Genomic DNA, 101261 nt, shown 5'->3' with positions numbered 1-101261 from the left:
GACGAGACCCCCGGCTCCTGACCTGTATGGGGGGGCACTTGTAGGTCTGTCCATAGGGTGGTTTGGATACTAAGCTGTTGGAGATGTCAGTGCCTCCCTCAGGGCCCCCCCACCAGGGCCTGACCACAGAGATAACTCTCCTCATACACAGCAGGTCCGCCCCACCCCAGGCTGCAAGGCTGCCCTGCGTCCTGTTCTCAAGTTTTGATCAGTAAACAGCCACTGAACTCTGACTCTGTGCCAGGCTCTGTGCTGGGAGGTGAGGGGACAGGAGTCGTGCTGCCCCCAGGATGTCCTTGTGGGGAGACAGGACATGGCCGTGGTGGCTGTGCCCACAGGACGATCTGCTCTGGTGATCTGGAGGTGCTTGGAGGACCCTGGAGGGCTTCCTGGAGGAGGGGTGGAGGGGACAGGGTGTGGGGGAGATGGCTGGTCCTGGGCCATCGTGTGGGAGGACAGCCAGGGTGCGGCTGGGTCTTGCAGGCTCTTTCCCTCTGCTCTGGCTTCCTCTCTTTATAACTCCCCCTGTTCCCTCTCCCTGGCCATCTCCCCTTTAATCTCACTCTGGGGCTGGGGAAGGGGCTGGCAGGGTATTCAAGTCCATCCACTCCTGCAGGTTAGGCTCTTTAGTGTCGAGAGGGGAGGTCCTTGTTCCCTCATTGGGTGAGGCAGCTGGAATCAGAAGGTCCTCCATTCATTTGTCAAGATCTCACCAGAAGCATCTCATTGGAACTGGCTTCCAGGGCTCAGTCCTCCTCTATAGGGCATCCTCGGAGAAGGCAGTGGCTAACCACTCCAGTGTTCTTGCCTGGAGAATCCCGGGGACGGAGGAGCCTTGTGGGCTGCCGTCTATGGGGTCGCACAGAGGCGGACACGACTGACACGACTTAGCCGTAGCAGCAGCAGCAGCACAGGGCATCCTCGGGGAGCAGGGGACCGGGGAGAAGGAAAAGGTTCTCAGGGCAGAGTCAAACATCCACAGTCTGAGAACCTTCCCGTCTAGCCATTCCCCTTCAGTTTGTCTTTGGTAAAATGGGCTTCTTACTAGGGCCGGCGACCCCAGTGTGGTACCTGGGCACAGGGAACACAGCTGCATGGCACGCACACATTTCCGTCTGGTCATCCTCAGATCCCATTTCTCCTCCTCGCCTCCTTGTACCAGCTCTTCCAGGAAGGGCCTGCTCCAGACCCCTCCCATGACCTGCTCTTTCTGATAATGGTCACCAGGGAGCACAGAGTCCTGAGGCAGCTGCTCTTCTTGGTCCTGAAATTATGACAGCAGCAGGGAGGTCCTGAAGATTCCTTGAATCTTGGTGACTGCAAACATTTTAGCTGTTTCTTTGGAAGATATAGGTATTTAGGTTCAGTAAAGTGAGGACTTTAGCTTCCCACACTTAGATCCTTTTCCTTTCATCTTTGAGGTTGGAAAAGTAAAACTGTTGAAAATATCAATTGCTCAGTCCTGGCCAATTCTTTGCAACCCCATGGTCTGTAGCTCACCGGGCTCTTCTGTCTTTCACTATCTCCTTGTGTTCTGTCAAACTCACATCCATGGAGTCGGTAATGCTATCCCATCATCTCAGCCTCTTTTCCACCTTCTCTTTTTGCCTCAGTCTTTCCCAGCATCAGGGTCTTTTCCAATGAGTCAGTTCTTCGCATCAAGCAGACAAAGGATTGGAGTTTCAGCTTCAGCAAAAGACCTTCCACTGCATATTCAGAGTTGATTTCCTTTAGGATTGACTGGTTTGATCTCCTTGCTGTCCAAGGGACTCTCAAGCATTCTCTCCAGCACCACAGTTCAAAAGCATCAACTCTTTGACATTCAGCGTTTATGCTCCAACTCTTTGTGGCGCAAAGCAGGAAATTTCATATATTGATTACCTTACACTGTGGAGTGGATTAAATCCTGATGAAATCTTTTGTGGAGTCCCAGGTGCTTTTAATATACTAAAATATTTACTGATTCTGGACATTCATGTAACCATAATTGCACAGGATGTATCCTTTTTATTTGTCTTCCTTTACTGTTCCTTTCTATGACTGAGTGCTATTCCACTGTGTACATATGGTGAGTTTGGTGTATTCAGCTATCATGGATGGACACTGACTTGTGTCCACCATTTGGTGATTGTGCATAATACTGCTTTGAATTAGCATTCAGTAGCAAGGGAGTTTCAGAAACACATCTACTTCTGCTTCATTGAGTATGCTGAAGTTTTTGACTGTGTGGATCACGACAAACTGTGGGAAATCACGAAAGAGATGAAAGTACCAGAACACCTTACCCATCTCCTAAGAAACCTAATGTGTGTCAAGGAGTAACAGTTGGAAGTGGATATGAACAATGGACTGGTTCCAAATTGGGGAATGTGTACAACAAGACTGTATATTGTCACGCTCTTTATTTACCTTATATGTACAGGACATCATGAGAAATGCCAGGCTGGATGAATCACAAGCTGGAATCCACATTGCCAGTGGATATGCAGATGTTACCACTTTAAGGGCAGAAACTGAGGAGGACCTAAGGCACTTCTTGATGAAGGTGAAATAGGAGAGTGAAAAAGCTGGCTTGAAACTCAACATTTAAAAAAACTAAGATCATGGCACCTGCTCCCATCACTTGCATGACAAACAGAAGGAGAAAGTTTGGAAACAGTGACAGATTTTATCTTCGAATTCACTGCAGATCGTGACAGCAGCCATGAAGTTATAAGATGCTTGCTCCTTGGAAGGAAACCTATGACAAACTTAGACAATGTATTTAAAAGCAGACACATCACTTGCCAACAAAGGTCCATAGAGTCAAAGCTATGGTATTTCCAGTAGTCATGTACAGATGTGAGAGTTGGACCATAAGAAGACTGAGCACAAAACAATTCATGCTTTTGAATTGTCATGCTAGAGAAGACTCTTGAGAGACCTTGGGTCGACAGGAAGACTAACCAGTCAATCCTAAAGAAATCAACCCTGAATCTTCACTGGAAAGACTAATGTTGAAGCTAAAGCTAAAATACTTTGACCACTTGATATGTGGTGATGACTCATTGGAAAAGACTCTGATGCTGGGAAAGATCGAGGGCAGGAGGAGAAGGGTGTGGCAGAGGACGAAATGGTTAGATTAACAACACTGACTCAATGGACATGAATTTGAGCAAACTCCCGGAGATAGTGGAGGACAAAGAGTTTCATGTTGATGAATGCTTTCAGTCTTTTGGACACAAACGTGGGCATGAATATTACCTTTAATATTAATAATTCTTACATTGCGTGTCCTGTGTTTCAATTGCTGTGTGGTTTTCTTTCATCTCTTGGTGGCCCAGGCTATAGGACAGGTGTAAGGCAGGTGATTCCAGGGGTCAGAGGAAGAGTATGAGGTTGGAAGCACAGCTTGGCATCACACACCCAGGTCAGCAGGTCAGTGGTGTAGCTCCCTCCCATATATCTTAGGCATAGCCCTCCACAGCAGGGGCATCTCCACCCTGGGATGAGTCTATGAAGGTGCCAGGAACACAGCAAGGCCAATGTCAGCACTGGGGGACTAGCTGAGATCTGGCAGGATGCAGGCAGATGCATTCTGGTATTCCTGGGGATTATTCCTTCTTCTTTGGGAGAACACCTGGCTTTGACTCTTGCAGGTGAAGCAGGAGGGTGAGCATGTGTGAAGCTACCGTCTGTGACAGGAGAGGAGAGAGAGGGCCAGCTCCAGTGGGCAGGGGAAGATACGGGTCCTTAATGCGATTTTATTTAAGAAGTCAGAACACCCCCATCCATCCATTTCCTGCCGTTAGCACACCAGATTGGCAGCTGTTCCCCTCACCCTCTAGGCTGCTTTTCTGTGTCCTGGGACCAAGAATCTGCCAAGGACTCACTGCTCTTGAAAGTGAATGAAGAACGTGCGGATCTCCTTCGGGTAGATGGTGACCTCGGGGCCTCCTGGAGGTGGCGATGGATGACTGGAGCTGCCTGGGAGCAGAGAGGGTCTGTCCAGTGTGGTCCCTGGACCACCTGCTTCCCAGGACCTCATGGCTTCCCCCTGGCAACATGGCTCCTGCTGCGTCTGTGGCTCCCACTGCGATCACAGCCCTCAGCTGACCCCCTCTTGACAGGACTCCACTCCTGGGGGGCCTCTGTCATCGCTGGCCTCCCCTGTGGGCCCAGCACAGTCAAGTCATGTACAGTGGGCTCTCCACATGTTGTGGCACCATGTATGTGCCTAGGAGCCTTCTCACTGAGGCCATGAGGGGGCCCTGCCCTTGATCTCAATGGGCTCCATTGAGGGGTCACACCCTGGGGTTTAGGCGCCCACCTTGGGATTAAAGTGGTTCCTCCATTCATCCATCCACCTTACCATCCATCCGTCCATCCATCCTTCCATTCCTGAATCCAATCCCTCCACCCATCCATTGTTGTCAATCCATCCAACCTCCAGTCATCCATCAAACATCCAACTTCTTTCCATCTCTCCTTTCATCCATCTACTCATGCATACATCATCCATCCATGTTCCTTCCTTCCATTCATCCTTCATCTATCCATTATCCAATTGTGTATCTTCCTGCATCCACACACTTTCCTTCCTTCCTTACATCCTTTTTATCCAAGTAAATATCCTTCATTCTATCAGTCTATAATACATTGACTACTTGCCTACCAAAATCACTGCAGATGGTGATTGCAGCCATGAAATTAAAACATGCTCCTTGGAAGAAAGTCTATGACCACACTAGACAACATATTAAAAATCAGAGACATTACTTTGCCAACAAAAATCTGTCTGGTTTTTCCAGTGGTGATGTGAGAGTTGGACTTTAAAGAAAACTGAGCACCAAAGAATTGATACTTTTGAACTGTGGTGTTGGAGAAGGCTCTTGAGAGGCCCTTGGACCACAAGGAGATCGAACCAGTCCATCCTAAAGGAGATCAGTCCTGAATATTCATTCAAAGGACTGATGCTGAAGCTGAAACTCCAGTACTTTGGCCACCTGATGCAAAGGCCTGACTCATTGGGAAAGACCCTGATGCTGGGAAAGATTGAAGGGAGGGGGAGAAGGGGACGACAGAGATGAAATGGTTGGACGTCATCACTGACTCAATGCACATGAGTTTGTGTAAGCTCACGTGCAAGTCTTGGGTTCATCTAGACATGGGTGGGATGTGTGGTGTTGAACACACACATGCACACACACTCACTCAGCTACACACTCATGAACACACACACTGTGTGGAGCCCTGGCAGGTGGAAAATGAACTGAAGCTTAGAGTCTACAACCTTCTTTGTTTGATTCAGGAAGGCTGAGACCCAGAGAAGGACAGCAAGCTCAAGGTCACAGAGGCTTCAGGGGCAGAGCTGGGTTCTGGCTGGGGGTGAGGCTGGGGACTTGGGGCGGGGTCAGGACCAGGGCATCCGAACCTCCGTGGTGGTGAGGGTCCCGCGTGCTCCAGGTCCAGCGATGCATCTCGCTCACGTTCCAGGTCCCTGTGAGCGAGCGCTCCTCCACAGACACCACGGAGCCCAGTCCCCGCAGCACAGACTGCAGGACAGAGCAAGGGAGGGGTGAGCACCCGGACCCCAGACCTGAGCAGAGACCCCGATGCAGCAGGGTGACTGCACCAGGGCCCAGGGCCCAGTCCCTGCAGAAGGAGGGGCAGCCCCATTTTACAGATGAGGACCTGCGGCCAGGGGCAGCTGGCCCCCCAGTGCTGGCTGATCATCATGCCCAGCAGAAGGCGGGCAGGTGGGGCCGCCCCAGGAAACACCCAGACATCAGGGTTTGTCTCTCGAGGGCGTGTCCTCCTGGGGGCCTGACTCTGTGATGTCGGAGCAGGTCACGGGAGGGCGGCTTACCTGCAGGTTCACCGTCACAGGCTGAGACAGCACGGGGTCCTGGTCCACCTCATACAGGTGCTGGAGCCGCAGCAGGACCCGGCGCAGGTCTGCCTTGGCCTCGCGGTTTCGGTCTTAGGGACAGAAGGAAGGTGGCCGTGAGGACAACAGTCTCTGCCTGGCACTTTACACTCTCACCTCCACTTCACAACTTCAACCTCCCTTGGAGGCAGCTAACACAGCCCCACTTTGCAGATGAGCCAAACCAGGCTCAGAGAGGGGTGGGCACTTTCCTAGACACACAGCTGGTGTGCATCAAGAAGGAGCAGGGCAGGGGGGCAGGGGGATTCCAAGCCAGGTGCAGCCAAAGTGACCTCCTCCCACCACCCACACTGGGGCCAGCTCTGATTCTTGTTCCCTGATGAGGTCCTCATTGGGCTTGCCCCTCCACCTTCCAGTTCTCTGGAAGATTCTCTCTGGCTTGGCCCCTGTGAAGGGTGGTATGGCCTCGTAACCCTGAAGATGAGGCGCCATCGCAGAGCAGATGTGTCAGGTCACTGCCACCAAGACTTAGGAAATGTGTTCCAATACAGCTTCCACCTGCTGGGTCCTTGGTGACCAAGTGAGAAGACCCATGCTGCCAACCCCACAGAGCACAGAAACGTAATGACCTGTGCTGTGTGAGGAAAGAGGGCATGTGGGCTCCTAGTTACTGCAGCCTAAGAGGTCTGCAATGTCTCTTGTCTCCATTCAAGTGCCGAGGTTAGGGACTAGAGCTCTAGAATCAGGGAAGGACTTCTCAGAGCAGAACATGAAGTTGACCAGGATAATGGTGATGAAGATGGTGATGTTCGTGAAGATGGTGGTGGTGATGATGGTGATGGCAGTCATGGTCGTGATGGTGATGGCCGTGACGGTGATGGTGGTGGTGATAAAGATGGTGATTGTGATGATGGTGGTGATGGTGATTATGTTGGTGATGGTGGTGATGATGACGGTGATGGTGATGATGATGTTGATGGTGATAATGGCAGTGATGCTGATGGTGATGATGGTGTGGTGATGATGATGGTGATGGTGATGATGATTTTCATGGTGATGATGGTGTGGTGATCATGATGGTAATAATGATGATGATGACGGTGATGGTGATTACGTTGGTGATGGTGGTGATGATGATGGTGATGGTGATAGTGATGTTGATGGTGATGATGGTGGTGATGGTGGTGTGGTGATTATGACTGTGATGCTGATGGCAATAATGGTGAAGACAATGTTAATGATGGCAACGATCATGCTGGTGGAGATTCCTTGAGGACTCAAGCATCATGAGAGGCAGCAGGCCTCATGCCATCCTCTGTGGCTCCCCTGATTCAGTCTCTACCGATGTCTCTCTAGGAGGACGGACTTTCCCAGCCCAGCCCCCTTCACCTCCTCTTTGGTACAAGCTGCCCCTGGAAGATGCGTTCTCAGTGCGCTTAGCCTGACACATAACAGTAGATGAGGCTCTATCACTGCAGGTGAGGCTCCCCCATCTCACCTTCTGTGACAAGTGGGCAGGCTGTGGTTCAGTGATGGAATTCTCATGTCTACAGAGTTGAGCCACAGTTGGCAACACCCCTCTATCAGGTACAAAGATGACCTTTAGCCTCTGCCCTTTTCCACCTTCTCCTCATTTCACAGATACTTGGAGTGTGCCTGCCCTAGGTGGGTCTCTTGGAGCAGGGCAGTGGCTGAGGCACAGTCAGTCCAACCTCTGAGAAGCATGAAGTTAAGGGAGCAGATAAAGGGCAGCAGCCCCAATATGAACAATGAGTTCCTGGCAGTTGTTACCTCCTCCAGGAAGCCCCCCCTGATCCCCTGCTGGGGGCTCCCCTCTGTACACAGTCACAGCGTCTGACGACATCCAGACCCACCTTGTTTCTGCTTGCTGAGTGACCTGCCTCCCTGAGGGCCTCAGGTCCCTCTTTGGGCAGGTAAGGGAACCAGGTGACCTCACAGAGCCTGGAGGACTCTGAGGAGGGTCCTTTGTCTGCTGAAGGGCTGGGGACCAGGCTGACATGTGGAGGCAAGAGTGAATGTGGACACCTGGCACCTGCGCACCTTTCTGGAGAGTCTGCAGGTGCTCTGTGTGGTTCGAGCTGTACTTCCAGCCGGGGATGCTGAGGATCTGTAGGTGGACACTGGAGGGGAGCGTCACAGCTTTTTGCTTCCAAGAACCGTTCCAACTGCCTCTGTGGGCAGTTTCTGTAAGGCAGATGAACAACAAGGAGAGGCTTTGGGCCAAACTCTCCTCTCGGCATTCTTAGCTCTCCATACTAAGGCCCCCATTTAGTCTGATCTCTTTCCCTCGACCACACCGCAGGCAGGCTGAAGCCCCTGCTGGTGCAAATGCCCCAGACTGCCTTGAGTCTCTAGTCCAGCCCTTACAAAACTGCAGACTGGGAGATGGGACCAGAGAGAAGACGCCATTTCCTCCAGAAAATGCAGCGAGTTCACACAGAGACCTGCTCTGTGAACAGTTCTGGGAAGCCAGCTCCCGCGCTGTCATCTGTGGCTGCCTCTGCCCAGAGGGACTCAGCCCTCCACTTCCAGGAGATGCTCTTTTCAGCCCTGGGCTCCAGCTGGAGCCGCCATCCCTCACAGCTCCCAGGCCTCAGTGATTGGTCAGGCCTGGGTCACGTGATTTGATCAGGGCCAATCAGAACCTTTCTCTGGGATCTCTGCTCTTGAAAGAGGAGTTTCAATTCCTCCTACTGGCTGTATGACCTTAAGCAAGTCACTTAAAACTCTTTAACCTCAGGATGCCCATGTTTACAAGGAGGGGCTTAGATCTGAGGCGTCTGGTCACTTCCTGCCCCATAGGAGCCCAGATCCCTGCAGGCACCAGCTCAGCCGCATCCCTAGACAGGGCGGCTCACCCGGGGGCAGTGATGACAGGTGCACTGAAAGGACCCCCCACCTCACCATTCATCTCTCTGAGCATCACGATGGGCCGGTGCTGCAGCGCCAGCCCACTCCTCTGGTGCAGGCCACTGGTGAGGGTCCAGGGTCCCAGAAGCAGCCAGAGCACTGGGTGGACGACCGAGGAGTCGTTCAGTGTGAGGTCGTTGTCCAGGGCCCACTTGTCGTTGTTCCACAGCCGCCGGTGGAGCATGACCTGCAACGGACAACTGTCTGACCGGGTCTGCCTGGGCCCTGGGCTGCTTGTGAGTGACCAGAGGTGCCTCCTCCTACCTCCACCTGCCCGTTCCCTTGGCTGGAGACACCGTGCGCCTGCTCGGACAGCAGCACCAGCCTGCTTCGTCTGTCCTGGATGAAGGCTGACTGCACCATGGGGTAGTAATTCTGTGGACAGAAACATCGGCAGGCTGGTGGTGGGAGCAGTGGGCCAGGTCAGCCAGCAGGTCCGGGGTCTCCCTATGGCCCCAGGCGGCCCCCTGCATGGGCGCAGCAGCAGCCCAGGGTGGCATGGTAGATGGGGGAGGGGCTCTGAGTTCTGAGATGGACGCACTGCGATACAAAGCCAGCTCCACTGCTTCCTGACCTTATGCCCTGGGGGACCCAGCCTGCCTGAGCCTCAATTTCCCCATCTGTAAAATGTGCCCAAAAGGTCCTCCTGCTGCAGGGAGACAATGAGGCATCTATGCCAGTCCAGCCTGAGATGACCCCCAGCCAGGGGTTCCCAAATAGAAAGGGGCTGGTGTCTGGGCTGGAAAGCGCTCACACAACCTTTTGTTCTATTTGTTTGTTCTATTGAAGCAAGATGTCCTGGGCTGATTTCCCCAGATTCTCTGGAGCCCAGGCCACAGTGGGTGAGGACCAGCTGCAGAGATAAAGGGACAGAAGTTCAAGGAAGACAGAGCAGGGAGGAACCTCACCCATTCTCAGGGCCCCCGTGGAAGGAGAGAGACAACTAACACAGATGGAGGCTCAGGAGATGGCCAGCATGCATCATCCCAGCTGGATCATCCCAGCACTCAGCACAGTTCTCTTCCTAGGAGAGCACCGAGGCCCAGGGACACCCAAGGACTTGCCCGAGGTCACGCTGATGAAGGGAGAGGCCCTGGAAGCTGATTGATTTTGGAATTCAGCCCCTCCTCAGCCCTCCCTGGCAGCCAGGCTGTGACTCAGCTCACAGCAGCAGAGGAGGGTCACACCCCATTCAGGCCTAGCCAGGTACCACTTGCTTAATCCTCAAGCAACCCCTGTCGGGTCACCCGTTGACTGAGGAGGACCCACGGTGCACACAGGAGAACCTCAGGGACACACCTCCCACACCACGGCCCCAGACTCAGAGACCAGGTCTGAATATGCCTGGTCCACAGCCCCTAGGGGTAGACACAGGGCAGTGGGGCTCTGGGAGATGCTCTAGACCTAAGGGGGCTCCCCTGCCTTCTGGAAAAAGGCCACCAGGACTAGATCTGTGACTGCCACACCCCGGGACAGCATACCCGAGCGATGGTGTTCCACGTGTCCTGCCGGTAGGGCCTGCGCTGCATCTGGTAGCCATTGTTGTCCGAGTAGAGGACCCGCCCCGTGTTCAGGTCGGTGCTTGTCCTCAGGATGGCCTCACGGTTCAGCTCCAAGGGGCCCACCCGGTACTCCTGCTCTATGCGATGGCAGAGCAGCTCCCCGTCAGAGCTCTGGGGCCCGTGGGCCAGCCGGGAGTAGATGGCGAACGTGGGCTCACTGTCGTTCACCTCCCTGGAGGAGAAGCAGGGCAGATAGGTCAAGCCCAGGGAGCCTTCTGGACGCCCTGCCCTTCTCCTTTCTTCCTTCGTCTCCTTCCTTTTCCCTCCCTCCATCCTTCCTGCAGCCAGGAAGCCAGGGAGCCTGCTTGGAATAGAGAACAGGAGGGACCCTGTCCTCTGAAGACTCTGGGTACCCAGCCATGCTGGCGGCTCTGTCTGTCCTGCTGATGGAAACACAAGAACTGCTCTCGGGTGTTGGTCACTGTCACCGTGGGCTCCTGTCCCGCCTCTGGACTCAGGTGCCCTCAGGGTGACACAGCGCAGGCCAGAGAGCAGGCCTGCAGAGACTGGAGCAGCTCATGACGTCATGGGGCTTCCAGGGAGGAAGGACTGTGTGCCAAGCCCAGGTCCAGGAGCTGGGTGTCTGCAGCAAGGACAGGCCCCCATTGCCTCAGTCACCTGCCTGTGAGTGCCTCCACATGCTGAGCACAGCCAGGGGGCCGCCCTCACCTGTAGAAGTCCTGCCGGATCTCAGTCACCAGCGGCCCTGCCATGATCTCCATCCTCACAGCCTCCCACGCAGGCTCTGCTCTACCGTCGGGTCTAAACACATAATTGTCTGAAATGGGGCCTTGATCAAAATTACTCTTCGCGTGATACTCCATGAAACTCTGGGTCACCTGTACTGTTCGGTTACTCTGCCTGCACAGAGAGGAAAGAGAAAAGAGTGTCATTGTCATGGCCATCTCATCCTCATTCTGGGACCCAGGCTGACAGAGCCTCTGGAGCTGCCAGCCTGGGACAAGGGGGGGAGCACAAACAACCTCATAAGTGCACCAGTGACATTTGTGAGCTCACTCAATGAAGCTCATGCACTTGGTTTGGAGAAAAGAGGTATGGACCCACCAGAGCTCACATGATATCAGATCCTGTCTCTTTCCTGGTTGTTGCTTTTGTTCAGTTGCTAAGTCATGTCCAAATCTTCTGACCCCACGCACTAAAGCACGCCAGGTTTACCGGTCCTTCACCATCTCCTGGAGTTTGCTCAAATTCATGTCCATTGAGTTGGTGATGCTATCTAACCATCTCACCCCCTGCTGCCCCCTTCTCCTTTTGCCTTCCATCTTTCCCAGCATCAAGATCTTTTCCAATTAATGGGCTCTTTGCATCACATTATCAAAGTATTTGAGCTTCAGTTAAGTTAAGCCTTTCCAATGAATATCAAGGGTTAATTTCCTTTAGGATTGACTAGCTTGATCTCCTTGCAGTCCAATGAACTCTCAAGAGTCTTCTGCAGTACCACACTTCAAAAACATCAATTCTTCAGCACTCAGTTTCCTTTATGGTCCAACTCTCAAACCCTCACAAGACTACTGCAAAGACCAAAGCTTTAAGTATATGGATATTTGTTGGTAAAGTGATATCTCTATTTTTTTTAATATACTGTGCAGATTTCACATAGGTTTTTTGCCATGGAACAAGGATCGTTAATTTCATGTTACATCACGACCTGCTGCAGTGATTTTTGGAGCCCAAGAAAATAAAATCTGTCACTCTCTCCATTTTTCCTGATTCTATTTGCCAAGACGGGATGGGACCTGATGCCACAATCTTAGTGTTTTGGATGTTGAATTGTAAGCCAACTTTTTCACTCTTCTCTTTCACTTTCATCAAGAGGCTCTTAGGTTCCTCTTCAGTTTCTGCCTTTATAGTGGTATCATCTGCATATCTGAGGTTGTTGCTATTTCTCCAGGCAATCTAGATTCCCCCTTGTGATTAAATCAGCCTGGCATTTCACAGGATGCACTGTGCATATAAGTTAAATAGTCAAAGTGACACTATGAAGCCATGAGGATCTCCTTCCCCAATTTTGAACCAGTTGGTTATTCCACGTCCAGTTCTAACTGTTGCTTCTTGAGTTGTATACAGTTTTCTTATGAGATAGGTAAGGTGGTCTGGTCTTCCCATTTCTTTAAGAATTCTCCACAGTTTCTTTTGATCCAAATCCAAGGCATTAGTATAATTAATGAAGCAGAAATAGAGGTTTTTCTGGAATTCCCTTGCTTTTTCCCTGATCTGACATATGTTGGCAATTTGACCTCTGGTTCCTCTGCCTTTATAAATCCAACTTCTACATCTGGAAGTTCTCCGTTCACATACCGCTGAAGCCTAGCTTAAAGGATTTTGAATACATCCTTGCCAGCATGTGAAATGAGAGCAACTGTACAGTAGTTGGAACATTCTCTGGCATTGCCCCTCTTTGGGACTGGGATGAAAGCTGACCTTTTTCAGTCCTATGGCCACTGCTGAGTTTTTCAAATTTGCTGACATACTGAGTGCAGCACTATAGCAACATCATCTTCTAGGATTTTAAATGATCAGCTGGAATTCCATCACCTTCACATGGTTTGTTCGTAGTAATTCTTCCTAAGTTGAAAGAACTCTTACAACTCCACAATAAAGAACAGCTCAATTTTGAGATGGGCAAAGGATCTAAAATGACATTTCACCAGAGAAGATGCACAAATGGCCAAGAGGCCCATGAATAGATGCTCAACATCTATAGTTCATAGTGGATGGGAATCAAAGCCTCAATGAGATAGCACATCACATACACCAGGGTAGCTATATGGAACTGGCAGTTAATACAAATACAGGGGGGATATGAGGATATCAGACCCTCATAGTTTTGGATAAGATTGCAAAACGGTTCAGCTGGGTGGGACACAGTCCAATAGTTTCTCAAAGTGTTAAACATAGAGTTTCCTGTGACCAAACAATTCCACTCTTAGGAAATGACCCAAGAGAAAGGAAAGCTTTTGTCAACACAAAATCTTGTACATGCATGTTCACAGTGAACTTATTCACAAAAGCCCCAGAATGAAAACCACCCACATGTCCATGAGGTGAGGACTGGATAAATGAACCAAGGAATATCTGTCAATGGAATATAAATCAGCCCCACAAAGGAACTGGGTCTCACTCACACTGCAATGTGAATGAAACTTGGAAATATGATGCTGCATAAAAGAGTACATCAAGCAAAATATCAGGCTGGATGAACCACAAGCTGGAATCAAGATTGCCAGCAGAACAACAATCTGAGAATGCAGATGAAAGCGAAAGTGAAAATCCCTCAGTGGTGTCTGACTCTTTGCAACCCCATGTACTTTATAGTCCATGGAATTCTCCAGGCCAGAATCCTGGAGTGGGTAGTTTTTCCCTTCTCTAGGGGATCTTCCAAAACCAGAGATTGAACCCAGGTCTCCTGCATTTCAGGTGGATTCTTTACTGGCTGAGCCACAGGGGAAGCCCAAGAATACTGGACTGAGTAGCCTATTCCTTCTCCAGGGCATCTTCCTGATCTAGGAATTGGACTTGGGTCTCCTGCATTGCAGGTGGATTCTTTACAAACTGACCTATCAGGGAAGCCCTACATAGGCAAATGGTACCACTCTAATGGTAGAGAATGAAGAGGAACTAAAGACCCTTTTGATAAGGGTGAAAGACAAGAATGAAAATGATGGCTTAAATCTGAACATCCAAAAAACTAAGGTTATGGCATCTGTTCTCATCACGTCATGGCAAATGGAAGAGAGAAAAATGGAAACAGTGACAGACTTCATTTCTACCTCCAAAATCACTGCAGATGGTGACTGCAGCCAAGAAATTTAAATACACTTCTTCTTTGGAAGGAAAGCTATGACAAACCTAGACAGCATACTAAAAAAGCAGAGATATCACTTTGCCGACAAAGGTCTGTATAGTCAAAGCTGTGGTTTTCCCAGTAGTCATGTAAAGATGGGAGGAGTGGACCATGAAGAAGTGGACCATAAAGCCATAGATTTGATGCTTTCAAATTGTGGTGCTTGGGAAGACTCTTGAGAGTCCCTTGGACTGCAAGGAGATCAAACCAGTCAATCCTAAGGGAAATCAACCCTGAATGTGCATTGGAAGGACTGATGCTAAAGTTGAAGGTTCAATACGTTGGCCATCTGATGAGAAGAGCAGACTCACTGGAAGAGATTCTGATGCTGAGAAAGATGGAGGGCAGGAGGAGAAGGGGGTGACATAGGATGAGATGGTTGGATGGCATCCCTGACTCAGTGGACATGAATATGAGCGAACTCCTGGAGGGAGTCGAGGACAGGGGAGCCTGGGTCGCTGCAATGGATAGGGTCACAAAGTCGGACACGCCATAGTGACAGAACAACAACAACCGTGTGAAGGATACCAGGCTCCAAGGGGCCCCAGAGGGTGTGATTCCATTGAATGAAATGTCTAAACTAAACAAGTCCAGAAGATTCCACCAGCCAGGTAGCCCTGTGTGTATGCTCAGTGGTGTCTGACTTTGCAGCCCCATGGACTCTAGCCTGCAGGCTCCTTTGTCCCTGGGATTCTCCAGGCAAGATTACTGGGGTGGGTTGCCATGTCCTTCTTCAGGGAATCTTCCCAATCCAGGGATTGAACCCAGGTCTCTTGCATTGCAGCTGGATTCTTTACCGTCTGAGCCAGCAGGGAAGCCAGGTCCCTGAGGGAGGTGCAAAGAGGACATATGAAGATTCTCCTGGGGGTGATGTAAATGTCTTAACCTGAGTGTGGAGATGCCTGTACAACGCTGCAATCAAGGGAACAGCACAGACGTGTACAGTGTAAAGTGATGGCTCGGACGGTATGTGAATTTCAGCAACACCCTTGTCATATATAAAAGAACAAAGGCCCTCCTCAAGCAAAACTGTGCTGGGGTGGTCTGTGCCCATGGAGGCTGCCTGCCTCAGGCCTTTGCACATGCAGGTCTTTCCCAGGAACCACCGCCCCCTCCTCTGACCCACAGACTCCTCCCGCCCTTCCAGGCATCACGCCTGGCTCCAGGGGCCTCATCCCCGCCAAGCCCACTCTGCACCACCCTGTCTCAGTCCCAACAGCCTCCCCTCTCTGACTCTGCAGCAGGCGCTGGTAGTTCCCCTCCTGGGATGTGAGGCAGCCCCATAAGGAACACGCTGTCCTCCCCTGAGCCAGAAGCAACTGAAGACACCCAGGGTAAGGAAGGTGGACAGCGGGACATGAGCTCTTCCCCTGGGAAGCGCTGTCTGGGGTCCTGGCTTAGGGATGGGGTACCTGAGAGAGGGAAGAACGGGGTGGCGAGATGGAGCTGGCTGTTCAGGGGTGCTCCAGAAGGGGCATGGGGCCTGAGTGATGACAGAGCTCAAGCTGGCCTGCAGACTCCACCTTTCAAAGCATGACTCTGGGGGGCGGGTCACTCACAACCTGCTGTTGAGGTCTTTACAACCTCCAGACATTCTTTTCATTCACTGTAATAACTAATTAGAGAGTATATAGCTCCATGGCTAACACTAGCAAGGGGGTACTCTTTCTGCCCCCTTCTGATGCCTATGTCAGAAGCTTTCTCTATCTCCTTTATACTTTAATAAAACTTTATTACACAAAAGCTCTGAGTGATCAAGCCTCGTCTCTGGCCCTGGATTGAATTCTCCTCTGGAGGCCAAGAATCCCAGCATCTTTTCATGGTTCAGCAACAAGCTTTAAGGTGTATCAACAGAAAGATGGATGGATGGATGGATGATTGGGTGGATGGAGGATGGACAGATGACGGATGGAACCCGGGAAGGTTAGATGCATAGATAAGTGGTTGTGTGAGTGCATGGTGGATGGGACTGTGGGTGAATAGATGGATTTCATGTGGCTCTCAGTTTTAAAAAGTTGATCTCATGATTAGTATATTTTCCCAGGGTGTGTTAGTAAATACCCCATTTTCTGAGGATTAAAATCTCTGGAATGAACAAGTTCAAGAAAGGCTGTATGGACCTGGCTTAGATTCCCATAACTAGACATAAACCTGGTTGCACTACAGGGAGCTTCACCACCATCACACCTTCGCCCTGCAGCTGAGGAAATCGAGACCCAGGTGGGGCATTACCTGCCCAGGCCCAGGGTCCTCCTGGCTTCAGAGGCAGCGATGACTGCACCTCACCTCTCCCAGATGCTGTGCATCAGGTTGGTATCTGTGTCCAAGAACACAGTGTAGCAGTCATTCTCCACAGGCACCAGGTGGGAGCCCACTTGTCCGCCATGTGTCCTGAGTCTGTGTCCAAAATGCTGGGTGCTGGCCACGAAGGGCTCAGGCTCCCCAGTGTCCTCCTGGGAGCTCCTGCTGGGCCGGATGCTGTAGTGCCGGTAACTGAGTCCTGGGATCGTGGTCAGCACGTGCAGGTCATAGGCAGAGGGCATCTCCTTCGAGTGCTGGACCTGGAAGACCTGAGGGACAAGATGAATGATGGATGTCAGGGATGGAAGATGCCTCAGTCTCCTTGGAAATCCTGGGCTTGCACACCTAGTGGATGGAGTGCTTGCTCTGCACAGAGACAGCTGGGTCATCCATCACTGGGCTGAGCTGGTTTCCTCTCCTGCATCCTCCCTGCTCACCCGGGTCCAACCTCTTCTCCCTCCTTCTTCTTTCTCCATCGTGGCTGCAAACCACCTGCCCTCTCCCCACACGCCCTCCTGTTCATGCCTCTGAGCCACTGCTCACGCTGTTCCCTCAACCTCTTTGAAGGGGGCTCCCTTGTCTCTTAATCCTCCAGTTTCCCCAAGGAGGGAGGTTTCCAGGTTGCCCTGCAGTCCTTTTTCCATCTCCATGTAATCTGATTCAGGGAAGGGAGTTAGATGAGGACACTATGTCCATGCAAGAGGTCCTTCACTCTCTAGGGAACAAGTGTCATTTCTGAGTCCTGTGCGGAGGGTTTGGGGGATCTATGAAGAAACTCATGTTTTGCTTCACAGTCTCCAGCACAGCCTTTCTCTGAGCTAAAGAAGACACCTGTTGCTACCTCACACCCCAAACCTGTCCTGAAGGATTTCCTCCACCACAACTGTCATCTGTCACTCCTACACTTTCTTATTTTCTCCTTTCCTGGGTCCCCCACTAGAATAGAAGCCCCCTGAGAACAGGGATTATTGTCTACTTGATTATTAAAGTTTCTCCAGTGCCTAAAGCAAAGCCTGGCACATACTAGGTTTTCAGTAGTATTTAAGAGCATTTAGATTTAGTGGGTGGTGCCTATCGGTGGGGAGGGGCATGTTATGTGTTGGGCCTACTCAACCCAACACCCTCGTGTCTCCCGACCATGACAGAGAGGAATCTTCCTCGTCTGTCTCAGCTAAGAATCACTGCCCTGCCTGCCAGGTCATCACCCCATGCCTTAACTGTCCATTTCTGTGTCTGTTCCTTGAATCCCAGGATGGCTACAGAGTCCAGAGATGAGCACTCATCTGGGGCCAGGCCCAGAACAGACATCGGGAGTGTTTGCTCAATGGCGGACTGATGGCATTACCTCTCACAGCTCTTCAAGGAAGTGCTGGCTTGGTGACAGTAGGGGCACCTCTAGAACCAAGTCTAGCTCCAGGTCTGGGAAGGAACGACCACACACGATATGGGTGTCATAGCCAGGGCCTGCCCCTAACACAGCACCTTCATAAAGATGCACAGTGAGGACTATCACTGGCTTCCCCATGAGAAGTAGAATTTTACACAGGAATATATATATATGCCCAATGGGGAGCTGGACAGTGGGTGGATGGTACCACGTGATACCATGGAGGTGAAGATACCATGAAACCTTCCTTGGTGGGAACAGTAGAGCAGACTTCGGATCAACTCAGATGCCCAAAGCCCAGGGTCAGCCCCCTGGGTGGGTCCACTGACCCTGATGATGACTCACCCCTATGACACTGTCCTCACTGTGAGGGCAGCCTGTCACATGTTCCCTTTAGATGCCCACTTCTGGGGACCCAGCCCAGAGCAGGGGCAGCAACAGGGCATGCACCATAGATGGGAGGTCCCCCTTACCTGCGCAGGCACGGGGCGGCCTGACTCATCTGTGACGCTGACATTGGGGAAGTCCACAGTCAGGGTGATGATGGTGGTGACTGTCCAGGCCAGCGGGTTGTAGACCACCGCAAAGCGTCCCCCAGGCTCTGGGCCTGCAGACAGAGAACAGGCTCTGCTGCTGGACCTGACCCAGCCCTCACCCGTGGTGCCCCTCGGAACAAGGGAAACTGAGGCAGGTGAGACCAGCCCTGCAGAGTCCAGGGGGAAGGACAGACAGACATGTGGGCTCCTACGTGCAACCCCATCCACATCTGTTCAAGCTGTGTCCTGGTTCCCAGGAGGGGTTGGTAAGTGTGCAGCCAGAGATGAGGGTCCTTGAGCTCCTCACTCATCTCCTCCTGTCATCCCACTTTACTGGTGAGGACACTTAGGTGCAGAGAGAAGGGTCAGCTGTCCAAGGTGACCCATGTCCTAAGGCCTGGCTCCAAAGCTTGAGCACTTGGCAATATACAGACAGAATTCTCTGGACCTTGAAGGGTCAGAGTCAATAACCAAGGTCAGCACTGGAGGTCTCTTTGGTATGAACCTGGGTTCTCTCTATGCTCCATCCTCCACCCCACGTGCCCCAGGATAAGACCACGTCTGATGACTCCCGGATCCCTGGACACTGCACACACTGTCCAGTCCCTGGCATCTGCACGGGCAGCTCCCATGGCTGGGTGCCTTTCTGGGGTCTCCACCTCCACCTCACTTGGGGAGTCAGTCACCCTTTTGAGCTCATGGGAATAGCCAGCCCCACCAGGAAACGGAAGAACACAGTTCTAACTCCCTTACTGAGAAAGTCTTCCCCTCCCGACACCAGTCTGCATGGGCAGAGTCCCTGGATGCTGCACCCCCGGTCCCCAGACTCTGAAGGCAGGATGGGACTGTACCCAGACACAGTGCAGAGGGCGGAGCTGGGCAGTGTGACCAGGCGGACACCCACCATAGCCCACTGTGCCCCCAGGGGCCTTGCTTACCTGAGTGGGCTGGAGACCTGTCCTGGATGATGGAGGCCATCAGCGTGTGCACCCCTTGCATCCCGGTGCTCAGGTGCTCCACAAACATGTCATCAACCTTGAGGGCATGAGTCCCGGTGATGGCGTCGTGGTGCTGGACCTGGGCCCCCGCAGGAGCAGGACAAGAGTGGGGTCAGGCTGGCCTCTGCTCAGCACCTGCTGTCCTCACACCCACTGGGCCCTGACTCTCCTTCCCTCTCAGCAGGTGCTGCTGGAGAATTGGGGGTTCCTCCCACTTTACAGAAGAGGAAACTGAGGTCAGAGAGGCTGATGAACTTGCCCAAGTGTTTTTGACCTTGGGAAAACACATAATGTGTCCCTGACCCTGGACAGAAAACTGACTTCTGGAAAGGGCCCTCCCCAGCTTCCCTCCATGACCCAGTCATCCCATAATGAGAGGGTAACAAGTAGGAAGGTCAGGGGTCTCCAAACGGAGGAATGTCAGACATTTTTAACTCTCTCTTAAGGGGCAGGAGGAAAAAAACTAGTGTTATATTTTTTCCCCTTCTCTATACAAATTTAAAAAGAGGTTTCTCTTAAAATTCTGTGTTGCCATAATGATACCTGGTTCCACCTGAACTTAACTTTTCTCCAACCTTGAGCTAACCAATGCATTTTTCTTATGGAAATGTTTGTCTTAAGCTATGTTAATGTACTATGTATTTACCCTAGACTCTGTCTTCTAGTTGGTTCCCCCTAAGGACTCAGAACCCACTTGACAAACCAGTATGTTATACTCTTACATTCTTCTCTTAATCTATGTTAATGAAACTGTATATGTGCATAAAAATCTGCCTTTCTTCAACAGTCATGTCAATTGTTTCATGGCCCTGGATGACTCACCTGGTGCTAATATTATCTCAATGAATGTTGTGGGGGAGGGGCCTGGTGCCATTCTCTGAGTTTTGAGACATTTCCTTTCTCTGATTAGCAGATTTCTAGTAGCTATATAACATCCAGCTAAAGACTGGCAGGGGGATACTTTCTGTCCCCTTCTGATGTCTATGTCAGAAGCTTTCTCTATCTCTTTTAAACTTTAATAAAACTTTATTACACAAAAGCTCTGAGTGATCAAGCCTCGTCTCTGGCCCCAGATTGACTTCTTCTCATCCAGAGGACAAGAATCCAGTGTTTTTCATGGTTCAGCAACAACCTTTCAATAAGTGCTGATAACCTGCTCCAGAAAAGCCCCACACATGGCCTATTACTTGTCTGTACCACGTAGGGTTGGATGACCTCCTCTTCCCAGAAAGGAAACTTGAGTCCCTGTGAGGTGAAGCCACATGGCCAACCACTCTGATAGATACTAAAGTCCCCTTCACCCCCTGCACAATGACTAGTCCTGCCAGCAATTCTTTTTAGTGGCTATGAATGTCATGTGCAGTGTGGCCCATTTCTGACTAGTGAAGAGACAAGTTGTAGGAGATCTTCGGCCTCAGTTTTCCCATCGGTACAGTGGAGACAAGTAAGATGCAGATTTATGAACAACTTCCTTTGTGGCAGCACAGAGCCCAACAACTTATGTGTATTATTGATTTGGATATAGGATTCTCATTTTCCAAGGAGGAAATTAGAGATCAGAGAGGGAAACTCAGTAGCCTGAGGCCACAGAACTGAGCTGAGGTTTGAGCCCAGCCTTGGACTATTGGACATCAGTGCCTCTCCACCTTGCCCTTCCCCTCTGGGTCAATCTGGCCCTGTGTCTTACTGAAGCACAAGCTGCACCCTGGCAGGCCATGGTCCTAGCCTTGAGGCAGCTTCAACATGCACAGATCTTGTGACCAAGGCGACCTCAGTGTTCTCATCTGTAAAGTGGACCTGTAGTGACCAGGGACAGGGAGGTGTGCTGACCTAGAGAGGGGGAAGCACACAGCCCAGGAGGGTCCAATCCTGTCCTGTCTCTGGGAGGCCTTGCGTTACCTCGGAGACCGCCCAGCGGAGCTGCTGGAGCTGCTGCAGGCCCCAGGCCGGGTCCAGGTGTGGGTGCGGAACCAACAGCACGTGGCGTGTGAACATGGACTCCCCGGCGTACAGCAGAGCGCTGGCTCGCCTCGCCAGCGCCTTGAGACCACTTCGGGAAGCGTAGAATCCGGTCCAGGCGTGAAATATTTCTAGAAGAAACAGGTCAGGAGTAGGTAGGAGGGCCTGCCCACGGAGGCCCCTGATCCCCACCTGGGAAATGCTGAGGAAGATGAGGTCAGAGGTGGATCTGCCCGGGTCCCCAGGGACACAGCCTAGGCCAGGGGGTGATCTCAGGGTTCCTGGTCCAGCCAGGTCAGCAGTGGTACAAGATCCCTGGAAGGCCTGGGCAGCTGGCAGGGTCAGGCTGGGCTGGGGCAGGCCTGGAGAGGCCCGAGTGCTGAAGGACTGTGACGAGGACAAGAATCCCAGTGTGCACCTCAACCCTTGGCACGGCCTGTGGGCAAAGGCCCTGAGTACCTCAGGGGAGTTAGCACAGGGATGAGGGCCAGGGGGCAGGACCCAGAGGGGAAGGGCTGTTGCGCTGGCAGCCCCAGTGTGCCTCTGGAGATAAGGTGGTTCCTGGAAGGCGTGCATTTCAGCAGTTCTCTCTGGACGCTCAGCAGGGAAGGACGGCAGGGGTTGGGAGCTGTGACAGCCCTGGAGCCACTGTCCTGACCCTGGACTAAGAGTGTGAGGTGGTGGAAGGGGCAAGAGTCTGAGCGCCCTGGGGCTGGGACGGGTCTCAGCAGGTGGCTCAGGGGTCCCGGCTGTTCCCTCCTCCTGCCTCCTCCCCAGGCTCGGCTGTGCCTCCATTCTAGGTTCTTCCCTTAGAGGACCTTGACTCTACTGGGAAGGGAAGCCGCGAGGACTGGGGAAAGGCTACATCCTGAGGGGCCAGACGCAGGGACCCTCCACAGCTCCTCCCGGAAGCTGAGCACAGAGGTCAGGGCACCGGCGACCCCAGCCTCAGCTCCAAGCACGGACCCAACTAGTCAAAGCTACATAGATTCCCCTGCGCTCAGGTCAGGACCAAGCCTCCTCGAAGTTCAGTCTCTGATTAAACCATGCCTCTCCAGGGGAAGGGTAAGTGGCCACACCCACCTCGCATTTCACCGGACCTTTCAGCATACCCTCCCACCCAGACCAGACACTCCTTCCTGCCTCCTGGTAACCACGCCCACATCCTCTATCCCCTCCCATCTCAAGTGTGACCACGCCCACCCAGCAGTGTCCACACCCACCTCAATTGAAACCCCACCCACACCCTCTCTCCCCTCCCACCTCCTGTGTGACCACGCCCACAGGACAGTGTCACACCACCTCAATTGGACCCTGCTCACTTACTTTCAGGCCCTCAACTACTCCAGGAGCCAGCCCTCCACCAGTCTGATGAGGTCCAAGGGCAAGTGTCCTGAGAGGTATGTAGCTCCTCTTTCTCACCACTCAGCCAGAAGACCAAGGCCTGAGAGGCACTGCAAATCCAGGTCTGGGGCAGTCAGGGTGGCACCCAGCCCAGATCCAGCCCTGCAGCTGGGGGCCCACCCTGCTGTCTCTTCGGAAGGGAAGGAAATGAGAAGGGAAGTGGTTGTATTTGGACCACCATGTGGGAGTCCCTCCAGTCCTCCTAGAATCCATGTCACAGATGACAGAACCAAGCCTCAGACCGGTGACATCACTTACCCAAAGCCATCCGGCCCGTGGGGGCAAGAGCTGTGATCTCAACCCAGGTGAACATCTGAGACACCGCCTGGGGCCAACCTTGCTGAGACACCGTGCCTACTGAATGGTGAGGGCAGGGAGAGGCCAGGCCCCGGAGAGGCGTAGCTCAGGCACCCGGATCCCCTGGGGGATGTTCAGCCTGTGGATGCTGCTGTGAGCCTGGGTCTCTTAACTGTCCGTGGGGACAAACACATACCTCACCTCTCCCTTCTAAAACGACCTCTCCTGCTGAGTGATCCCACCATGGACCTAGGGCTGGGCAAACCTGGCTGGGAGGTAGGGCCTGATCAGGGTCCCTGGGCTGCTCTGGCTCATGGGGTCCTGGCTGCAGTCTCCCCTCCATGCCTATACCCCTTCAGTCAGTTCAGTTCAGTCGCTCAGTCGTGTCTGACTCTGCGACCCCATGAATCGCAGCACTCCAGGCCTCCCTCTCCATCACCAACTCCCGGAGTTTACTCAAACTCATGTCCATCGAGTCGGTGATGCCATCCAGCCATCTCATCCTCTGTCCTCCCCTTCTCCTCCTGCCCCCAATCCCTCCCAGCATCAGGGTCTTTTCCAATGAGTCAACTCTTCCCATGAGGTGTCTAAAGTATTGGAGTTTCAGCTTCAGCATCAGTCCTTCCAATGAACACCCAGGACTGATCTCCTTTAGGATGGACTGGCTGGATCTCCTTGCAGTCCAAGGGACTCTCAACAGTCTTCTCCAACACCACAGTTCAAAAACATCAATTCTTCGGCCCTCAGCTTTCTTCATACCCCTTAGCTCCTCTTTTTTTTAAAAACAGGGGAGCAGGACCACAAGGATCCTTCAAGGATTCTGGCATTGTATGCAGTAAGGGTTTCAGATATTCAATAATTTGGCCAATACCTTCCCCCGCGGATGCCCTGAGCAAGGGCTGGACTGGGGTGTGGAGGGTGTTTCTGCCTCCCCAGCTGTCAGGGGGAGGCTGTGTGTGCATAATTCCTGTCTGGCTTGCAGATAGGGGAGCTGGATTTTCTACGGGGGACTGCTTGGAGGTGGGTGGGGCTGGACCTGGAAGAGGCGCTGATGCTGGGCTTCCTCCAGGGCGATCAGGCCCTGGACTAGCTCCCTCACACGGAGTGCCCTCACCGCATCCAGGATGGCACCCAGCCTTCCGGGTGGAGATGCTGCTGTCACTGTTAACAGCTGCCTCTGCTGAGCCCTGGCTCTGGCCCATGCACCAGGCTATGGGCTCTCCTCATCTCACTTCATTTTCACACTGGATGCACTAACCAAGATGAATGTCCCCACTTTCCTGACCCAGGACTGTTCCACGGGTGCACACAACCCGGCACAGGGCTCACTCCACGACCTTTCACCCTGAGGCTGTGCCAGCCACAGCCAAAACCGTCCTGGCCTCCAGGACACAGGTTTGTGGGAGACAAGGGCCCCCAATAATGACTCTGTGGCAACGGGTGAAAACTGGGGCACTGAGGGGGAGAGGAGACAACAGTCTAGACTTCAGGTCAGGAAAGGCTTCCTGGAGGAGGTGACATGCATGCAAGCATGCTCAGTCATGACCAACTCTGCAACCCCACAGACTGTAGCCCACCAGGCTCCTCTGTCCATGGGATTTCCCAGGCAAGAATCCTGGAGTGGGTTGCCATTTCCTCCTCTGAGGGATCTTCCCTACCCAGGGATCCGACCCGCATCCCCTGTGTCTCCTGCACTGGCAGGTGCCCACAAGCACCACCTGGGGATGAGAGGAGGCGACACTCCAGGACAATTAGGACTTTGTGGGAAGCGAAGGTGGGCGCGGGGCAGTCCTTCCGGCAGCACTGGAGTAAAAGGCAGAGACGGGACCTGCTGCCTGTGGCCAGCGTGAGAGGCTCTGGGAGCTTGGAATCCGGCAGAGTGTGGAGGGGTCAGGCAGGAGGGTCAGGGCCTGCAGCTCCCCCAGGGCCCCGAGCAGGCTCCAAGCAGAGGCCTGAGCAGGCACCGCGTTTGGGGGCCCCTTTCCGCCCTGGCACCGAATCCCTCCACCCAGAGGCTCCTACCCGAGGAATAGGGCAGGAAGTCTCGCTGGTCTCGGACCGGCCAGGAGAGCTGGTGCGCGTGCACAGCCCGGAAGTAGCTGCCCAGCGTGGCGTACTCCATCGAGACGCCGTGCTGGTAGGTGAACTTGTTGACCTCCTCCATGACACGGTCCATGTTGGTGAACTGCAGCGAGGCGTTGAAGAACTGCCTGTCACATCCCTGCAGCCGGGGGACAGAAGCAACGCCCTGCGCCTCTGGGTGCAGAGCCCAGCCTGCACAGGGTGGGCCCCTCTTCTCCCCAGGACCACCCCCGCCCCCCGCGGCGAGCACGGCCCCGGGCCTGTGCTGTGAGCGTCCTCTTCTCTGTCGGGTTCGGGTGGTTCCCCAGTGCTGGCTGGTCTGACAACTGCAGGTTTGTGCCCGTTCCAGACAGTCCCCCACTTCTCCACACTCGCCAGTCCCACCTTTGGCCACCAAACATCTGATCTCCTTCTCTATGAGACTGGTTTTGTAAAATTCCACATAAGTGTGATGATTTAGGTTGTGGTTTTCTGTGTCTGACAGATTCCACCTCCTGACAGTTTCTTTAATCCCAGCACTGCTCTTAGTTATCAAGAACCTTAATTATGATAAGATACTAAACAGGAATTAAAAACAGAATGGCTTGCTTGAATTTACTGACCTTAATAGCGTCCTCAGAAAGATGTCAAGGTAGAAAAACTGATAAATTCCTGGAAATATATAACCTGCCCAGTCTGAATGATGTGTAAATGGAAAGCCTGAACAAATGGATACTAGAACCAAACTGAACCAGGATCCAAATACTCCTCAAGAAAGCAAAGATCAGCATTCAGTGGCCATGTCTATCAAATGTTGAAGAAGAATTTATACAAATCCTTGTTTAGTCAGCTCAATCAGTCGGTTGTGTCTGACTTTTTGAGACCCCATGGACTGCAGCACACTAGGCTTTCCTGCCCATCACCAACTCCCGACCTTACTCAAACTCATGCCATCAAGTTGGTGATGTCATTCAACCATCTCCTCCTCTGTCATCCCCTTCTCCTCCTGCCTTCAATTTTTCCCAGCATAAAGGTCTTTTCCAATGAGTCAGGTTTTCGCATCAGGTGGCCAAAGTATTGGAGTTTCAGCTTCAGCATCAGTCCTTCCAATGAATATTCAGGACTGATTTCCTTTACAATTGACTGGTTTGATCTCCTTGCAGTCCAAGGGAATCTCAAGATTTGTCTCCAACACCGCAGTTCAAAAGCATCAATTCTTCAGTGTTCAGCCTTCTTTATGGTACAACTCTCACATCCATACATGACTACTGGAAAAACCATAGCTTTGACTACATGAACCTTTGTTGGCAAAGGAATGTCTCTGCTTTTTAATATGCTTTCTGAGTTGGTGACAACTTTTCTTCCAAGAATCAAGCATCTTTTATTTTCAGGGCTACAGTCACCATCTGCAGTGATTTTGGAGCCCAAGAAAATAAAGTTCTTCGGTGCTTCCATTGTTTCCCATCTTTTTGCCATGAAGTGATGGGACCGGCTGCCATGATCTTAGTGTTTTGAATGTTGAGTTTTAAGCCAGCTTTTTCACTCTCCTTTTTCAGTTTCATCATGAGGCTCCTCAATTCCTCTTCACTTCTTCCATAAGGGTGGTGCCATCTGCATATCTGAAGTTATTGATATTTCTCCCAGCAATCTTGATTCCAGCTTGTGCTTCATCCAGCCTGGCATTCCGCATGATGTAGTCTTCATATAAGTTAAATGAGCAGGGTGACAATATATAGCCTTGATGCACTCCTTTCCAAATTTGGAACCAGTCTATTGTTCCATGACCGGTTCTAGCTGCTGCTCTTGACCTGCATACAAATTTCTCAGGAGGCAGGTAAGTTGGTCTGGTATTGCCATCAAGGATTCAGGAGTACAAATCCTTGTTAGTCTATTTTACAAACTAGAAGGGGACTGAAAGGTTTCAATATAATCTTACAAGGCCAAGATTACCCTGACACCAAACCAGGCAAAGAAGCCTCAAGAAAAGAAAATTATAGCTGAATGTGTCCTAGGAACATAGATGCAAAAATCCTCCACAATATAAAAGCAAACAAAATCAACAATACTTGACAGCAATATTGCATCATCATAAAGCAGAATGCAAGGAATTTATTCCACGAATGCAAGGACCGTTCAACATCCTCAAATAAATCAGTGAGAAAATGTGAGATAAAAATTATATGATCATCTCAACAGATGCAGAAAAGTCATAAGACAAAATTCAAATTCCATTTGTGATAAAAACTCTCCTCAAAGTGGGTGTGGATGAAAATTACCTCAATATACTAGAGGCCATATATGACAAGCAAACAGCCAACATCAACTCATGGAATAAAAGGTAAAACTATTCCTGGGAGATTAGGAAAAAGACAAGGATGATCCCACTCACCACTTATTTAATGTGGTATTATAAATCAGACCTGCAGCAAATAGCAATGAAAAAGCATGGAAATCGGAACAGAAGAAATAAAATTCTCACTAATGGCTGCTGTAATGATGTCATAAAAATAGTGACTATAGAAAATGCTAGAGACAAATCTTAAGCATTAAAGTTGAAGGATAAAAATATCAATAGACACAATCCCCTGCTGATTAGTGTTTCCACACACTAACAACAAATCATCAGAAAGACAAATGAAGGAAACAATCCTATTTATAGTTACATCAAAAAGGTAAAATACCTAAGAATACATTTCGCGGAGCAGGTGACAGCCCTGTACACTAAAAACTAGATGACACTGATGATAGAAATGGAGGAAGATGCAAGTAAGTGGGAAAATATTCTGAGCTCATGACTGCAAGAGGAGGGCTGCATTTTCCAAAGCAATCTACAAATTCAATGCAAAACCTTTTAAAATTCCAATGACATTTTTCACAGAAATAGAACAACCAATCCTAACATTTACGGGAACCACAAAGACCATGAGTGGTGAGCGCAATCTTTAGTAAGAAGAACAAAACTAGAAGCATCGTACATCCTGATTTCGTACTTCACTGCAAAGTCATAGCAAGCTAAATACTCTGGTACCGACAAAAAAAGATACAGATAGATCAATGGGATAGAATAGAGAGCTCAGAAATAAAGCCATGTGTATATGGTAATTACATTAAAGCAAAAGGGCAAGAATATAAACTGGGGAAAGGACATCTTCTACCAGAAATGGTCTTATGAAAACTGAACATCCTCAGGTGTAGAATGAGTTTAGATCACTACCTGACACTGCACTCAAACAGTTCAGTTCAGTTCAGTTCAGTCGCTCAGTCATGTCTGACTCTTTGCGACCCCATGAACCACAGCACGCCACACCTCCCTGTCCATCACCAACTCCCAGAGTTTACCCAAACTCACGTCCATTGAGGCGGTGATGCCATTCAACCATCTCATCCTCTGTCATCCCCTTCTCCTCCTGCCCTCAATCTTTCCCAGCATCAGGGTCCTTTCAGATGAGTCAGCTCTTGCCATCAGGTGGCCAAAGTATTGGAGTTTCAGCTTCAGCATCAGTCCTTCCAATGAACACCCAGGACTGATCTCCTTTAGGATGGACTGGTTGGATCTCCTTGCAGTCCAAGGGACTCTCAAGAGTCTTCTCCAACACCACAGTTCAAAAACATCAATTCTTCGGTGCTCAGCTTTCTTTACAGCCCAACTCTCACATCCATACATGACCACTGGAAAAACCATAGCCTTGACCAGATGGACCTTTGTTGGCAAGGTAGTGTCTCTGCTTTTTGGTATGCTGTCTCTAGGTTGGTCATAACTTTCCTTCCAAGGAGTAAGCGTCTTTTAATTTCATGGCTGCAATCACCATCAGTAGTGATTTTGGAACCCAGAAAAATAAAGTCAGCCACTGTTTTCACTGTTTCCCCATCCATTTGCCATGAAGTGATGGGACCAGATGCCATGATCTTCGTTTTCTGAATGTTGAGCTTTAAGCCAACTTTTTCACTCTCCTCTTTCACTTGCATCAAGAGGCTCTTTGGTTCTTCTTCACTTTCTGCCATAAGGGTGGTGTCATCTGCATATCTGAGGTTACTGAGTGTAAGTCAAGCTAATTAAAGATTTGATTGTAACTCCTAGAACTATAAGGGCTTCCAGAAGAAAACATAACACTGTAAATTCCTCATCATCAATCTTGATGATGAGTTTTTGGATTTGACATTACATGGAAAGAGAACACAGAGAATAATAAACAATTAAGACTACATCAAACTAAAGGCTTCTGCACAGCAAAGAAACTTCATAAATAAAGACAGCCTATGAAATGAAACATTTGCAAGTCATAAATCTGAAAAGGTATAATACACGAAATAAAAAGAACACATATAGATCAGTAGTAATAATGAAAGTAATCCAGGTAAAAAATAGGCAGAGGTCCTGAGTAGACATTTGTCCAAGAAGACAGAGAGATGCCAACAGACACAGGAAAAGATGTTGAACAAATTGAAACCACACAGAGGTACCACCTCACACCTATTGAACGGCTATCATCTAAGAGAAAAGAAACAACAAATGTATGTCAGGATAAGGAGAAATGTAAACATTCATGCACTGTTGATTTAAACGTAAATTGTTCCAGCAACTATGGAAACCAGTGTGGAGGTTCCTCGAAAAACTAATGATAGAGCTACCATGTGATTCAGTCATCCCACTTCTTTGTATTTATTCAAAGAAAACAAAAACACTAACTTGAAAAGACTTCTGCAAGCCTATGTTCATTGCAGCTGTATTTATAGTCAGCAAGAAATATGGAATCAACCTGTATGTGCATCAATGGATGAAGAGATCAAGAACATGTCATATATGGACACAGTATTATTCACCATAAAAAGAGGAAATCCTGCCATTTGCAACAGCATGGATGGAACTTGAGGGCATTATGCTCAGGAAACAAGTCAGACAGAGAAAGATGAAATACTATATGGTCTCAGGTATACGTGAATTAAAGGAAAACAGAAAATATGTGGAAAATAACTTCATGTATGGAGAGAACATACTGGTAGATCCAAAGACAGGGGCTGCAGTGTAGGCTAAATGCTTGACAGAGGGCAGAAGTTATGTTTCCATCTGAGAGACAAGTCGTGAGGATGTAGTGCGCAGCCCGGTGACCGTGGGTGCATGCATGCACACATGCTTTCTTACTTGGGAGCGTTTCTGACAGCTCTGAGCACAAATTCCACTCTCTTAGCGGCCCTGCTAGGTACCTACGTGGCGTCAGGAAGCTTCCTTAACCTCTCTGGCTCTCGGTCCCTTATGAGTAGACAGGACCCAATAGGGACTGCCCCTGTGCCCAGTGGGGCAGAGAAAATGGGGGAGGCACATACATCACGTAGAACAGGGGGTGCTCCATCCAGTTTGGCTGTGACCGCAATGGTGACTGGGTGTCAGGCACTGTCCCCCAGGGGTGTCTTTCCCATCTGACCTCAAATCAAGCCAATGGAGCAGGTCCTGTCATCATCCCCATTTCACAGATGAGGAAGGTGAGGCTCATGTTCCCAGTCTCACAGCCCCTGAGTTGGGAGCCAGGATTCAGGCCGAGGCCTCTGCTCCCAGCTTTGAGAAGGGGAAAGGATGGGAGGGCTGGGGAGGAGCTGGAGCCAGGGTGGGGGAGGGACTGCATTGGAGGCAGAGACCGTGGGGGTCATTCTGGGTGGGGGGAGGAGCTGGTAGCCTGGGTGAGGACTCGGGGTGCAGGGAAGGAGGACTGAGCCGGGGCTGGGATGGCCCACTGCCTGGATGGGCACGGGCCTGGCTAGAACAGGACACACAGTCCAGGGGTGGACCCAGGTGCTGAGGTCGGACACATAAGAGCAGTCCCTGCACAGAGCTGAGGAACCAGGGCCTGGGACCCCAACTTACCCAGGGCCAGAGGACGTGTGGTGTCCGGAACAAGGTGGCTCGAGCCAACACATTGCCCAGGAGGAGACTGGCAAAGTTTGGGATGCTGTTCTCAGTGACAGGCATTTCCATGCTGGGGTACAGGCCATCCGTGGGTGGACCTGGGAAGACTGGCTCGCCATCCCAGTAAAATCCCTCGCTGAGAGAGAGACAAGTGTTAGGGATCTGCCCTGAGAGGGGCAGCAGCCCGAGGTCTAAGAGGGAGGACTCAGCCAGGCCAGAGCCTCTGGCCCTGCAGACCCTGCTTGGGGCCTCTGTCTCCCATCAGAGGGCGGACAGGGCAGCGGTGGGCAGATGAGAGCTCTGTGGACAGAAGGCGTCACCTTTCAGCCCTGCAGGACCTTGGGCACGTGACCCTACAACCCTATTTTTCAGCTGTTCCATGGAGCCCACCACCTCTGGGCCCCACTTCCTCCACGTAGATCAGGAGCAGTTCGTGCGATCACTCATTCTTTCGGTTATCTCTGTGCCCTTCAATTCTGATTCCAAGGACCCCGAGCAGGGCTGGGACCAGAATGAGGCACGTGAGACACACACCTTCACACAGAACTTCGTGCTTGTAAAAATCTCAGTAACGATATAATGCGATTTTCACACTTTTCAAATAAAAAATAATGCAACAAACGTCATGATGAACAGAATCACAGAATTCTATATAAAGACAGAGCAATGTTACAAAATCCTCAGACTCAGGGAGACCGAGGACATGGAGGCTTTGGTGCTGCGTACTGAGTCCAGTGCTGCTGCCCTAAGGCTGCTACCGCGGGGCCTTGGCTGGGTGTCCAGGCCTCAGCTGTTTCTTCTGTAAGATGGGTGCTCAGTGCGTGCCCTCAGCATTGAGTAGGGGAAAGGGGCGTGGCCATGAGGGGCGTGGCTAAGCTGGTCGAGGGAGGGTGCTGGGACCGGGACTGGCCCGAGGCAGGTGCTCACGAGCAGTAGCCAAACTGGTCCAGGACGTGTGTGAAGATTTCTTGCTGCGCCGACAGGGATCTGGACCCTCGCCACACGAACTGCAGCTGCTGCAGACCCGGAGGGAACAGGATGAGGCCCAGGGGTGACGCGGCTGCCGGCTCCCCTCCCCAGACCCCACCCGAGTCTCCTAGCCGCCCACACCCGCTCCTCTCAGTGGTTCATGGTCAAGATCTCCCTCTGCTGCCCCTTCCTCTAGATTCCCCCTGACCTCCCAAAGCCACATTGGTGGAGGAATTGGCCCTCCAGACGGTGCCTGCCTGCACTTTCATCTGACCCTCCTCAGGGCAGGACCCTCTTCCAGGGCCTGCCAGCCAGTCTCTCTCTAACTCTGCTTGAATGCCCCCAGACACAGGGAGCTCATCACCATCAATAAGGGTGCAGCAGCGTTTTTCAGTTCTGATGGTGAGAAAGTGGATGAGTAGATACGGCTCACCACTCACCCGGTTATCCTGCATGGCCTCCTTCAGGTCATAGTCGATCCTGGAGATGACGTGGGCATTGAAGCCCGCCAGAGCAAAGAGGGTGGGGGTCGTGGCGGATGCACCAAATGGGTCCACCTGCCAGGAGAATCGTGGCCGGACCGCAAATGTTTCGTAGAGAAAGCTGTGCCCTTCTGCAAAGAGACAGCCAGGCAGTTGGACTTGGAGAGGGCTCTGAGAACTCGGGGACCAGTGGGAGCAGCAGAGGGGACTCAGGAAGCAGAGCAGACCAAGGAGAAGCAGCTGGAGGAGAGGAGGAAGCCCTGGGGATGGTGGGTCTGAGACGGGGGTTCAGTAGTCCGTTGAGGGCACACTCTGTCCCATATGGTCTGCCTGAGGAGGGCGGGCCTGGAGCTGCTGACTTGGTGGACACTGATTCCACACTTTTGAAGTGAAGAGAGCTGAACTGAAGAGAAGACTCTTGAGAGTCCCTTGGACTGCAAGGAGATCCAACCAGTCCATCCCAAAGGAGATCAGTCCTGGGTGTTCATTGGAAGGACTGATGCTGAAGCTGAAACTCCAATACTTTGGCCACCTGATGTGAAGAGCTGACTCATTTGAAAAGACCCTGATGCTGGGAGAAATTGAAGGCAGGAGGAGAATGGGGTGACAGAGGATGAGATGGTTGAATGGCATCACCGTCTCAATGGATGTGAGTTTGGGTAAACTCTGGGAGTTGGTGATGGACAGGGAGGCGTGGCGTGCTGCAGTTCATGGGGTCACAAAGAGTCAGACACGACTGAGCAACTGAACTGAACTGAACTGAATTCCACACTCAGTATCCTCACTTCAATCAGGGGACACTGACCCAGACCCAAGGGATGACTTATAACTGGTCACAGGTCATGGAAAGATCATCCACCTCTGCCTGATTCTTTCCTCCATCTCTGTGGGAACTAGAAGTGGGTGTGCAAATAGTTATAGCCAAAAAGATGTTTGGCATTAGCTGGCTTGGGTTTCAGGGCAAGAATTCACACATTTCCTGTTTTAAAAAGTTTCAGCAAGAAATGTCCCCTTGTTCCCCTTTGCTTTCCTGATGACTGGAGCTGTGGCAGCCGTTCTGTGATCATGTGGGAGAGGATATGAGAATATGAGAAACATCAGTGGGCTGCAGAATCAGTCTGTAAATTCTCCCTGTTCTTTGTAAGGAAGCAGTAAATATCTTAATGACAAATCAGTGTACCTCAGGTTTTCTCAACGCTGTTAGAAAACCTTCCTGAGGTCCAGATGAACAGGTGATTAATGCATAAAACAATTGATCTTTGCCCAACATATACTCTCCCCTCTGCCTTTTAGTAACAGAACCACACCGCCCCTCCTAATTAGGGCAGGGCAAGAGACTCCTGGCAGAAGCCTGCAATCCCCTGCCTCCTGAGGATGACAGACCACGTGATGAGGTTCTGAACAGTGGATGTGCCCAGAAGCGATGAAGGTAGTTCAGGGTCACCTTCTCGAGAATGTACTGCCCTCTTCCCTTCATTCCCCTCCTCTTCCCAACTGAGATGATATTTCAGGGGGGTGAGGCACCTTCAGCCATGCGAGGAAGGCAGGGACAGGCTGTGGGGTGGCAGAGTGAAACACACCAGCTACTGGAAGCCCCATTACTCTGTGGAGCAGTGACCCCGATGGCCCAGAGCAGCGCGCCACACCCCACCCCCGCCCTGAGAGAAGCAGCCTTCCCTCTTACTTGAGTCACGTCACTGTCACCTTCATGCAGCTGAGCCAGCGTCCTAATGAGCACAGAGACCAGGTCAAGACCTCCCCGCCCAGTGATGCAGGGCGGGGCAGGAGCGCAGGGGCCAAGGTGCCCGAGAGGCCAAGGGGGCATCGGAACTGTGGTCTCTGCCTCAGCTGCAGAGACCTGCTTCCTTCCAGTTTTTAACCCTGCTGAGGAGGAGTCAGAGAGGAGGGAGGTGGAACAGAGGGGCACCCAGGAGACAGGGGGTGACTGGTATTGGGAGGGGGAGGGGGTAGGCACAGGCCGAGAGCTGGGGCCGGAGTAACCAGGGCAGCAGGCTCCTCGCAGCACTGTCCCAGCCGTGTCCTTCCCTCTCGGGGACATTTGCTTCTGTCACTGCAGTTAGGGGAGCCCCAGCCCCCATGTGACCTGAGCTGGGCTACCTCCCAGAGGGTGGGGTGGCTGGGGACACGCCCCCTGTGTCCCGCCTCCCTTCCAGGCCTCTGCTGAGAATCGCAGCTGGGACGGGTCAGCTCAGGGAGGAGATGAGCTCACACCCCCAGGGCCTGCTGCCCACACTCAGCTCATCCTGTCCTCTGAGCTGGTGAGAAAACCGCCATCCCCCCATAGAGATATTCTGTCTAAAACTAAGTCTTGAGAGTGTTTATCAAGACCTAGGAGATGAAAACACAGTGACTCAAAACCTATGGGATGCAGTAAAAGCAGTGCTAAGAGGGAGGTTTATACCAATACAAGCCTACTCAAGGAACAAGAGAACCATCAAATAAACAATCTAACTTTGCACCTGAAGCAAATGGAAAAGAAAAACAAAAAACCCCAAAGTTACCAGAAGGAAATAAATTGCAAACATCACTACAGAAATAAATTTTAAAAGAAATGAAATAAATAGTAGCAAAGACCAATAAAACAAAAAGCTGGTTCTTGGAGAAGCTAAACAAAATTGATAAATCATTAGCCAGACTCATCAAAAAAATAGAAAGACTCAAATCAATAAAATTGAAAATGAAAAAGAAATTATATCAGACAACACAGAAATACAAATGATCATGAGAGACTACTATGAGGAAATATAGGCCAGTAAAATGGACAATCTGGAAGAAATGGACACATTCTTAGAAAAATATCACTTTCTAAAACTGAACCAGAAAGAAATAGAAAATATGAACAGGCCAGTCACAAGCACAGATTCCCAAAACTGTATTCACAAAATCTTCCAACAGACAAACACCCATGGCAGGAGAACTTCACAGGCAAATTCCGTCAAAAGTTTTGAGAAGAGCTGTTACCTATCCTGCTCAAACTATTCCAGAAAATTACACAGGAAAAAATCATCAGAGTTCAGTCCATGTGACCACCATCACCCAGATACCAAAACCAGACAAGGATGCCACAAAAAAGAAAATTACATGCCAATATCACTGGGGAACATAGATGCAAAAATACTTAACAAAATTCTAGCCAACTGAATTGAACAACACATTAAAAAGATCATACATCATGATAAAGTAGACTTTATCTCAGGGATGCAAGGATTGTCCAGTATAGAGAATATCACCATCACAGGAGAGACAAATCAATCAATATGACACGCCATCTTAACAAAATGAAAGATAAAAGCCACATGGTCATCTCAGGAGATTAAGAAAAAGCTTTTGACAAAATCATACATTCATTTATTATAACTCTCCAGACAGTAGACATAGAAGCATGTGAAAGTGAAGTCACTCAGTCGTGTCTGACTCTTTGCGACCCCATGGACTGTAGCCCACCAGGCTTCTCCGTCCATGGGATTTTCCAGGCAAGAGTACTGGAGTGGGTTGCCATTTCCTTCTCCATAGGATCTGCCTGACCCAGGGATCAAACCCAGGTCTCCCACATTGTAGGCAGACGCTTTACTGTCTGAGCTACCAGGGAACCTAACATAATAAAGGACTTATATGACAAAGCCATAGCCAGCATTGCTCTCAACGGTGAGAAAGTGAAAGCATTTCCTCTAAGATGAGGAATAGGGCAAGGGTGCCCACTCTTGCCATGATTATTCAACATAGTTTTGGAAGTCTTAGCTAGAGCAATCAGAGAAGAAAAAAAAAAAAAAAGAATCCAGACAGGAAAAGAAGTAAAATTCTCACAGTTTGATGATAACACAATAGTATACAGAGAAAACTCTAAAGATGCCACCAGAAAATTACTAGAGGGAATCAATGAATATAGTAAATTTAAGTTCAGTTTAGTTCAGTCACTCAGTCGTGTCTGACTCGTTGCGACCCCATGAACCGCAGCACACCAGGCCTCCCTGTCCATCACCAACTCCCGGAGTTTACCCAATCCATGTCCATTGAGTCGGTGATGCCATCCAGCCATCTCACCCTCTGTTGGCCCCTTCTCCTCCTGCCCTCAATCTTTCCCAGCATCAGGGTCTTTTCCAATGGGTCAGCTCTTCACATCAGGTGGCCAAAGTATTGAAGTTTCAGCTTTACATTAGTCCTTCCAATGAACACCCAGGACTGATCTCCTTTAGGATGGACTGGTTGGATCTCCTTGCAGTCCAAGGGACTCTCAAAAGTCTTCTCCAACACCACACTTCAAAAGCATCAATTCTTCGGTGCTCAGCTTTCTTTATAGTCCAACTCTCATATCCGTACATGACCACTGGAAAAACCATAGCCTTGACTAGACGAACCTTTGTTGGAAAAGTAATGTCTCTGCTTTTTTTAATATGATGTCTAGGTTGGTCATAACTTTCCTTCCAAGGAGTAAGCGTCTTTTAATTTCATGACTGCAATCACCATCTGCAGTGATTCTGAAGCCCCCCCAAAAAATAAAGTCAGCCACTGTTTCCACTGTTTCCCCATCTATTTGCCATATAGTGATGGGACCGGATGCCATGATCTTAGTTTTCTGAGTGTTAAGCTTTAAGCCAAATTTTTCACTCTCCTCTTTCACTTGTATCAAGAGGCTCTTTAGTTCTTCACTTTCTGCCATAAGGGTGGTGTCATCTGCATATCTAAGGTTATTGATATTTCTGCCAGTAATCTTGATTCCAGCTTGTGCTTCCCCCAGCCCAGCATTTCTCATGATGTATTCTGCATATAAGTTAAATAAGGAGGGTGACAATATATAGTCTTGACGTACTCCTTTTCCTATTTGGAACCAGTCTGTTTTTCCATGTCCAGTTCTAAGTGTTGCTTCCTGACCTGCACACAGGTTTCTCAAGAGGCAGGTCAGGTGGTCTGGTATTCCCATCTCTTTCAGAATTTTCCACAGGTTACTGTGATCCACACAGTCAAAGGCTTTGGCATAGTCAATAAAACAGAAATAGATGTTTTTCTGGAACTCTCTTGCTTTTTCGATGATCCAGTGGATGTTGGCAATTCGATCTCTGGTTCCTCTGCCTTTTCTAAAACCAGCTTGAACATCTGGAAGTTCACAGTTCATGTATTGCTGAAGCCTGGTTTGGAGAATTTTGAGCATTACTTTACTAGCATGTGAGATGAGTGCAATTGTGTGGTAGTTTGAGCATTCTTTGGCATTACCTTTCTTTCGGATTGGAATGAAAACTAATGGCATTACCTTTCTTTGGGATTGGAATGAAAACTGACATTTTACGGTCCTGTGGTCACTGCTGAGTTTTCCAAATTTCCTGGCATATTGAGTGCAGCACTTTCACAGCATCGTCTTTCAGGATTTGAAATAGCTCACCTGGAATTCAATCGCCTCCACTAGCTTTCTTCATCGTGATGCTTCCTAAGGCCCACTTGACTTCACATTCCAGAATGTCTAGCTCTAGGTGAGTGATCACACCATCATGATTATCTGGGTCATGAAGATCTTTTTTGTACAGTTCTTCTCTGTATTCTTGCCACCTCTTCTTAGTATCTTCTGCTTCTGTTAGGTCCATACCATTTCTGTCCTTTATTGAGCCCATCTTTGCATGAAATGTTCCCTTGGTATCTCTAATTTTCTTGAAGAGATCTCTAGTCTTTCCCATTCTATTGTTTTCCTCTATTTCTTTGCATTGATCGCTGAGGAAGGCTTTCTTATCTCTCCTTGCTATTCTTTGGAACTCTGCATTCAAATGCATATATCTTTCCTTGCCTCCTTTGCTTTTTGCTTCCCTTCTTTTCACAGATATTTGTAAGGCCTCCTCAGACAGCCATTTTGCTTTTTTGCATTTCTTTTTCTTGGTGATGGTCTTGATTCCTGTCTCCTGTACAATGTCATGAACTTGCATCCATAGTTCATCAGGCACTCTGTCTATCAAGATCTAGTCGCTTAAATCTATTTCTCACTTCCACTGTATAGTCATAAGGCATTTGATTTAGGTCATACCTGAATGGTCTAGTGGTTTTCTCCAGAACTTCAGTCTGAATTTGGAAATAAGGAGTTCATGATCTGAGCCACAGTCAGCTCCCGGTCTTGTTTTTGCTGACTGTATAGAGCTTCTCCATCTTTGGCTGCAAAGAATGTAATCAACCTGATTTTGGGGTCGACCTTCTGGTGATGTCCATGTGTAGAGTCTTCTCTTGTGTTGGTGGAGGAGGGTGTTTGCTATGACCAGTGCCTTCTCTTGGCAAAACTCTATTACACGCTGTCCTGCTTCATTCTATACTCCAAGACCAAATTTACCTGTTACTCCAGGTGTTTATGGACTTCCTACTTTTGCATTCCAGTCCCCTATAATGAAAAGGACATCTTTTTTGGATGTTAGTTCTAGAAGATCTTTTAGGTCTTCATAGAACTGTTCAACTTCAGCTTCTTCAGTGTTACTGGTTGGGGCATAGACTTGGATTACTGTGATATTGAATGGTTTGCCTTGGAAACAAACAGAGCTTATTCTGTCATTTTTGAGATTACATCCAAGTACTGCATTTCAGACTCTTTTGTTGACTATGATGGCTACTCCATTGCTTCTAAGGGATTCCTTAGAATACTGAGAATAGATAGTAAAGTCACAGGATATAAAATTAGTAAACTGAAATCCCTTGCACTCCTATACACTAATAATGAAAGACACATGTACCCCAATGTTCACTGCAGCACTATTTGCATTAGCTAGGATATGGAAACAGCCGAGATATCTGTTGACATGGATAAAGAAGTTGTGATACATATATGCAATGGAATATTCAGTTCAGTTTAGTTCAGTCACTCAGTCATGTCCGACTGTTTGCAACCCCATGAAACGCAGCATGCCAGGACTCCCTGTCCATCACCAACTCCCGGAGTTTACTCAAACCCATGTCCATCAGGTCGGTGACGCCATCCAGCCATCTCATCCTCTGTCGTCCCCTTCTCTTCCTGCCCCTAATCCATCCCAGCATCAGGGTCTTTTCCAATGAGTCAACTCTTCGCATGAGGTGGCCAAAGTACTGGAGTTTCAGCTTCAGCATCAGTCCTTCCAATGAACACCCAGGACTGATCTCCTTCAGGATGGACTGGTTGGATCTCCTTGCAGTCCAAGGGACTCTCAAGAGTCTTCTCCAACACCACAGTTCAAAAGCATCAATTCTTCGGCACTCAGCTTTCTTCACAGTCCAACTCTCACATCCATATATGACCACTGGAAAAACTATAGCCTTGATTAGTTGGACCTTTGTTGGCAAAGTAGCGTCTCTGCTTTTTAATATGCTATCTAGGTTGGTCATAACTTTCCTTCCAAGGAGGAATATTATCAGCCATAAAAAGGAACACATTTGGAGGAAAGGAAAGCCAAATGCCATCATGATGTCCTACACACAGTCCCTCTTCAGTGGAGTGCCGATGGGTAGAGCTCATCCACTGACTCTTTGTCCTTCTTGTAGCCTCAGTCTTAGTGTCTCTTCTGCAAAGGAGTCTGAGAGCATGATGCCCTCTGCACACCCTGCCTTTAGTGGTGAGTGAGGTGATATGTGTAGAGAACACTTGTTAAATGGAGAGGAATGTGCCTGTGAGTGGCCAGTGTGTGTGGAGATGGAGGGGATGGTGGTGATGGTGGCAGTGGCATTGGTGTTGGAGGTGGTCCAGGTGTAGATAGTGATGGTGGGGGTAATGGTTGTGATGGTGATGGTGATGGTGTTGGAGGTGCTGGTGTTAGAAGTGATGCAATGACGTGCTGAGCTGTTAGTGGTGGTGCTGGTTCTGGTGCTGGTGGGTGAGGTGATAGCAGAGATGGCATCTGACGTTTACTGATCATTTACTAGGGACCCACACACTGTACACTATGTGCTCTGTTGGAATTATCCCAATTTAATCCTAGTAACACCCCTTTGGGGTGGATCTTACATCACTATCAAGCACTTTTCCAGAGGAAGGAACTGAGGCCTAATGAGGTTGCATCACTTGCCCAGGGTTACAGGGCTGGGAAGGGGCAGAGTCAGGAGACAGCCAGGCCGGCTGGTCTAGAATCCACACCCTTATCCCCTGCACTCAGGCACAGACATGGGCACAGTACCAGCAATCACAGTGTTGACTGGTCAGTCTCCTGCTGAGAGGTGAAGATGGAGCCCAGGACGAGGGCTCAGACACCCAGTCCCAGCCCCATGGAGGCCCCAGGGACCCTGGTCTGGGGAAGGGTAATCGAACCTGTGAGCTGGAGGATCTGGTCATCAAAGTGGGTCACAGCCTCGTCGTGCATGACCTGGCCTCCAAGGACAAACTCCAGGCGACCTTCGGCCACGAGCTGGTGGACCTTGTCATGGTGGGCAGAGAGAAAAGGCCAGGTTATATCCCCTGGGCTGAGCCAGTTGTATTTTTCTGGGCACATGCCTATAGCATCTTGTGGTCCTTCCTTCAAACTCCTCAGCCTCATTTATTCTGCAAATAGCAGGACACTGTCTGTCCTTGTCAGCACTGTGTCCATCTCTGAGAACAGGACCTGGCCCTGGCTGCTGCTTCGTCAGGCATATACACAGGCACATATGTTCACACCTTTTGCTTTTGAATGATGCCAAAATTATGGAAAACTTGCAGGAATTGTACCAAAAAACTCCCATAAATCATTCTCCAGATTATCTCATTGCTAATATTTTTTACCTCTTTCTGTTAACACTCCCCCATGTCATTACACACATTATTCTTTTTCTAAACCATTTGAAAGTACAAGTTAGCAATTGCATGCCTTTATCTGAATAGTTCAGGTCATTTTTGAGAGACAAAGATCATTACAACTGCTATATGATGATCAAAACTCAGGCTATTTCACATTAGTAAAGAGTGCGTGTGTTCATGCTCAGTTTCTTGGAATGTCCAACTCTTTGCGACCCCATGGACTGTGCCCCACCAGGCTCCTCTGTCCATGGGCTTCTCCAGGCAAGAACACTGGAGTTTATCCTTTAATTTACAACACTTTCTGAGACTTTCTGTTTCATAATTTTTATGGTTTCAGGCAAGTACATTTGTAGCATGCTCTTCAAATTGCATTTGTCACATGACTGCCTAACAGATATTTTAGAATACAGGAATGAAGGAAATTTCCTGGGACTTCAGCGTGTAGGATGCAGTTTCAGTGGCGAGGATGTGAGTTTGATCCCTTCTTGGGCTTCCCTGGTGTTTCAGATGGTGGGGAATCTGTCTACAATGCAGGAGACTCTGGTTTGATCCCTGGGTCAGGAAGATTCCCTGGAGAAGGGAACAGCTATCCACTCAAGTATTCATACCCGGAGAATTCCATGTACATAGAAAACTGTCAGGTTACAGTCCATGGGATTGCAAGGAGTTGGACGTGACTGAGTTACTTTCCTTTTTACTTTAACTAGGGAGCTAACAACCCACAGACCTCATGGTGCAAACAATAAAATACATCCATGAAAGAAGGGAAGAATAGAAGCATACAATCAAGGACTGTGACAATGAGCACATCATGCTCTTGGGAGACTGTGGCTTGTATCTGATCTGAAAGTACTCTCTTCGCAGTTCATTCATTTGAGAAATGTGGAATGACTCCTACCATGTACTGTTTTAAATGTGTACCTGCTTTATGATGGGCACCACTCAGACACTGGGATTCAGCCCAAACAACTCAGGGAAAATTGCTAGTTTCCAGGGACATATTACTGAATTTCCTGGCTAGGTCTTAGCCAGCGGACACTTTACTGTGGGAGTAGGATTAAGTGACTTGGGTCTGGGGATGTCCGTGTAAAAGAAGGAAGAATTGCCCAATGGACACCCAGAGAGCTGTGCTTTGATTCACAATACTGACCCAGAACCCAGCTATCAGCTATAAGCTGTGTGACCTTCAGCCAGTTGCCTGCCCTCTCTGAACCCGGACCAGCTCTGTGCAGTAGGATCAGTGTCCTCACCATGTGGGTTGTGGGAGGAGTCAGTAGAGTAACCTGTACAGACCTGAGCCCAGCACCCGGCTCGCGGCAGAGCCCGTCAGATGGGAGGCTCGTCCTCTCGGCTCCACAGGCTGCAGGTTCGCATCCCCTCTGGGGGCCTGGGGGACACCCTGCTTCACCGTCTGAGCTCTCTGCCTTGAGCAGGTGGCTGAGCCTCTGAGTTTCACCATTGGTGACTGTTCTGAGGGCAGGTGATGCCTGGAGGGGACCACGCCCCAGAGGCACCCTGGGTGCTCACACCGTGGGCACATTCTGGGCACAGCCTCTCTGAGGAGGAAGGCCACTCTGTTTCCAAATGTGGGACCTGCAGCTGAAGAGCCAGCCCCACCTGTGATCCCACGGGGAACAAGGGGAGGCCCTGGCCCCAGGCTGTCCCTCCTTGGACCAGGACCTCTGACCCCCTGGACAAGGAGTTAATCAGCCCCGGAGGTTAATCCACAGGGCCTCCTGCACCCTGGCTGGTCCTGGGCTCTGGGGCCCATGGGTCCACGCAGATTGACAAATGAAGTCAGAAGGTGTGGACACAGGTCACCCCGGATTGCCCAGTATCAGAGGGGACCCCATTCTCACCAGCTGAGTGCCCGGCTGGGCTGCCAGAGCTGCAGTTATTCAGAATGAACCATAAAGGCACGATCAAACACAACCCTGTCCCCTGGGCATGGGGCTGACCACAAACATGTGCTAAATGGACCCTGGGCAAGCTCAGCCGGGTTGGGGCCCCCTGGTTTATGCAGCCCCACCCTGGCCACACAGAGCACAACCCAGGAGCTTCCTGAAGGGTCGTCCCCGGAATCCCCCAGGGCATCCTCTCTCATCTGCCTGGTGAGGACCCCCTGAGGGCAGTGTTACCTGGCCTTTCTGCTCATCCGAGGCGACGCCATCCCACCAGAGCCGGAAATACTCCTGCTCCACAGCGATGAACCTGCGCTTCTTCTCAAGGGTCAGCTCCTCCACCACGGTGTTGTAGACGTTGGTGACATAAGCCTGCATGCTCTCCTGGGGTGGGGAGGGGGAGAGACCATCACTCCAGCCCCGTGGGGGAAACCAGAGGGCATGGACCAGGGACCAAGGAGGAATGTCCAGGGAGACACGGTGTCTGGGGTCCACTGGCACTCCCGCCCAGCCTGCCCCAGGCCCTGCCCTAGACTCCCCCTCCTCCTCAAACAAGGGAGCGCGGTGTCCACTCTCTGCTGGACAGGCAGTGAGCCCTGCACTGAGAGAAGGACCCGGGCGGACCCCCTTAGATGGGAGCCTTCCCCTGAGGAGAGTCATGAGGAGACGGACACTCTATGTGACAGAGGGATGTGCCAGCCCAGTGGGGTGAGCTGACCGCTCCTGCCTTGGAGGACAGACCAGTTGACAACAGGGCCCCGGGAGTGAGGTCCAGGGATTCAGATGGGCCTTCTTGGGATGAAGCGATTGGGGAAGTGTGTGTCAGAGTTGAGGCTGAGAGGAGCTGACCCCGCGAGTCATCTCTCTGGATCTATCTCCTCCCCCAAGGCTGGGAGCCCCCAGGATGGAGCTATGCCTGCTCCCATCTGGGTCAGGCTGGCTCACCATGGTGCCGGGATGCTGATAAAGGAATGCAAGGAGCCCTGGGCAGGGGGTTAGCAGGCAAGGCGGCTATGTCTGCTGACTTGGGCAGCACCCCACCCCGGGCCTCAGTGTCCCTTCTGTAAACTGGGGGTGGGTGACGAGCCTGCTTCCCACACATCAGCAGTTCCACATGCAGGTGGGTCATCACCCACAGAGGCTGCCCAGTGAGCCGGGACCAGACTCAACACTCAGCCTCAGGGCCTCTTGCTGCCCGACTCCCTTTAAATGAGCAACTCACTTATTAACGTCTCGTGGAAAGTATTGTATGCATGATTACAGAGTGGTCCTATTCATTTATTTCCTTCCTCCTTCCAGAAAAGAGCTTGCACAGGCCTGGGTAATCATTTCAGTTTTCTGCACCAGAAACTTATGGAAATCTATCTTGCCCTCTTTTCCTTGGCCCTGTTTCATACATTCACTCAAGGCATATTTAGGAACACGTTCCACCCATTGCAGCAGGGGACACATTCTCACCCCTGCCCACAGCCAGCCCACGTGAGTTGCTCAGTCATGTCTGACTCTTTGTGGCCCCATCAGCTATATCCCACCAGGCTCCTCTACCCATGGAATTCTCCAGGCAAGAATACTGGTGTGGGTTGCCATTTTCTTCTCCAGGGCATCTTTCCAACCCGGGGATCGAACACGTGTCTTCTGCATTGCAGGCAGATTCTTCACCATCTGAGCCCCCAGAGCAGTCCTCAGCCAGTCCATAGCCAGGTAGTGATGGACCCCAGGCCGAGAGCCCTGATGGCAGAGACCCAGGACACAAACCCACTCTGGAGTTCAGATGGAAAAAGAGCCGCAGCTTCAAGAGGTGTGCAGGGGTCACTCGGGGCACCTACCTGTACGGTGTGCAGCCAGCCCACGTCCATGTGGCTGTGTGGAACCACGAATACCCTCAGTCGGGGCTCAGAAGGAGCCCCCAGGGGCCACATCAGGCCCAACCGCAAGAGCAGAGGCAGCCAGCCCCACGGCTCCATCTCCTCGGCCAGCACAGGGGCTTGAGGACGTCTGCCTGCCTGCGGGGCCCGCCTCCTGCCAGCCGATGGGGCCACCGCCCTTTGGTGGATGGAGCGGGAAGGAGACCAGGAGTGACGCCCACACAGAGGCTGTCACCTGAGCGGTGCAGGCGGGGGCCCTCGCTCACTGCCTTGCAGCACTCTGCTCCATCTGGGGTTTCCTGACCATCTGCCTTTAGCCAAACCCCAAACACCACCTCCCCAGGGAAGCCTGCCAGATTCCCTCTGGCTCCCCTCACCTTGGTCCTCATGCCCCTTCCCTAGGCCTCTCCGGTATTTCCCACTGGACATCTTACCCATCCCTGCCCCCAACTCGCTGTACTGGCTCCTTCACACTGCCCTGCAAATCCTAACTCTCAGTGTGGGGCCTGCCACCACCAGGAACACTCTCCTTCACATGAAACCCCAAGTCTGAGACTTGCAATAGCGGTTGTCATCTGTCTTTTAAGGGGGCTTTCACAAATAGGACCTGACTATCCGAGGTCACGCAGCTAGTGTAGGAGCAAGAAGGCCTGAAACTTTCAGAATTAGGTCTGGATCACGGATAGTGACCTTGGCAAGATGCCTGAACCCTCTAGGACTCAGCAGCCCATCTGTAAATTGGGACCCATAGAGGAGCTGGGGACCTTAGAGGGAATTCACGGGAGATGACAACAGCGGGGTCTCCTTCCTGGAGGATGGCTGGCATGGCGGTGCAGCCTGCAGGGGCCAGAGTGTTGCCTGGGGCTCTCTGTAACCCTGACTTGGAGCAGGGGTCTGGGAGTGGGTTCTGCTGTCTGACCTCCAAATGCCTGAGCGGCTCTTTCTGCCGCTGCCCGACCTGAGACTCACTGTCACTTTTGGCCACCTTGTCCCCTCCCCCAGCAAAAGCATCTGGAGAACACGGTCTCCAAGCAGGTCTCTATCCTTCCTGTATCACCCCCCTCCCTGGTACCCATGTGGCCTGACTTGACCTGGACTTTCCTCCCAGTGAGGTTCTTAACCAGCGACACATCCCATCTCACAGATCTGGAGACCGGAAGGCCCCCGAGAGTTAGGGCTCAGGGCAGATTCTGTGACAGCCTCGGGGGCTCGCTCTCCTTCACTGGGTGCTTGCGAAATCGCTTTAGCCAAGTCCGATTCTTTGGGACCCTGTGGACTGCAGGTCCTCTGTCCGTGGAATGCTCCGGGCAAGAATACAAGAGTGTGCTGCCAGCCTCCGGCAGGAGTTCTTCCGACCCAGGGCTTAAACTTCAATCTCTCATGTCTCTGGCATTGGCAGGCAGCTTCGTCACTACTAGGCGACTCAGAAGGTAAAGAATCTGCCTGCCATGCAGGAGACTAGGGTTCAGTCCCTGGGTAGGGAAGATTCCCTTGAGAAGGGAATGGTTACTCACTCCAGTATTCTTGCCTGGAGAATTCCATGGACAGGGGAGCCTGGTGGGCTAAGTCTATGGGGTCATAAAGAGTCAGACATGACTGAAGAATTAACACCCTTGTCCTTCAACAGAAGGTAGCATTTCCTTGCAGGGACAGGCTTCAGCACAGGAGCAGTTCTTTCTGGGTCAGGCTCTGTCATGCCCAGTAGTCCAGTGGAAGAGGCTACTTGAGCTTCTGGGACCCATGACCTTGGTTCCTGGCAGCAAATTGTCGAGCAAAAGGGCTGGTGCACATGTGTTTGGCTCCAAGGAGAATCACCATGAACTCCACACTGAACCCGAGCACCGTGAGAAGAACACGTGGTCCCTGAGGCCCCCACAGCAGTGCAAGCTTGTGCCCAGGGTCACACGCGGGCGTGCAGCTTGTGACCTCTTCCTGATCCGGGCCATAGCGGCTCATGAGAGTGTGAAGCACGACTTGGGCTGGGTGTTCTAGAGAAAGAACAGCCCGACCCTACAATGTGCTGCGTGGGAGCTTGTAAGGTGGACCCACCAGCACCATTTCCACCTATTCTTTGTGACATCGGCTCTGTCTGTCCTCTAGGTCAGTGAGCAGCCTGGGGGCTCAGGATGCCCTGATGGGCAAACTGCCTGGGGCTGCACCCAGTGCCAAGCACCTCCCCCAGCAGCAGGGGCCTGGCATCCTCCAGCTTCCAACCTTTCAGCTCCCGTGTCTGCTGCTGGGAGCCTGATCTGAAACCTGCAGCTGGACCCTCCAGCACTTGTCTCCCCTGCCTTTCTGGCCTCACCTCCCACCCCATCTTCTGCTCAGTCCATCCTGAAGCTGCTGGAGGGTCCACTGCCCCCATCCTAACGACCCTTTTCCTCTGCTGTGTGTGAGGTTTAATATTAATAATCCTTACCCCGGGTGTTCCGTGTTTCACTTGCTACATGGTTTCCTTCCATCTTTTGGTGGCCTGAGCTGTAGGAACTTCCTGTAGGGCAGGTGTGCCCAGGGGCCAGGGCAAGAGTCTGAGATTGGACACAGAGCTTGGCATCACACATCCGGGTCAGTAGCTCCCTCCCGTATATCTTAGGCATAGCCCTCCACAGCAGGGGCGTCTCCACCCTGGGATGAGCCCATGAAGGTACCCAGGACACAGCAGGGCCAATGTCAACCCTGGGGGACTTGCTGAGATCTGGCAGGATGCAGGCAGATGCATTCTGGTATCCCTGGGGATTATTCCTTCTGTCTTTGGGAGAACACCTGGCTTTGACTCTTGCAGGTGAAGCAGGAGGGTGAGTGTGTGTGAAGCTACCGTCTGTGACAGGAGAGGAGAGAGAGGGCCGGCTCCAGTGGGCAGGGGAAGACACGGGTCCTTAATGCGATTTTATTTAAGAAGTCAGAACACCCCCATCCATCCATTTCCTGCTGTTAGCACACCAGCTTGGCAGCTGTTCCCCTCACCCTCTAGGCTGCTTTTCTGTGTCCTGAGACCAAGAATCTGCCAAGGACTCACTGCTCTTGAAAGTGAATGAAGAACGTGCGGATCTCCTTCGGGTAGATGGTGACCTTGGGGCCTCCTGGAGGTGGCGGGGGCTGACTGGAGCTGCCTGGGAGCAGAGAGGGTCTGTCCAGCACAGCCCCTGGACTACCTGCTTCCCGAAGCCCCCTCCTCCCAGCATCCCCCTGGCAACACGGCGCCTGCTGCGTCTGTGGCTCCCACTGTGATCACAGCCCTCAGCTGCCCGCTCTTGACAGGACTGCACTGCTGAGCGGCCTCTTTCATTTCCGGCCTCCCCTGAGGGCCCAGCACAGTCAAGGCGTGTGCAGGGGGCTTCGGCCTGCTTGGTCTTGTTTCTCCGTGGGTTGTGGCCCCATATATGTGCCTAAGAGTCCTCTCACTGAGGCCATGGGGGGGGCCCTGCCCTTGATCTCAGTGGGCTGTCTTCAGACACACCCTGGGCTTTAGGCTTCCTCCTTGGGGTGAAACTTGCTCCTGCATCCATCCCTCTATCCATCCATCCATACAAACATCCAATCATCCACCACACACTCTTCCATCCTTTCATACTGCCCTCCATCCTGCATCCTCCGATCCATCTGTTCAACCTCCAGCCGCACAACAGTCCATGTTCCGTCCACTTTCCTTCCTTTCATTCATCATTCACTCATCCTCTTTCCTTCCTTCCTTCCTTCCTTCTTCCCTCTTTCCATCCATTTGTCACTCAACCATTGAGCTCTCCATCATCCATCTACTTTTCTTCCTTCCTTCCATCTTTTTTTTTTCTATCAAACCATCCCTTCATCCATCTGTCTATCATGCATTGACTAAGTGCCTCCTTATGCAGCCAGACTAAGCTGTGTGCAGGAGCCAAAACAGGAGATAAATGGGACAGAGCTCACTGAGGGAGAGGGGAGAGCAAGGGAGGCTCCTGACTCAGCCCTGACCTGGGGGAGAGTCAGGGGAGGCCCAGAAAGGGGACAAGTGCTTTCCAGGCAGAAGGAATAGCAGAGGCAAAGATTTCCGGGGAAGAAGCAGTCTGTGTGTGGGCAGTGTAATGCACAGTAGGGAAACTGTCAGAACATCTGAGGGTGCAGCTAAAGTTTGCTCACTCTAGGCCTTGCTCACTCAAGGCTCACTCAAGGCTCACTCAAGGCCTCAGAGGGTTGTGGTCTTGGACACACAAGTGCACACACACACACAAACAACCTGTGTGGAGCTCTGGCACGTGGAGACTGACCTGAAGCCTAGAGTCTATAACCTTCTGTGGCTGATCCAGGAAGGCTGAGACCCAGAGAAGGAGGATGGCCAGCTCCAGGTCACACAGGCCTCAGGGGCAGAGCTGGGGTCTGGCTGGGAGTGAGGCTGGGGACCTGGGGCGGGGCCAGGACCAGGGCATCGAACCTCTGTGGCGGTGAGGGTTCCGCGTGCTCCAGGTCCAGCGATACATCTCGCTCACATTCCAGGTCCCTGTAAGCGAGCGCTCCTCCACGGACACCACGGAGCCCAGTCCCCGCAGCACAGACTGCAGGACAGAGCAAGGGAGGGGTGAGCACCCAGACCCCAGACCTGAGCAGAGACCCCGACGCAGCAGGGCGGCCGCACCAGGGCCCAGGGGCCAGCATCCCCCACATTCATTGCAGGGCAAGGCCCTGCGGGAGGAGGGGCAGCCCCATTTTACAGATGAGGACCTGAGGCCGGGGGCAGTTGGCCCCCCAGTGCTCACTGGATCAGCACGCCCAGCAGGTGGCAGGCAGGTGGGGCCGCCCCAGGAAACACCCAGACACCAGGGTTTGTCTCCCCGACGGTGCGTCCTCCTGGGGGCCTGACTCTGTGATGTCGGAGCAGGCCACGGGAGGGCGGCTTACCTGCAGGCTCACCGTCACAGGCTGAGACAGCACGGGGTCCTGGCCCACCTCATACAGGTGCTGGAGCCGCAGCAGGACCCGGCGCAGGTCTGCCTTGGCCTCGCGGTTTCGGTCTTAGGGACGGAAGGAAGGTGGCCGTGAGGACAACAGTCTCTGCCTGGCACTTTACACTCTCACCTCCATTTCACAACTTCAACCTCCCTCGGAGGCAGCTAACACAGCCCCACTTTGCAGATGAGCCAAACAAGGCTCAGAGAGGGGCGAGCACTTGCCCAGAGACACAGACAGTGTGCATAAAGAAGGAGGGGGAAGGATTCCAACCCAGGTGCAGCCAAAGTGACGCCTCCCACCACCCACACCAGGGCCGTTGCAGTCGTCTGAAAGTCTTCATTCTTGTTCACTGGTGAGCTCCTCATTGGGCCTGTCCTTCTGGCTTCCTGTTCTCTGGAACTTTCTCTCTGCCCTGGCACCTGTGAATGGGGGGTGTGGCCTCATATCCCTGAAGATGAGGCACCATTGCAAAGGTGATGTGTCACATCTCACAGAAGCTTATTTCTGCCACGAGACCTAGGAAATGTGTTGTAATATAGCCTCTATCTGCTGGTCTTTGGAGACCAAATGAGAAGAGCCACCCTGCTGATCCCACAGAGCAAGGGGTTGAAATGAACTGTGCTGTGTGAGGACAGTGATGCTGTGGGCTCCTTGTTACTTTGCATAAGAAGTCTGCAAAGTCTCTTGTCTCCATTCAAGTGATGGGGTTAGGGACTGGAGCTCTAGAATCAAGGAAGGATTTCTGGCACTGGAAATGTAGCTAGAGATGATGACAATGGTGATGCAGGTGATGATGACAATGGGGTTGTATGTTTCTGGGGAGGCAGGCGGCCCTCTTTGCATCCCCAGTGCTCCCCTCGTTTGGCCTCTTATTCACCTTCCTGGGAACAGGGTCTTGCTTGGCCCAGCCTGTGTCTCCTTTACTTCATTCAGTACAAACTGCCTCCAGGAGGTACTTTCTCAGTGTCTTGGCCACACACACACACACACACACACACACACACACACAAGTGGGAGCCAAATGACTCTGCTGCTGTTGGGAACCCCGTCCACCCCATCATATGTATCAAGTGGGCAGTGGAGCAGGGATGCTGGAGGTCAGGATCAGGAAGCCATGTGACTGCAGGCTTGAGCCAGTCTTTCAAAGATCCAGTTTATCAGGCACAAAGGTAACATCTGGCCTTGACTTCTTTCTATTCCTCCTTCTTAATTGGGCTGACACTTATATGGGAACGTCCTAGGCCCTGAGTGTGGCTTAGGGGACACAGCAGTGGCTGGGGCACAGTCAGCCCTGCCCTGGAACTGCTCAGAGTCTAAAGGGGCAGGTAAGGGGTACAGGACCTATTTGTTTCTGGAAGGTGTTGCCTCCACCAGGAAGCCCTCAGTGATGCCTAGCTGGGACTTTCCTCAGATCATTGTCATTGCTCTCTGATGAATTGCCTGCTTCCCTCTGTAGACAGGGGCCCACTGAGCCTGGGGATGTTTCATGTGTCATCCATGACTCAACCCACCATGACAACCTGTGCCTGACATTAGAATTATTTTTCAAGGCATGAACAGAACCTCATCAAAGTCATGCCTGAGCCCAAAATACAGGTGGGACACCGGTGTCTGAGGCTCCAGGAGAAGACCCTGGAAGAAGCGGGACCTGAAAGAGCCTGGACGACTCTGAGGAGAGCCCCTCTGTCCAGTGACGGGCTGGGGGCCGAGCTGGCATGTGGCGGCAGGAGTGAACCTGGACACCTGAACACCCGACGCACCTTTCCGGAGAGTCCGCAGGTGCTCTGTGTGGTTTGAGCTGTACTTCCAGCCGGGGATGCTGAGGATCTGCAGGTGGACGCTTGGGGGCAGCGTCACAGCCTCTTGCTTCCTGGGGCCTGAACCACGCTGGGCAATCTCTGCAAGGCAGGTGGACAACAAGGAGAGGCTTTGGGCCAAACTCTCCTCCTGACACAGCTCGCCACACTAAGTCCCCCGCTTCATCTGATCTCACTTCCTCCCACCTGTGGTCCACAGGGCAGGCAGCCTGAAGCACCTGTTCGTGCAAAAGCCCCAGCCTGCCTTGAATCTCTAGTCCAGCCGGTTCAAACTGCAGACCGGGAGGTGGGACCAGAGAGAAGACGCCATTTCTTCCAGAACTTGCAGGGAGTTCACACAGAGACCTGCTCTGAACAAAGTCTCAGACGCCAGCTCCCGTGCTGACATCTATCGCTGCCTCTGCCCAGACGGACTCAGCCCTCCTCTTCCAGGAGATGCTCTGGGCTCCAGCTGGAGCCGCCATCGCCTCGCAACTCCCAGGCATCAGTGATTGGTCAGGCTTGGGTCACGTGATTCGATCGGGGCCAATCAGAGCCTTTCCTGGGATCTCTGCCGGTGGCACAGGCCTCTCAGTTCCTTTGGTCCCAGAGCTGTTCACAGCCACATCCCAAACAAGAGCAGAAAGAGGGTCTGCAGACAGCGGAGCTCAGGTGACAGAAGGAGGGAGGGACAGCGCATGAGGGGCCCAGCACCCGAGGAAGCAATACACGCTCCCCTTCCCTGAGGTGCGTCTGCCCCGGAAATAAAGGCTCCTCTGGCTCCGTCTCAGACCTTTGGTTTCTCCGTGTGCAGGTGGAAGAGCCCAGGGCCGAACCTGGGACGAGCTGACCACAGCCGTGGACGGGACCGTGGGTGGGGCTGACCACAGCCGTGGACAGGACCGTGGGTGGAGCTGACGGGACTGTGGGTGGAGCTGACCATGACTTGTACCCCCTTTGAGCCCCTGAGAAATCCTTCAGGACAAGAGCTGGGTCTAATGCAGGTACAGTCTGCAGCATATGGCAGGCACTCAATAAATGCTCAGTGAATGAGTCAGCTACCACCCACCTTCTTGCTAATGCCTTTTGAAGGTCTAGCCTAAATCTCAATCTGGGAAAACCTAAAATCATGCCCTCATCAAAACTTCTGCAAGATCAGCTGTTATCCTTATGGGAATCCCTTTGTGTGTTATTTGTTGTTTCTCCCTTGCTGCTTTTAGTATGAATGGATAAGGAAGCTGTGGTACATATACACCATGGAATATTACTCAGCCATTAAAAAGAATTCATTTGAATCAGTTCTAATGAGATGGATGAAACTGGAGCCCATTATACAGAGTGAAGTAAGCCAGAAAGATAAAGAACATTACAGCATACTAACACATATATATGAAATCTAGAAAGATGGTAACGATACCCTATATGCAAAACAGAAAAAGAGACACAGAAGTACAGAACAGACTTTTGAACTCTGTGGGAGAAGGTGAGGGTGGGATGTTTCGAAAGAACAGCATGTATATTATCTATGGTGAAACAGATCACCAGCCCAGGTGGGATGCATGAGACAAGTGCTCCGGCCTGGTGCACTGGGAAGACCCAGAGGAATCGGGTGGAGAGGGAGGTGGGAGGGGGGATCGGGATGGGGAATACGTGTAAATCTATGGCTGATTCATATCAATGTATGAGAAAACCCACTGGAAAAAAAATAAATAAATAAAAGAGGAAAAAAAAAAACTTCTGCAAGAGATGAGAAATAGAAAACAGCTTAAGGATTATAGGCAAAATTTTGAATTAATATGGGTTTGACTGCAACCACTGAAATAAGTCAAATATTGTAATAAAGCCAGACTTGAGTGTCTTGGTTTCATAGTGCATATAAAATTTGTGTTTACACTTAACTATAATCTATTGTGTGCAATAGCACTTTGTCTAAGAAAAACAGTTTATATATACATTAGATATTAAAAGCTTTCTTGTTAAAAAGGTTACCTCAGGTGAGACTTCAGTGATTAGCAATCTTTCTGCAAGAACAATGACAAAGACCACTAATACTATAGCAATTATAGTAATAATGAAAAATATTTGAATACTGTGAGAAATAGCAAAATATGATACATTGATGTGAACTGAGCAAATGCTGTTGAAAGAGCAGTGCAGACGCACATGCTGCTGCAAGATTCAGCAAACCTTCAATTTGTAAACAATGCAGTATCGTCAATGCTCAAAAAAAAAAAAAAAAGAAGAAAGAAAACAAAAGCATACATGTAGAGGTATACCTGTAGACAGAATGTACAGATACATACTGTTTATGTCTATAAAATTTTAAAGATTCTCTATAGTTGCATATTCAAATACTTTCAAATGCACTCATTGTTTAAAGTATTTCATGTTCAACCATTTAGCTATGATGCCCAACTGTAGTGAAGGAAACTTATACAAGTCTCAGGAGAGGCAACTCATAAAACTCGCAGATCAGGACATAGAAGACAATCACCCTCACTTGGTGACAGCACACTTAATTCAGATAAAGCCAGTCTTAAATGCTGAGCCTGCAGACCTGAATGGTGACATATATCATAGGAAGAAGTAGAAAGTGTCCTCAGAGAAGGAAATACAGGAGATTGAGGGAAAAGAGATAAGAAGGGAATGGCAGTAAGTCCCAGCTGTGAATCTACTAGCTGTATGACCTTGAACAGTCAGTGAACCTCTGTGCACCTCAGGTTGCCCACATTAAAAATGAGGGGTTTGGATGAGGACTCTGGTCCCATCCTACCCCAAAGTAGCCCAGATCCTGGCAGGTACTGAGAGAGTTAATCCTTAGGTAGATTGATAAGCAGTCCAGGGCCCTCAGAAGAAGAAATGGACAAACTTTTTTTTTCTACATTTCTTCATCTTAGACACAAAGATGTTGTTACTTAAACTCTGAGATGTTATGACAACAATCTTTAAGACTAACTTTCTTTAAGCCCAGAGCTAATGATTACACAACAAAACAACTCATCTTGCTCAAGAGTATGTTTTTTTTAAACTCTGTTCTAATGATTATATAATAAAAAAGTATCCTGCTCCAGGACATGTTTCTCCTTCTTAAGAGGTACCTCCTGACTAATCTTAAGACTTACTTGTGGCAGTGGGTCTGGTAAGACCTCTCTATTGTTAGTTCTAATCTTGTTAATTTAAGATGTCTGTTGTGGGAGTGGGTCTGGTAAAAGTATATAAGGCCTTGATATGACTACTGAGTGGGGCTCTCTCCCTGCCCCTTCTGATGTCTATGTCAGAGGCTACTTTGTCATTTTCCAGTGTAATGGGGCATCTGCCACACAAAAGGTCTGAGTGATCAATCCTGGGACCTGATGCCAAAGCTAAATCTTCTTCTTCAGAGATCACAAATCAACACCATTCACCATTAGCTATCAGTACAAGCTCAGCCCCATCCCTGGACAGGTAGGTTCCCTCAGGCAGTGATGACAGGAGCATGTTTACCACTCATCTCTCTGAGCATCACGATGGGCCGGTGCTGCAGCGCCAGCCCACTCCTCTGGTGCAGGCCACTGGTGAGGTTCCTGGGTCCCAGCAGAAGCCAGAGCACCGGGTGGATGACTGAGGTGTCGTTCAGTATGAGGTCAGCAATGATCTTTGCTGGATCGTTGTTCACCAGCCGCCGGTGGAGCAAGACCTGCAAAAGACAACTGTCTGACCGGGCCTGCCTGGGCCCTGGGGTCTCCACGTGTGACCAGAGGGGCCTCCTCCTACCTCCACCTGCCCGTTCCCTGGGCTGGAGATGCCGTGTGCCTGCTCAGACAGCAGCACCAGCCTGCTTCGTCTGTCCTGGATGAAGGCTGACTGCACCATGGGGTAGTAATTCTGTGGACAGAAACATCGGCAGGCTGGTGGAGGGAGCAGTGGGCCAGGTCAGCCAGCAGGTCCGGGGTCTCCCTATGGCCCCAGGCGGCCCCCTACATGGGCACAGCAACAGCCCAGGGTGGCATGGTAGACGGGGGGGGGGGGGGGGGGGGGGGGAGGCGGGGGGGGGGGGGGGGCTCTGAGTTCTGGGATGGACACACTGGGATTCAGAGCCAGCTCCACTGCTTCCTGACCTTATGGCCTGGGAGACCCAGCCTGCCTGAGCCTGTTTCCCCACCTGTAAAATGTGCCCCCAAGGTCCCCCTGCTGCAAGGAAATAATGAGTCATTTATGCCAGTCCAGCCTGAGATGGCCCCAAGCCAGGGGTTCCCAAATAGAAAGGGGCTGGCGTCTGGGCTGGAAAGCACTTACACAGCCCTGCCCTTTGCTCTGTTGGAGCAAGATGTCCTGGGCTGATGGTCCTGGACCCTCTGGAGCCCAGACCACAGTGGGTGAGGACCAGTCACAGAGATGAAGGGACAGAAGCTCACGGAAGACAGAGGAGGGAGGAACCACACTCCTTCTCAGGGCCCCCGTGGAAGGAGAGGGAACTAACATGGATGGAGGCTCAGCAGGTCCCAGTATCGAACTGCTCCTGGATCATCCCTGAGCTCAGCACAGCTCTGGGGCAGGTCACTGTCTTCCCAGGAGAGCACTGAGGCCCAGGGACACCCAGGGACTCGCCTGAGGTCACGCCGATGGAGGGAGAGGCCCTGGGAGCTGTCTGATTTTGGAATTCAGCCCCTGCTCAGCCCTACCTGGCAGCCAGGCTGTGGCTCAGCTCAGAGCAGTAAAGGAGGGTCACACTCCTTTCAGGCCTAGCCAGATACCACCTACTTAGTCCTCAAGTGATCGCCAGTGGGTCACCCCTTGACTGAGGAGGACCCGCGGTGCACACAGACCTCAGGGACACGCCTCACACACGGCAGCCCCAGACTCTGAGACCAGGTCTGAACACGCCTGGGACGTACCCCTAGGGGCAGATATAGGGCAGCGGGGCTCTGGGAGATGTTCTGGACCTAAGGGGGCTCTCCTGCCTTCTGTAAAACAGCCATCAGATTGGATCTACACCAATCTGATGTAGCCACACCCCGGGACAGTTCAAGGCATACCCGAGGGATGGCGTTCCATGTGTCCTGCCGGTAGGGCCTGCGCTGCATCTGGTAGCCATTGTTGTCCGAGTAGAGGACCCGCCCCGTGTTCAGGTCGGTGCTTGTCCTCAGGATGGCCTCACGGTTCAGCTCCAAGGGGCCCACCCGGTACTCCTGCTCTATGCGATGGCAGAGCAGCTCCCCGTCAGAGCTCTGGGGCCCGTGGGCCAGCCGGGAGTAGATGGCGAACGTGGGCTCACTGTCGTTCACCTCCCTGGAGGAGAAGCAAGGCAGGTAGGTCAAGCCCAGGGAGGCTTCTGGACGCCCCGCCCTTCTCCTTTCTTCCTTTGTCTCCTTCCATTTCCCTCCCTCCATCCTTCCTGCAGCCAGGAAGCCGGGGAGCCTGCTTGGAATAGAGAACAGGAGGGACCCTGTCCTCTGAAGACTCTGGGTACCCAGCCACGCCTGGGGGTTCTGTCTGTCCTGCTGATGGAAACACAAGAACTGCTCTCGGGTGTTGGTCACTGTCACCATGGGCTCCTGTCCCACCTCTGGACTCAGGTGACCCCAGGGTGACACAGCGCAGGCCAGAGAGCAGGCCTGCAGAGACTGGAGCAGCTCATGACGTCATGGGGCTTCCAGGGAGGAAGGACTGTGTGCCAAGCCCAGGTCCAGGAGCTGGATGTCTGAAGCAAGGACGGGCCCCCATTGCCTCAGTCACCTGCCTGTGAGCACCTCCACATGCTGAGCACAGCCAGGGGGCCGCCCTCACCTGTAGAAGTCCTGCCGGACCTCAGTCACCAGCGGCCCTGCCACGATCTCCATCCTCACAGCCTCCCACGCAGCCTCTGCTCTACCGTCGGGTCTAAACACATAATTGTCTGCAAAGGGGCCTTTACTGAAATCAGTGATCGCATGATACTCCATGAACCTCTGCGTCACGTGTACCTTCTGGTTACTCCGCCTGCACAGAGAGGAAAGAGAAAGCAGTGTCATCATGATGGACAACATGTCATCCTCATGCTGGAACCAGGCTCACAGAGCCTCTATGGAGATGCCAGCCTGGAACCAGGGGTGAAAAGAGACAGCCTCTGCAGAACTAAAGTGGTATATCTGTACAACAGAATATTATTGAGTCTGCAAGAAGAATGAGGGGTCTCATTCACCCTGCCACATGCATGAAAGTTGGAAACCTGATGAGAAGTGAAAGAAGGCATCCTGCCAAGGACCCATATGGTATAATTTCATTGCATGATTCATCCATGTAGGCCAATCCGAAGAGACAGCAAGGAGGTTCAAGTCACCAGGGCTTGATGCAGGTGAAAGATGCATGGGGCCTGAGCAATGATGGAGCCTGAGCCCACAGTGCTCACTGCACCTTTCCCAGCCTGACCAGGGAGACTCAGAACGTTCTGGGACTGCACTCCATTTCTGCTGCTCCCCACACTCTCCCCCTGATCACCTCTGCTGGATCCTGTAGGTCCTGGCTGCTTCTGTGACTAGGCCTAGACTCACACACCTAGAAATAGAGCTCGATGCACTGCAGGGAGCTTAACCACCATCACACCCTTGCCCCTCAGCTGAGGAAATGGAGATCCAGGTGGGGCATTACCTGCCCAGGTCCAGGGTCCTCCTGGCCTCAGAGGCAGCAACGACTGCACCTCACCTCTCCCAGATGCTGTGCATCAGGTTGGTGTCCAGGTCCAGGAAGACGATGTAGCAGTCGTTCACCACAGGCACCAGGTTCCCACCCACCCGCCCACCAAGTCTCCTGAGTCTTCGTCCAAACTGCTGGGTGCTGGCCACGAAGGGTGCAGTCTCCCCAGTGTCCTCCTGGGAACTCCTGCTGGGCCGGATGCTGTAGTGCCGGTAACTGAGTCCTGGGATCGTGGTCAGCACGTGCAGGTCATAGGCAGAGGGCATCTCCTTCGAGTGCTGGACCTGCAAGACCCGAAGGACAGGATGAATGGTAGATGTCAGGGATGGAAGATGCCTCAGTCTCCTTGGAAACCCTGGGCTTACACATCTGGTGGATGGAGTGCTTGCTCTCCATGGAGACAGCGGTCATCCATCACTGGGCTGAGCTGGTTTCCCCTCCTGCATCTTCCCTGCTCAACTGGGTCCAGCCTCTTCTCCCTCCTTCCTCCTTCTCCACCAAGGCTGTAAACCACCTGCCCTCCTCCCAAACTCCTTCCTGTTCCTGCCTCTGAGCCTTTGCTCATGCTGTTCCCTCGACCACTTTGGAGGGGCCTCGCTTTCTCTTAATCCTCTAATTTTCCTGAAGAGGGAGGTTTCCAGGTCACCCTGAGCCCTTTCTCCATCTGCAAGTCATTGGTTCAGGGAAGGGAGTTGGCTGAGGACAGTGGGTCCATGCAGGGGGTCCTTCACTCTCTAGGGAACAAGTGTCATTTCTGGGTCTTGTGGAGGGTTTGGGGGGCCATAAGCAAACCCATGTGGCTCCTCACAGCCTCCAGCCCAGCCTTTCTCTGAACTAAAGCAGACACCCGTCCCCACCCCACACTCCCAACTTGTCCTAAAGGATTTCCTCCACCACAATTGTCATCAGCCACTCCTATACTCTTATTTTCTTCTTGCCTGGATCCCCCCACTGGAATAGGAGCCCCCTGAGTGCAGGGACTTTTGTCTGCTTGTTTGTGAAAGTTTCTCCAGTGCCTAGAGTAACGCCTGACACATCCTAGGTGTTCGGTAGTATTTAAGAGCATATCTGCTTGGTGGGTGGAGCCTTTGGGTGGGGAAGGGGGAAGTTATGTCTTAGGTCTACTCAACCCAGCACCTCCCCTCCCCAGACCATGATATAGAGGAATCTTCATCCTGTGTCTTAGCTAAGGGCCACTGCCCTGGCTGCCAGTTCACCATCCCACACCTTAACTGTCCATGTCTGTATCTGTTCCTTGAATCCACTATGGCTCCCGAGTCCAGGGATGAACACTCATCTGGGGCCAGGGCTGGAACAGACATTTAGGAGTGTTTGCTGAATGGCTGACTGATGGCATCACCTCCTCCACCACTCCAAGGAAGGGCTGGCTTGGTGACAGTAGGGTCACCTCTAGAGCCAAGTCAAGCTCCAGATCTGGGAAGGAGATGAGGAGGGACCACACAGGATGTGGGTGTCCCAGCTTGGTGCCTGTCGCTAACACAGCACCTCCATCAGTTCAGTTCATTCTCTCAGTGGTGTCCAACTCTTTGTGACCCCAAGGATTGCAGCACACCAGACCTCCCTGTCCATCACCAACTCCTGGAGTTTACTCAAACTCATGTCCATTGAGTCGGTGATGCCTTCCAACCATCTCATCCTCTGTCATCCCCTTCTCCTCCTGCCTTCAATCTTTCCCGGCATCAGGGTCTTTTCAGATGAGTCAGTTCTTTGCATCAGGTGGCCAAAGTATTGGAGTTTCAGCTTCAGCATCAGTCTTTCCAATGAATATTCATGACTGATTTCCTTTAGGATGGACTGGTTGGATCTCCTTGCAGTCCAATGAACTCTCAAGAGTCGTCTCCAACACCATAGTTCAAAAGCATCAATTCTTCAGTGCTCATCTTTCTTTGTGGTCCAACTCTCACATCCATACATGACTACTGGAAAAACCATAGCCTTGACTCTACGGACCTAGTTCACAAAGTAATGTCTCTGCTTTTTAATATGATGTCTAGGTTGGTCATAACTTTTCTTCCAAGGAGAAAGTGTTTTTCAATTTCATGGCTGCAGTCACCATCTGCAGTGATTTTGGAACCCCCAAAAATAAAGTCTGCCACTGTTTCCCCTGTTTCCCCATCTATTTGCCTTGAAGTGATGGGGCCGGATGCCATGATCTTAGTTTTTTGAATGTTGAGCTTTAAGCCAACTCTTTCACTCTCCTCTTTCACTTTCATCAAGAAGATCTTTAGCTCTTCTTCCATTTCTGTCATAAGGGTGGTATCATCCTCATATCTGAGTTTATTGATATTTCTCTCAGTAATCTTGATTCCAGCTTGTTTTTCACCCAGTCCCGCATTTCTCATGATATACTCTGCATATAAATTAAATAAACAGGGTAACAGTATACAGCCTTGGCATACTCTTTTTCCTATTTGGAACCAGTGTGTTGTTCCATGTCCAGTTATAACTGCTGCTTCCTGACCTGCATACAGATTTCTCAAGAGGCAGATCATGTGGTCTGGTATTCCCAGCTCTTTAAGATGTTCCACAATTTGACGTGACATAAATTTGCACAATGAAGACTATTGCTGGCTTCCCCATGAGAAGTAGAAATTTACACAGGGTTATGGATACATATACAGCAGTTTGCCTCAGTGTTGTCTGACTCTTTGCAACCCCATGGACTGTAGTCCACCAGGCTCTCTGCCCATGGATATTCCAGTCAAGAATACTGGAGTGGGTTACCATGCCCTCCTCCAGGGGATATTCCTGACCCTGTATTGAAACCATGTCTCTTGTGGCTCTGGACTACAGGTGGATTCTGGTCAACTCAGATGCCCAAAGCCCAGCGTCAGTCCCCTGGGTGGATCCACTGACCCTGATGATGACTCACCCCATGACACTGTCCTCACAGTGAGGGCAGCCTGTCACATGTTCCCTTTAGATGCCCACTTCTTGGGGCTCAGCCCAGAGCAGGGGCAGCAACAGGGCATGCACCTTAGACGGGATGTCCCCCTTACCTGTGCAGGCACGGGGCGGCCTGACTCATCTGTGACGCTGACATTGGGAAAGTCCACAGTCAGGGTGATGATGGTGGTGACTGTCCAGGCCAGTGGGTTGTAGACCACCGCAAAGCGTCCCCCAGGCTCTGGGCCTGCAGACAGAGAACAGGCTCTACTGCTGGACCTGACCCACCCCTCACCCCTGGCGCCCCTCGGAACAAGGGAAACTGAGGCTGGTGAGACCAGCCCTGCAGAGTTCAGGGGGAAGGACAGACAGACACATGTTCTCTGACGTCCAACCCCATCCTCATCTGTTCAAGCTGCGTTCTGGTTCCCAGGAAGGATGCGGGGTGGGGGGGGGGGGGCATACCCCCAGAGAGGAGGGTCCATGAGCTCCTCACTCATCTCTCCTTGTTAGCCCGCTTTACTTCAGTGTGGACACTGAAGTCCAGAGAGAAGGGTCAGCTGTCCAAGGCGACCCATGTCCTAAGGCCTGACTCCAAAGTTTGAGCACTTGGCAATGTACAGACAGAATTCTCTGGAGCTTGAAGGGTCAAGATCAATCACCAAGGTCAGCCCTGGAGGCCTCTTTGGTATGAACCTGGATTCTCTTTCTGCTCCTTCCCCACCCCACGTGCCCCAGGCTATGACCACATCCGATGACTCCCGGATCCCTGGACACGGCACACATTGTCCAGTCTCTGGCTTCTGCCCAGGCAGTTCCCGTGGCTGGATGCCTTCCTGGGCTCTCCACCTGCCCCTTGCTTGGGGAGCTGCCCCCATGAGCTCATGGGAATGGCTGGCCTCACCAGACACTGGAACGACCCAGGTCTACCTCCCTTTCTATGACCATCATCCTCTGCTGACTGCAGTCGCCGTGGACAGGATTCCAGTCTGCTGCACCCTTGACCCCAGGGCCCTTCCAGGGTCTGAAGGTAGGATGGGACTGTACACAGATGCAGATCGGAGGTCAGAGCTGGGGGAGAGGAGGGGAGGACGGAGCGGGGAGGGGAGGGGAGGACGGACCGGGGAGGGGAGGGGAGGGGAGGGCGGAGCAGGGAAAGGAGGGGCGGAGCGGGGAGGGCACAGTGCCAGAGGGTGAGCATAGGCCCTGGGAAGGTGGGCGGGCCACATGCTCCTGCAGGGAGAACAGTTGTCTCTGTTTGCCCAGGATTTTCAAGGATGAAGACTGTCAGCTCCAGGCAACTGGGGTGACCAGTCATTCACCAACTGGGACATCCGCCAAGTCAAAAGAACATGTGCACCTGTCTGCAGAGCTGGGCAGCACAGGACTCTTGGCCCTAATCCTTCTGGTGTGGCCCTGCTCAGGTCCATGACCTCTGCCTTCTGTGTGTGTCCTCAGCTATGAAGTGAGGACAGTGACACTTCCAGCTTTTCAGAGATGTGAGGTGCTACACTAAATTGTGCGAGCAGTGTGCTTGGCAACATCCTGGCAACATCCAGACTGCGTTAGCATTTATTCCTGCCTCTAGTTGGCATATCAGCCTTTGCTGAATCACAGAGTGGAAACGGCTCAGTGAAGTGAAGGCACCTGCCCAGCTCACACTGAAATGAGAGCCTCCCCTAGACGGGACTCGAGTCTGAAGTTCAGGTGTCCCAGTCCATCCCCTGATCCTCAGGCTCTCTTTTCAGGCCGGGGCAGACACACACCATAGCCCACTGTGCCCCCACGGGCCTTGCTTACCTGAGTGGGCTGGAGACCTGTCCTGGATGATGGAGGCCATCAGCGTGTGCACCCCTTGCATCCCGGTGCTCAGGTGCTCCACAAACATGTCATCAACCTTGAGGGCGTGAGTCCCGGTGATGGCGTCGTGGTGCTGGACCTGGGCCCCCGCAGGAGCAGGACAAGAGTGAGGTCAGGCCAGCCTCTGCTCAGCACCTGCTGTCCTCAACCCACTGGGCCCTGACTCCTCTTCCCTCTCAGCAGGTGCTGCTGGAGAATTGGGGGTTCCTCCCACTTTACAGAAGAGAAAACTGAGGTCAGAGAGGCTGATGATCTTGTCCAAATGTTGTTGACCTCGGGAAAACACATAACTTGTGTCCCTGACCCTGGACAGAAGACAGACCTCTGGAAAGGGCCCTGCCAAGCTTCCCACTGTGACCCAGTCATCCCAGAAGTGCTGATAACCTGCTCCAGAGAAGCCCCACACCTGGCCTGGTACTTGACTGCACCATGTAGGGTGGATGACCTTCTCTTCCCAGAAGGGAAACTTGAGTCCCCGTGAGGTGTAGCCACGCATCCGCCCACCTTGATGGATGCTAAAGTTAATCCCATCTCACACTGCACAATGAGTGGGCCTGCCAGCAATTCCCTTTAGACTATGAATGTCATGGCCCGTGTGGCCCATTTCTGAGTGGAGAAGAGAAAAGCTATAGGAAATCTTGGGTCTCATTTTTCCCTTCTGCACAGTGGGGAACAAGTAAGATGGAGATTCATGAGCAACTTTGTTTGTGTCAGCCACAGAGCCCACCACCTTATGAGTACGATCACATTCAACTATCCCATCAATGTGCTGAGTCAGCATGTGGGTCTCACTTTCCAAGGAGGAAATGAGAGCTCAGAGAGGGAGAGTCAGTAGCCTCAGGTCACTGAGCTGAGCTGGGATCTGAACCAGCCAGGAGAGTTGGACACCAATGCCGCTCCACATTGCCCTTTCCACTCTGGGGCTGTCTGGCTCTAAGTCTTGGCAGGCCATGGTCCTAGCCTTGGGGCAGCTTCATCATGCATGGTCTTGTGACCAAGGTGACCTCAGTGTTCTCATCTGTAAAAGGGACCTGTAGGGACCAGGGACAGGGAGGAGTGCTGGCCTGGGGGGGTGGGGGTGGGTAAGCACACAGCCCAGGAGGGTCCATTCCTGTCCTGTCTCTGGGAGGCCTTGCGTTACCTCGGAGACCGCCCAGCGGAGCTGCTGGAGCTGCTGCAGGCCCCAGGCCGGGTCCAGGTGTGGGTGCGGAGCCAACAGCATGTGGCGTGTGAACATGGACTCCCCAGCGTACAGCAGAGCGCTGGCTCGCCTCGCCAGCGCCTTGAACGCACTTCGGGAAGCGTAGAATCCAGTCCAGGCATGATGCATGTCTAGGAGCAAAAGGCCAGGAGTTGGTGTAAGGGCCTGCCCACGGAGGCCCCTGAGCCCCACCTGGGAAATGCTGAGAAAGATGAGGTCAGAGGTGGATCAGCCTGGGTCCCCAGGGACACAGCCTAGGCCAGGGGGTGATCTCAGGGTTCTGGTCCAGCCAGGTCAGCAATGGTACAAGATCCCTGGAAGGCCTGGGCAGCTGGCAGGGTTAGGTTGGGCTGGGGCAGGCCTGGAGAGGCCCGAGTGCTGAAGGACTGTGACGAGGACAAGAATCCCAGTGTGCACCGGGGTCCCTGGGATGCCCTGTGGGGAAGGGCCCTGGAGGACTTCAGAGGAAGAGGTAGAGGGATGAGGCCAGGAGGTCAGGACACAGAATGGAAGGGCTGGAGTGCTGACCGCCCCTCTGTGCCTCTGAGGAAACTCAGGGTCTGGAGAGGCATGCCTTCGAGTGGGTCCCTCTGGTTGCCCATGGGGGCTGGGTGGTGTGGCCAATGGGAGCTGAGATCCCTGAAACCACTCTCCTCACCCTGGACACAAAGGTCATGGCATGACGAAGTCCCAAAGGGGCATTACCTACCCCCGCCAGTGCCCCACCGGATACCAAGGCTGCCTCTGGACATCACTCAAGCCTCTCTTGTGAAAGGAGGGAACTGGGGAAGGAACAGTGGACAACACTGAGCCCGCCTATCCTCTGTCCCCACCCCAGGCAATCCACGTGAGGCAGGCAGGTGAGGTAGGGCTGCCTGTGATCCAGCGGCCCTGTGAGCTCCACTGACGGAGCTGAGCAGCCTGGGAAACCGCCTGTCACTGCTTTGGTGACCTCTCTCTGGCACCGAATCCCCCCCCCTACCCCCAGAGGCTCCTACCCGAGGAATAGGGCAGGAAGTCGTGGTGGTCTCCAACCTGCCAGGCGACTTGGTCAGAGTGCACAGCCTGGAAGTAGTCGCCTAGCGTGGCGTACTCCATCGAGAAATTGAACTCCGATGCGTGACTGTTGATGTATTCCATTATAATGTCCATGTTGGCGAATTGCAGCGAGGCATTGAAGAACTCCCTGTCACATCCCTGCAGCAGGGGGATAGAAGCAATGCCCAGCCCTTCTGGGTGCAGAGCCCAACCTGCACAGGGAGTGCTTCTCTTATCCCCACGGCCACCCCCCTCTCCCCTGGTGGACCCTGAAGCCCCCCACGTAGCTCACTAGCTCTCTCCTCTGGGAGCACAGCAGGTGCTCCATCCAGTTTGGTTGTGACCACAATGGTGACTGGGTGTCGGGCACTGTCCCCCAGGGGTGTCTTCCCCACTTGACCTCAAATCCAGCCTATGGAGCAGGTCCTGTCATCATCCCCATTTCACAGATGAGGAAAGTGAGGCTCAGAGTGTTCAGAGTCTCACAGGCCCTGAGTAGGGAGCCAGGATTCAGGTCGAGGCCTCTGCTCCCAGCACTGTTAAGGGGAAAGGAGGGGGAGTGCTGGGAAGGAGCTGGAGCCTGCGTGGGGGAGGAGATGCATCAGAGGTGGAGACTTTGGGGGTGATCCAGGGTGGGGAAGGAGCTGGTAGACTGGGTGAGGACTCAGGGTGCAGGGAAGGAGGACTGAGCTGGGGCTGGGAAATCCCACCGCCTGGATGGACACTGGAATAGTTAGAGGTGGACGCAAGTGCTGGTGTCAGACCGAAGAGAGCAGTTCCTGCGCAGAGCTGAGGAACCAGGGCCTGGGACCCCAACTCACCCAGGGCCAGAGGATGTGTGGTGTCCGGAACCAGGAGGCTCGAGTCAACACATTGTTCAACAGGAGACTGGTAAAGTTTGGGATGCTGTCCTCAGTGACAGGGATTTGTATTTGGGGGTACAAGCCATTCACGGGTGTACCTGGGAAGATGGCTTCGCCATCCCAGTTAAATCCCTCACTGAGAGAGAGAGAGGAGCATTAGGGGGCCCAGCCCTGAAAAGGACAGCAGCACAATGTCTGGAAGGCAGGCAGGGCTCAGGGAGGCCAGAGCATCGGGGCCTCTGTCTCCTATCAGGGGGTGGACAGGGCAGTGGTGGGCAGCAGAGAGCTGCATGGACAGAAGATGCCCCCGCGTGAGCCCTCTGGCCACTTGGGCACCTCACTCTGATCCTACAGGGCACCCAGAACCTGCCAGTGAGTCCCCCTTGCCTCTTCTCTCAGCTGCCGCTTCATCCCACCTCCCCTGTTCACGAGGGCTCAGCCCCCACCCACGGCCTCGAGGAACAGAGGGCAGAGGGGACTGGATGCAGGGCCCCCCACCAGACAGCCCACAGGAGGGCTGGTGCCAGAACTCGGAAGCCTCAACTCAATTGCCTGAGCCACTCCAGCTGCCCCATGCTGCTACCGCTGGACCTTGGCTGGGTGTCCAGGCCTCAGCTGTTCTTTCTGTAAGATGGGTGCTCAGTGCGAGCCCTCAGGGCTGGCCATGAGGGGTGTGGTTAAGCTGGTCGAGGGAGGGTGCTGGGACCGGGACTGGCCCGAGGCAGGTGCTCACGAGCAGTAGCCAAACTGGTCCAGGACGTGTGTGAAGATTTCCTGCTGCGCCGACAGGGATCTGGACCCTCGCCACACGAACTGCAGCTGCTGCAGACCCAGAGGGAACAGGGTGAGGCCCAGGGGCGACGTGGCTGCGGCTCCCCTCTCCAGACCCGACCCCAGTCTCCTAGCCGCCCACACCCGCTCCTCTCAGTGGTTCATGGTCAAGATCTCCCTCTGCTGCCCCCTCCTTTAGATTCCCCCTGACCTCGCAAAGCCATATTGGTGGAGGAATTGGCCCTCCAGACGGTGCCTGCCTGCACTTTCATCTGACCCTCCTCAGGGCAGGACTCTCCGCCAGGGTCTGCCAGCCGGGCTGTCTCTAACTTGCCTTGAATGTCCCCAGACACAGGGAGCTCATCACCATCACTAAAGGTACAGCAGCGTTTTTCAGTTCTGATGGTGAGAAAGTGGATGACTAGATGTGGCTCACCACTCACCCGGTTTTTCTGCATGGCCTCCTTCAGGTCGTAGTCGATCCTGGAGATGACGTGGGCATTGAAGCCCGCCAGGGCAAAGAGGGTGGGGGTCGTGGCGGATGCACCAAATGAGTCCACCTGCCAGGAGAACTGTGGCCGGACCCCAAATGTGTCATAGAGAAACCCGTGTCCTTCTGCAAAGAGATAAGTTTCGTCACTCCCTCAGGGCCCTGTGCCCTTCTCCAGGGCTGGGATGCCACCTAATAGGCAAGGAGGGTCTTGTGAAATAGATGCTAATATTAGGACTTCTTCCCAGAATCATTGGTCTATTCATATCTTTATCCATAGAAGCAGGAATCAGGGTGACTGCAGAAAGTCCCATATTTGAGATGCCATTGATTCCAATTCCCCCAGGGTTTCCCCCCAGTATAATCTAATCTCTGGCCAACCCCCTACCACCTCTTTGGCTATACATATACGGGCCTGGTTACTCTCAGATGGGATATCTTGGCTGTTGTGTGTCCCTTTATGACTCACTGCTTCTACTGCGGTCAGGACTGTACTCAGGCACATGAAAGATGGATGCCTTCCCTAGGAGCCCAAGCTTGGGAAACATTCTGGGAAAAGTACTCTGCTCCAACCCAGGTGGCTTCAGAGAAGAGGGCCTATCAAACAAAGGTTTTGGTGGTATGGCACTACATCAGTCTGAGATGCTCTCAGGTCTTCCCCTTGTGCTCTCCCCCCTGCCTCGGTGGTAGATCTGAGAAGGACGGGTAAGATGCCTGCGTCGGGAAGGGACTGACAAAGTCTGACCAGAGACGGAAAGGTTTGGTGGAGAGCCTGTGTACACCCCCATCTAGAGCAGGGAAGGACGCCTCTGGTGGAAAAAAGCATGGCTGTGGGTGCCGCTGTTTTCTCTGTTACAGACGGGAGCTAGCAGTTCCAGAACCACTCTTTTAAAATGTTTTTCTGTTTTTTTTTGTTGTTGTTTGTTTGTTTGTTTTTAATGCAGGGAGAAGTTTGATCCCCAGGGGTTAAAAAGACATGCCTGATCTTCTTCTGTGATATGGAATGGTCATGGTATCCTTTGAAAAATGGGGACTCCTGGCCAAAACATCTCTCTCTTTTTTTTTTTTTTTTTTTTTTAATTAGTTGGAGGCTAATTACTTCACAACATTTCAGTGTGTTTTGTCATACATTGATATGAATCAGCCATAGAGTTACACGTATTCCCCATCCCGATCCCCCCTCCCACCTCCCTCTCCACCCGATTCCTCTGGGACTTCCCAGTGCACCAGGCCCAAGCACTTGTCTCATGCATCCCACCTGGGCTGGTGATCTGTTTCACCATAGATAATATACATGCTGTTCTTTCAAAACATCCCACCCTCACCTTCTCCCACAGAGTTCAAAAGTCTGTTCTGTATTTCTGTGTCTCTTTTTCTGTTTTGCATATAGGGTTATCATTACCATCTTTCTAAATTCCATATATATGTGCTAGTATGCTGTAATGTTCTTTATCTTTCTGGCTTACTTCACTCTGTATAATGGGCTCCAGTTTCATCCATCTCATTAGAACTGATTCAAATGAATTCTTTTTAATGGCTGAGTAATATTCCATGGTGTATATGTACCACAGCTTCCTTATCCATTCATCTGCTGATGGGCATCTAGGTTGCTTCCATGTCCTGGCTATTATAAACAGTGCTGCGATGAACATTGGGGTGCACGTGTCTCTTTCAGATCTGGTTTCCTCAGTGTGTATGCCCAGCAGTGGGATTGCTGGGTCATATGGCAGTTCTATTTCCAGTTTTTTAAGAAATCTCCACACTGTTTTCCATAGTGGCTGTACTAGTTTGCATTCCCACCAACAGGGTAAGAAGGTTCCCTTTTCTCCACACCCTCTCCAGCATTTATTGCTTGTAGACTTTTGGATAGCAGCCATCCTGACTGGCGTGTAATGGTACCTCATTGTGGTTTTGATTTGCATTTCTCTAATAATGAGTGATGTTGAGCATCTTTTCTTGTGTTTGTTAGCCATCTGTATGTCTTCTTTGGAGAAATGTCTGTTTAGTTCTTTGGCCCATTTTTTGATTGGGTCATTTATTTTTCTGGAATTGAGCTGCAGGAGTTGCTTGTATATTTTTGAGATTAATCCTTTGTCTGTTTCTTCATTTGCTATTATTTTCTCCCAATCTGAGGGCTGTCTTTTCACCTTACTTATAGTTTCCTTTGTAGTGCAAAAGCTTTTAAGTTTAATTAGGTCCCATTTGTTTAGTTTTGCTTTTATTTCCAATATTCTGGGAGGTGGGTCATAGAGGATCCTGCTGTGATTTATGTCGGAGAGTGTTTTGCCTATGTTTTCCTCTAGGAGTTTTATAGTTTCTGGTCTTATGTTCAAATCTTTAATCCATTTTGAGTTTATTTTTGTGTATGGTGTTAGAAAGTGTTCTAGTTTCATTCTTTTCCAAGTGGTTGACCAGTTGTCCCAACACCACTTGTTAAAGAGACTGACTTCTCTTCATTGTATATTCTTGCCTCCTTTGTCAAAGATAAGATGTCCATAGGTGCTTGGATTTATCTCTGGGCTTTCTATTTTATTCCATTGATCTATATTTCTGTCTTTGTGCCAGTACCATACTGTCTTGATGACTGTAGCTTTGTAGTATAGCCTGAAGTCAGGCAGGTTGATTCCTCCAGTTCCATTCTTCTTTCTCAGGATTGCTTTGGCTATTTAAGCTTTTCTGCATTTCCATACAAAAATGTGAATTATTTGTTCTAGTTCTGTGGAAAATACCATTGGTAGCTTGATGTGGGGGGGGGGGGGGGGGGGTTGCATGAATCTATAGATTGCTTTGGGTAGTATACTCATTTTCACTATATTGATTCTTCCAATCAATTAACATGGTATTATAGTTTTCTATTTACAGGTCTTGTGTTTCTTTAGGTAGATTTATTCCTAAGTATTTTATTCTTTTCGTTTCAATGGTGAATGGAAATGTTTCCTTAATTTCTCTTTCTGTTTTCTCATTGTTAGTGAATAGAAATGCAAAGGATTTCTGTGTGTTAATTTTATATCCTGCAACTTTGCTATATTCATTGATTAGCTCTAGTAATTTTCTGGTGGAGTCTTTAGGGTTTTCTATGTAGAGGATCATGTCATCTGCAAACAGAGAGAGCTTTACTTCCTCTTTTCCCATCCGGAATGTTTTATTTCTTCTTCTGCTCTGATTGCTGTGGCTAAAACTTCCAAAACTATACTGAATAGTAGTGGTGAGAGTGGGCACTCTTATCTTGTTCCTGACTCTAAGGGAAATGCTTTCAATTTTTCACCATTGAGGATAAAGTTTGCTGTGGGTTTGTCATATCTAGCTTTTATTATGTTGGGGTATGTTCCTTCTATTCCTGCTTTCTGGAGGGTTTTTATCATAAGTGGATGCTGAATTTTGTCAAAGGCTTTCTATGCATCTATTGAGATAATCATATGGTTTTTATCTTTCAATTTGTTCATGTGGTGTATTACATTGATTGATTTGCAGATATTGAAGAGTCTTTGCATCCCTGGGATAAAGCCCACTTGGTCATGATGTATGACCTTTTTAATATGTTGTTGGATTCTGTTTGCTAGAATTTTGTTAAGGATTTTTTGCATCTATGTTCATCAGTGATATTGGCCTGCAGTTTGCTTTTTTTGTTGCATCTTTGTCTGGTTTCGGTATTAGGGTGATGGTGGCCTCATAGAATGAGTTTGGAAGTTTACGTTCTTCTGCAGTTTTCTGGAAGAGTTTGAGTAGGATAGGTGTTAGCTCTTCTCTAAATTTTTGGTAGAATTCAGCTATGAAGCTGTCTGGTCTTGTGCTTTTATTTGCTGGAAGATTTCTGATTACAGTTTTGATTTCTGTGCTTCCGGGTCTGTTAAGATTTTCTACTTCTTCCTGGTTCAGTTTTGGAAAGTTGTACTTTTCTAAGAATTTGTCCATTTCTTCGAAGCTGTCCATTTTATTGGCATATAGTTGCTGATAGTAGTCTCTTATGATCCTTTGTATTTCTGTGTTGTCTGTTGTCATTTCTCCATTTTCATTTCTAATTTTGTTGATTTGATTCTTCTCCCTTTGTTTCATGATGAATCTGGCTAATGGCTTGTCAATTTTATTTATCTTCTCAAAAAACCAGCTTTTAGCTTTGTTGATTTTTGCTATGGTCTCTTTCGTTTCTTTTGCATTTATTTCTGCCCTAATTTTTAAGATTTCTTTCCACCTACTAACCCTGGGGTTCTTCATTTCTTCCTTTTCTAGTTTCTCTAGATGTACAGTTAGGTTATTTATTTGACTTTTTTCTTGTTTTTGAGTTAAGCCTGTACTGCTGTGAACCTTCCCCCTAGCACTGCGTTTACAGTGTCCCATAGGTTTTGGGTTGTTGTGTTTTCATTTTCATTCGTTTCCATACATATTTTGATTTCTTTTTTTATTTCTTCTATGATTTTTTGTTTATTCAGCAGCGTGTTGTTCAGCCTCCATATGTTGGAATTTTTAATAGTTTTTCTCCTGTAATTGACATCTAATCTTACTTTATTGTGGTCAGAAAAGAAGCTTGGAATGATTTCAATTTTTTTGAATTTACCAAGGCTAGATTTATGGCACAGGATGTGATCTATCCTGGAGAAGGTTCCATGTGCACTTGAGAAAAAGGTAAAATTTATTGTTTTAGGGTGAAATGTCCTGTAGATATCAATTAGGTCTAACTGGTCCATTGTATCATTTAAAGCTTGTGTTTTCTTGTTAATTTTCTGTTTAGTTGATCTATGCAAAGGTGTGAGTGGGGTATTGAAATCTCCCACTATTACTGTGTTATTGTTAATTTCCCCTTTCATACTTGCTAGCATTTGCCTTACATATTGCAGTGCTCCTATATTGGGTGCATATATATTTATAATTGTTATATCTTCTTCTTGGATTGATCCCTTGATCATTATGTAGTGTCCTTCTTTGTCTCTTTTCACAGCCTTTATTTTAAAGTCTATTTTCTCTGATACGAGTATTGCTACTCCTGCTGTCTTTTGGTCTCTATTTATGTGGATAACTTTTTCCAGCCCTTCACTTTCAGTCTTTATGTGTCCTTTGTTTTCAGGTGGGTCTCTTACAGGCAACATATATAGGGGTCTTGTTTTTCTATCCATTCATCCAGTCTTTGTCTTTTAGTTGGGGCATTCAACCCATTTACATTTAAGGTAATTACTGATAAGTATGATCCCATTGCCATTTACTTTGTTGTTTTGGGCTCAAGTTAAACACCCTTTCTGTGTTTCCTGTCTAGAGAAGATCCTTTACATTTGTTGGAGAGCTCCACCAAACCAGCTTTACAGCAAATGCCAAAGGAACTTCTCTAGGCAGGAAACACAGGGAGGAAAAAGATCTACAGGAAATAAACCCAAAACAATTAAGAAAATGGTAATTGGATCAAACATATTGATAATCATCTCGAATGTAAATGCATTAAAAGCACCAACCTCCACTCACCAGGTCACTCTGTTTAACCCACAAAAATAATTTGTTCCTATTTTATATTGTTAGGTTAATCATGTTCCCATAATCATTTGTAATTGCAATTATCTTTTATTTTTTGCCTGGCTATTGATTGTGAAAATCGATAAGAACCTTTGTGACTATGTAACTATTACTCAGTGCCATTGCGTCATGATTAGTCAACAGAAAAATAATAGAACTCTATATCACCAAAACTACCATTTAATAGAAAAACCTGTAATCACTTTTTAAAATGCAGATACATATCAGAATTTTTTTTTGAATTTTTTTTAACACAAATGCCCAAGTATTGCTTTTTTTCCCTCCAGAGCTCCAGATATGATTCTAATGAACCACCATAGATAAAAACAACTGGACTATATGATGATCTTTTACTTTTATCTAGTTTGTTTCCCTTTTTCTATTTAATATTCAGTGCTCCCATTTCATTTAGTTTTTGTTTTCCAGTTTATTCATTTCTTTTTTAGTTCTCTTTCACCCCTTCTTCAAGTGTAAGAGAAATTCTTTTTTCTATATGTGTATATATGTATATAATATGCATAACATATACTCATATATTTTAGAACATTTATGAATTTCTGCCTAACTAAAAATGTATGACATTTTGATTTTACTTGTTTGACTAAGTATGAATGGAATTCTAGATTTTTAATTAAAAAATAGATATGCAACAAACAACAAAGGTATACTGTACAGCACAGGGAACTATAGTCAATAACTCATAATAACCTATAAAAGAAAAAAATTTCAAAAATAATATGTGTGTGTATGTATACCTGAATCACATCAATCTGCACCTAAACCCTGTAAGTCAACCGTACTTAAATAAAATATATAATAAGAAAAAGTAAGTAGCATTTTGAAAAAAGAATGTGACCATCACCTGCTAGCAGCATGATTCATGTAAGTTTCAGCAGCATTTTTGCCTGATAGTCAACCTGCAAGAATGGGGTTTTGTAAGTCTCCCCATCCACAGTCCCACAGGACTGTGACCAGGACTGGAGGAAGTAAGTGTATGCCTTGTTCTTAGAACAGGAGGTCATCATGAGATGAAGTCAGGGCCCATCCTCTGAGGGTCCCACAGGCCTGGCTGGTCTTGGAAATGGAGCCTCAGAGAATGTCCTGGGGAGGATTGAGAGGTCCACAGCCCTTCCTGCCCCAGTGATGGGAACCTGTCTATGCTTGGACTCTGGCTCCTCTGGTCTGGCTTGCAAGGTCAGTGTGCAGTGTTCAGGGAGGTGAGCATGGTGATCTGAGACCAGAGGTGAGGAATGATCATTCTGTAGGTACCCAGAGGAAGACAGATCAGTGCCCTTTCCCTCCCTCTATGTCCACCAGCCCTGGTCTGGTCAAATCCTGGACTGAGCCCTGGGGACCCAGATGAGAATCAGGCACCGGTCATTGCCAGAAGAGGGGAGGTGCTCAAGCACTGTGGCCCCAGTGGAAGGTTCCAGGACATAAGACTCCCTAGGTGAGTCTGCTGGAAACAACAAGAAACCCTGTTCTGAAAGCGCAGGAGGCCGTGTCTTAGGGGCAGATCTGGGAAGCAGGAAGCAGAAGGAACAGGAAGAAGGCAGGAAGTGAGGCCTGAGGCTGCATTTTGCAGATGGGTGAGTTTATATGGAAAAACACAAAGATTCCCATGAGCTTATCACTTACATCTAGAAATAAGGCAGTAGAAACTCAGGAGTTTCTACAGTGGAGTGACAATGGGCTAGCACCCAGCCCACACTGCAGTCAGCCTGGCTCTCCCACTGACCCTTTGTGCTTCTTGTAGCTTTGTCTTAGCATCCCTTCTGCGAAAGGGACTGAGAGCCTGACGCCCTCTGGACACCCTGCGCTCCGGGGTGAGTGAAGTGATGCCTGTGAAAAACACTTGTTCAGTGGAGGAGAATGCGCCCTTCGTGACAGTATGTGTGGTGATGGAGGTGGTGAAGGTGATGGTGGTGTGACGTGCCTGTGTCAGTAATGCACATGGAAGAGATGGTGGTGGTGGTACTGATGACGGCCGTGATGGTGACGATGGCTATGATGACAGTGGTTGTGGTGTTGGCAGGGATAACAATGGTGTGAATGGAGTTGGCGATGATGATGATGGTATGAGGATGGTAGAGGTGCTGGCAACGTTTATCAGTTTCCTGTTACAGTGTTGGCACTGATGATGGTGGTGCTGCAGTAGGTGGTAGAGTTACCCTGGAGGTTTTGGTGGTGGTGCTGGTACTGATGGTGCCAGGAGCGGTTGGAGTGTTAGAGGTGACCATGAAGGTGATCGTGCTGGGGATTCTGGTGGGGCTTCAGTGGTGGAGATAGAGTTGTTGATGGCAGAGGGTGTAATGTTAGCAGTAGACGAGGTGCTATTGGTTTTCATGGTGGTGAAGGTGATGAGATTTGGATGGTAGCAGAGGTGTTGGTGTTGTGAGGGTGTGGGTGTAACGGTTGAGAGAGTGGTTGTATGCACTAGAGTTAGAAGTGGTATTGATGTTGGTGGTGAAATGAGAAATGGGGAAAAGAGAAAAGAACACATTTTCAATAGGTTTCCCATATTTTTCAACATTTGTTTCTTTTTGTCCCCCTTCTGTACAAGAACGGTGTTTTAAAAAAGTAATGTACATTTAATTTTTCTGGTGGTGGGAGTGCTAATAGTGGTGGGGAATGTGGTGGTTTTGGAAAAGGTGCATAGTGGGTAGGTTGTGATAATGGTGGTAATTTTGGTGTTGGTGTTGGAGGTGTTGGTGTTAGGAGTGATGAAATGATGTGCTGAGGTGTTAGTGGTGATGATGGTGGTGCTGGAGGACTCATGGACTTGGAGGCAGTGATATTGGAGGTGGTACAGGTGCAGATAGTGAAGGTGACATTGGTAATGGTGGTGATGCTGATGGCGCTGATGCTGGAGGTGTTGGTGTCATAAATTATGCAGTGATGTGCTAAGATGTTAGTGGTGGTGAGGGTGGTGTAGGGGGCAATCATAACAGACTTGGAGGTGGTGTTGTTGGAGGTGATACAGGTGCAGGTAGGGATGGAGGCAATTGTCATGGTGGTGATGGCGGTGGTGTTGGAGGTGTTGGTATTGCTTGAACAGTTGGTATGTGAGGTGATGGCAGAGATGGCATCTGACCCTTATTGATCATTGACTAGGGACCCACATGCTGTACTCAAAGTGATCTATTTGAATTATTTCAATTTAAACTTTATAACACCCCTTTGAGATAGATCATGCATCATTATCAAATGTTTTTATACAGGAGGCAACCTAGGCTTAATGAGGTTGCATCACTTGCCCAGTTTCACAGGGTTGGGAGTTAGCAGAGTCAGGACACAGCCAGGCTGGCTGTCTAGAATCCACATCTTTATCTCCTATACTCAGGCACACACATGGACGCAGAACCAGCAATCACAGTTTTGATGGTCACAGTCTCCTGCTGAGGGTGGAAGATGGAGTCCAGGACGAGGGCTCAGATACCCAGTCCCAGCCCCATGGAGGCCACAGGGACCCTGGTCTGGGGAAGGGTAATCAAACCTGTGAGCTGGAGGATCTGGTCATCATAGTGGGTCACGGCCTCGTCGTGCATGACCTGGCCTCCGAGGACAAACTCCAGGCGACCTTCGGCCACAAGCTGGCGGACCTTGGCATGGTGGGCAGAGAGAAAAGGCCAGGTTACACCTCCCAGGCTGAACCGTTTATGTTTGTTGGTCTCATGTCTACTGCATCTCATGGTCCTTCCTTCAAACTCCTCAGCCTCATTTATTCTGCAAATAGGAGGACGCTGTCTGACCTGGTCAGCACTGTGTCCAGCTCTGAGAAAGCACCTGGCCCTGGCTGCTGCTTCATCAGGCATATATACAGGTATATATGTTCACACCTTTTGTTTTGGGATAATTTCAGACTTATGAAAGCCTTGCAAGGATTGTAAAAAAGCTCACTTCCCATAAGTCATTCAACAGATTGTTGTTTTTCAGTTGATCAGTTATCTCTGACCCTTCGCAACCCCTTGGCCTGAAGCACTCCAGGCTTCCCTGTCATTCACTATCTCCCAGAGTTTGCTCAATTGGATGTCCACTGAGTTGGTGATGCCATCCAAGCGCCTTATCCTCTGTCATCCCGTTCTCCTCCTGCCCTCAATCTTACCCTGCATGAAGGTCCTTTCCAATGAGTTGGCTCTTCACGTCCGGTGGCCAAAGAACTGGAGTTTCAGCTTCCCCAGATTATCTCACTGTTAATATTGTTCACCTATTTCCTCAACACTATTTACTTATTTTAATACAAAATATGGTTTACTTAAACCACTTGAAAGTAAACGTTAGCAGCTGCATGCCTTTAATTCTATAGTTCAGTAAGTGTTGAGCAAGAAGATCATTATAGCTGTTTTATAATTAACTAAATCAGGAATTTAACATTAATCATGCTACCAGTGAATTCACATGCAGCTGAAGAGATCAGCCCCTACCTGTGATCCTGTGGAGAGGGGGAGAGGACCTGGCCCCAAACTGCCCCTGCAAGGACCATGGCCTCTGACCCCTGTGATACAGAGTTAATCAGGACCCGGAGGCTAAACCACAGGGTCCCTTGCACCCCTGGATGGTCACTGGCTCCAGTGACCGTGGGAGCCATGCAGACTCATAAATGAGGTCAGAGGGTGTTGACACAGGTCACTCGTAGTGTCCCTGCAAGGACCATGGCCTCTGACCATCTGTGACACGGAGTTAATCAGGCCTGGAGGTTAATCCACAGGGTCTCCTGCAGCCCTGGATGGTCACCGGCTCCAGTGTCCATGGGAGCCACGCAGACTCATAAATGAGGTCAGAGGGTGTGGACACAGGTCACCCTGGATTGCCCAGTGTGAAAGGTGACCCCATTCTCACCAGCTGAGTGCCCGGCTGGGCTGCCAGAGCTGCAACCTTTCAGGAGGAACCAGAAAGGCAGGATCAAACACAACCCTGTCCCCTGGGCATGAGGCTGACCACAAACCTGTACTAAACGGACCCTGGGCACAGCTCAGCTGGGTTGGGGCCTCCTGGTCTAGGCAGCCCTGCCCTGGTCACACGAACACAACCCAGGAGCTTCCTGAAGGGTCATCTCTGGGACCCCCCAGGACGTCTGCTCTCATTTGCCTGGTGAGGACCCCCTGAGGGCAGTGTTACCTGGCCTTTCTGCTCCTCCGAGGCGACGCCATCCCACCAGAGCCGGAAATACTCCTGCTCCACAGCGATGAACCTGCGTTTCTTCTCAAGGGTCAGCTCCTCCACCACGGTGTTGTAGACGTTGATGACATAAGCCTGCATGCTCTCCTGGGGTGGGGAGGGGGAGAGACCATCACTCCAGACCCATGGGGGAAACCAGAGGACGTGGACCAGGGACCGAGGAGGAATGTGCAGGGAGACACGGTGTCCAGGGTCCACTGGCGCTCCCGCCCAGCCTGCCCCATGCCCTACCCTTCTCCTTTCTCTGCTCTTCCGACAAGTAACCTGGTAACCACTCTGTGCTGGACGGGCGGTGAGCCCTGCACTGAGAGAAGGACCCGGGCAGACCCCCTTAGATGGGAGCCTTCCCCTGAGGAGAGTCGTGATGAGACAAAAACTCTATGTAACAGAGGGATGTGCCAGCCCAGCCAAGGCCCAGGCCAGCTTCCCAAAGGGGTGTGCTGACTACTCCTGCCTTGGAGGACAGTTCAGTTGATAACAGGGCCCTGGGATTGAGGTTGAGAGAGTCAGATGGGCCTTCTTGGGATGAAGCGATTGGGGAAGTGTGTGTCAGAGCTGAGGTTGAGAGGAGCTGACCCCGCGAGTCGTCTCTCTGGATCTATCTCCTCCCCCGAGGTTGGGAGCCCCCAGGATGGAGCTAAGCCTGCTCCCATCTGGGTCAGGCTGGCTCACCGTGGTGCCCAGATGCTGATAAAGGAATGCAAGGAGCCCTGGGCAGGCGGTTATCAGGCAAGGTGGCAATGTCTGCTGACTTGGGCAGCACCCCACCCTGGGCCTCAGTGTCCGTTCTGTAAACTGGGGTTGACAAGCCTGCTTCCCACACGTCAGCAGTTCCACATGCAGGTGGGTGACCACCCACAGAGGCTGCCCAGTGAGCCGGGACCAGACTCAACACTCAGCCTCAGGGCCTCTTGCTGCCCAAATCCCTTTAAAATGAGCGGCTCACTTATTAACGTCTCATGGAAACTATTGTATCCATGATCACAGAGTGGTCATATTCACTTATTTCCTTCCTCCTTCCAGAAAAGAGCTTGCACAGATCTGGGTAATCATTTCAGTTACCTGCACCAGAAACTTATGGAAATCAGTCTTTCCCTCTTTTCCTCTGCCCTGGTTCATTCATTCACTCAATGGAATTATGAAGAACACCTTCCACACATTGCAGGCTGGGAACACATTCTCACCCCAGCCCACAGCCAGTATATGTTAGTTGCTTAGTCATGTCCAACTATTTGTGACCCAATGGACTGTAGCCCACCAGGCTCCTCTGTCCTTGGAATTCTCCAGGCAAGAATACTTGAGTGGGTTACCATTTCCTTCTCCAGGGGATCTTCCTGAGCCAGAGATCAACTCAGGTCACTGCATTTTAGGCAGATTCTTTACTATCTTAGCCACCCGAGAGGCCGACATCCAGTCAAGTAGCCAAGTACAGGTGGGCCCAAGGCCGAGTTCCCTGATGGCAGAGACCCGGGACACAAACCCACTCTGGAGTTCAGATGGAAAAAGAGCCGCAGCTTCAAGAGGTGTGCAGGGGTCACTCGGGGCACCTACCTGTACGGTGTGCAGCCAGCCCACGTCCATGTGGCTGTGAGGAACCACGAATACCCTCAGTCGGGGCTCAGAAGGAGCCCCCAGGGGCCACATCAGGCCCAACCACAGGAGCAGAGGCAGCCAGCCCCGCGGCTCCATCTCCTCGGCCAGCACAGGGGCTGGAGGACGTCTGCCTGCCTGCGGGGCCCGCCTCCTGCCAGCCGATGGGGCCACCGCCCTTTGGTGGACGGAGCGGGAAGGAGACCAGGAGTGACGCCCACACAGAGGCTGTCACCTGAGCGGTGCAGGCGGGGGCCCTCGCTCACTGCCCTGCAGCACTCTGCCCCATCTGGGGTTTCCTGACCATCCGCCTTTAGCCAAACCCCAAACACCACCTCCCCAGGGAAGCCTGCCTGCTTCCCTCTGGCTCCCCTCACCCTGGTCCTCATGCCCCTTCCCTTAGGCCTCTCCGGTATTTCCCAACTGGGCATCTTGCCCATCCCTGCCCCCAACCCACTGGACTGACTCCTTGACACTTCCCTGCAAATGGTAACTCTGTGGAGCCTGCCACCACCAGGAGGCCTGCCCTGATACACTCTCCTTCACATGAAACCCCCAGTCTGAGCCTTGCAATAGAAATTGTAACCTCTGTTTTAAGGAGGAATGTTGGCTTTCACAAATAGGACCTGACAACCTAGGTTGCACAACTAGTGTAGGAGCAAGAAGGCCTGAAATGTTCAGAATTAGGTCTGGATCAGGGATAGTGACCTTGGCAAGATGCCTAGGCTGTCTGCATCTCAGGAGTCCATCTGTAAAATGGACACATAGATTGCTGGGGACCCGAGAGGGGATTCACGGGAGATGACAACAGCGGGGTCTCCTTCCTGGAGGATGGCTGGCACGGTGGTGCAGCCTGCAGGGGCCAGAGTGTTGCCTGGGGCTCTCTGTAACCCTGACTTGGAGCAGGGGTCTGGGAGTGGGTTCTGCTGTCTGACCTCCAAATGCCTGAGCGGCTCTTTCTGTCGCTGCCACACCTGAGACTTACCTTCCCTTCTGGCCACCGTGGCCCCTCCCCCAGCAAATACATCTGGAGAACATGGTCTCCAAGCAGATCTTTCTCCTTTCTGTCTCATCCCCTCCCTGGTACCCACCTGACCTGGCTTGATCCTGACTTCCTCCTATTGAGTACAGGACCTGCGTCTTCTCCCTTTGTAGCTGGTGAACTTATGACCGTCTAGGAACCAATCGAATTGTAAAAGAGATGGCCCGTGTGACTTGGAGGTTGTCAGAAGTGGCAAGACACAGCTTGCCTTGGTCCCTGGTGCGCTCATGTGTGGATCCCTGGGCGCCCGGCTGTGGGGATGCCCTAACCAGGCCCTGTGGGAAGGGGACATGGAGCAGCCCTAGGAGCCCTTCAGGGAGAGAGGTAGGCCAGCACCTGCCCCGCACGCCTGTGCCCACGTGGAGACATCATCCACTTCCCACAGGTGTCCACTCTCGTCCCTTTCACCAGGCCTGTGTATTAGCTGTTCTTGTCGTAGATCATGTGGGATGTGGAAGATACTCATGTCCCTACCTACCATCCATCTCCTTTCACCTCCAGCATGCACCTGTGCTGGTATGATGTTGACCTGGGGGTACCCAGAGCCTCCTTCCTGAGGGCCTGACCCTTGGTCAGCATGCCTTCCGGAGCCACAGCCCCTACCTGTCCATTCAGCATCCAGAGCAGGCAGAGAAGACCAGAGATGCCCCCGTGAGCTCCAAACCGAGTCTTCTCAGCCTCCTTGTGCTCAGCCGACCTGACCTACCTCCTCACGTGGTCTGGGTCAGTTTTCCCCACTACACTGCCGACTCTTGTCTGCTGGCCTCTTGGCAGGTGTAACCCATAGTGACCAGGCCAGCCGGAACTTCTCCTGAGGTGGAAGCACTCCCACTCTGAATACCCAGACCTCTGAACCTGCAGTGTCCAGAGTCGTGTATATGAGATTCCAATTCCCAAGTATGTCTCTGGTAGTGATGACAAATGGGCCCCACCTGTTTCCTTCCCACATGTTCTAACCCCTGGGAACAGCAGGCTCTGGTCTTTGGTTTGGGGTGCACATGCCTCCTAGAGGGTGGTGCCCCAGTGTCACAGGTGCCATCTCCAAGCTCCTGCGCAACAGAACCTCCACTGGTTGCTCCATTCCTCTTTCAGGCCGGCAGTTCACAATCGGAGCAGTAGTCCTGATGGTTGTGCACCCACTGCCACACCTCCTTACTAGAGGGTGTGTCCTACCTGAGGTCACTATGTCCTCTCTTGGATTGCTAGCCCTGGAGGAACAAGCCACCACATCAGGATATTCAAGCAGCCTTGGAGGAGGCCACTTTGCTGTTCAGTCACTCAGTCACGTCCCACTCTTTGTGACCCCGTGGACCGCAGCACACCAGAGTTTCCTGTCCTTCTCTATCTCCCCGAGTTTGCTCAAACTGATGATGTCCATTGATTCAGTGATGCCATCCATCCACCTCATCCTCTGTCATCCCCTTCTCCTTCCACCTTCAATCTTTCCCAACATCAGGGTCTTTTCCAATGAGTCAGCTCTTCGCATAAGGTGGCCAAAGTATTGGAGCTTCAGCTTCATCAGCAGTCCTTTCAATGAGTATTCAGGGCTGATTTCCTTTAGGATTGACTGCTTTGATCTCCTTGCAGCCCAAGGGACTCTCAAGAGTCTTCTCCAGGACCACAGTTCAAAAGCATCAATTCTTTGGCAGTCAGCCTACTTTATGGTCCAACTCTCACATCTGGTCATGCCTATAGGTAAAACCATGGCTTTGACTATATGGACCTTTGTTGGCAAAAGTGATGTCTCTGTTTTTTGATACACTGTCTAAGTTTATTATAGCTTTTTTTTTCAAAAGAGCAAGCGTCTTTTAATATTGTGGCTATAGTCACTGTCCACAGTGGTTCTGGAGCCCAAGAAAATGAAAGCAGTCACAGTTTCCATTGTTTCCCCATCTATTTGCCATGAAGGGAAGGGGCCAGATATGATGATCTTAGTTTTTTGAATGCTGAGTTTTAAGCCAGCTTTTTCACTCTCTTCTTTCACCTTTGTCAAGAGACTCTGGTTCCTCTTCACTTTCTGCCATTATAGTGAAGTCATCTGCATATCTGAGATTGTTTACATGTCTCCTGGCACTCTTGATTCCAGCTTGTGCTTCATCCAGCCCAGCATTTCATAAGAGGCCACTAGACAGCAATATGGCATCCTCCCAACAGCCTGCACTGACCTGCCCCCACCTGCAGGCGACTGGCCTCTCCTTTCTGCATCTTATTCCAATGCCGCCAGGGAGACCTTCTGTAATGGCACCACTCCGTCAGCCCTAACCTGAAGGGCCAGCCCCATCTCTGAGCTTGTTGGTGGTACTCGTGCTTCATTTAAGGATGTCCTCTGGGCCTCCTGACCTTACCAAACAGCTCCATCCAGCCCGTTCCTACATCTCTGCATCCTTAATCCTTCTTCCTCCATGTGCCATGGCAGAGCTGGCATCTCAGTGCGGATCAACACTGTCCACCTTCAGAGCATCTCTGCAGCCTGTTAGTCTGTCTCCTGTTGTTAAATCCTTTGTGAGTGGCACTTAGCCTATTTAAACTGCCATAACATTGTTCCAGAGATGGGAAGTAAACAGCAGATATGTATTTTCTCACAGCATTGGAGGATGAAAGGGTCCTGGGGAGGCAGGGAATTAGAGCAGCTTTTGTGACAGGCTCAGGGGCTCTCTCCTTCACCAGCAGGGGTCATTTCCCTGCAGGGACAGGCTATAGCACAGGAGCCCCTCTCTTTGGGACAGGCTCTGTTATGCCCAGGAGCCTAGCAGAGAGACTACTTGAGGTTCTAGGACCCATGACCTTGGTTCCTGGCAGCAAATTGTTGTTAAGCAGAAGAGCCGGTGCACATGTCTTCAGGTCCAGTGAGATGTACCATGAACCCCACACTGAACCCGAGCACCGTGAGAAGAATGCAGGCTGCTGGCAGTGCCAGCTTGTCCCCCGTGTGAACGGTGGGTGTGCAGCCTGTGACCTGTTCCTGATCCGGGCCATAGCAGCTCATGAGAGTGTGAAGCATGAATTGTGCTGGGTGTTCCAGAGAAAGAACAGCCTGACCCTACTCTGTGCTGCGTGGGAGCTTGTAAGGTGGACCCACCAGCACCATTTCCACGTATTCTCTGTGACATCAGTGCTGTCTGTCCTCTAGGGTGTGTGACCAGCCTGAGGGCTCAGGATGCCCTGATGGGCAAACTGTCTGGGGCTGCACCCAGTGCCAAGCACCTCCCCCCAGCAGCAGGGGCCCGGCATCCTCTAGTTTCCAACCTGCCAGCTCCTGTGTCTGCCCTCTGGGAGTCTGACCCAAAACCTGCACCTGTACCCTCCAGCACTTGTCCCCTCTGCCTTTCCGGCCTCAGCTCCCACCCCCTCTTCTGCTCAGTCCATCCTGATGCTGCTGGAAGGCCCACTGCCCCCACCCTCACGACCCTTTTCCTCTGCCGTGTCCTGGCCTGGAAGGAGCCCCGTCCTCCCAGCACCACAGCTGCAGGGTCAGGGCCTCCCTACAGGTTGGGCCCTTTCCCAGGTCAGGCCCTAGCACGTGCTGTTTCCTCTGCTGCGAAGCATCTTCCTCCACTTCCTGTCTGGCAGGTTTCTATTCCTCCTTTATTTCTCCCCATCTCTGAGAGATTTTCTCTGGGCCTCCCATCCCACCTCCATAGCACTGACTGAAGAATACAATTCTGTATTAATCTGTGTGCTTGGCCCACACCCTTCTCACCCACCAGACAGACTTCATGGGCTCACTCTGTCCTCTGCTGGATCAGGACTGGGAACAAAGCAGGAGCTCCTGATCTTTGGGAGGAAAGAACCCAGGGATGTAACTGTCATGGACATGGCTGCCCCCTCCTAACATGGACGACGTGGGTGATACCCACAGCACGGCATATAAAGCTCAGCTCAGCGGCTCCTCCCAACTCCACCTCTATCCACTGTGTGAGCCAGCCCCTCACCCCCGGAGCAGGCCAGTGCACACCTCCTGACAGCCTGACGAGACCCCCGGCTCCTGGCCTGTACGGGGGGGCACCTGTAGGTCTGTCCATAGGGTGGTTTGGATACTAAGCTGTTAGAGATGTAAGTGCCCCCACCCCTCCAGTGCCTGACCACAGAGATAACTCTCCTCATATACAGCAGGTCCGCCCCACCCCCGGCTGCAAGGCTGCCCTGCGTCCTGTTCTCAAGTTTTGATCAGTAAACAGCCACTGAACTCTGACTGTGTGCCAGGCTCTGTGCTGGGAGGTGAGGGGACAGGAGTTCTGCTGCCCCCAGGATGTCTTTGTGGGGAGACAGGACTTGGCCGTGGTGGCTCTGACCACTGGAGAATCTGCTCTGGTGGTCTGGAGGTGCTTGGAGGACCCTGGAGGGCTTCCTGGAGGAGGTTTGGAGGGGACAGGGTGTAGGGGAGATGGCTGGTCCTGGGCCATGGTGTGTGAGGAGAGGCAGGGTGAGGCTGGGTCTTGCAGACTCTTTCTGTCTCTGCTCTTCCTTCCTCTCTTTTCGTAGCTCAGGTTGTCCAACTGCTTTGCCCATCTCCTCTCTCCTTCTTTACTGAAGCTGGAGGAGGGGCAGGAAAGGTATTCAAGTCCATCCATCCCAGGACTTTAGGTACATTGGTGTCTTGAATGATAGACTTTTGCTGTCATGTTAAATGAGGTAGTCCACCACATGGCCTTCAGGATCATTCTAGGGTACCTCTATTTTTCCTCCTTTTAATTGCCTTCCTAATCCTTGCTGCACTTTATAGATTATGTCAAATTTATGGTGGGGAGAACGGTAACCCCATGCCCAGCAGGCATCATGTTTGGGTGGGAACAGCTTGAGTTCTGATTTGGCCAGTTACTCTGTCTTTCTCTCTCCTCATGTCTTCTCCATGAGATGGGAATCATAAAGAGGCAGGTGATACAGTAACTGAGGGTTGGAGAGGTGGCCATGGTGATGACTTGGCAGAGCACTGTCATCTGGGACGCAAGGCTCCATCCTCCCCATCACCTTGTGACCACACCTGGGGTTGCCCTCCAACAGGTGCCCCATGCTCCCCACCCCCTGCTCGGAGCACCATCATGGGCAGGAGGTGGAGACCAAGGGAGGCGGGCAGGCCATGTGGATGGGGGAAGAGATGCAGGGGTAGGTTGGGAAGAGCTTTCTCCACCCTTCAAAGTTTCTTTCAGCTGGTCTAACAATCAATTAGACATAAGACAGATTAAGAGGAGCAAAATAATTTCAGACATCAGGAACCCCGCACACTTCAGAAGTTCAATGACAGTAGGTAAAATGAAGCATACATGTCCTTCTGAGCCAGGGGACAGGAAAGAGGCCTGGGGCTTCAAAGGGAGATATTTAAGACAATTGGAAGAAGAACAAGTGTTTGTTGGTGAGATGTGTGATGTGCCATACGGATGGGTCACTCAGATAAAATTTATCTTTGGCAGTGATTCTCATTCTGAGAAACACCACCCCCAGCCACCCCTAACCCCCGCCCCATCCTGCAACTTCAATCCTTCCAGGTAGTTAAGTGAAGGGCATAAGTGTCTCTTGCCTACAGGGTCTTGATAGCTTTTAGCTCAAAATAATCCACATGCAAAGTGGCACATCTTGGGGAGGCTTGTTCTGATCACCTTCAGTCCAGGCTTTGAAAATTCTCCAAGAAATTCACAGTTCAGAAGTTGAGTTGGTAGACGCTTCATCTTACTGAACCAGTCTCTTAGTCCCCAGAATAGTTCAGTTCAGTCAAATGGCTGTGTCTCATTTCAAGAGGTGGTGATGAACTTAGTCCCAAAGTTAGGACTGTGGTACAAGCATTCAGGTACTTAATAAGAGGCATTTCTGTGGCAGGGCTTCCCCGATGGCTAAAGGGGCAAGTAATCGATCTGCATTTCTGGAGACACAGGAGATGTGGGATTGATCCCTGGGTAGGGAAGATCCCCTAGAGCAGGAAATGTCAACCCACTCCAGTATTTTTGCCTGAAAAATCCCATGGATAGAGGAGCCTGGAGGGCTACAGTCCATGGGGCAGCAAAGAGTCATACACAACTGAGCAACTACGAATTTCTGTGGAAACAAAAGGGAAACAATACCGACTGGAGCTAATTATAATCCCGGTTTCTGAGTTCTGAAGAAAACCAGCCAAGATTTCTAGATGTCCAGCTCAAAGGACATTCAGACGGAGTGAAGCAGACGTGGACATATTGATAGGTTTTCCTAATTTGTAGTTGGATTGTCTCTGTCATCTTTCTGAGCAGCCACACAGCAGCAGGCACAAAGGTTGTCCACACATGGGTCACTATGCTGACCTCTATGAAGTTTACATCAATTGTCCAACATTAGCTTGAACAGCTTTGAAAAAAGTCAGTTTTAGCTCTCAGTGATTCTACATCAGAAAAGTGGGAGAAAAAATTAAAAACGTTAGTTTGAGTGTTTGTGCTCAGTCACTCAATCATGTCTGACTCTTTGCGACCTTATAAACTGTAGCCCACCAGGCTCCTCTGTCCATGGAATTCTCCAGGCAAGAATACTGGAATGGGTTGCAACTTCCTACTCCAGGGGATCTTCCTGAAGCAGGGATCAAACTTCCGTCCCTTGCATCTCCTGTATTGACAAGAGAATTCCTTACCACTAGAGCCACCTGGCAAGTCCTAGTTCTTAATGATTGCATGTCAGAAAGGTGGGAGAAGAATTCAAAATTTCAGTTTGGAGAGTTTTCACCAGATAGGAGGAAACTAGAATTCATGATCCAGTCGAGTTTAGTGGTGGAAAACAAACTGTTGAAAGACTGCACAGCATTAAAATGTAATAGCCACAAAGGTTTATTACTAAAATGTAATTTTTCTCTCTAGAAGCAGCTGCTTTTAACCAAAGATAGCCAAATTAAGGCTAATTTGTTGGCAAGATAAGTCTAAACTCAGCAAATTTATCCTCTTTATTTACATAATTCCAGAAAGAAAGAGCTTCACGAGTGGTTCAGTGGTAAAAGAATCTGCCTGCAATGCTACAGCCACAGGAGATGCGGGTTTGATAACTGGGTTCGGAAGATCTGCTGGAGGAGGGCATGGCAACCCACTCCAGGATTCTTGCCTGGAGAATCCCATGGACAAAGGAGCCTGGTGGGCTACAGTCCATGGGGTCACAAAGAGTTGGACACAACTGAAGTGACTTACACACAACAGGAATAATGAAAGATCATATATATGTATGTGGGTGCTCAGTCATGTACAATTCTTTGTGACCCCATGGACTATAGCCTACAAGGTTCCTTGTTCCACGGGATTTTACAGGAAAGAATACTGGAGTGGGTTGCCACTTACTCCTTCAGGGGATTTCCCTAATTCAGGGATTAGACTCGCATCCCGTATGTCTCCTGTATAGAACGGTAGATTCTTTACCAGTCAGCCACCTGAAAATGTCATATAGGCTCTTTTAAATCTGCTTTCCTGAAACTTTTTCATAAGGAGTCTCAGACTGAACCTTTAAAAGTGTCTTGCTGCCGGGAAGCCAAGCCAAAGGATTGCCATCAGACTCATTTTCAGCCTATCAGTTCAGTTCAGTTCATTTCAGTCACTCAGTTGTGTCCGACTCTTTGCGACCCCATGAATTGCAGCATACCAGGCCTCCCTGTCCATCACCAACTCCCAGAGTTTACCCAAACTCATGTCCATCAAGTCGGTGATGCCATCCAGCCATCTCATCCTCTGCCGTCCCCTTCTCCTCCTGCCCCCAATCCCTCCCAGCATCAGGGCCTTTTCCAGTGAGTCAACTCTTTGCATGAAGTGGCCAAAGTATTGGAGTTTCAGCTTCAGCATCAGTCTTTCTAATGAACACCCAGGACTGATCTCCTTTAGGATGGACTGGTTGAATCTCCTTGCAGTCCAAGGGACTCTCAAGAGTCTTCTACAACACCACAGTTCAAAAGCATCAATTTTTCGACACTCAGCTTTCTTCAGCATCCAACTCTCACATCCATACATGACCACTGGAAAAAATACACCCTTGACTAGACGGACCTTTGTTGGCAAAGTAATGTCTCTGCTTTTCAATATGCTGTCTAGGTTGGTCATAACTTTCCTTCCAAGGAGTAAGCATCTTTTAATTTCATGGCTGCAATCACCATCTGCAGTGATTTTGGAGCCCCCCCAAAATAAAGTCTGACACTGTTTCCACTGTTTCCCCATCTGTTTGCTGTGAAGTGATGGGGCCAGATGCCATGATCTTAGTTTTCTGAATGTTGGGCTTTAAGCCAACTTTTTTACTCTCTTCCTTCACTTTCATCAAGAGGCTTTTTAGTTCTTCTTCACTTTCCGCCATAAGGGTGGTGTCGTCTGCATATCTGAGGTTATTGATCTTTCTCCCGGCAATCTTGATTCCAGCTTGTGCTTCCTCCAGCCCAGCATTTCTCATGATAGACTCTGCATATAAGTTAAATAAGCAGGGTGACAAAATACAGCCTTGACGTACTCCTTTTCCTATTTGGAACCAGTCTGTTTTTCCATGTCCAGTTCTAAGTGTTGCTTCCTGATCTGCATATAGGTTTCTCAAGAGGCAGGTCAGTTGGTCTGGTATTCCCATCTCTTTCAGAATTTTCCACAGGTTACTGTGATCCACACAGTCAAAGGCTTTGGCATAGTCAATAAAACAGAAATAGATGTTTTTCTGGAACTCTCTTGCTTTTTCGATGATCCAGCGGATATTGGCAATTTGATCTCTGGTTCCTCTGCCTTGCCAAGATCAGGAGCGGCGACAAAGAACGCCAGGCTGCAATGGCGCAGGAGCAGCCAAGATGAGCTACCCCACGCCCGAGGTCAGGGGTGGTGGCCAAGAGGAGCAACCCCACGCCTGAGGTCAGGGGCTGTGGCCGAGAGGAGCTACCCCATGCCGAGGTCAGGGGCGGTGGCTGAGAGAAGCTACCCTACACCTGAGGTCAGGGGCAGCAGCCGAGAGGAGCAACCCCATGTCCCAGGAGCAGTGGCTGCGCGGGTGCAGGAGGGCCGAGAGGAGCTACTCCACGTTCAAGGTCAGAAGGGGCGGCTGTGGGGAGACAGCCCTCGTCCAAGGTAAGAAGCAATGGCTGTGCTTTGCTGGAGCAGCCTGGAAAAGATACCCCACATCCAGGGTAAGAGAAACCCAAGTAAGACAGTGGGTGTTGCAAGAGGGCATCAGAGGGCAGACAGACTGAAACCATAATCACAGAAAACTAGCCAATCTGATCACAGGACCACAGCCTTGTCTAACTCAGTGAAACTAAGCCATGCCGTGTGGGGCCACCCAAGACAGACGAGTCATAGTGGAGAGGCTGACAGAATGTGGTCCACTGGAGAAGGGAATGGCAATCCACTTCAGTATTCTGGCCTTGAGAACCCCATTAACAGTACAAAAAGGCAAAATGATAGGACATTGAAAGAGGAACTCCCCAGGTCAGTAGGTGCCCAATATGCTACTGGAGATCAGTGGAGAAATAACTTCAGAAAGAATGAAGGGATGGAGCCAAAGCAAAAACAATACCCAGTTGTGGATGTGACTGGTGATAGAAGCAAGGTCTAATGTTGTAAAGAGCAACATTGCATAGGAACCTGAAATGTTAGGTCCATGAATCAAGGCAAATTGGAAGTGGTCAAAGAGGAGATGGCAAGAGTGAACGTTGACATTCTAGGAATCAGCGAATTAAAATGGACTGGAATGGGTGAATATAACTCAGATGACCATTGTATCTACTACTGTGGGCAGGAATCCCTTAGAAGAAATGGAGTAGCCATCATGGTCAACAAAAGTGTCTGAAATGTAGTACTTGGATGCAATCTCAAAAACGACAGAATGATCTCTGTTCGTTTCCAAGGCAAACCATTCAATATCACAGTAATCCAAGCCTATGCCCCAACCAGTAATGCTGAAGAAGCTGAAGTTGAACGGTTCTATGAAGACCTACAAGACCTTTTAGAACTAACACCCAAAAAAGATGTCCTTTTCATTATAGGGGACTGGAATGCAGAAGTAGGAAGTCAAAAAACACTTGAAGTTACAGGTAAATTTGGCCTTGGAGTCCGGAATGAAGCAGGGCAAAGGCTAATAGAGTTTTGACAAGAGAACACACTGGTCATAGCAAACACCCTCTTCCAACAACACAAGAGAAGACTCTACACATGGACATCACCAGATGGTCAGCATCAAAATCAGACTGATTCTATTCTTTGCAGCCAAAGATGGAGAAGCTCTATACAGTCGGTAAAAACAAGACCGGGAGCTGACTGTGGCTCAGATGATGAACTCCTTATTACCAAATTCAGACTTAAATTGAAGAAAGTAGGGAAAACCACTAGACCATTCAGGTATGACCTAAATCAAATCCCTTATGATTATATAGTGGAAGTGAGAAATAGATTTAAGGGACTAGATCTGATAGACAGAGTGCCTGATGAACTATGGACAGAGGTTCATGACATTGTACAGGAGACAGGGATCAAGACCATCCCCAAGAAAAAGAAATGCAAAAAAAGCAAAATGGCTCTCTGAGGAGGCCTTACAAATAGCTGTGAAAAGAAGAGAAGCGAAAAGCAAACGAGAAAAGGAAAGATATTCCCATTTGAATGCAGATTTCCAAAGAATAGCAAGGAGAGATAAGAAAGCCTTCCTCAGTGATCAATGCAAAAAAATAGAGGAAAACAACAGAATGGGAAAGACTAGAGATCTCTTCAAGAAAATTAGAGATACCAAGGGAATATTTCATGCAAAGATGGGCTCGATAAAGGACAGGAATGCTATGGACCTAACAGAAGCAGAAGATACTAAGAAGAGGTGGCAAGAATACACAGAAAAACTGTACAAAAAAGGTCTCCGTGACCCAGATAATCACGATGGTGTGATCACTCACCTAGAGCCAGACATCTGGAATGTGAAGTCAAGTGGACCTTAGAAAGCATCACTATGAACAAAGCTAGTGAAGGTGATGGAATTCCAGTTGGGCTATTTCAAATCCTGAAAGATGATGCTGTAAAAGTGCTGCACTCAATATGCCAGCAAATTTGGAAAACTCAGCAGTGGCCACAGGACTGAAAAAAGTCAGTTTTCATTCCAATCCCAAAGAAAGGCAATGCCAAAGAATGCTTAAACTATCACACAATTGCACTCATCTCACACACTAGTAAAGTAATGCTCAAAATTCTTCAAGCCAGGCTTCAGCAATACGTGAACTGTGAACTTCAACGCCTATAGATAGGAGCAAATTCCTCTCTTCTTGAGGTCCCTTAAATACCCTGAGGTTCCTGCCGCCACCAAGAAATGATCTTTCTTACTCATCTGATAAAGCCCCTGAGAAGCCTACAGGGAAAGGACTAGGTCATCTCTTCAAGGACATTTATGATCCCATAACGTCAGTCAGCTCCTTAAAGTTGTCTATTCATATCTGAGTTTATGAACATTTTCAAATTGGGTATTCCAACCAAAGTGTTGGCACTACAAAAAATGTTCTCAATTATGTTCTGTTACAAACAAAATTCAATCTTATTGAACTTACGCAAAAATCTATATTGCCACAAAAATAAGAATACTCACTAAGAGTTCCCAAATTCTGGAAGGATCAGGTAGGGAGAATAAGACGAATGTTTCAGTTCTTCCTACAAAGTTAGAAGATACCAAATTACTTTAAGTCATATTTAGCTTAAGAGGAAAAGTTTCCTTATATCTAGAAAAAATATTAGAGAACCAGCTTAAGAAGTCATAAAAATGATAGTCATCCTCATTGAATCATTTAGTCTCCTGTAATTGATTCTTGCTGCTGTTTTTCTAAAATTTTATTGTAGGATAGTTGATTTATGAAGTTGTGTTAGTTTCTGCTATAGAGCAAATGAATCAGTTATATACATATACTTATATGTATATGTATATGCACACATGTATCCCGTATTTTTAGATTCTCTTCCCATGTAAGTCATTACAGAATATCGAGTGGAGTTCTCTATGCTCTCCAGTAAGCCATCTATTTTATATATAGCAGTGTGTGTGTCAATTCCAATCTCTCAATTCACCCCTCTCCCTTCTTGCCCCCTTGACAATCATCAGTTTATTTTCTACATCTGTGATTCTATTTCTGTTTTGTAAATAAATTCATTTGTACCATTTTTAGATTGCACATATGTGACACCATATGACATTTGCCTTCCTCTGTCTGACTTACTTCACTCAGTATGACACTCTCTAGGTCCATCCATGTTGCTGCAAATGGCATTATTTTTTCTTTTTTATGGGTAAGCAATATTCCATTGTGTATATCTATCACATCTTCTTTATCTATCCCTCTGTTGATGAATATATAATAGGTTGGTTCCATGTCCTGGTTATTGTAAATAATTCTGAAACGAACATTGTGGTGTATATATCTTTTCAAATTGTATGTTTCTCTGGTGTGGCTTAGCTGGTAAAGAATCCACCTGTGATGTGGGAAACCTGGGTTTGATCTCTGGTTTGGGAAGATCCCCTGGAGAAGGGAAAAGGCTACCCACTCCAGTATTCTGGCCTGGAAAATTCCATGGACTGTATAGTCCATGGGGTTGCAAAGAGTTGGACATGACTGTGCAACTTTCACTTTCACTGGATATATGACAAAGAGTGGGACTGCTGGATCAAATGGGAATTAATTAGAATTCTGAACTTTTAGAAACCTTAATTTCTAATAAAAACTAAGAAGTAGGCATATGAACTGTCATATCAGAATTAATTAGATTAACAAATTTATGAATACATTTTATGTCATTTTATAATATCTAGAATACATTTTATAATATCATGTGCCCTTCAAGTACATCATTCTCAATCTCCTTTTTTTTCCTTCTAGATATATTGTTCTATTTTAATTTATGAGAGGTGGCCTAAAACAATTTCTACCAGGTTCTGAATATCAGCTGTGATCATGAGTTCAGTCAGATCAGTTGCCTCTCATTTTCTACCTTTTAAATATATCTAATCACTAATCTGAGGAAGTTGTCCATTTACAGAAACTTAAGGATCCTGGTTTTAAGAAATTCTTTAACTACAGCCTATAGTTTTGCCTTTGACCAAGGCATTAAAGATGTCTGAAAAGGATCATCTGTAGCCTCAGGTGGTCTTATTTTAAAAGTTAACTGTAAAGAAAAAGATGTTGACTGCTATTTCAGTACTGCAAGGATCAAGCTATCCACCAACGCTGCACCTGAGGAGAACTCAGGATGGAAAAAGGGGATGCCTTCTGCACCCTGGGTCTTCTATAATTGGTGACAATGCTATTTTACTCAGTGGTGGATAAACTAACTCTCAGGAGTAGGCTCTCTTTGGATTTAACTTCAAGAAAAGACCCCTGGTTTACCCTGGGATTTACAGGGATTAAAATGTAATTAAAATTTACAAGGATTAAAATTACAGGGATTTTTGCTCAGTTGAGAGACATGGGGGTAGTTTGGGTTCGGTGACTAAATAGGAGGCTGAGATGATGTCTTTCCTATATTCAGCTACTTTAATAAAATTTGTTGGAAAAAAAAATTATAGGTACCAAATGAGAGCTCCCAGCTTCATTTCATAAAGAAATGAAACAAATCTTCCAACTGGTGATAGCTTTCTCAGGCAACCAAGAAACTTGTGGGAGTGTTGGAGGCAAGTCCACATACTGGGTAGTGGTCCCCCAGAGAAACTCATTTATTAATTTAAAATTTGCTTGTCCAGATAATAGCTTATGGTGAACGGTACTGCCGGATTTGTGGTCTCCGAAGGAGAAGATTTAACTCTGGAACCAGAGATAGTCTCAGTCACCCAGAGCTTTGTGTGCAAAGTTTTACTTAAAGTAATAGCACAGAGATAGCTTCTGACATAGTCTCCATAAGGTGGTAGAAAGAGTACCCGCCTCACTAGTTTAAGCAGGACCTTATATACTTCTCAACCTGCTGCTGAAAATTGATAAAAAGAATACCTCAAGGTTGTAAGAGTTCCACCAGAGCCTTTCCCAAGGCATACATCCTGAGATAACTTTGGCACGAGATTAGCCAGGGAGAATGGGTTCTGGGCAATGTCTCTGGGCGAGATGTACTGTTGCCGTGTAATCAGGGGTACAAGTCTTGAGAAACAGGTTACCAGGCAAAATTAGTTACAATTATAATTATTAACATAGAGCCTAAGAAAAGTATTTCCATGAGTAAGACACTGTGCTCTGTGATCATTAATTCCAGGCCTAAAGAAAGGCCAGTTCTCAGGCAAGAGACATTATTGAACAAGGATTAAGGAAAGCATGAGAGAGAATGTTCATCTCCACCTTAAAGGGACTGCCTGCCTAAGCTTTAACTCTTTCACAGGGACACACAGAAAAAGTTGGACGCCCGAGGCTCTCAATACTCACAGTGGTTTTAGACTGCAGGAGGGAGAAACTGAGGAATGTAAAAGAGTTGAACAACTCTAGGGTGACTCCAAGAGAAGTTATGCTCACAAATAGCACCTTGGCCCATCACTCAGCTATCAGTATGATTCTATCCTGGCAAGCCAACTTTAAAATGGGAAGCAAGCCTTTCAAATCAAAAGGAAGAGGGATGACGGGTTGCCAGCTTCCAACCCAGCCCAGGGTTTATACATGTACAGAACTTATACTTGCAAGTACTCACTTAATTGAGAACTCACCCAAGATGGAGCTCTGTTGATACTCCAAAGCATGTTTTGAATTTTGTGTATGCAGTTACAGAAAGTTGTCTTTATAAAATATCTTCTCAAAATTCTGACCTTAAAGGAACAAAAGCCCTTCTGGGAGGAACTTGAATTTATCTCCCTGTGCCTTTGGGATGTATATGTTCTACTTGAACTGCTAGGCATCCTGTTTGAGAGCGTGGTCTCTGCAATCCAGAAGGTACACATAATATGGGATACAGCTTCCAGTCAGCCAAACAAACTGGGTTTCCAAGTAGTCTCTTGGCTGTGTCAGCTCTCAGGGAAATTTGTCACAGGGGGTCCCATTCTATAAAGGCCTGTGTCATCTCAACCTTTATTGAATCTGCTAAGCAATGAAAGCCTTTACTTTCTTGGGCTGTTTTCTAGAGCTTGTGAAGGCAATATACTTTGCACTCCCTTGTAGGGACACCTCTTGCCTCTTATTGGTTTGAATTGCTATCGAGATGGTATTTGTCAGTGGGAGATGATGGATCCTTAAATGGAATAAATTTCTAAATTGGTAAAATTTTAGAGCGCTCTCATTGTAAACAGGCCAGAAAGGCGGGTGGATGAGTCCTAGAGGGTCTGAGGTGCAGGCTGAGGGTCAGGTTCCCAGACGGCAGACACAGGAGCTCTGGAAGGTTAGAAGCAAGAGGATACTGGGTCCCTGCTGCTGTGGGGAGGCACTTGGCACTAGGTGCAGCTCCAGGCAGTCTGCCCATCAAGACAAATTTGAACTCCCCAGGACAGTTCACTTAGCAAAGAGGACAGAGAACGCTGATGTCACAAGGAATACACGAGAATGATGCTCGTGTGTCCACTTTACAAACTCCCACACAGCACAAAGTAGAGTCGGGCTGTTCTTTGTCTAGAACACCCAGCACAAGTCATGCTTCACACTTTCACAAGCCGCTATGGTCCAATCAAGAAGAGGTCACAGGCCACAGGCGCACAGGTGGGAACAAGTTGACTTTGCTGCGGGGGAAGTATCGCACCTTGTGTTCTTCTCACCAGGTTGGATTCAATATGGAGTTCCTGGTGCATCTCACTGGAGCGACCAAAACACACGCAGAACCATCCCTTTTGCTTGACGATTTGCTTCCAGGAAACAAGGTCATGAATCACAGAACATCAAGTAGCCTATTCAAGCTGGTCATTGTAGAGCCTCTTCCAGAAAGACTTGTTTTTGTGCTGTAGCCTGTCCCTGCAGGGAAATGCTACCTCATGGTGAAGGACAGTGAGCCCCTGAGACTGTCATAGAAGCTGCCCTGACTCCTAGCCTCCCAAGGGGGCCTTGCAACCTCCAGATCTGTGAGATAATACATGTCCGCTGTTTATGTCCTTTCTCTGGTATCCTGTTTTGGCAGATTGAACACCAGTCACAAAGGATTTCACAGCAGCAGGCACATTAACAGACTACAGAGTACTCTGAAGGTGGACAGGGTTGGTCTACACGGAGTGAAAAAGAGATGCCAACTCTGCCATGACGTGGAGGAGGGAGGATTAAAGATGCAGGGATGTAGAAATGGGCTGGATGGTGGTGCTTGGTGAGGTCAGAGGCCCAGAGGACCTTCCGTAAACCAAGCACTAGTATCGCCAACAAGCTCAGACACAGGGCTGGGCTGTAGATTGGGGCTGATGGGAGACACATGATTACAGAAGTGGCTCCATGGTGGCACTTAAGGTAATACGATGTGAGAAGTAAGGTGCCCGAACATAGTTGTCAGAAGAAAAGTCAGTGAAATTACTGTGACATTTCAAGAAAAAATGGGCAGCAAGCCCATTCTGGGCTATGCAGATGGTTACAAGGAACCAGGACTCTTATGAGGCAAAGTAGATGAACGGATGACATGGGTGACCCCCACTATGGTCTCTGAGAAGGGAGGTAAAGGGTGCCAGCCAGTGGCATGGATTTTAGTAAGGAGGTGTTGTAGTGGGTACACAACCGTGAGGACTACTGCTCCGATTGTGAACTGCTAGCCTGAGAGAGGAATGGAGCAATGAGTTGGAGGTCTGTTGAGCAGGAGCTTGGAGATGGCACCTGTGACACTGCGGCACCGCCCTCTAGGAGGCATGTGCACCCCAAACCAATGGCCAGAGCCTGGTGTTCCCAGGGGGTAGAACATGTGGGAAGGAAACAGGAGGGGCCCATTTGTCATCACTCCCAGGGACCTCCTTGGGAACTGGAATCTCATACACACGACTCTGCAGTAGCCATCATGGTCAACAAAAGAGTCGGAAATGCAGTACTTGGATGCAATCTCAAAAACGACAGAATGATCTCTGTTCGTTTCCAAGGCAAACCATTTACTATCACGGTAATCCAAGCCTATGCCCCAACCAGTAACACTGAAGAAGCTGAAGTTGAACAGTTCTATGAAGACCTACAAGACCTTTTAGAACTAACACCCAAAAAAGATGTCCTTTTCATTATAGGGGACTGGAATGCAGAAGTAGGAAGTCAAGAAACACCTGGAGTAACAGGCAAATTTGGCCTTGGAGTCCGGAATGAAGCAGGGCAAAGGCTAACAGAGTTTTGCAAAGAGAACGCACTGGTCATAGCAAACACCCTCTTCCAACAACACAAGAGAAGACTCTACACATGGACATCACCAGATGGTCAACACCAAAATCAGACTGATTCTATTCTTTGCAGCCAAAGATGGAGAAGCTCTATACAGTTAGTAAAAACAAGACCGGGAGCTGACTGTGGCTCAGATGATGAACTCCTTCTTGCCAAATTCAGACTTAAATTGAAGAAAGTAGGGAAAACCACTAGACCATTCAGGTATGACCTAAATCAAATCCCTTATGATTACACAGTGGAAGTGAGAAATAGATTTAAGGGGCTAGATCTGATAGACAGAGTGCCTGATGAACTATGGATAGAGGTTCATGATTTTGTACAGGAGACAGGGATCAAGACCATCACCATGGAAAACAATTGCAAAAACAGCAAAACGGCTCTCTGAGGAGGCCTTACAAATAGCTGTGAAAAGAAGAGAAGCGAAAAGCAAAGGAGAAAAGGAAAGATATTCCCATTTGAATGCAGATTTCCAAAGAATAGCAAGGAGAGATAAGAAAGCCTTCCTCAGTGATCAATGCAAAGAAATAGAGGAAAACAACAGAATGGAAAAAACTAGAGATCTCATCAAGAAAGATACCAAGGGAACATTTCATGCAAAGATGGGCTCGATAAAGGACAGGAATGGTATGGACCTAACAGAAGCAGAAGATATTAAGAAGAGGTGGCAAGAATACACAGAGGAACTGTACAAAAAAGATCTTCATGACCCACATAATCACAAGGTGTAATGATTCACCTAGAGCCAGACATTCTGGAATGTGAAGTCAAGTGGACCTTAGAAAGCATCACTATGAACAAAGCTAGTGAAGGTGATGGAATTCCAGTTGGGCTATTTCAAATCCTGAAAGATGATGCTGTGAAAGTGCTGCACTCAATATGCCAGCAAATTTGGAAAACTCAGCAGTGGCCACAGGACTGGAAAAGGTCTATTTTCATTCCAATCCCTAAGAAAGGCAATGCCCAAAATGCTCAAACTACCACACAATTGCACTCATCTCACACGCTATTAAGTAATGTTCAAAATTCCCCAAGCCAGGCTTCAGCAATACATGCACCGTGAACTTCCAGATATTCAAGCTGGTTTTAGAAAAGGCAGAGGGACCAGAGGTCAAATTCCCAACATCCACTGGATCATCGAAAAAGCAAGAGAGTTCCAGAAAAACATCTATTTCTGCTTTATTGACTATGCCCAACCTTTGACTGTGTGGATCACAATAAACTGTGGAAAATTCTGAAAGAGATGGGAATACCAGACCACCTGACCTGCCTCTTGAGAAACCTGCGTGCAGGTCAGGAAGCAACAGTTAGAACTGGACATGGAACAACAGACTGGTTCCAAACAGGAAAAGGAGTACGTCAAGGCTGTATATTGTCACCCTGCTTATTTAACTTATATGCAGAGTCTATCATGAGAAACGTTGGGCTGGAAGTAGTGCAAGCTGGAATCAAGATGGCTGGGAGAAATATCAATAACCTCAGATATGCAGATGACACCACCCTTATGGCAGAAAGTGAAGAGGAACTAAAAAGCCTCTTGATGAAAGTGAAAGGGGAGAGTGAAAATGTGGGCTTAAAGCTTAACATTCAGAAAACTAAGATCATGGCATCTGTTCCCATCACTTCATGGGAAATAGATGGGGAAACAGTGAAAACAGTGTCAGACTTTATTTTTTGGGGCTCCAAAATCACTGCGGATGGTGACTGCAGCCATGAAATTAAAAGACGCTTAGTCTTTCGAAGGAAAGTTATGACCAACCTAGACAGCATATTAAAGAGCAGAGACATTACTTTGCCAACAAAGGTATGTCTAGTCAAGGCTATGGTTTTTCCAGTGGTCATATATGGAAGTGAGAGTTGGACTGTGAAGAAAGCTGAGTGCCGAAAAATTGATGCTTTTGAACTGGGGTGTTAGAAAAGACTCTTGAGAGTCCGTTGGACTGCAAGGAGATCCAACCAGTCCATCCTAAAGGAGATCAGTCCTAGGTATTCTTTGGAGGGACTGATGCTGAAGCTGAAACTCCAATACTTTGGCCACTTGCACAGAGTTGATTCATTGTAAAAGACCCTGATGCTGGGAGGGACTAGAGGCAGGAGGAGAAGGGGACGACAGAGGATGAGATGGCTGGATGTCATCACCGACTCAATAGACATGAGTTTGGGTAAACTCCGGGAGCTGGTGATGGACAGGGAGGCCTGGCGAGCTGCGATTCATGGGGTCGCAATGAGTCAGACATGACTGAGCAACTCAATTGAACTGAACTGAACTGATACACGACTCTGGACACTGCAGATTCAGAGGTCTGGGTATTCAGAGTGGGAGTGCTTCCCCCCGGGAGAAGTTCCGGCTGGCCTGGTCACTATGGTTACTCCTACCAAGAGGCCAGCAGACAAGAGTCATCAGTGTAGTGGGGAAAACTGACCCAGACCATGTGAGGAGGTAGGTCAGGTCGGCTGAGCACAAGGAGGCTGAGAAGACTCAGTTTGGAGTTCACGGGGGTATCTCTGGTCTTCTCTGCCTACTCTTGATGCTGAATGGACAGTTAGGGGCTGTGGCTCTGGAAGGTATGCTGACCAAAGGTCAGGCCCTCAGGAAAGAGGCTCTGGGTACCACCAGGTCAGCATCATACCAGCACAGGTGCGTGCTGGAGGTGAAAGGAGATGGATGGTAGGTAGGGACATGAGTATCTTCCACATCCCACATGATCTACGACAAGAACAGCTAATGCACAGGCCTGGTGAAAGGGACAAGAGTGGACACCTGTGGGATGTGGGTGATGTCTCCACGTGGGCGCAGGCATGCGGGGCAGGGGCTGGCCTGCCCCTCTCCCTGAAGGGCTCCTAGGGCTGCTCCACGTCCCCTTCCCACAGGGCCTAGTTAGGGAGTCCCCACAGCCGGCTGCTCTGGGATCCACACATGAGCGCACCAGGGACCAAGGCAAGCTGTGTCTTGCCACTTCTGACAACCTCCAAGTCACACGGGCCATCTTTTCTACATTCTATGTTTCCTAGACGGTCATAAGTTCACCAGCTACAAAGGGAGAAGACGCAGGTCCTGTACTCAATAGGAGGAAGTCAGGATCAAGCCAGGTCAGGTGGGTACCAGGGAGGGGATGAGACAGAAAGGAGAAAGATCTGCTTGGAGACCATGTTCTCCAGATGTATTTGCTGGGGGAGGGGCCACGGTGGCCAGAAGGGAAGGTAAGTCTCAGGTGTGGCAGCGACAGAAAGAGCCGCTCAGGCATTT

At 50.1% G+C, this 101261-nt stretch overlaps 1 protein-coding gene and 1 pseudogene across 1 annotated transcript; both read right to left on the bottom strand.

The window, feature by feature from the left end:
* Positions 1-3868: 3868 nt before the first annotated feature.
* Positions 3869-45107, bottom strand: LOC122696620 (epididymis-specific alpha-mannosidase-like). Its single transcript, XM_043906880.1, has 19 exons — positions 44970-45107; positions 43381-43527; positions 40778-40883; positions 32479-32651; positions 31997-32085; positions 31028-31205; positions 25132-25330; positions 21349-21539; positions 19390-19528; positions 18389-18522; positions 16514-16788; positions 11032-11223; positions 10282-10534; positions 9065-9175; positions 8749-8987; positions 7931-8055; positions 5849-5961; positions 5414-5534; positions 3869-3966 (listed from the first exon to the last, which is right to left on the bottom strand). Exons 1-19 carry the CDS (start codon positions 45105-45107, stop codon positions 3869-3871), a joined length of 3021 nt encoding a protein of 1006 aa, XP_043762815.1.
* A 2913-nt stretch (positions 45108-48020) lies between these two features.
* On the bottom strand, positions 48021-79868 carry LOC122696144 (annotated as a pseudogene).
* Between the last annotated feature and the right edge of the window lie 21393 nt (positions 79869-101261).

Source organism: Cervus elaphus, chromosome 6, assembly GCF_910594005.1.
Source record: "Cervus elaphus chromosome 6, mCerEla1.1, whole genome shotgun sequence".
Classification (NCBI taxonomy): domain Eukaryota; kingdom Metazoa; phylum Chordata; class Mammalia; order Artiodactyla; family Cervidae; genus Cervus; species Cervus elaphus.
The sequence above is the reverse complement of the archived record's forward strand: the minus strand, read 5'-3'. Positions and strand labels throughout refer to the sequence as shown.

What these genes read in the sequence shown, in the direction of transcription:
- LOC122696620 (XM_043906880.1), bottom strand. Translation starts at nt 45,107, where the DNA reads ATGGAGCCGTGGGGCTGGCTGCCTCTGCTCTTGCGGTTGGGCCTGATG. An exon ending in CGGATGAGCAGAAAGGCCAG is followed by an intron (nt 40,884 to 43,380) that starts GTAACACTGCCC and finishes CACCATGACAAG; the next exon opens with GTCCACCAGCTCGTGGCCGA. An exon ending in GGACCCTCACCACCACGGAG is followed by an intron (nt 3,967 to 5,413) that starts GTTCGGATGCCC and finishes CTCTGCTCCCAG; the next exon opens with GCAGCTCCAGTCATCCATCG.